The sequence below is a fragment of the Microtus pennsylvanicus genome, chromosome X (assembly GCF_037038515.1).
Source record: "Microtus pennsylvanicus isolate mMicPen1 chromosome X, mMicPen1.hap1, whole genome shotgun sequence".
In the NCBI taxonomy this organism is placed as follows: Eukaryota; Metazoa; Chordata; class Mammalia; order Rodentia; family Cricetidae; genus Microtus; species Microtus pennsylvanicus.
Window position 1 is genome coordinate 66,943,493 of NC_134601.1, and position 144,179 is coordinate 67,087,671.

At 43.0% G+C, this 144,179-nt stretch overlaps 1 pseudogene; it reads left to right on the forward strand.

Moving 5' to 3' along the window:
- Positions 1 to 106,732: 106,732 nt before the first annotated feature.
- On the forward strand, positions 106,733 to 108,397 carry LOC142841229 (alpha-enolase pseudogene; annotated as a pseudogene).
- The last annotated feature ends 35,782 nt before the right edge of the window (positions 108,398 to 144,179 follow it).

Consider the following 144,179-nt stretch of genomic DNA (forward strand, 5'->3'; position numbering starts at 1 on the left):
CCCAAAGGTTGGCAAAGCAGCCAACCCCTAGAGAGACCTTTTACCTCCACCAAGTGTTCATACTCAAAGGGCAAGGTCCTGTCACTATGAATCCTCAGACTCCACACTCCAGTGAGTGCCTGTCTCTTCTCATTTATATTCCGCACTCTGCTCAGAATATTACTCCTGTCTCCAACTCAAAGTGATGGGATTAAAAGTGTGTGATCCCAAACACTGAGATTAAAGGTGTAAACCACCACCAGGATCTGTTTCTGGATCAATCTTGCATAGCCCAGGATAGCCTGGAACTCACAGAGATTTGCCTGGCTCTGTCTTCCGAGTCCTAGGATTAAAGGGGTGTGCTACCACCACCCCTTTGTCCTGTATAGCCGACGAGTGTGGCTGCTATGCCCGCTGATTTCAGGCAAGCTTTATTCATTTAAACACAAATATACCAGTATACAGAGGCCATGGCGGGAATGCTGCTTACTGCCTTGCTTTCCATGACTTACTCAGCTTCCCTGTTATACACCCACCACCACCTGCCTGCTGAAGTTTCTTTATACAAGACTTGGGGCCGGTGTCATTAGACTCTCACCTGAGATTCCCGCCTCTCCTTGAAAAATCTCCTTTTTAGCTGTGTGAGATTTTGTCCCAGTTACATGTGGTTCTGTAGCCTCTGGAAACTCCAGAGTACCAGGAGTGTGGAAGGTCGATTGACAGGGCAGGCACTTCCATTTATCCAGCTACAGAGGACTCCTTCTTCCACGCCACAGTCAGTCGCTGCTCTGCACCTCTAAGTAATCCCTCATCTGATAGCTGTAAGTTTTAAACTCTTTGGCTCACCAAGTTCTGTTTTGGTGGAATAATACCTTGGTCTGTTGGAGGCCTAGCTGATTTGGGAAACACATAACTCTCAGGGTCTAAGTCAATGTTTTCAGACTATAACCACCGTCTTTTTTAGTACATCCACTTTTTAAAAAAAACTACATTTCTGATTATCTTGTATCCCAGCTACACACTTCATCGTAGATCTGAGGGGATAGCTCAGTTAGCAAGGTGCTTGCTTTGCTAGCACGAGGACACAGATTCAACCTCCAGAATCTAAATACTCTAGTTCTGGTAGCCTGTACTTGAAATCCCAGCACAAAACTGTGCAGATGTAATGTTCCTGGGGTTTACTGGTGAGAAGGCTTACCCTATTTTGTGAGCTTCAGGCCAATGAAAGACTCTGTCTCAAAAAAAAAAAAAAGAGGACCACACTTGAGAAAACACACCCAAAGCTGTCCTTAGGCATCTTCCACAAGTGTGCACAGATACCCAGACCCACACCAACCCACCGACCCCCCCACCCACACACACAATCAAACACACACCTACATTTGATCACCTTGTGTGGATATTCTCATCCCTGGATACCCTGTGAAATCATACTAGGAGCTTACATACCAGACACACCACTACAACCTGACAACACGCTCTGCCGCCACACACAGAGGGATGGAGAGAGAGAGAGTGAATTATGGACCTTATGTCTAAGGTCTAATTTGATTAGCCTGAAAGGAGGTCCAGGTATCAGTACTAAGAAATCAGGTGATACTAACCAACCTAATTCCGGCCTTCTGAATCCTACTTCTAATTACCTCACTGGTTTTCTTACTAAGTGCAGAGGATCTCTATTTTTCTTTGGTCTTGACCATAACAGCAGTTTCCCTCCTTTCTTCATTCCTTTCATCTTTCTGTCTGTCTTTGTTTCATTCATTTGTTCATTTGATCTTTTTTGTTCTCAAAAGGGAATAATTCTGATGGGATGCAGTAGCTGGTCAAGTACTCAAGAGTGTAAGTAGAACAATCGAGGAGGCAAAGCAAACTGGCCGAGTCGAGATGCAACAAACTAGATCCTGTTAGGCACAGGGCCTAAATTGCTCCTCTAACTGTCCATCTCTCCTTTGTCCTCCCCCTAGAATGGATACTTCTGGGAAAAGGCTGTGCTTTTCTCACAAGCCCAGCTTATCTAGAATTCAATCTGTTATAAGTAAGTAGGTGTATAAGATGCAAGAATATGTAAAGAAGTTTAAGAAATAGCTGAAGTTCACCGGGCATGGTGGTGCACGTCTTTAATCCCACTACTCTGCAGGCAGAGGTAGATAAATCTCTGAGTTCTTGGACAGTCTGGTTTATAGAGAAAGTTCCAGAACAGCCAGGGCTACACAGAGATACTCAGATACACAAGAAGTAAGGAGGAAGGAAAGAAGGAAGGAAGGAAGGAAGGAGAATGAAAGAAAGAAAGAAAGAAAGAAAGAAGGAAAGAAAGAAAGAGTAAGTAAGAAAGAAAGGACAAGAAGAGACAAAGGAATGTTTTAGGGAAAGGGTTAGAGCACTCTGCATACTACCCTACAGAGGAAGTATTGAGGCTTCTGCCTCAGAGAGGAGAGCTATGGCGTGTGTCTGAGGTGTCTTACCGTACTGCCTCTTCCTCCCAGCATTCTGTTCTATTTACACCACCCATCTATGTTCTGACCTATCGGACCAAGCAGTTTCTTTATTAATTAACCAATGACTTTCCGATATGATTAGTGTGTTGCATCCTTCCATCCTGTCTTTATCTCAATGGAGTCAACTTTGGGAAGTCATGTGCACACTAGACCATAATGAGGCTTCCATAAGATGTTCTTTTCTGAAGTAGATCACCTCCATCAAGGTTGCAGAAAACATCAAGTTCTTCATGTTGTATATTGTTTGTTTTATAAAAGCTCCCTCCAGAAATGGAAGCCTCACAGACATGGTGGCTGTCCTAGTTTTATTGTCTACCTAACACAGTGTCAGCTGAGAGGGAAGCGTCTACTGAGAAACTGAGGAGGTTGGTCTTTGGACACCTCTGTGTGTGGTTTCCTTGATTATTAACTCACATAAGAAGTCCCAGTCCACTGTAGGCAATATCATTCCTAGGGAGGAGGCTCTGGGGTAGATAAGAGTACCAGGGAAGCATGAGACTATGAGGAAGCCAGAGAATGGACTAGCAAACAGCACTCTTCCTTCCAGGCTTTCTTCTTCCAGGTTCCTCCCTTGAGTTCCTGCCCACATTTCCCCAGGGATGAACTGTGAATTTTAAGCCTGTGCCAAATAATCCCTCTCATCTCTAAGAGGCTTTGTGTTGGAGTGTTTTAGAACAGCAGCAGAAAATGCTACTGTAACAGACTCTGTTGTCAGGCACGGGCAAGGGAAGGCACATCCCAGACTAGTCCGGGCTACATAACAAAATACTGAATCAAAAAGTAAAACCAAAACCATAGTAATAACCCCAAAATAAAAGTGTAAACCCACTTTTAGGAATACTGGTCGCTGACCAACATTATTAGCTGTGTCATGGAATTCCAATGCCTGACTCTGATGAATCAGAAATTCTTCATGTTGAAGAAAAAGAATACTAGAAATATAAACATCCTTTGCTGCAAAGAAAGACCATCAGGAGGCTTGAATGTCATCTTAATGCCAAGTCTCCTATTTCCACTTTTTTTCCTTTAAAATATGTACAGCGGGGGGAGGGGGAGGGAAATGGGAGGCGGTGGCGGGTAGGAGGCAGAAGTCCTTAATAAATAAATAAATAAATTTAAAAAAAATAAAATATATACAGTGCCTGGCAAGATGGCTCAGTGCGTACAGATGCTTGCACCGAGCATGGTGGCCTGAGTTTGCCTCCCTGGATACAGCAAAAAGAAAGAACTGACTCCTAAAATAGCCTGCAACATCCATGTGTATATTGTGACACACATGTATCAACACATAAACACAGATAAAACATAAAATATATGTGAATGCTTGAAAGCAAATAATGATATTTTATGTGTGTTTAACACATATGCACGTGGATTAGCTATAGTGTATTGTAGAATATGGAACACTAAAAAATCGCAAGGGGTGTCTATTGTTAAAAAGTTTTACTTTTGAGATGTGATGTCACTCTGTAACCCATATTGGACTTAACCTTACCATGTGTCCCCCATTGGCCTCAAATTCATGTCAAACCCTTTGCGTCCACTTCTTGAGTCCTGGGATTACAGGAATGAGGCATCACACCTAACATCAGGATTTACTTTCTGGAGAAAGTGGTCAAAAAGCAATACTGTGTAGACTATAAAATAGTAAGGACATGTAATTTATAATCACTAAAACATATCAGAAACACTGATGAGAAATGAGAATGTTCTAAAGCTAAAACATTAAAAATAAGAATTAGAGAAACAAAATATGAGGGGGATAAGAGTGCAAATGACACAGAGTAGAACGTCACAACAGATACATTAGATATTAATGGACCAAACACTGCAAATAGAGGAGGAATATTTTCTGAACAGATACAAAAGCAAGAACAGTAATACCTTGTCCGTAATCTAGCAATTTTAATAAGTGTGTTTGAGGGCTGGGAGGATGGCACAGCATTTAGAATCACTGTCTGCTCTTCCAGAGGACCCGGATTCAACTCCCAGAACCAACATGGCAGCTCACAGCTGGCTGTCAGTACAATTCCAGGGGACCTGGCAACCTTGCACAGGCCTGTATCATGGAGGCCAAACACTTACACACGTAAAATAAAAATAAGTAATTCTCTTTAAAGTAGAAGAAAAAGATGCTGGCGACAGTGGTGATGCTGTCACTGCCTTTAGAATTATTTACTGCTCATTTACTCAGGGCTGGTTGCTGGGAATAGCTGCTTCCCTCAGTTCAGTTTAGTCTACTTAGACTGTTGGTGGGGTTTGCAAGTCTCCTGTTTGAGCCCTTAGCCCCCAGCAGGTGGCACTGTAGGAGAAGTGTGTGGAACATCCCAGGCCTGTAGCATGAGGGCAGGGCCTTTGAAGGCTGTTACACTTAGCACTCACTGAATCTGATCTGTAAGATTTGTATCCTGGCCATTGCCACATGAGGAGTCTCCACCATGTGCTGCGGTCCCCATTAACAGCACCGTGATGGCATTGTGTGACACTTTTCCTGGGTAGGGAACCCATGTAAGACCAAATTGTGGGTGAGGACTTTACACAACAGGGGTGATTCTGAAGCACTTGCATCACTAAAAGCCCACTCTCTCACGGGTGAGGACTCACATAGTCTGCATCTATCTGAATGTCCGGAGGTGGTGGATGACTCCAAAGTAACATCGATCTCCAGACCCAACAGAGCTGATGCACATAGGACCTCACAGAGACTGTGACATCACTCACGGGATGTGCAGGAGCTCAAGCCAGAAAAAATCCCTGCATGGAGGATGGGAAGTGGCCACAAAGCCTTACACCTAGCCAATAGCTTTTGTGATTGATAGCTGCTTTCTCAATGGAGTGACACTGGGTATGGCAAACACACCCCAGAACAGGCCCCATGTGCAGTTGTTTCCAGTATAAATAGAACTCCATTGTTTTGTTTTTGACTTACATACAGACTGTTTTGTTTAAGCAAGAGAAAGAGCATGATGTTTAGTTGAAAGGAGTTGGGGAAGGGGAAAATATAAAAATAAACAAAAATTTTAAAAAGAAAGAAAACTTTAAAGTAAAATAAATATGTTGAGGCAAGGCTGAGGGAATGGCTCTTCCAAAAGACCTAACTTCAGTCCCCAGACCACAAATGGTGGTTCATGACTGCCTGTTATTCCAATTACAAGGGATCTGACACCATCTTTTGACCTCTGAGGGAAAATCCACAGACTCACAGGCAGGTAAAATACCCATTCACATAAAATTAAACTAAACAAACCTAAAATAATATGATATACCTGTTGGCCTGGATAGTGCTCTTATCCAGAGGACCTGAGTTCAGTTTCAGTACCTATAACAGCCATCTGTAACTGTGAGGCCACCCTGGGCTATTTAGCCCATGTTTATCTAGTCCTTGTTACATAGCAAGACATACACACATATACCGACACACAAACACATGTTCTCCACATAATCTGTACATTTATATATTTACTTCACTATTATCGTGATTCTATATGATAAGTATTGTTGACGTCTACATTTATCATGAAAATGGTAAGGCACAGAGAGGCTTAATAAGTAGCTCCCAAGTCACAGAGCAACTAAGATGTTACCCATGATTAAGTCATGCCTCCTAGTCATCCTGATCATTGTGAGGTCAGGAGGCAACCTGGGCCCTCACCATGTAACCATACGAAGGAGGCAATAGATACAGGAAACTAAGAAACACCAAAATGGCACATTCCCGGCTCATTTCCAAGACTCTGACAACTGGTCACTCTTGCTCTATGATTTGGAAACAGATCAGAAAGTAAAGGCTGGGGATCTGAGATCGGTCAGATACTGGTTCTAGGCTTTCTTCACAGGAAGGGGTATATGAAAGAGAGAGATAAAAATGTGTGATGGGAAAGAGTGAGAAGGCTAGTTTGTCTGCTTCCCTGATTTCCTGCTGTGGACCAGTACAAAATCTACCTGTAATTGGAAATTTTGGCCCAGCATGAAAAGAACAGAAAAGTTTCACACCGGAATCTCTGTCAACATCTAGTGGTCGGTAATGTGAATGACACGTGTCATGGAATGTGCATGTGGGGCCCAGCAGTAAGGACAGTAAGGACCGGGAGCAAAGAGGAGAAGAGCCAGGGCTGTGAGAACAAGAGACCCAGTCACTGTGAGGAGCTGCTCTGATGCGTTTCCTAGCAATTGTTGTCACGTTATCCACAGTGGGCACTATGATGCATAAAAGTGATGTCACAAAGCTCCTGAAACCAGAGCTGGAGCCATGAATTCATGTGTTTTGTGTGGAGACCAATTCTCCACACATCTACCAGTGGTCTTGTGGAGATAGGAACCAAAGGCAGGGCCTTTGCCTTGTGCTTCTTGCTTTCTATTCTGGAGAATTTACTGGCACAGGATGGGCACCCCTGGGAGTCAGAAAACCTGACAGGACCTGCTCTGTAGGGACCACCTAATTCCTTGGCCAGAAGGGACTGGAAATACACCCTGCTGCTCTCCCCTCTGTTCAGCATCCCTGGAGTCTATGTCAGGCCTGACAAACCCCTCATTCTTACCTTCCAGGTTTAATATCTGAAATTCTGCCTCCTCCCCAGACTGAAGCCATCCATCTACTACTGCAGGCAGCTTCAATGCCCTTCCCGGCCAAAGTCAGAACAACTCGTTCTCTTTCCGTGGTCCCAGGTAGGCTGAGTTGCCAATTCTTGCTTAAAAGACTTTATTGTTGCTCAGGCCTGAAACATGAGCAAGAAAGAAACTTCCAGATGGCTAGTCTAACCCTGACTGGTGCAGAGATTCATCATCTTCTCTTTCCACTCAGCATGATTTTGGGAAGCCTGTGCTGGCTGTCGCTGGCTGCTTTCTTCTCTGAGAGCTGGTGCACTGCCCCAAATGAGCTGAGGTATAACCAAGATCTGAGCCAGATGTCCGGACACCAGCCTGTTTCCATTGTTCTGAAGGAAAAAGACTAAAAAGACCAAGGATTTGGAGTATGATGGTAGTTGACATTGAAGCTATTAGGCATAAGGTGAGCTCTGGGAGGGACCAACAGACCAAAAAGACATGCCATAGAACAATGGGTAGGAAGTCTAAGGTCCTGAGATGCTATAAAGATAATGGGGGTGGCCTACCTGGGGTCCAGAGAGAAGGAGAATGGAAGTGGGAGACTTGGGATGGAGCCAGTTTATGTCTTTCCAAACAGGATGTGACCGACAAAGGGGATGGTGGTCCATATTACCTGGATCAGATTAAAACAGTCTCAAGACGTCCTCTACATTGTGGCTTCCAGAGTGCGCTGACTCTTTCCCCTAGTATAATTTCAACTTAGGTCTGTTCTTTTTTTCTCTTTCTTTCTTTCTTTCTTTCTTTCTTTCTTTCTTTCTTTCTTTCTTTCTTTCTTTCTTTTCTTCCTTCCTTTCCTTCCTTCCTTCCTTCTTTCCTTCCTTCCTTCCTCTTTCCTTCCTTCCTTTGTTCCTACCTTCCTTCTTTCCTTCCTTCCTTCTTGTTTATCTGAGTTTCTCTGTATAACCATGGCTGTCCTGGAACTTTGTCTATAAACCAGACTGGCCAAAAACTCAGAGATTCATCTGCCTCTGCCTCCAGAGTACTGGGATTAAAGGCATGCACCAACATGCCCGCCAAACTTCAGCTGTTTCTTAAACTTCTTTATATATTCTTGCATCTTATACACATACTTACTTATAACAGATTGAATTCTAGGTAAGCTGTGCTTCTGGGTAAAGCACAGTCTTTTCCTAGAAGTATCCATTCTAGGGAGAGCACAAAGGAGACATGGACAGTGAGAAGAGAAATTTAAGCCCTGTGCCTACCATGATCTAGGTTGCTGCATCTCAACTTGGCCAGTCTGCTTTGCCTCCTTGATTGCTCTGCTTCCATTCTTGAGTACTTGACCAACTCCTGAATCCTATAAGAATTCTTCCCTTTGGAGAAGAAGGATCAAATAAACAAATGAATGAAAAATGGACAAAAAGTAGAAAGGAAGGAAGGAAGGAAGGAAGGAAGGAAGGAAGGAAGGAAGAAAGGGAGGAAGGGAGGAAGGAAGGATGAGACTGCTGGTAAGGTCAAGACCAGAGAAAAACAGAGATCCTCTCCACTTAATAAGAAAAACCAGTGAGGTAAACGCGAGTAGGAGTCAGGAGGCCGGAATTAGATAGGGTAATATCACCTGATTTTTTAGCACTGATACCTGGACCTCCATTCAGGCAAATCAAATTATCCGTTGGGCATAAGGTCCAAAATTCACTCACTCTCTCTCCCACCCTCTGTGTGTGTGTGTGTGTGTGTGTGTGTGTGTGTGTGTCTGTGTGAGTGGGATGGTATATTTTGAGGTTGTAGTGGTGTGTGTGGTATGTAAGCTCCTAGTATGATTTCGTGAGGTATCCAGGGAGGAGAACCTCCACACCAGATGATCTAATGTAGGGATGTGTGTGTGTGTGTGTGTGTGTGTGTGCACGCGCGCGCTCCCAAGCAATGGTGTCTTTGCACACTTGTAGTGGATGCCAAGGACAGCTTTGGGTGTGTTTCCTCAGGTGCTGTCCACTTTTTTCTCAGACAGAGACTTTCATTGGCCTGAAGCTCACAAAATAGGTAAGCTGTCTGACCAGTAAACCCCAGGAACATTATGTCTCCACAGTTTTTTGCGGGGATTCCACAACTGGAGTTTGATGTAGATTCTGGGGATTGCAAAGAAAGTATCTTGTTAACTGAGATATCCTTTCAGATCAGATAATGAAGTTTTGTTTTTTTCTCTTTTTTTTATATTTTATTTATTATGTATACAATATTCTGTCTGTGTGTATTCTGCAGGCCAGAAGAGGGCAACAGACCCCATTACAGATGGCTGTAAACCACCACGTGGTTGCCGGAAATTGAACTCAGGACCTTTGGAAGAGCAGGCAATGCTCTTAACCAATGAGCCATCTCTCCAGCCCCCTGACAATGAAGTTTTGAATTGGGATAGAAGATAATCAGAAATATAGTTTTTAAAAAAGTAAATGTATTTTAAAAAAAGTGTGGGTATATTCTGAATACATTGACTAAGACCCTGAGAGATAAGTGTTTCCCAAATCAGCTAGGACTCCAACAGACCAAGGTATTATTCCTCCAAAACCCAACTTGGTGAGCCAAAGAGTTTAAAACTTACAGCTAACAGATGAGGGATTACTTAAAGGAACAAAACAGCAACTGACTGCTGCGTGGAAGAAGGATTCCTTCTCTGTAGCTGGATAGATGGAAGTGCCTGCCCCATCAGTCGACCTTCTACACTCTCGGTACTCTAGCGTCTCCAGAGGCTACGGAACCACATGTAACTGGGACAGAATCACACACGGGTGAAAAGGACATGCCTCACAGAGAGACTGGAATCTCAGGTGAGAGTCTAATGACACCTGCCCAATGCCCAACACCCTTGCTTAAAGAGACTTCAGCAGGCAGATGGAGATAGGGTGTATAACAAGAAATGTGAGAGAGCCATGGAAAGCAAGCCAGTAAGCAGCATTCCCGCCATGACCTCTGTTTGCTGGTATATCTGTGTTTAAATGAATAAAGCTTGCCTGAAGATCAGCAGGCAAAGCAGCCACACTCGTCAGCTACACAGGAATGGGGGGGGGGTGGCAGACACCTCTAATTCCAGGACTCTGGAGACACAGGCAGGCAAATCTCGGTGATTTCAAGGCTGTCCTGGGCTATACAAGATTGATCCAGAAACAGATCCAGATGGTGATGGTTTATACATTTCATCTCAGTTTTTGGGTGTCACACACTTTAAATCCCAGCACTAGGGAGTTGGTGACAGGAGCAATATGCTGGGAAGAGAGAGGAATATAAAGGGGAAGAGACAGGAACTCACTGGAGTTTGGAGACTGAGGGATCGTGGAGACAGGATCTCACCCTTTGAGTCTGAACACTTGGCAGAGGTAAAAGGTCTCTCTAGTGTTTGCTGCTTTGCATTTCTGACCTTAAGCTTGGACCCCAATAACTGTATCTGGGTTTGCATTATTCTGCTACAACTCTGCTTTGATTCCTGCTTCAAGATTCCTTCCTTTATTTCCTTACACAAGGGACTACATCTATAAAATTAAATGAACCCTTTCATCTTGACTTTTACCACAGTGATTACAATTTAAACTAAGACAGCATATTCCCTAGTGGGGGATAAACCAGAAAACCTTAAACATGACATTTGAGCCATCCATAATCTTCAGCGTGACACATAGCCTCCATTCAGATCTCCTAAAAACCATAAGATTACTTGTTTTTAAGAATTTTTTTTTTTAAATTTAGAAATTTGTATTTAACGGAGAAGTTGCAAAAATAGGACAGAATATTTCCAAATGCCTTGCTCCTACTTGATTCTTTTGGTACTACTTTGAGTGGATGTGTCACAATTGTTGAGCCAATCAAGACATTTCTAATTACTAAAACCATGGTTTATTGAGATTTCTTTACCTTTTACCATTACTCTTTACTATTGTCCATTACAAAATCCTGCGAGGAGCCTAATTCATACAACAGTGGTTTTCAGTCCTTTCCTGTAAGACAATGTCGTGTGTGTGTGTGTGTGTGTGTGTGTGTGTGTGTGTGTGTGTGTGTAGTTTGGGCTGAGGAATCATTTCTTAGACTTCTAGGGTAAAATGAAACGTTAGTGTGTTGCATCCTTCCCTCCTGTGTTTATCTCAATGGAGTCACCTTTGGGAAGAACATGCGCACACTACACCTTGATGAGGCTTCCATAAGAAGTTCTTCTCTGAAGTAGATCACCTCCGTCAAGGTTGCAGAAAACATCAATTTCTTCATGTTGTATATTGTTCATTTTATAAAAGCTCCCTCCAGAAATGGAAGCCTCACAGACATGGTTGCTGTCCTAGTTATTTGTCGACCTACCACAGTGTCTACTGAGAGGGAATCCTCTAATGAGAAACTGCCTACATCAGATTAGGAGGTTGGTCTTTGGGCACATCTGTGTGGTTTCCTTGATTATTAACTCACATGAGGTCCTAGTCTGCTGTAGGCAATACCATTCCTAGGGAGGAGGTTCTGGTTTATATAAAAGTACTAGGGAATCATGAGCCTATGACCAAGCTAGAGAAGGGACAAGCAAACAGTGCTCTTTCTTCCAGGCTTCCTTCTTCTAGGTTCCTACCTTGAGATCCTGCCTCGGTTTACCCAGGGACGAAGTGTGACTTGGAAGCCTGTGCCAAATAAACCCTTTCATCTCTAAGCTGATTTTGTGTTGGAGTGTTTTAGAACAGCACCAGAAACTACTACTGTGGACCACCCTATTGGCAGGCACGTGCAATGAAAGGCACATTCCAGACTAGTATGGGCTACATAATGAAACACTGAATTAAAAAGTAAAACCCAAACCACAGGGATAAGGACAAAATGAAAGTGTAAATCCACTCTTAGGAATACAGGTCGCTGAACAACAGTATTCTTCTCTGTCATGGTATGCCAATGCCTGTTTCTAATGTTCATTCTCTCCTCTCAGAACCATTGAAGTCCTCCTGTCTCTTTGGCTTTCTCTAATACTACTACCTGTATGAGATGGATTGATCTACCATGCCTTCTTTTAAAGGGACAATGGAATGATTTTTCTTGTGTGTGGAAAGTGTGAGATAGGACGAAACCTCATTTGTATACATGGATAGCTGGAAATCACAAGACCACGTATTGAAAACATGGCCATTCCTCTCCACACACTTGAGATTCTAGCATATTACGCATGACATGTTTTATTCAAAAAGTTTTGACTTTCTCATCAGTGACCTTGGACCCTAGAAGTGAGTGGTGGCGTTTTCGATTGATATGATAGAATTAACCAGACCAGCTCAAAACAACAAATATAACTTAATAATTGAAAACAGGGAAACTCACAGGACTTGGGTAAATGTTCAGATGTCCAAAATGGGATTGGTGAACACATTTCGAAGAGAGCAAGGGCACCTAGATTCCCAGATTTTCTTTCCTACCCCCGGATGCCACACTCTAGCCAAATGTGATTGGCTGAGCTTCCCCATCATCTCCCCCTTTTGTCTAAACAAGATCAAATCATACCCACTACAACTATATACAATAGGAACAGATATCAAATATGAAATTACAAGCGACAAACAATATTAAGAAACACATAACTAAAGTTTTACTAAGCATTTTATTTCAAGGAGTCTAAATAACTTATTGAAATTAAGTTTAGCTAAATCATGAGGAGGGTAACTACAATTCTCTATTCTTAAACTCCATCAAAATTCTGAAAGGGGAAGTAATATTATATGAGCAACCAGGAAGTACAAACGAGAAACTTCCAAAATGTGCCAAATGATAGAGACAACTGACTCCTGAGCAATCACCCAAAGTCTCCTTTGCAATGTTGAGTCAACCAACTTTGGCTAAGGCCTAACGTAACTGACATACCATTTTGAAAGGCAAGAAACTTTTCAGAACTATCTTACCCTGTCTTGGCAGGATATGACAATCCTGTTTTTATTCATTTATGGATACTCTGTAGCTCTGTCAGTGGTCAAGGTATGGGCTTTTCTTTGCCCAAAAGCCAGTTCTGCCAAGAAGTAGACAAGCTCCAAGTGGAGTGTCTTTGGTGCTCAACATTCTCTAGGGAGTAGAACGGTGTTGCCAGGAGTGATTGTGTCTCACTACCACAGAACTGTAGGTTAGATTAAAGGCCATTTTCTACAGCTTTTGAAGAGGTTGAAGATTCTACTATCTATACTAAATATAATCTCTATGTATCTAAAGAACCTGATTAGCCTAAATATAAATAGGATAAACTTAGATGACTATTGATCTATAATTCTCGATGCCTATCTAACTTAAAGACTAAGAAAATTAACAACTGTCTAATAAATGAGGACAATGACCTCGAAATGTAAACAATGTATATCATTACATAAACACTATGTAAGTAACTTAATCAGAGGTAGAAATGTATATATATATATATATATATATATATATATCTACCATGTTGCAATGTACATCAATACTATATATATATATATATATATATATATATATATACATAAAAATGATTTAAACAGAGTTAGCAGACTCACATACAATATTCAATATAATTTAACTTTGTATCAATATATAAGAATCATTACCAATATAACTTTCTAAAAACAATAACTCACAAATACCAATCTATTATCCCATCACCAATTTACCCTCTCTTTTTTCAAGAATACCCATGAGCCTATGAAATACTTCCCCCATCCCTCAACCATATACCAATTATAACCAACCCCCAAAGGATGTTTCTAAACCTGAAGGCAAACTCTGCTAGGAGAGGGGACGTTATCCTCTAAAATTGCTGTCATGGGGGTGACGTTCTTCTTAGGGGGTTCTGTGGTAAAATTCCAAGATTAATATTTGATCTGGGAAAATTGCAAATAGTGAGTGTTTTGAGGAGGTCTGGCCAGGGTGTTATAAAAGATGCGCACCATTAGGAACCGTCTTGTGCGGTTCGTACCAAAAATCATGTCTTGTAGTAGCACTATCAACATGATGAAGTCAAATTAGCCAAGTGGAGTCAATATGTGGAGCCCCATCTTCTTGGAAACTTCAAAGATCACTGCAGGAAAATACATTATTTCTTCTGGGAAACTAAGCATTATATATAAAGACATATACAGACATATATATTCAATGAAAGGTATGATAAAGACAGAAACAGATATGAGGAAAGGCAAACAAAGTTTATAAATTATTATTATTATTATTATGTCCAATATCATAGCTCTTGACATGAGAAAGAAGCTCTGGGATATCTCTTATGAACAGGCTTGGAATTGGAGAGGGACTGAGCCAGAGGTCAACTCCAAAACCAGCTCTCTATATTTATAAATAAATGCACATTAACACATATTTAAAAATATGTTTATTATAATTTATGTACTGAACCTATTCAGTTTTCTTGCTGATCCTTATTGGGTTGTAAATAGTTTCCATCTGTCAGTATTCAAATATCCAGGGTCCCTTGAATTCTTTGAAGATGAGTGTTTTCCTGGGGAGATAAGCAGAGAACCCTGGCCCCATCCTATGTGTTGTTCTTACCATCGGTATGATTATCATCATTGTGGATGAGCTGTCATTTCTTCTTTCTAAGAGATTCCTCCTCTTCAAACTGAACCTTTATTAATTTTGATGGTATCCACAATTTTTCTTCTCCAGTGGAAACAAGAGCAAAACCACTTCCCCAACGCAGCACATATCCTGGCATCCATTGCAAGGTCAACACATTTTTTAAATAAGCTGGTTGATTTAATTCAGCAGACTTTTCCATTATCCAATGACTTTCTGCAGACATTGTCCCCTTTTCATGAGCGTTGAGAAAACTCAAGGTTAATAAAGCATTATGAGTGAGCAGAGCTGGGAGCTGGGAGAAAATGGCTGGGTGCTCAGAACAAGTGAGGTCCAGACCTGGGGCACTAGCCCAGGACATAGCACCAAGTGCGGCCGCTGGTGCAGGCACAAGCTCCTTGCTCTCAGGTCCCCTCGCTCTGGGCAGGGATAGGGGAGAAAGCTGCCTGCAGCAAGGGCATGAGACTGTGTGGATATCAATGAACAAATCCTTGTGGTGTGGCCTCAACTGGCCAGAGCCTTAAAGGGCTCTAAAAAGCCCCAAGGAAGGGAACCAAGTGATGGTGCATTCGATCAGCACGCTAGAATTAACCACACCACCTTAAAACAACAGATAATTTAATAATTGAAAACGGGTAAACTCACACGACCTGGGTAAAGATTCCCATGTCCTAAACAGGGAGGGAGACATGCAAAGAGAGACAAAAAGAGCTAATTCACCTGCATTCCCAGGTTTACTTCCCTGGCCCTAGGCAGCCACACCCTAGTCAAATGTGATTGACTGAGCTTCCCCATCCAGAGAGCAACTTCCTCTAAAGGGTGGTGACAGAAAAAGTTAACTCAGACTCTTAAGCATTGAAAACATTCTTCATGCCTGAAGGTGACATAGATGTTTTCAGAAAGAAAGAAAACTAAGAGTCCTGAGAACAAGCAGAAAAACACAAATATAAACAATCAGAAATTCTTCAGGCTGAAGAAAAGAATACCAGAAACAACAACATCCTTTGTTGCAAATAAAGACCATCAGAAGGCTTAAATGTCTTCTTAATGCCAAGTTCCCTATTTCCACTTTTATCCTTTAAAATACACACAGGGCCTGGCAAGAGGGCCAGTTCCAACAGATGCTTGTGCAGAAAAGGATGTCCTGATTTTGCTTCCCTGGGTACAGTAAAAAGAAAGAAGTGACTCCTAAAAGTCGCCTGCTACCTCCACGTGTATATTGTGACACACATGCATAAATACATGTGGACAAAATGTAAAATATATGTGAATGCTTAAAAAAGCATGACAATATTTTATGTGTGTTTAACACATATTCACGTGGATTATCTATAGGGTTTTGTAGAATAAAGAGCACTAGAAAATGGCAAATGTATTTCTATTTTAAATATTTTACTTTTAAAATATGATATCACCCCGCAACCCATACTGTACTGAACCTCACCATGTGTCCCCGGATGGTCCTCAAACTCATGTCAAACCCTTTGCTTCCACTTCCTGAGCCCTGGGATTACAGTATGAAGCACCACACTAAACATCAGGATTTACTTTCTGGGGAAAGGGGCCAAAAAGCAATACTGTGTAGACTATAAAATTGTAAGAACATATAATTTATAATCACTAAAACTTATCAGAAAGGCAGAAGAGAAATTAGAGAGCTCTAAAGCTAAAACATTAAAAATAAGAATTAGAGAAACAAAATATGAGGGGGATAAGAGTGCAAATGACACAGAGTAGAACGTCACAACAGATACATTAGCTATTAATGCATCAAACACTGCAAATAAAGGATGAATATTTTCTGAACAGATACAGGAGCAAGAAGAGTAATACCTTATCTGTAAGCTAGAGAGTTTAAGAAGTGTGTGAGGGCTGGGAGGATGGCACAGCAGTTAGCATCACTGTCTGCTCTTCCATAGGACCAGGGTTCAATTACAGCACCCACATGGCAGCGCACAGCTGTCTGTCACTAAAATTCCAGGGGACCTGGTACCCTCACACAGGCCTATATCATGCAGTTCAAACACAAACACACATAAAATAAAAACAAGTAATTCTCTTTAAAGTAGAAGAAAAAGATGCTGGCGACAGTGGTGAATCTATCACTGCCTTTAGAATCATTTACTGCTAGTTGCTGGGAACAGCTTCTGTTCTCAGTTCAGTTTAGTCTAATTAGATTGTTGGTGGGGTTTGCAAGTCTAATGTTTGAGCACTTACCCCCAGCAGGTGGCACTGTTGGAGGACTGTGGGGAGCATCCCAGGCCTGTAGCATGAGGGCAGGGCCTTTAAGGGTGTTACACTCACCACTCACTGAATCTGATCTGTAAGCTTTGCAACCTGTCCATTGCCACTTGAGGAGTCTCCACCATGTGCCCCAGTCCCCATTAAAAGCACCGTGATGGCATTGTATGACACTTTTCCTGAGTTGGGAACCCATGTCAGACCAAATTGTGGGTGAGGAGTTTACAGAAACAGGGGTGATTCTAAAGCACTTGCATCACTAAAAGCCCACTCTCTCAAGGGTGAGGACTCACATAGTCTGCATCTATCTGAATGTCCGGAGGTGGTGGATGACTCCAAAGTAACATCGTTCTCCAGACCCAACAGAGCTGACGCACATAGGACCTCACAGAGACTGTGAGATCACTCACGAGATCTGCAGGAGCTCAAGCCAGATAAAATCCCAACATGGAAGCGTGGAAGTGGCCACAAAGTCCTAGACCTAGCCAAGTGGCTATTTGTGATTGATAGCTGCTTGGAGAGGGAAAATAATTTTCTCAATGAAGTGATACTGAGTATAGCAAACACAGCCCAGAACAGGCCCCATGCCCAGTTGTTTCCAGTATAACTAGGACTCCATGGTTTTGTTTTTGACTTATAAAAGGACTGTTTTGTTTGTTTTATGCAAGAGAAAGAGCATAATGTTAAGTTGGGAAAAGTTAGGGAAGGGAGAAAATATGATAAAAATGAATGAAAAATTTAAAAATAAAGAAAAATGAAAAGTAAAATATATATGTTGAGGTGGGGCTTAGGGGATGGCTCTTGCAAAAGACCTGACTTCAGTTCCCAGAAGCCAAATGGTGACTCACAATTGCCTGTTATCTAGTTCCAAGCAATCTGACACCATCTTATGACCTATGTGGGCAAATCCACAAAGACACATGGAGATAAATTGTTCCTACACATAAAATTAAAATAAACAAAACCTGAAATAATAAGATACAACTATTGGTTTCGATACTGCTCTTAGTCATAGGACCTGAGTTCAGTTTGCAGAACCTACTAACAGCCATCTGTAATGTGAGGCCACCCTGGGCTATTAAGCACATGTAAAATAGCTAGACATACACATACACACACACACACACACTCACACACATAAACACACAAACACACACACATTCTGCACATATCTGTACATTTATATATTTACTTCACTATTAGTGTGATTCCATATCACAAGTGTTGTTGACATCCACATTGTACACAATAAAGGAAAGGCCCAGAGAGGCTGAATAAGTAGCCCCCAAGTCACAGAGCAACTAAGATGTTACCCATGATTAAGTCATGCCTCCTAGTCATCCTGATCATTGTGAGGTCAGGAGGCAACCTGTTCACTCAGTGTGTAACCATATGAAGGAGGCAGCAGATACAGGAAAGTGAGAAACACCCAAGATGGAACATTCACGGCTCATGTCCTAGGGTCTGGCAACTACTCAGTCTCAGCTCTATGATTTGGAAAAGGATCAGAAAATAAAGGCAGGAGATCCCAGGTGGGCCAGACACTGGTTCTCAGACTTTATTCACTGGAAGGGGTATATGAAAGAGAGATATGTGTGTGTGAGGAGAAAGTATGCGGACATTGTTTGTCTGCCTCCCTAATTTACTACAGTGTACCAGAACAAAATCGACCTTTGATTGGAAATGTTGGCCCATCCTGAAAAGAACAGAAAAGCTTCTCGCCAGTATCTCTGTTGATAAGCAAAAAATGAAAGTGTAAATCCACTCTTAGGAATACAGGTCACTGACCAACAGTATTCTGCTGTTTCATGTTATGCCAATGCCTGTTTCTGATGTTCATTCTCTACTCTCAGAGCCATCGAAGTCCTCCCATCTCTTGGGCTTTCTCTAATACTATTGCAGTATGAGATGAGTTGATCTACCAAGACTTCATTTAAAGGGATCACGGAATTGATTTTTCATGTGTGTGGAAAGAGTGAGAGAGGAGGAAAGCCTCATTTGTATACAGGGATAGCCGGAAATCCCAAGGCCACATATTGAACAGATGGCCAATCCCCTCCATGCACTTGAGGTGCTAGTATATCACAACAGACACGTTTTATTTAAAAATCTGTGACTTTCTCTTCAGTGACCTTGGAGGCTATTAGAGACTGGTGGTGTATTCGACTGGTATGCTAGGATTAATTAGAGCAGCTCAAAACAGCAGATATAATTTAATAATTGAAAACAGAGAAACTCAACACTACAGGGATAAAGGTTCCCATGTCCAAAACCAGTCTGTGAACACTGCACTAACAGAGCCAAAGAGAGCAAGGGCAGCTGGATTCCCAGGTTTTCTTCCCTGCCCCTAGGCAGCCACACCCTAGTCAAATGTGATTGACTGAGCTTCCCCATCAAGAGACCAACTTCCTCTAAAGGGTGGTGACAGAAAAAGTTTACTCAGTCTCTTATTCATTGAAAACATTCTTCATGCCTGAAGGTGACAGAGATGTTTTCAGAAAGAAAGAAAAGTAAGAGTCCTGGGAACAAGCATAAATACACAAATATAAACAATCAGAAATTCTTCAACTTGAAGAAAAACTATACCAGAAACAAGAAAATCCTTTGGTGGAAATAAAGAACATCAGAAGGCTTAATGTCATCTTAATACCAAGTTCCCTATTTCCAATTTTTTCCTTTAAAATACACAAGGGCCTCGAAGATGGCCAAGTGCCTACAGATGCTTGAGTCCACCATGATGGCCTGAGTTTGCCTCAGTGGGTACACTGAAAAGGGAGAACTGACTCCTAAAATTTGCCTGCTACCACCACGTGTATATTGTGACACACATGCATAAATACATGTGCACAAGATGTAAAATATATGTGAATGTTTAAAAGCAAGTTTTGATATTTTAGGTAAGTATGACACATATGCACATGAATTAACTATAGTGTATTGTTGAATAGAGAGCACTAGAAAATGGCAAATATAATTTCTATTGTTAAAAAGTTTTACTTTTTTTTTTCGAGGCAGGGTTTCTCTGTGGTTTTGGAGCCTGTCCTGGAACTAGTTCTTGTAGACCAGGCTGGTCTCGAACTCACAGAGATCCACCTGCCTCTGTCTCCCAAGTGCTGGGATTAAAGGCGTGCGCCACCACCGCCCGGCAAAAAGTTTTACTTTTGAAATATGATCTCACCCTGTATCCCATACTGGACTGAACCTCACTATGTGGCCCTGGCTCACCTCAAATTTATATGAAACCCTCTTGAGTCCTGGGATTACAGGGGTGAGGCACCAAACCTACCAACTGGATTTACTTTCTGGATAAAGGGATCAAAAAGCAACACTGTGTACACTATAAAATAGTAAGGACATATAATTTATAATCTCTAAATCATATCAGAAAGGCTGATGAGAAATGAGAGTGTTCTAAAGCTAATACATTAAAAATAAGAATTAGAGAAACAATATATCAGTGACATAAGAATGCAAATGATAAACAGTAGAAAGTGTCATCAGATAAATTAGCTATTAATGGAACAAACACTACCAATAAAGACTAAATATTTTGTGCACAGCTATAAAAGCAAGAACAACAATACCTTATCTGTAAGATAGAGAGTTTAATAATTGTGTTTGAGGACTGGGAGGATGGCTCAGCAGTTAGCATCACTGTCTACTCTTCCAGGGGACCAGGTTCTATTCCCAGCACCCATATGGCAGCTCGCAACTGGCAGTCACATGAGGAGTCTCCACCATGTACCGTGGTCACCATTAACAGCACTGTCGTGGCATTGTGTGACATTATTACTGGGTAGGGAACCCATGCCAAACCAAACTGTGAATGAAGAGTTTACACAAACAGGGGTGACTCTAAAGCACTTACATCACTAAAAGCCCACTCCGTCATGGGTGATGACTCACGAAGTCTGCATCTATCTGAATCTCCGGAGGTGGTGGATGACTACAAAGGAGCATCGTTGTCCAGACCCAACAGATCTGATGCACATAGGACCTCACAGAGACTGTGAGATCACTCACGAGATCTGCAGGAGCTCAAGCCAGATAAAATTCCAGCATGGAGGAGGGGAAGTGGCCACAAAGCCCTACACCTAGCAAGAAGCTGTTTGTGATGGACAGCTGCTTTCTCAATGGAGTGATACTGGGTAAGCCAAAGAAACCCGAGAACAGGCCACATGCACAGTAGTTTCCAGTATAAATAGGACTCCATGGTTTTGTTGTTGACTTATAAAAGGACTGTTTGTTTGTTTTAAGCAAGAGAAAAAGCATAATGTTAAGTTGGGAGGAGTTGGGGAAGGGGGAAAATATGGTAAAAATAAATGTAAAATTTAAAATAAAGAAAATTAAAAGTAAAATATTTATGATGATGAGGCGCTGAGGAGATGGCTTTTGAAGAGGACCTGACTTCAGTCCCAAGACCCCAAATAGTGGCTCACAACTGCATGTTATTCCAGTTCCATGGGATATGACAGCGTCTTATGACCTCAGTGGGCAAATCCACAGACATCCATGCATGGAAAATATCCATACACACAAAATTAAAATAAACAAAAGCTGAAATAATAATAAGATATATCTTTTGATCTGGATAGTGCTCTTAGCCAGAGGACCTGAGTTCAGTTTGCAGAAACTACTAACAGCCATCTGTGACTGTGAGGCCACCCTGGGCTATTCAACCCATGTTACATAGCAAGACATACATACACACAAACACACACACACACACACGTTCTCCACATAGTCTGTACATTTATATATTTACTTCACCATTAGAGTGACTCCATATCATAAGTATTGTTGCCATCCACGTTGTACACAAAAAGCAAACAGCCCAGAGAGGCTAAATAAGTAGCTCCCAAATCACAGAGCAACTAAGATGTTACCCATGATTAAGTCATGCCTCCTACTCATCCTGATCATGGTGAGGTCAGGAAGCAACATGGGCCTTCACTATGTAACCATATGAAGGAGGCAGTTGATACAGGAAACTGAGAAACACCCAAAATGGCACATTTAGTGCTCATATCCTAGACTCTGGAAACTACAAACTCTCAGCTCTATGATTTGGAAAAGGATCAGAAAATAAAGGCAGGGTATCCCAGGTGGACCAGATACTGGTTCTCAGACTTTATTCACTGGAAGGGGTATATGAAAGAGAGAGATGAGTGTGTGAGGGGAAAGTACAAGGACACTTGTTTGTCTGCCTTCCTAATTTCCTGTGGTGGACCAGAACAAAATCTACCTGTGATTGGAAATGTTGGCCCAGCCTGAAAAGAACAGAAAAGCTTCTCACCAGTATCTCTGTGGACATCTAGTGGTTGTAGATGTGAATGACACCTCATACAAAATGGTCCTGTGGGGCCCAGCAGTGAGGACAGGAAGGACCATGAGCAGAAGGGGAGAAGAGCCAGGGCTGTGAGAACAAGACACAGCCAGTCACTGGGAGGAGCTGCTCTGATGCGTTTCCTGGCAACTGTTGTCACGTTATCCACAGTGGGCGCTATGATGCATAAAACTGATGTCACAAAGCTCCTGAAACTAGAGCTGGATTCATGAATTCATGTGTTCCAGGTAGAGACCAAGTCTCCACCCATCTAGCCTTGGTCTTGCAGAGATAGGAACCACAGAAAGGGCCTTAGCCCTGTTGTTCCTGCTTTCTATCCTGGAGGGCTTCCGGGCTCGAGATGGGCACTCCTGGGAGTCAGAGAATCTTACAGGACCAGTAGAGACAATCTCCTTTCTTTGGCCAACATGGACAGGTAGTGCATCCTTCTGCTCTCCCCTCTGTTCGGCATCCCTGGTCCCTTTCTCAAGCCAGACTAACCCCTCATTTTACCTTCCAGGTTGAAGGTCTGAGGATTCTGCCTCCTCCCCAGGCTGAAGCCGTCCATCTACTATTGGAGTCTGCTTCACTGCCCTTCCCGACCACGGCCAGACCAACATGTTCTGTCCAAATGGTCCTAGGTAGGCTGTGTTGCCCACTCTTGCTTAAAATGCTTTTGTTGGTCAGGCCTGAAACATGAGCAAGAAAGTAACTTCCAGATGGCTAGACTCACCCTGACTGGTGTACAGTTTCATCATCTTCTCTTTCCACTCAGCATGATTCTGGGAAGCCTGTGCTGGCTGTTGCTGGCTGCTTTCTTCTCTGAGAGCTGGTGCACTGCCCCAAATGAGCTGAGGAATAACCAAGATCTGAGCCAGATGTCCGGACACCAGCCTGTCTCCATTGTGCTGAAGGAAAGAGACTAAAAAGACCTAGGATTTGAGTATGATGGCAGTTGCCACTGAAGCTATTAGGCATAATGTGAGCTCTGGGAGGACCAACAGACCACAAAAGACATGCCATAGAAAAATGGGTAGGCAGCTTAGGGTCCTAAGTGACATAAAGTTAATGTGGAAGCCTACCTGGGGTCAAGAGAGTAGAAGAATGGCAGTGGGAGACTAGGGATGGCCCAGTTCAGGTCCTTCCAAACAGGATGTGACCAACAATGGGTGTGGTGGTCCATAATAGCTGGATCAGATTAAAACACCCCCAAGACTTCCTCTGCAGGGTTGCATGCAGAGTGTTCTAACCCTAATAAACTTTCAACTTAGCTTTGTTCTCTCTCTCTCTCTCTCTCTCTCTCTCTCTCTCTCTCCCTCTCTCTCTGTCTCTCTCTCCCTTACTTCCTTTCTTCATTTTTTTGATTTCCACCTGCCTTCTTTTTTTCTGAGTTTCCCTGTGTAGCCCTGAATATCCTGAACCATTCTCTATAAACCAGACTGGACAAGAACTCAGAGATTCATGTGTCTCTGCCTTCAGAGTGCTAGGATTAATGGCATGCACCACCATAACTGACAAATTTCAGCTGTTTCTTAAACTTCTTTACATATTCTTGCATCTTATACACCTACTTACTTATAACAGATTGAATTTTAAATAAGCTGGACTTCACAGAAAAGCAAAACGTTTTTCTAGAAGTATCCATCCTAGGGGGAGCACAACGGAGAGAAGGACAGTAAGAAGAGTAATTTAGGCCATGTGCACACTAGAATCTAGGATGCTGCATCTCAACTTGGCCAGTTTGCTTTGCCTCCTTCATTGCTGTGCTTACACTCTTGAGTACTTGACCAACTACTGCATCCTATAGGAATTCTTCTCTTTTGAGAACAAGAAGGATCAAATGAACAAATGAATGAAAGAGAGACACAGAAAGATGAAAGGAAGAAAGAGAGAAAGGAAGGAAGAGACTGCTGGTAAGGTCAAGACCAGAGAAAAAGAGAGATCCTCTCTACTTAGTAAGAAAACCGGCAAGGAACCTGGAAGTAGGAGTCAGGAGGCCGCAATTAGTTTGAGCAGTGTCACCTGATTTCTTAGCACTGATACCTAAACCTCCTTTCAGGCTAATCAAATTAGACCTTGGGCATAAGGTACATAATTCATTCTCTCTCTCTCTCTCTCTCTCTCTCTCTCTCTCTCTCTCTCTCTCTCTCTCTCCATCCTCTGCATGTTGGGGGGAGGTTATTGTGTCGTTGTAGTGATGTGTGTGATATGTAAGCTCCTAGTATGATTTCACAGCGTATCCAGGTAAGAGAATAACCACACCGGGTGATCAAATATAGGTGTGTGTGTGGCAGTGGTGTGCGTGGGTGGGTGTGGGTTTCTGTGCACACTTCTGGTAGATGCATAACAACAGCTATGGGTGTGTTTTCACAGGTGCTGTCTATTTTTTTCTGAGACAGGGTCTTTATTGGCCTGAAGCTGACAAAATGGGGTAAGTGGTCTGACTCGTAAACCCAAGGAACATTATGACTTCAGTTTTGTGCTGGATTTTAAGTACAGACTACCAGAACTGGAGATTTTACTTAGATTCTGGGGGTGGAATTTGTGTCCTCGTGCTTGCAAAGAGAGCACCTTGCTAAATGAGCTATCCTTCTAATGCTAGGATGAAGTTTTATTTGGGATACAAGATAATCAGACATGTAGTTTTTAAAAAAGTGGATGTACTAAAAAAAAGTGGCTATATTCTGAAAACTTTAACTTAGAATCTGAGAGTTAAGTGTTTCCCAAATCAGCTAGGCCTCCAGCAGACCAAGGTATTATTCCACCAAAACCCAACTTGTTGAGCCAGAGTTTATAACTTACAGCTAATGGATGAGGGATTACTTATAGGTGCAGAGCAGCGACTGACTGTAGAATGGAAGGATTCCTTCTCCATAGCAGGATAGATGGAAGTGCCACACTGTCAGTGGACCTCCCACACTCTCGGTATTCTAGTGTCTCCAGAGGCTACGGAACCACATGTAACTGGGACAGAATCTCACACAGCTGAAAAGGAAAAGCCTCAAGAGAGACTGGAATCTCAGGTGATAGTCTAATAACACCTGCCCAAGCCTTGTATAAAGAAACTTCAGCAGGAAGGTGGTCGTCGCATGTATAACAGGGAAGCTGAGTAAGCCATGGAAAGCAAGGCAGTAAGCAGCATTCCCACCATGGCCTCTGTATACTGGTATATTTGTGTTTAAATGAATAAAGCTTGCCTGAAGATCAGCGGGCAAAGCAGCCACACTCCTCAGCTATACCGGACAGAGCAGGGGGGTGGGGTGGCACACACCTATAATCCTAGAACTGGGAAGACAGAGGCAGGCCAATTTCTGTGAGTTCCAGGCTATCCTGAAATATACAAGATTAATACAGAAACAGATACAGGTGGTGTTGGTTTACACCTTTAATGTCAGTGTTTGGGAATCACACACTTTTAATCCCAGCACTAGGGAGTTGGAGACAGGAGCAATATGCTGAGCAGAGGGATGAATATAAAGGAGAAGAGACGGGAACTCACTGGAGTATGGAGTGTAAGGATTCGTGGTGACAAGACCTTGCCCTTTGATTCTGAACACAAGGTAGAGTAAAAGGTCTCTCTAGTGTTTGCTGCTTTGCTCTTCTGGTCTATGCTTGGAACCCAATACTTAACTCTGGGTTTGTATAATTCTGCTACACCTCTGCTTTGATTCCTGCTTTGAGATTCCTTTCTTCAGTTCCTTTCACAAAGGACTACAACTGTAAACTTTAATAAATCTTTTCAACTTGACTTTGAACACAGTGATTACAATTTAAAACTAAGACAGCATATTCCCAAGTGGGGGATGAACCAGACACCATAAACCTCACATTTGAGCCATCCATAATCTTCAGTGTGTCACATACCCTGCATTCACAGCCTCTAACCACCATAAGGCCACTTCCTTTTAAGAAATTTTTTTTTTAATTTTAGAGATTTATATTTTATGGAAAAGTTGAAAAAAAAGACAGAATATTCACAAATGCCATGCAGCTGGTTGATTCTTTTGTTACTACTTTGAGTAGATGCGTCAAAACTGAGCCAATCAGGGCATTCCTAATTACTGAATCCATGGTTTATTGAGATTTCCTTAACTTTTACCATTACTCTTTACCATTGTCCATTACAAAATCCCGCGAGGAGCCTAATTCATACAACAGTGGTTCACATGGCTTTCCTGTAAGACCATGTCGTGTGTGTGTGTGTGTGTGTGTGTGTGTAGTTTGTGCTGAGGTATCATTTCTTAGATTTCTAGGGTAAAATGAAACGGTAGTGTGTTGCATCCTTCCCTCCTGTCTTTACCTCAGTGGAGTCACATTTGGGAAGAGCATGTGTACAATAAACCTTGATGAGCCTTCCATAAGAAGTTCTTCTGTGAAGTAGATCACCTCCATCAAGGTTGCAGAGAACATCAACTTCTTCATGTTGTATATTGTTCATTTTATAAAAGCTCCCTCCAGAAATGGAAGCCTCACAGACATGGTGGCTGTCCTAGTTTTATTGTCAACCTAACACAGTGTCAGCTGAGAGGAAAGCATCTACTGAGAAACTGCCTACATCAGATTAGGAGGTTGGTCTTTAAGCACATCTGTGTGTGGTTTCCTTGATTATTAACTCACCTAAGAGTTCCCGATATGCTGTAGTCAATACCATTCTTAGGCAGGAGGCTCTGGGTTAGATAAAAGTACCAGGGAAGCATGAGCCTATGACCAAGCTAGAGAAAAGACTAGCAAACAGCGCTCTTCCTTCTAGGCTTCCCTCCTCCAGGTTCCTGCCTTGAGTTCCTGCCCCCATTTCCACAGTGATGAACTGTGACTTGGAAGCCTGTGCCAAATAAACCCTTTCTTTTCTAAGCTGATTTTGTTTTGGAGTTTTTTATAACAGCACCAGAAACTGCTTCTGTGGCCCACCCTGTTGGCAGGCACGGGCAAGGGAAGGCACATTCCGGACTAGTCTGGGCTACATAATGAAACACGGAATCAAAAACTAAAACAAAATCATATTGATAAACACAAAATGAAAGTGTAAATCCACTCTTAGGAATACAGGTCGCTGAACAACAGTATTCTGCTGTGTCATGGTATGACAACGCCTGTTTCTAATGTTCATTCTCTCCTCTCAGAGCCACCAAAGTCCTCCCGTCTCTTGGGCTTTCTAATACTACTGCAGGTATGAGTTGGACACCAGCCTGTCTATATTGTACTGAAGGAAAAACACAAAAAGACCTAGGATTTGGAGTATGATGGCAGTGTCCTCTGAACCTATTAGGCATATGGTGAGCTCTTGGAGGGACCAACAGACCACAAAGACAGGACATAAAACAATGGGTAGGTAGCCTAAGGTCCGGAACTGGTATAAATATAATTTGGTGGCCTACCTGAGATCAAGAGAGAAGAAGAGTGGCAGTGGGAGAATCTGGAAGGGCCAGCTCAGGAATTGGAAACAGGATGTGAACAAACATGGGCATGGTGGTCCATAATGGCTGAATCAGATTAAAACCGCCTCAAAACTGCCTCCGCAGGGTGGCATGCAGAGTGCTCAAACCCTTTCCCCAGTAAACTTCCAACTTAACTTTGCCCTTTTCTTTCTTTCTTTCTTTCTTTCTGTCTTTCTTTCTTCCTTCCTTTCTTTCTTTCTTTCTTTGTTTCTTTCTTTCTTTCTTTCTTTCATCTATCTCTTTCTTTCTTTTTTGCTTCCTTCCATCCTTCCTTCCTTCTGTCTGTTTATCTGAGTTTCTCTGTGTAGCCCTGGCTGTCTTGAACCATTCTCTATAAACCAGACTGGCCAAGAACTCAGAGATTCATGTGCCTCTGCCTTCAGAGTGCTAGGATTATTGGCGTGCACCACCATAACTGACAAATTTCAGCTGTTTCTTCAACTTCTTTACATATTCTTGCATCTTATACACCTACTTACCTATAACAGATTGAATTCTAAGTAAGCTGGGCTTCTGAGAAAAGCACACACTTTTTCTAGAAGTATCCATTCTAGGGCGAGCACAAAGGAGATATGGACAGTGAGAAGAGAAATTTAGGCCCTGTGCCCACTAGAATCTAGGTTGCTGCATCTTGACTCGGCCAGTCTGCTTTGCCTCTTTGACTGCTCCGTTAGACTCTTGAGTACTTGACCAACTACTGCATCCTATTGGAAGTCTTCTCTTTTGAAAAAAGAAGGATTAAATGAACAAATGAATGAAAGTAAGACAGACAGACAGAATGAAGGACAGAAGAGAAAAAGGAAGGGGGAGACTGCTGCTAAGATCAAGGCCAGAGAAAAAGAGAGATCCTCTCCACTAAATAAGAAAAACCAGTGAGCTAACTGGAAGTAGGAGTCAGGAGGCCTGAATTAGATAGGGTAACATCACCTGATTTCTTAGCACTGATACCCGGACCTCCTTTCAGACGAATCAAATTAGCCTTTGGGCATAAGGTCCAAAATTCACTCACTCTCTCTCCGACTCTTTGTGTGTGTGGGGGGGGGGGTAATGTTGTGAGGTTGTAGTGGTGTGTGGTATGTAAGCTCCTAGTATGATTTCTTTATGTATCCAGGGAGGAGAACCTCCACACCAGATGATCAAATGTAGGGGTGTGTGAGTGTGTGTGTGTGTGTGTGTGTGTGTGTGTGTGTGTGTACACACAGGTGAAAGTGTCTGTGCATACTTGTGGTGGATGCCAAAGGACAAGTTTTGGTGTGTTTTCTCGGGTGCTGTCCACTTTTTTCTCAGACAGATTCTTTCATTGGCCTGAAACTCACAAAATAGGATAAGTTGTCTGACCGGTAAACCCCAGGAACATTAGGTCTCCACAGTTTTGGGATGGGATTCCTCAACTGGAGTTTTATGTAGATTCTGGGGATTGCAAAGCAAGCTCCTTGCTAACTGAGCCATCCCCTCAAATATTAGGGTAACATTTTAATTGGGATACAAGATAATCAGTTAGAAATGTGGTTTTTAAAACGTGGGTGTACTTTTAAAAAAAGGAGAGGGTATATTCTGAAACCATGGATTTAGATCCTGAATGCTAAATGATTCACGAATCAGCTAGGACTCCAAAAGACCAAGGTATTATTCCACCAAAACCCAACTTAGTGAGTCAAAGAGTTTAAAACTTAAAACTAACAGATGAGGGATTACTTACAGGAGCAAAGCAATAATTGACCGCTGCATGGAAGAAGGATTCCTTCTCTGTAACTGGATAGATAGAAGTGCCTGCCCGGTCAGTTGACCGTCCACACTCTTGGTACTCTAGTGTCTCCAGAGGCGAGGAAACCACATGTAACTGGGACAGAATCACACAGCTGTAAAGGTGATGCCTCAAAGAGAGGCTGGAATCACAGGTGAAAGTTCTATAACACCCGCCCCAATCCCAACACCCTTGTTATAAGAAACTTCAGCAGGCAGGTGGTGGTAGGGTGTGTAACAAGGATGGTGAGTGAGCCATGGACAGCAAGCCAGTAAGCAACATTCCCGCCATGGCCAATGTATACTAGTATATTTGTGTTTAAATGAATAAAGTTTGATGAGTGGGCAAAACAGCCACACTCGTCAGCTATACAGGACAGCATGGTGGTAGTACATGACTTTAATCCCATGACTCAGGAGACAGAGGCAGGCAAAACTCTGTAAGTTCAAGGCTACCCTGGGCTGTACAAGATGGATCCAGAAAAAAGTCCAGGTGGTGGTGGTTCACACCTTTAATCTCAGTGTTTGGGAGTCACACTCTTTAAATCCCAGCACTAGGGAGGTGCAGAGGGGAGCAATATTCTGAATAGAAGGAGGAATATAAAGGGGAAGAGACAGGAACTCAGGAGTGTAGAGTTGAAGGATTTGTGGAGCTAGGATCTTGCCTTTTTGGTCTGAAGGCTTTGTGTAGGTAAAATGTCTCTGTAATGGTTGGCAGCTTTGCTTTTCCGATCTTCAGATTCGACCCCAAAACCTGTCTCTGGGTTTGAATTATTCTGCTACACCTCTGCTTTAATTTCTCTTTCAAGATTCCTTCCTTGAGTTCCTTACACAATGTACTACAACTGTAAATATAATTTACCCATTAAACCTGCTTTTGACCACAGTGATTACAATTTAAAACTAAGACAGCATATTCCAAGTGGGGGATAAACAGACACCTTATACCTCACATTTGAGCCATCCATAATCTTCAGCGAGATACATACACTGCATTCAGATTCCCTAACCATCATAAAACCACTTACTTTAAAGAAATTTTTTTTAATTTTAGAGATTTATATTTTACGGAAAACTTGCAAAAATAAAACAGAATATTAACAAATGCCGTGCAGATTCTTTTGTAACTACTTTCAGTAGCTGTCTCAAAATTGAGCTAATCAAGGCATTCCTAATTACTGAATCCATGGTTTATTCAGATTTCTTTAAATTTTACCATTATTCTTTACCAGTGCCCATTACAAAATCCCAAGAGGAGCCTACTTCATACAGCTGTGGTACACATGGCTTTCCTGTAAGACCATGTGGGGTGTGTGTGTGTGTGTGTGTGTGTGTGTGTGTGTGTATAGTTCGTGCTGAGGAATCATTTCTTAGACTTCTAGGGTAAAATGAAACGTTAGTGTGTTGCATCCTTCCATCCTGACAGATTCTTTCATTGGCCTGAAGCTCACAAAATAGGGTAAGCTGTCTGACCAGTAAACCCCAGGAACATTACATCTCCACAGTTTTTTGCGGGGATTCCACAACAGCAGTTTAATGTAGATTCTGGGGATTGCAAAGAAAGCACCTTGTTAACTGAGATATCCTTTCAGATCTGACAATCACGTTTTTAATTGGGATTCAAGATAATCAGAAATATAGTTTTTAAAACAGTATATGTATTTTTTAAAAAAGTGGGTATATTCTGAATACTAAGACCCTGAGAGATAAGTCTTTCCCAAATCAGCTAAGACTCCAACAGACCAAGATATTATTCCTCCAAAAACCAACTTGGTGAGCCAAAGAGTTTAAAACTTACAGTTAACAGATGAGGGATTACTTACAGGAACAAAACAGCAACTGACTGCTACGTGGAAGAAGGATTGCTTCTCTGTAGCTGGATAGATGGAAGTGCCTGCCCCATCAGTCGACCTTCTACACTCTCGGTACTCTAGCGTCTCCAGAGCCTACGGAACCACATGTAACTGGGACAGAATCACACACGGCTGAAAAGGACATGCCACAAAGAGAGGCTGGAATCACAGGTGAGAGTCCAATGACACCTGCCTAATGCCCAACACCCTTTCATAAAGAGACTTCAGCAGGCAGATGGAGGTAGGGTGTATAACAAGGAAGGTGAGAGAGCCATGGAAAGCAAGCCAGTAATCAGCATTCCCGCCATGACCTCTGTATGCTGGTATATCTGTGTTTAAATGAATAAAGCTTGCCTGAAGATCAGCGGGCAAAGCAGCCACACTCGTCAGCTACCCAGGAATGGGGGGGTGGCAGACACCTTTAATCCCAGGACTAGGGAGACATAGGCAGGCAAATCTCGGTGATTTCAAGGCTGTCCTGGGCTATACAAGATTGATCCAGAAACAGATCCAGATGGTGGTGGATTATACCTTTCATCTCAGTGTTTGGGTGTCACACACTTTAAATCCCAGCACTAGGGAGTTGGTGACAGGAGCAATATGCTGGGAAGAGAGAGGAATATAAAGGAGAAGAGACAGGAACTCACTGGAGTTTGGAGACTGAGGGATCGTGTAGACAGGATCTTGCCCTTTGAGTCTGAACATTTGGCAGAGGTAAAAGGTCTCTCTAGTGTTTGCTGATTTGCCTTTCTGACCTTCAGCTTGGACCCCAATAACTGTATCTGGGTTTGCATTATTCTGCTACACCTCTGCTTTGATTCCTGCTTCAAGATTCCTTCCTTTATTTCCTTACACAATGGACTACATCTGTAAACTTAAATGAACTCTTTCATCTTGACTTTGACCACAGTGATTACAATTTAAACTAAGACAGCATATTCCCTAGTGGGGGATAAACCAGAAAACTTTAAACATCACATATGAGCCATCCATAATCTTCAGTGTGACACATACCCTGCATTCAGATCCCCTAACCACCATAAGATCACTTGTTTTAAAGAAAATTTCTTTAAATTTAGAAATTTGTATTTTACGGAGAAGTTGCAAATATAGGACAGAATATTCCCAAATGCCCTGCTCCTAGTTGATTCTTTTGGTACTACTTTGAGTGGATGTGTCACAATTGTTGAGCCAATCAAGACATTTCTAATTACTGAATCCATGGTTTATTGAGATTTCCTTACCTTTTACCATTACTCTTTACCATTGTCCATTACAAAATCCTGCGAGGAGACTAATTCATACAACAGTGGTTCACATGGCTTTCCTGTGAGACCATGTCTTGTGTGTGTGTGTAGTTTGTGCTGAGGAATCATTTCTTAGATTTCTAGGGTAAAATGAAACGTTAGTGTGTTGCATCCTTCTCTCCTGTCTTTATCTCAATGGAGTCACCTTTGGGAAGAGCATGCGCACATTACACCTTGATGAGGATTCCATAAGAAGTTCTTCTCTGAAGTAGATCACCTCCATCAAGGTTGCAGAGAACATCAAGTTCTTCATGTTGTATATTGTTCATTTTATAAAAGCTCCCTCTAGAAATGGAAGCCTCACAGACATGGTGGCAGTCCTAGTTATTTGTCGACCTACCACAGTGTCTGCTGAGAGGGAATCCTCTAATGAGAAACTGCCTACATCAGATTAGGAGGTTGGTCTTTAAGCACATCTGTGTGTGGTTTCCTTGATTATTAACTCACATAAGAGGTCCCTGTCTGCTGTAGGCAATACCATTCTTAGGCAGGAGGCTCTGGGTTAGATAAAAGTACCAGGGAAGCATGAGCCTATGACCAAGCTAGAGAAAAGACTAGCAAACAGCGCTCTTCCTTTCAGGCTTCCCTCCTCCAGGTTACTGCCTTGAGTTCCTACCCCCATTTCCCCAGGGATGAACTGTGACTTGGAAGCCTGTGCCAAATAAACCCTTTCTTCTCTAAGCTGATTTTGTTTTGGAGTTTTTTATAACAGCACCAGAAACTGCTACTGTGGCCCACCCTGTTGGCAGGCACGGACAAGCAAAGGCACATTCTGGACTAGTTTGGGCTACATAATGAAACACTGAATCAAAAACTGAAACCAAAACTATGGTGACAACCACAAAATGAAAGTGTAAATCCACTCAGGAATACAGGTTGCTGAACAACAGTATTCTGCTGTGTCATGGTATGCCAATGCCTGTCTCTAATGTTCATTCTCTCCTCTCAGAGCCACCAAAGTCCTCCCGTCTCTTGGGCTTTCTAATACTACTGCAGGTATGAGTTGAATTGATCTACCATGACTTCCTTTAAAGGTACCATGGAATTGATTTTTCGTGTGAGTGGAAAGAGTGAGTGAAAAAAGCCTCATTTGTATACATGGATAGCCAGAAATCCCAAGACTACATATTGAAAAGATGGCCACTCACCTCCATACACTTGAGGTGCTAGCACATCTAGTATGATGTGTTTTATTCAAAACGCTGTGACTTTCTCATCAGTGACCTTGGACCCTAGAAGAGAGGGAGGGCATATTTTACCAATAAGCTAGAATTAAGCAGACCAGCTGAAAAAAAAAACTGATATAATTTAAAAATTGAAAAGAAGAAACTCACACGACTGGATAAAGTTTCCCACGTCCAAAACTGGTCTGGCTGCACCAAGAAGAGTGCAAAAGAGAGCAAGGGCAGCTGGATTCCCAGGTTTTCTTCCTTGGCCACAGGCAGCCACAACCTAGCCAAGAGTGATTGGCCGAGCTTCCCTATCAAGAGAGCAACTTCCTCTAAAAGGTGGTGACAGAAAAAGTTAACTCAGTCTCTTATCCATTGACAACATTCTTCATGTCTGAAGGTGACAGAGATGTTTTCAGAAAGAAAGAAAAGTAAGAGTCCTGGGAACAAGAGGAATACACCAATATAAACAATCAGAAATTCTTCTGGTTGAAGAAAAATACCAGAAACAACAATATCCTTTGGTGCAAATAAAGACCATCAGAAGGCTTGAATGTCATCTTAATACCAAGTTCCCGATTTCCACATTTTTCTTTATAATACACACAGTGCCTGACAAGATGGCCCAGTGCCGACACATGCTTGCATCAAGCAAAATGGCCTGAGTTTGACTCCATGGGTACAGTGAATAGAAAGAATTGACCCTTAAAAGTAGCCTGCTACTTCCACGTGTATATTGTGACACACATGCATAAATACATGTGCACAAAATGTAAAATATATGTGAATGCTAAAAAGCAAATAATGATATTTTAGGTATGTTTAACATATATGCACATGAACTAACCACAGTGTATTGTAGAATAAAGAGCACTAGAAAATGGCAAATGAATTTCTATTGTTAAAAAGTTTTACTTTTGAAATATGGCCTCACCCTGTAAACTATAATAAACTGAACCTCACCATGTGACCCCTCCTGGCATCAAAATCATGTCAAACCCTTTGCTTCCACTTCTTGAGCCCTGGGATTACAGGTATGGGGCACCACACTAATATCAGGATTTACTTTCTGAATAAAGGGGGCAAAAAGCAATACTGTGTAGACTATAAAATAGTAAGGACATGTAATTTATAATCACTAAGGCATATCAGAAAGGCTGATGAGAAATTAGAGAGCTCTAAAGCTAAAATATTAAAAATAAAAATTAGAGAAACAAAATATGAGGGGGATAAGAGTGTAAATGATAAAGAGTAGAACGTCACAACAGATACGTTAGCTATTAATGCATAAAACACTGCAAATATAGGAGAAATATTTTCTGAACAGTTACAAAAGCAAGAACAGTAATACCTTATCAGTAAGCTAGGTAATTAAAGAAGTGTGTTTGAGGGCTGGGAGGATGGCTCATCAGTCAGCATCACTGGCTGCTGTTCCAGAGGACCAGGGTTCAATTCCCAGCACCCACATGGCAGCTCACAGCTGGCAGTCACTACAATTCCAGGGGACCTGGCACCCTCACATACACCTATATCATGCAGATCAAACATTCACGCACATAAGTTAAAAATAAGTAATTCTCTTTAAAATAGATGAAAAAGATGCTGGCGACAGTGGTGAAGCTGTCGCTGCCTTTAGAATCATTTACTGCTCATTTAGTAAGGGCTGGTTGCTGGGAATAGCTGCTAACTTCAGTTCAGTTTAGTCTACTTACATTGTAGGTGGGGTTTGCATGTTTGCTGTTTGAGCACTTAGCCCTCATCAGGTGGCACTGTTGGAGGACTGTGGGGAGCATCCCAGGCCTGTAGCATGAGGGCAGGGCCTGTGAAGGCTGTTACACTTAGCACTCACTGAATCTGATCTGTAAGCTTTGCATCCTGTTCATTGCCACATGAGGAGTCTCCACCATGTGCCGTGGTCCCCATTAACAGCACCGTGATGGCATTGGTGACACGTTTCCTGGGTAGGGAACCCATGTCACACCAAATTGTGGGTAAGGAGTTTACAGAAACAGGGTGATTCTAAAGCACTTGCATCACTAAAAGCCCATTCTGTCATGGCTGAGGACTCACTGAGTCTGCATCTATCTGAATCTCCAGAGGTGGTAGATGACTCCAAACAACAACATTCTCCAGACCCAACAGAACTGATGCACATAGGACCTCACAGAGACTGTGAGATTACTCACAAGATTGGCAGGAGCTCAAGCCAGATAAAATCCCAGCCTGGAGGAGGGGAAGTGGCCACAAAGCCCTACACCTAACAAGTAGCTGTTTGTGATTGATAGCTGCTTTCTTAATGAAGTGACACTGCATACAGCAAACACACCCCAGAAAAGGCCCCATGCCCAGTAGTTTCCAGTATAAATAGGACTCCATGGTTTTGTTTTTGACTTATAAAAAGACTGTTTGTTTTTTTTGTTTGTTTGTTTTAAGCAAGAGAAAGAGCATGATGTTGAGTTGGGAGGAGTTGGGGAAGGGAGAAAGTATGATAAAAATAAATTAAAAATTTAAAAACAAAGAAACTTAAAAGTAAAATATATATGTTGAGGCAAGGCTGAGGGGATGGCTCTTTCAGAGGACCTGACTTCAGTCCTGAGACCCCAAAAGGTAGCTCACAACTGCCTGTTATTCCAGTTCAAGGGATCTGACACCATCTTATGACCTCTGTGGGCAAATACACAGACACACACGCAGGTTAAATAACCATACAAATAAAATTAAAATAAACAAAACCTGAAATAATAATAACATACATACTTTGATCTGGATAGTGCTCTTAACCAGTGGACCTGAGTTCAGGTTGCAGTACTTACTAAAAGCAATCTAGAACTGTGCGGCCTCCCAGATTATTTCACCCATGTTTATGTAGCCCATGTTACATAGCAATACATACATACATACATACACACACACACACACACACACACACACACACACACACACACACACCACACGTTCTCCACATAGTCTGTACATTTATATATTTACTTCACCATTAGAGTGACTCCATATCATATGTATTGTTGCCATCCATATAGTACACAAGAAACAAAATGCCCAGAGAGGATGAATAAGTAGCTCCCAAGTCACAGAGCAACTAAGATGTTACCCATGATTAAGTCATGCCTCCTAGTCATCCTGATCATTGTGAGGTCAGGAGGCAACATGGACCCTCAGTATGTAACCATATGAAGGAGGCAGTAGATACAGGAAACTGAGAAACACCCAAGATGGCAAGTTCATGCCTCATTTCCTAGACTCTGGCAATTACTCGCTCTCAGCTCTATGATTTGGAAAAGCATCAGAAAGTAAAGCCGAGTACCCTGGTGGGCCAGATACTGGTTCTCAGACTTTATTCACTGGAAGACTTATATGAAAGAGAGATATGAGTGTGTGAGGAGAAAGTACGCAGACACTTGTTTGTCTGCCTCCCTAATTTCCTGTAGTGGACCAGAACAAAGTCTACCTGTGATTGGAAATGTTGGCCCAGCCTGAAAAGAACAGAAAAGCTTCTCGCCAGTATCTCTGTCAATGTCTAGTGGTCGAAGATGTGAATGACACCTCACTTGGAATGTGCCTGTGAGGTCCAGCGGTGAGGACAGTAAGGACCATGACTAGTAGGGGAGAAGATTCAGGGCTGTGAGAACGAGACACCCAGTCACTGTGAGGAGCTGCTCTGATGCGTTTCCTGGCAATTGTTGTCACGTTGTCCATAGTGGGCACTATGATGCATAAAACTGATGTCACAAAGCTTCTGAAACCAGAGCTGGAGCCATGAATTCATGTGTTCCCGGGAGAGACCAAGTCTCCACCCTTCTAGCCATGGTTTTGTAAAGATAGGAACCACAGGAAGAGCCTTAGCCCTGTAGTTCCTGCTTCCTATTCTGGAGGGCTTCTGGGTGCTAGATGACTTTATTGTTGCTAAGGCCTGAAACATGAGCAATAAAGAAACTCCAGATGGCTAGTCTCACCCTGACTGGTGTACAGTTTCATCATCTTCTCTTTCCACTCAGCATGATTCTGGGAAGCCTGTGCTGGCTGTCGCTGGCTGCTTTCTTCTCTGAGAGCTGCTGCACTGCCCCAAATGATCTGAGGAATAACCAAGATCTGAGCCAGATGTCCGGACACCAGACTGTCTCCATTGTGCTGAAGGAAAAACACTAGAAAGACCTTGGATTTGGAGTATGATGGCAGTTGACAGTGAAGCTATTAGGATAATGTGAGCTCTGGAAGGGACCAACAGACCACATACAATGCGTAGGCAGCCTAAGATCCTGAGATGGCATGAAGATAATGGTGGTGGCCTACCTGGGGTCAAGAGAGAAGGAGAATGGCAGTGGGAGACTCTGGAAGAGTCAGCTCAGGTTCTTCCAAATAGGATGTGACCAACAATGGGGGCGGTGGTCCATACTAGCTGAATCAGATTAAAACAGCCTCAAGACTTACTCTGCAGGGTGGCATCTAGAGTACTCTAACCCTTTCCCCTAGTAAACTTTCAATTTAGATATAATCTTTCTTTCTTTCTTCCTTCCTTCCTTCCTTTCTTCCTTCTTTCTTCCTTTCTTTTTTTCTTTCTTTCTTCATTTCATTCTTTCTTTTTTCTTTATTTCTTTTTTCCTTCCTTCTCTTTCTTCCTTGTTTCCATCCTTCCTTCTTTCTTGTTTATCTGAGTTTCTCTGTGTAGCCCTGGCTGTCCTGAAACATTATCTCCAAACCAGACTGGCCAACAACTCAGAGATTCATCTGCCTCTGCCTACAGAGTTCTGAGGTTAAAGGTGTGCACCACCATGCCTGGAAAACATCAGCTGATTCTTAAACTTCTATACATATTCTTGCATCTTATACATGTACTTACATATAACAGATTGAATTCTAGGTAAGCTGGGCTTCTGAGAAAAGCACAGCCTTTTCCAAGGAGTATCTATTCTAGGGAGAGCGAAAAGGAGACATGGACAGTGAGGCCCTGTGCCCATGAGAATTGGGGTTTCTGTATCTCAACTTGGCCAGTTTGCTTTGCCTCCTTGATTGCTCTGCTGACACTCTTTAGTACTTGTCCAACCACTGCATTCTATCTTAATTCTTCTCTTTTGAGAACAAAAAGGATCAAATGAAAAAATGAATGAAAGAAAGGCAGACAGAAAGAAGAAAGGAAGGAAGGAAGGAAGGAAGGAAGGAAGGAAGGAAAGAAGGAAGGAAGGAAGGAAGAGACTGCTCCTAAAGTCAAGACCAGAGGAAAACAGAGATCCTCTCCACTTAAAAAGAAAAACCAGTGAAGTAACTGGAAGTAGGATTCAGGAGGCCGGAATTAGGTTGGGTAGTATCACCCAAAGTTTGGCAAAGCAGCCAACCCCTAGAGAGAACTTTTACCTCTACCAAGTGTTCATACTCAAAGGGCAAGGTCCTGTCACTAGGAATGCTCACACTCCACACTCCAGTGAGTGCCTGTCTCTTCTCATTTATATTCCTCACTCTGTGCAGAATGTTGCTCCTGTCTCCAACTCAAAGTGATGGGATTAAAAGTGTGTGATCCCAAACACTGAGATTAAAGGTGTAAAGCACCACCACCTGGATCTGTTTCTGGATCAATCTTGTATAGCCAAGCATAGCCAGGAACTCACAGAGATTTGCCTGCCTCTGTCTTCCAAGTCCTGGGATTAAAGGGGTGTGCTACCACCACCCCCTTGTCCTGTATAGCTGAGGAGTGTGGCTGCTTTGCCTGCTGATCTTCAAGCAAGATTTATTCATTTAAACACAAATATACCAGTATACAGAGGCCATGGCTGGAATGCTGCTTACTGCCTTGCTTTCCATGGCTTACTCAGCTTCCCTGTTATACACACTACCACCACCTGCCTCCTGAAGTTTCTTTATACAAGACTTGGGGCCGGTGTCATTAGACTCTCACCGGAGATTCCAGCTTCTCCTTGAGGCTTTTCCTTTTCGGCTGTGTGTGATTCTATCCCAGTTACATGTGGTTCTGTAGCCTCGGGAGACACTAGAGTACCGAGAGTGTAGAAGGTCGATTGACAGGCACGCACTTCCATCTGTTCGACTTCAGAGAAAGCCTCCATCTTCCATGCTGCAATCAGACTTTTCTGTGGTGTCGCTGCTCTGCACCTGTAAGTAATCCCTCATCCGTTAGCTGTAAGTTTTAAACTCTGGCTCACCAAGTTGGGTTTTGGTGGAATAATACCTTGGTCTGTTGGAGGCCTAGCTGATTTGGGAAACACTTAACTCTCAGGGTTTAAGTCAATGATTTCAGAATATACCCATTTTTTTAATACATGCACATTTTTTAGTACATCCACTTTAAAAAAAAAAAAAAACTACATTTCTGATTATCTTGTATCCCAACTAAACACTTCATCCTAGATGTGAGGAAATAGCTCAGTTAGCAAGGGGCTCTCTTTGCAAGTACGAGGACACAAATTCAACTGCCAGAATCTAAATAAAAACTCTAGTTCTGGTAGCCTGTACTTGAAATGCCAGCACAAAACTATGCAGATGTAATGATCCTGGGGTTTACTGGTGAGAAGGTTAACCCTATTTTGTGAGCTTCAGGCCAATGAAAGACTCTGTCTCAGGAAAAAAAAAAGTGGATAGCACCTGAGAATACACACCCAAAGCTGTCCTTAGGCTTCTACCAAAAGTGTGCACAGATACCCACACCCACATCAACCCACCAACCCCCCACACACACACACACGCATACATACACACACACCTACATTTGATCACCTGGTGTGGAGATTCTCTTCCCTGGATACCCTGTAAAATCATACTAGGAGCTTACATACCCCACACACCAATACAACCTGACAACACCCTCCGCAACCACACACAGAGGGATGGAGAGAGAGAGAGTGACTTATGGACCTTATGTCCAAAGGCTAATTTGATTAGCCTGATAGGAGGTCCAGGTACTAAGAAATCAGGTGATACTAACCAACCTAATTCCGGCTTTTGAATCTTACTTTTAGTTCCCTCACTGATTTTCTTACTAAGTGCATAGGATCTCTATTTCTCTCTGGTCTTGACCTTAACAGCAGTTTCCTTCCTTTCATCTTTCTGACTGTCCTTCTTTCATTCATTTGTTCATTTGATCCACTTGTTCTCAAAAGAGAAGAATTCTGATAGGATGCAGTAGTTGGTCAAGTACTCAAGAGTGTAAGCAGAGCAATCATGGAGGCAAAGCAAACTGGCCAAGTCGAGATGCAGCAACCTAGATTCTAGTGGGCCCAGGGCCTAAATTTCTCTTCTCAGTGTCCATCTCTCTTATGTGCTCCCCCTAGAATGGATACTTCTAGGAAAAGTGTGTGCTTTTCTCAGAATCCCAGCTTATCTAGAATTCAATCTGTTATAAGTAAGTAGGTGTATAAGATGAAAGAATATGTAAAGAAGTTTAAGAAACAGCAGAAGTTCACCGGGCATGGTGGTGCACGCCTTTAATCCCAGTACTTTGGAGGCAGAGGTAGATGAATCTCTGTGTTCGTGGACAGTCTGCTTTATAGAGAATGTTTTAGGACAGCCAGGGCTACACAGAGAAACTCATATACACAAGAAGGAAAGAAGGAAGGAAGGAAGGAAGGAAAGAAGGAAGGAAGGAAAGAAAGAAAGAAAAGACAAGAAAAGACCTAGGAAAGTTTACTAAGGGGAAAGGGTTAGAGCATTCAGCATGACACCCTGCAGAGGAAGTACTGAGGCTGTTGTAATCTGATCCAGCTAATATGAAGCACCATCCCCCATTTTTGATCATGTCCCATTTGGCCCTTCCTGACTCTCCCACTGCCATGCTTCTACTTGACCCAAGGTAGGCCACCACCATTATCTGATATATATAGTTTGGGCTGAGGAATCATTTTTAAACTTTTAGAGAAAAAGAAACGTTAGTGTGTTGCATCCTTCCCTCCTGTCTTTACCTCAGTGGAGTCACATTTGGGAAGTCATGTGCACACTAGGCCATGATGAGGCTTCCATAAGAAGTTATTTTCTGAAGTAGATCACCTCTGTCAAGGTTGCAGAGAACATCAAGTTCTTCATGTTGTATATTGTTCATTTTATAAAAGCTCCCTCCAGAAATGGAAGCCTCACAGACATGGTGGCTGTCCTAGTTTTATTGTCTATCTAACACAGTGTCAACTGAGAGGGAAGCGTCTACTGAGAAACTGCCTACATCAGATGAGGAGGTTGGTCTTTGGACACATCTGTGTGTTGTTTCCTTGATTATTAACTCACATAAGAAGTCCCAGTCCGCTGTAGGCAATATCATTCCTAGGGAGGAGGCTCTGGGTTAGAAAAATGTAGCACCAAAACATGAGACTATGACCAAGCTAGAGAAGGGTCAAGCTAACAGCACTCTTCCTTCCAGGTTCCTCCCTTGATTTCCTGCCCCGATTTCCCCAGGGATGAACTGTGACTTGGAAGCCTGTGCCAAATGAACCCTTTCTTCTCTAAGCTGATTTTGAGTTGGAGCATTTTAGAACAGTGCCAGAAACTGCTACTGTGACAGACCCTGTTGGCAGGCACAGGCAAGGGAAGGCACATTCCAGACTAGTCTGGGCTACATAATGAAACACTGAATCAAAAAGTAAAAACAAAACCATACTGATAACCACAAAATGAAAGTGTAAATCCACTCTTAGGAATACAGGTCGGTGAGCAAAAGTATTCTGCTGTGTCATGTTAGGCCAATGCCTGTTTCTAATGTTCATTCTCTCATCTCAGAGCCATCGAAGTCCTCCCGCCTCTTGGGCTTTCTCTAACACTACTGCAGGGGTGAGATGAATTGATCTACCATGCCTTCCTTTAGAGGGACCATGAAATTGATTTTTCCTGTGTGTGGAAAGAGTGAGAGAGGAGGAAACCTCATTTGTATTCATGGATAGCTGGAAATCCCAAGACCACGTATTAAAAAGATGGCCACTCCCCTCCATACACTTGAGGTGCTAGCATATCAAGCATGAAGGGTTTTATTCAAAAAGCTGTGACTTTCTCATCAGTGACCTTGGACCCTAGAAGAGAGTGGTGGCGTTTTCGATTGGTATGATAGAGTTAACCAGACGAGCTCAAAACAACAAATATAACTTAATAATTGAAAACAAGGAAACTCACAGGACCTGGGTAAATGTTCAGATGTCCAAAATGGGTTTGGCGAGCACAGTGCAAAGAGAGCAAGTGCACCTGGATTCCCAGATTTTCTTTCCTGGCCCCAGGATGCCACACTCTAGCCAAATGTGATTGGCTGAGCTTCCCCATCATCTCCCCCTTTTGTCTAAACAAGATCAAATCATACCCAATACAACTATATACAATAGGAACAGATACCAAATATGAAATTACAAGCAACAAACAATATTAAGGAACACATAACAAAGGTTTTACTAAGCATTTTATTTCAAGGAGTCTAAATAACTTATTGAAATTAAGTTTAGCTAAATCATGTGTAGGGTAACTACAATTCTATAATCTTCAACTCCATCAAAATTCTGAGAAGGGAAGTAATATTATTTGAGCAACCAGGAAGTACAAACGAGAAACTTCCAAAATGTGCCAAATGATAGAGACAACTGACTCCTGGGCAATCACCCAAAGTCTCCTTTGCAATGTTGAGTCAACCAACTTTGGCTAAGGCCTAACGTAACTGACATACCATTTTGAAAGGCAAGAAACTTTTCAGAACTATCTTACCCTGTCTTGGCAGGATATGACAATCCTGTTTTTATCCATTTATGGATACTCTGTAGATCTGTCAGTGGTCAAAGAAAGGCTTTTCTTTGCCCAAAGGCCAGTTCTGCCAAGAAGTAGACAAGCTCCAAGTGGCATGTCTTTGGTGCTCAACATTCTCTCGCAAGTAGAACGGTGTTGCCAGGAGTGATTGTGTCTCACTACCACGGAACTCTAGGTTATATTAAAGGCCATTTTCTACAGCTTTTTGAAGAGGTTGAAGATTCTACTATCTATACTAAATATAATCTCTGTGTATATAAAGAACCTGATTAGCCTAAACATAAATAGGATAAACATAGATGAATATTGATCTATAATTCTCAATGCCTATCTAACTTAAAGACTAAGAGAATTAACAACTGTGTAATGAATGAGGACAATGACCTCAAAATGTAAACAATATATATCATTACATAAACGCTATCTAAGTACCTTAATCAGAGGTAGAAATGTACATTGCAACATGGTATATATATATATCAATACAATATATATATCAATACATAAAAATGACTTAAACAGAGGTAGCAGACTCACATACAATATTCAATATAATTTAACTTTGTATCTATATACAAGAATCTCTATCCTAGAGCAATACTGACAAATATATTGCATATCATCCTAGAACTCGCATCTGGCAATGGATGGAGATAGAGACAGAGACCCACACTGGAGCACTGGACTGAGCTCCCAAGGTCCCAATGAGGAGCAGAAAGAGTGAGAACATGAGCAAAGATGTCGGGACCACGAGGAGTGCACCCACCCACTGAGACAGTGGAGATGATCTACGGGGAGTTCACCAAGGCCAGCTGGACTGTTACCAGAAAAAGCATGGGATAAAACTGGACTCTCGGAACATGGCGAACAATGAGGGCTGATGAGACACCAAGGACAATGGCACGCGGTTTTGATCCTATGCAATGTGCTGGCTTGGTGGGAGCCTAGCCAGTTTGGATGTTCACCTTCCTAGATATGGACGGAGGGGGGAGGACCTAGGACTTAACACAGGGCGGGGAACCCTGACTGCTCTTTGGACTGGAGAGGGAGGGGGAGAGGAGTGGGGGGAAGGGGAGGGAAATGGGAGGCTGGGAGGAGGTGGAAATTTGTTTTTTTTCTTTTCTTTATTCTCCTTTATCAATAAAAAAAGAATGATTAAATATGTTGACCTATATTGAAAAAAAAAGATAGAAAGATTAAGAAGTATGTTTAAGGGCTGGGAGGATAGCTCGGCAGTTAGCATCACTGACTGCTGTTCCAAGGACCTGGGTTCAATTCCCAGTACCTACATGGCAGCTGGCAGCTGGCTGTCACTACAATTCCAGAGGAAGCGGCACCCTTACACAGGCCAATATCATGCAGGTCAAACACTAACCCACGTAAAATAAAAATAAGTAATTCTCTTTAATGTAGATGAAAAAGATGCTGGCAACAGTGGTGAAGCTGTCACTGCCTTTAAAATCATTTTCTGCTCATTTCCTAAGGGCTGGTTGCTGGGAATAGCTTCTGCCCTCAGTTCAGTTTAGTCTATTTAGATTGTTGGTGGGATTTGCAAGTCTCCTGTTTGAGCACTTAGCCCCCAGCAGTTGGCACTGTTGGAGGAGTGTGTGGAGCATCCCAGGCCTTTAGCATGAGGGCAGGGCCTTTGAAGGCTTTTACACTTAGCACTCATTGAATCTGATCTGTAAGCTTTGCATCCTGTCCATTGCCACATGAGGAGTCTCCACCATTTGCCGGGGTCCCCATTAACAGCACCGTGATGGCATTGGTGAGACTTTTTCTGGGTAGGGAGCCAATGTCAGACCAAATTGTGGGTAAGGAGTTTACAAAAACAGGGGTGATTCTAAAGCACTTGCGTCACTAAAAGCCCACTCTATCACGTGTGAGGACTCACATAGTCTGCATCTATCTGAATCTCCGGAGGTGGTGCATGACTCCTCTTATAAAGACATATACAGACATATATATTCAATGAAATGTATGATAAAGACAGAAACAGATATGAGGAAAGGCAAACAAAGTTTATAAATTTTTATTATTCTCATTATTATTATTATTCTGTCCCATATCATAGCTCTTGACATGATATAGAAGCTCTGGGATATGTTTTATGAACAGGCTTGGAATTGGAGAGGGACTGAGTCCAACTCCAAAACCAGCTCTCTATATTTATAAAAAATTGCACATTAACACATATTTAAAAATATGTTTATTATAATTTATTTACTGAACCTATTCAGTTTTCTTGCTGATCCTTATTGGTTTGTAAATAGTTTCCATCTGTCAGTATTCAAATATCCAGGGTCCCTTGAATACTTTGAAGATGAGTGTTTTCCTGGGGAGATAAGCAGAGAACCCTGGCCCCATCCTATGTGTTGTTCTTACCATCAGTATGATTATCATCATTGTGGATGAGCTGTCATTTCTTCTTTCTAAGAGATTCCTCCTCTTCAAACTGAACCTTTATTAATTTTGATGGTATCCACAATTTTTCTTCTCCAGTGAAACCAAGAGCAAAACCACTTCCCCAACGCAGCACATATCCTGGCATCCATTGCGAGGTCAACACATCTTTTAAATAAGCTGGTTGATTTAATTCAGCAGACTTTTCCGTTATCCAATGACTTTCTGCAGCCATTGTCCCCTTTTCATGAGCGATGAGAAAACTCAAGGTTAATAAAGCATTATGAGTGAGCAGAGCTGGGAGCTGGGAGCCAATGGCTGGGTGCTCAGAACAGTTGAGGTCCAGACCTGGGGCACTATCCCAGGACATAGCACCAAATGCGGCCGCTGGTGTAGGCACAAGCTCCTTGCTCTCAGGTCCCCTCGCTCTGGGCTGGGATGTGGGAGAAAGCTGCCTGCAGTGAGGGCATGAGATGGTGCGGATATCAATGAAAAAATGGATGTGGTGTGGCCTCAACTGGCCAGAGCCTTAAAGAGCTCCAAAAAGCCCCAAGGACGGGAACCAAGGGATGGTGCATTCGATCGGCATGCTAGAATTAACCAGAACAGCTGAAAACAACAGATATAATTTAATAATTGAAAACAGGGAAACGCACACGACCTGGGTAAAGGTTCCCATGTCCAAAACAGGTCTGAAGAACACCATGCAAAGAGAGACAAAGAGAGCTAATTCACCTGGATTCCCAGGTTTTCTTGCCTGGCCCCAGGGAGCTGCACCCTAGCCAAATGTGATTGGCTGAGCTTCCCCATCCAGAGACCAACTTCCTCTAAAGGGTGGTGACAGAAAAAGTTAACTCAGTCTCTTAGCCATTGAAAATATTCTTCATGCCTGAAGGTGACGTAGATGTTTTCAGAAAGAAAGAAAAGTAAGAGTCCTGAGAACAAGCAGAAATACACAAATATAAACAATCAGAAATTCTTCAGGCTGAAGAAAAAATACCAGAAACAACAACATCCTTTGTTGCAAATGAAGACCATCAGAAGGCTTGAATGTCTTCTTAATGCCAAGTTCCCTATTTCCACATTTTTCCTTTAAAATACACACAGGGCCTGGAAAGATGGCCCAGTTCCAACAGATGCTTATGTGGAGCAGGATGCCCTGAGTTTGCCTCCCTGGGTACAGTAAAAAGAAAGAAGTGACTCCTAAAAGTCGCCTGCTACCTCCACGTGTATATTGTGACACACATGCATAAATACATGCAGACAGATGAAATATAAAATATTTGTGAATGCTTAAAAGCACGATAATATTTTATATGTGTTTAACACATCTGCACATGGATTATCTATAGGGTATTGTAGAATAAAAGCACTAGAAAACAGCAAATGTATTTCTATTGTTAAATGTTTTACTTTTGAAATATGATTTCACCCTAAACCCATACTAAACTTAACTTCACGATGTGTCCCTGGCTGGCCTCAAACTCATGTCAAATCCTTTGCTTCCACTTCTTGAGCCCTGGGATTACAGGTGTGAGGTACCACACCTAACATCATGATTTACACTCTGGAGAAAGTGGTGAAAAAGCAATACTGTGTAGACTATAAAATAGTAAGGACATATAATTTATAATCACTAAAACATATCAGAAACGCTGATGAGAAATGAGAATGCTCTAAAGCTAAAACAATAAAAAAAAGAATTAGAAAAACAAAATATGAGCAGATAGGAGTGCAAATGATAAGGAGTAGAACGTCACAACAGATACATTAGCTATTAATGCATCAAACACTGCAAATAAAGGATAAATATTTTCTGAACAGTTACATAAGCAAGAACAGTAATACCTTATCAGTAAGATGGAGAGATTAATAAGTGTGTTTTAGGGCTGGAGAGATGGCTTAGCGGTTAAGAGCATTGCTTGTTCTTCCAATAGTCCTGAGTTCAAATCCTAGCAACCACATGGTGGCTCACAAGCATCTGTAATGAGGTCTGGTGCCCTCGTCTGGCCTGCAGACAGAACATTGTATACATAATAAATAAATAAATATTTTTTAAAAAAGTGTGTTTGAGGGCTGGGTAAATGGCACAGCAGTTAGCATCACTGACTGTTCTTCCAGATGACCCGGGTTCAATTCCCAGCACCCACATGGCAGCTCACAGCTGTCTGTCACTACAATTCCAGGGGACCGGGCACCCATACACCGGCCAATATCATGCAGGTCAAACACAAAAACACATGAAATGAAAATAAGTAATTTTCGTTAAATTGAAGAAAAAGATGCTGTCGACAGTTGTGAACCTGTCACTGCCTTTAGAATCATTTACTGCTAGTTGCTGGGAACAGCTTCTGTTCTCAGTTCAGTTTAGTCTACTTAGATTGTTGGTGGGGTTTGCAAGTTTGCCTTTTGAGCTCTTAGCCCCCAGCAGGTGGCACTGTTGGAGGAGTGTGGGGAGCATCCCAGGCCTGTCCCATGAGGGCAGGGCCTTTGAAGGCTGTTATACTTAGCACTCACTGAATCTGATCTGTAAGCTTTGCATCCTGTCCATTGCCACATGAGGAGTCTCCACCATGTGCCGCGGTCCCCATTAACAGCACCTTGATGGCATTGGTGAGACTTTTCCTGGGTAGGGAACCCATGTCAGACCAAATTGTGGGTGAGGAGTTTATAGAAACAGGGGTGATTCTAAAGCACTTGCATCACTCAAAGCCCACTCTCTCACGGTTGAGGACCCACGGAGTCTGCATCTATCTGAATCTCCAGAGGTGGTGGATGACTCCAAAGTAACATCGTTCTCCAGATCCAACAGAGCTGATACACATAGGACCTCACAGAGACTGTGAGATCACTCACAAGATCGGCAGGAGCTCAAGCTAGATAAAATCCCACCATGGAAGGGTGGAAGTGGCCACAAAGCCCTAGACCTAGCCAAGTGGCTATTTGTGATTGATAGCTGCTTGGAGAGGGAAAACAATTTTCTCAATGAAAAGACACTGCGTATATCAAACACAGCCCCCACGCCCAGTTGCTTCCAGTATAACTAGGACTCCATGGTTTTGTTTTTGACTTATAAAAGGACTGTTTTGTTTGTTTTAAGCAAGAGAAAGAACATTATGTTAAGTTGGGAAAAGTTAGGGAAGGGAGAATATGTGATAAAAATGAATGAAATATTTAAAAATCAGGAAAAATGAAAAGTAAAATATATATGTTGACTTGGGGCTAAGGGGATGGCTCTTGCAAAAGACCTGACTTCAGTTCCCGGAGGCCAAATGGTGACTCACAATTGCCTGTTATCTAGTTCCAAGCAATCTGACACCATCTTATGACCTATGTGGGCAAATCCACAAAGACACACAGAGATAAAATATCCCTACACATAAAATCAAATTGAACAAACCTGAAATAATAAGATTACAACTATTGGTTTCGATACTGCTCTTAGTCATAGGACCTGAGTTCAGTTTGCAGAACCTACTAACAGCCATCTGTAATGTGAGGCCACCCTGGGCTATTAAGCCCATTTAAAATAGCAAGACATACAAATGCACACGCACACTCACACACATAAACACACACACACAAACACATTCTCCACATATCTGTACATTTATATATTTACTTCACTATTAGTGTGATTCCATATCATAAGTATTGTTGCCATCCACATTGTACACAAAAAACGAAAAGCCCAGAGAGGCTGAATAAGTAGCTCCCAAGTCACAGAGCAACTAAGATGTTACCCATGATTAAGTCATGCCTCCTAGTCATCCTGATCATTGTGAGGTCAGGAGGCAACCTGTTCACTCAGTGTGTAACCATATGAAGGACGCAATAGATACAGGAATCTAAGAAACACCCAAGATGGCACATTCACGGCTCGTGTCCTAGGATCTGGCAACTACTCAGTCTCAGCTCTATGATTTGGAAAAGAACCAGAAAGTCAAGGCAGGAGATCCCAGGTGGGCCAGACACTGGTTCTCAGACTTTATTCACTGGAAGGGGTATATGAAAGAGAAATATGAGTGTATGAGGGGAAAGTGTGCGGACACTTGTTTGTCTGCCTCCTAAATTTCCTGTGGTGGACCAGAACAAAATCTACCTGTGATTGGAAATGTTGGCCCAGCCTGAAAAGAACAGAAAAGCTTCTCACCAGTATCTCTGTGGACATCTAGTGGTTGTAGATGTGAATGACACCTCATACAAAATGGTCCTGTGGGTCCCAACAGTGAGGACAGGAAGGACCATGAGCAGAAGGGGAGAAGAGCCAGGGCTGTGAGAACAAGACACAGCCAGTCACTGGGAGGAGCTGCTCTGATGCGTTTCCTGGCAACTGTTGTCACGTCATCCACAGTGGGCGCTATGTTGCAGAAAACTGATGTCACAAAGCTCCTGAAACTAGAGCTGGATTCATGAATTCATGTGTTCCAGGTAGAGACCAAGTCTCCACCCATCTAGCCTTGGTCTTGCGGAGATAGGAACCACAGAAAGGGCCTTAGCCCTGTTCTTCCTGCTTTCTATTCTGGAGGGCTTCCGGGCTCGAGGTGGACACCCCTGGGCCTCAGAGAATCTTACAGGACCTGCTCTGTAGGGACCATCTCCTTTCCTTGGGAAACAGGGACAGGTAGTACAACCTGCTGCTCTCCCCTCTGTTCAGCATCCCAGGAGCCTTTCTCAGGCCTGACTAACCCCTCATTCTTACCTTCCAGGATTAAGGTCTGAGGATTCTGCCTTGTTGATTGCCTTGGTGGGTTACTTAGTCTAGGGTTAGTAGCCCGCCTGGCAGTTCAGTTATTCCAGGGTCACGGAGAGGCACTACCTGGAAGATAAATGGGCTAAGAAAGAGGAAGAAGGCTATGCAAGGTTTGTCAGAGCCTCCGTTTATTACAGATGGGGTACAGCTTTATATATGGTAAAGAGTTGGAGGATGGGCACAGGGGTCTGGTCTCTTGCCGCGTGGTTCACGTTGGTCACATGGTCCGAGTTGGTCCTGTAGGCAGGAGGTTATCTTCGGCCAAGTCACTGTAGGCCAAGAAGTCATGAGTCGACACACCTAGATCTTTAGATAGTTTGGAATGCGGGGTGGGTTCCACTAACAGATAGCTCTCATTAACAGCCAATTTGTGTGTGGGGTAGGCTTTGATTCCTAACACAATTAGGGGTGTGGGGTTCTCTGCAGACTCCCCAGGGTGATGGTTCCTGTAATGATTTTAGGAGGAAATTGGCTCCTGACACTGCCTCCTCCCCAGGCTGAAGCCTTCCATCTACTACTGCAGTCGGCTTCAGTGCCCTTCCCGACCAAGGCCAGACCAACCCATTCTGTCCCAATGGTCCCAGGTAGGGTGTGTTGCCCACTCTTGCTTAAAATGCTTTTGTTGGTCAGGCCTGAAACATGAGCAAGAAAGAAACTTCCAGATGGCTAGATTCACCCTGACTGGTGTACAGTTTCATCATCTTCTCTTTCCACTCAGCATGATTCTGGGAAGCCTGGGCTGGCTGTTGCTGGCTGCTTTCTTCTCTCAGAGCTGGTGCACTGCCCCAAATGAGCTGAGGATAACCAAGATATGAGCCAGATGTCCGGAAACCAGACTGTCCCCATTGTGCTGAAGGAAAAACACAAAAACACCTAGGATTTGAGTATGATGGCAGTTGCCACTGAAGCTATTAGGCATAACGTGAGCTCTGGGAGGACAAACAGACCACAAAAGACATGCCATAGAACAATGGGTAGGCAGCCTAGGGTCCTAAGTGACATAAAGTTAATGTGGTGGCCTACCTGGGGTCAGGAGAGTAGGAGAATGGCAGTGGGAGACTAGGGATGGCCCAGCTCAGGTCCTTCTATACAGGATGTGACCAACAATGGGTGCGGTGGTCCATAATAGCTGGATCAGATTAAAATAGTCTCAAGACTTCCTCTGCAGGGTGGCATGCAGGGTGTTCTAACCACATCCCCTAGTAAACTTTCAACTTAGCTTCTCTCTCTCTCTCTCTCTCTCTCTCTCTCTCTCTCTCTCTCTCTCTCTCTCCTTTCCTTCCTTTCTTCATTTTTTTGATTTCTACCTGGCTTCTTTTTTTTCTGAGTTTCTCTGTGTAGCCCTGAATATCCTGGAACATTCTCTATAAACCAGACTGGCCAAGAACTCAGAGATTCATGTGTCTCTGCCTTCAGCGTGCTAGGATTAATGACGTGCACCACCATAACTGACAAACTTCAGCTGTTTCTTAAACTTCTTTACATATTCTTGCATCTTATACACCTACTTACTTATAACAGATTGAATTTTAAGTAAGCTGGACTTCTCAGAAAAGCACAACGTTTTTCTAGAAGTAGCCATCCTAGGGGGAGCACAACGGAGAGAAGGACATTAAGAAGAGAATTTTAGGTCATGTGCACAATAGAATCTAGGATGCTGCATTTCAACTTGGCCAGTTTGCTTTGCCTCCTTCATTGCTGTGCTTACACTCTGGAGTACTTGACAAACTACTGCATCCTATCAGAATTCTTCTCTTTTGAGAACAAGAAGGATCAAATGAACAAATGTATGAAAGAAAGACACAGAAAGATGAAAGGAAGAAAGAGAGAAAGGAGGGAAGAGACTGCTGGTAAGGTCAAGAGGAGAGAAAAACCGAGATCCTCTCGACTTAGTAAGAAAACCAGTGAGGTAACTGGAAGTAGGAGTCAGGAGGGCGGAATTAGGTTGAGCAGTGTCACCTGATTTCTTAGCACTGATACCTGGACCTCCTTTCAGGCTAATCAAATTTGACCTTGGGCATAAGGTACATAATTCATTCTCATTCTCTCTCTCTCTCTCTCTCTCTCTCTCTCTCTCTCTCTCTCTCTCTCTTCATCCATCCTCTGCGTGTTGGGCGGAGGTTGTTGTGAGGTTGTAGTGATGTGTGGGATATGTAAGCTCCTAGTTTGATCTCACAGCGTATCCAGGGAAGAGAATAACCACACCGGGTGATCAAATATAGGTGTGTGGGTGACAGTGGTGTGCGTGGGTGGGTGTGGGTTTCTGTGCACACTTCTGGTAGATGCCTAAGGAAAGGTATGGGTGTGTTTTCGCAGGTGCTGTCTCTTTTTTTCTGAGACAGGGTCTTTATTGGCCTGAAGCTGACAAAATGGGGTAAGTGGTCTGACTGGTAAACCCAAGGAACATTACGACTGTACAGTTTTGTGCTGGATTTTAAGTACAGACTACCAGAACTGGAGATTTTAATTAGATTCTGGGGGTGGAATTTGTGTCCTCGTGCTTGCAAAGAGAGCACCTTGCTAACTGAGCTATCCTTCAGATGCTAGGATGAAGTTTAATTTGGGATACAAGATAATCAGACATGTAGTTTTTTTTTTTTTTAAAAAGTGGATGTACTAAAAAAAAAAGTGGCTATATTCTGAAAACATTAACATAGACCCTGACAGTTAAATGTTTCCCGAATCAGCTAGGCCTCCAACAGACCAAAATATTATTCCACCAAAACCCAACTTGTTGAGCCAAATAGTTTATAACTTACAGCTAATGGATGAGGGATTACTTATAGGTGCAGAGCAGTGACTGACTGTGGCGTGGAAGAAGGATTCCTTCTCTGTAGCTGGATAGATGGAAGTGCCACCCTGTCAGGGGACCTCCCACACTCTCGGTACCCTAGAGTCTCCAGAGGCTACAGAACCACATTTAACTGGGACAGAATCTCACACAGCTGAAAAGGAGAAGCTTCAAGGAGAGGCGGGAATCTCAGGTGAGAGTCTAATGACACTGGCCCCAAGTCTTGTATAAAGAAACTTCAGGAGGCAGTTCGTGGTAGGGTGTATAATAGGGAAGCTGAGTAAGCCATGGAAAGCAGGCCAGTAAGCAGCATTCCCACCATGGCCTCTGTATACTGGTATATTTGTGTTTAAATGAATAAAGCTTGCCTGAAGATCAGCGGGCAAAGCAGCCACACTCCTCAGCTATACCGGACAGGGTGGGGGTGGGGTGGCACACACCTATAATCCTAGAACTGGGAACACAGAGGCAGGCAAATTTCTGTGAGTTCCAGGCTATCCTGGAATATACAAGATTAGTACAGAAACAGATACAAGTGGTGTTGGTTTACACCTTTAATCTCAGTGTTTGGGAGTCAAACACTTTTAATCCCAGCACTAGGGAGTTGGAGACAGGAGCAATGTGCTGAGCAGAGGGATGAATATAAAGGGAAAGAGACAGGAACTCACTAGAGTGTGGAGTCTGAGGATTCGTGGAGAGAAGACCTCGCCCTTTGAATCTGAACACAAGGTAGAGTTAAAAGGTCTCTCTAGTGTTTGCTGCTTTGCTTTTCTGACCTTCAGCTTGGACCTGTCTCTGGGTTTGTATTATTCTGCTACACCTCTGCTTTGATTCCTGCTTTGAGATTCCTTCCTTGAGTTCCTTTCACAAAGGACTACAACTGTAATCTTAAATAAATCTTTTCAACTTGACTTTGAACACAGTGAATACAATTTAAAACTAAGACAGCATATTCCCACGTGGGGGATGAACCAGACACCTTAAACCTCACATTTGAACCATGCATAATCTTCAGTGTGTCACATACCCTGCATTCAGAGCCTCTAACCACCATAAGGCCAATTCCTTTTAAGAAAATTTTTTTAATTTTAGAGACTTTAACGGAAAAGTTGAAAAAAAAAAAGGCAGAATATTCACAAATGCCATGCAGCTGTTTGATTCTTTTGTTACTACTTTGAGTAGACGTGTCAAAACTGAGCCAATCAATGCATTCCTAATTACTGAATCCATGGTTTATTGAGATTTCCTTACCTTTTACCAATACTCTTTACCATTGTCCATTACAAAATTCTGCGAGGAGCCTAATTCATACAACAGTGGTTCACATGGCTTTCCTGTAAGAACATGTCTTTTGTGTATGTGTGTGTGTGTGTGTGTGTGTATGCGTGTGTGTGTATAGTTTGTGCTGAGGAATCATTTCTTAAGATTTCTATGGTAAAATGAAACATTAGTTTGTTGCATCCTTCCCTCCTGCCTTTATCTGTAGTAATAGGAGCAGTGGGGTTTCGTGCCCAGCACCCCGGCAGCCTGGCTTGCTTATGCCCTGAAATAACAATACACAAACTGTATTCATTTAAACACTGCTTGGCCCTTTAGCTCTAGCCCTTACTGGCTAATTCTGATGTCCCGATCAACCCGTCTCTAATAATCTGTGAGCACCGGTCTTACCGGGAAGATTCTAGCCTATGTTCATCCTGGGTCGGAGCTTCATCGCATGTGTCTGCCCGGGAGCGGGGCATGGCCTCTCTCTGAGGCGTCTGCCACTGAGAGGAGAGGTGTGGAGTCTGAGCTGACTTCCTCTTCCTCCCAGCATTCTGTTCTGTTTACTCCACCCACCTATGTTTTAACCTATGAGGGCCAGCCAAGCAGTTTCTTTATTTTTTTAAACAATGACCTTCCTCCATCATTTATTTCAATGGAGTCACCTTTGGGAAGAGCATGTGCACACTACACCATGATGAGGCTTCCATAAGAAGTTCTTCTCTGAAGTACATCACCTCCGACATGCTTACAGAGAACATCAAGTTCTTCATGTTGTATATTGTTCATTTTATAAAAGCTCCCTCCAGAAATGGAAGTCTCACAGACATGGTGGCTGTCCGAAACTATTGTCTACCTAACACAGTGTCTACTGAGAGGGAATCATCTACTGAGACACTGCCTACATCAGATTAGGAGGTTGGTCTTTGGACACATCTGTGTGTGGTTTCCTTGATTATTAACTCACATAAGAGGTCCTGGTCTGCTGTAGGCAATACCATTCCTAGGGAGGAGGCTCTCGGTAAGAAAAATGTACCGGCAAATCATAAGACTATGAGCAAGCTAGAGAAGGGACAAACAAACAGCACTCTTCCTTCCAGGCTTCCTTCCTCCAGGTTCCTGCCTTGAGTTCCTGGCCTGATTTCCCCAGGGATGAACTATGACGTGGAAGCCTGTACCAAATAAACCCTTTCTTCTCTAAGCTGATTTTGTGTTGGAGTGTTTTACAACAGCACCAGAAACTGCTACTGTAGCCTACCCTGTTGGCAGGCACGGACAAGGGAAGGCACATTCCAGACTAGTCTGGGCTACATAACCAAACAATGAATCAAAAACTAAAATCAAAACCATAGTGATAACCACAAAATGAAAGTGTAAATCCACTCTTAGGAATACAGGTCGCTGAACAACAGTATTCTGCTGTGTCATGGTATGCCAATGCCTGTCTCTAATGTTCATTCTCTCCTCTCAGAGCCAACAATGTCCTCCTGTTTCTTGGGCTTTCACTAATACTACTGCAAGTATGAGGTGAATTGATATACCATGACTTCCTTTAAAGGGACAATGAAATTGGTTTTTCGTGTGAGTGGAAAGAGTGAGAGAGGAAAGCGTCTTTTGTATACATGGATAGCCGGAAAACCCAAGACCACGTATTAAAAAGATGGCCACTCCCCTCCATACACTTGAGGTGCTAGCATATCAAGCATGAAGGGTTTTATTCAAAAAGCTGGGACTTTCACATCAGTGACCTTGGACCCTAGAAGAAAGTGAGTGCGTACTTTACCAATAAGCTAGAATTAAGCAGACCAGCTGAAAACAACAGATATAATTTAATAATTGAAAAGGGGAAACTCAAACTACCAGGGTAAAGTTTCCCATGTCCAAAACGTTTCTGGAGAACATCCCACAAGGAGTGCAAAAGAGAGCAAGGGCAGCTGGATTCCCAGGATTTCTTCCCTGGCTCCAGGCAGCCACACCCTAGCCAAACGTGTTTCGCTGAGGTTTCCTATCGAGAGAGCAACTTCCTCTAAAAGGTAGCAGAGGAAAAAGTTAAATCAGTCTCTTATCCATTGAAAACATTCTTCATGCCTGAAGGTGACATAGAAAGAAAGAAAGAAAAGTAAGAGTCCTGGGAACAAGAGGAATACAGAAATATAAACAATCAGAAATTCTTCAGGTTGAAGGAAAAGACCAGAAACAACAACATCCTTTAGTGCAAATAAAGACCATCAGAAGTCTTGAATGTCATCTTAATACCAATTTCCCTATTTCCACTTTTTTCTTTTATAATACACAAGGGCCTCCCAAGATGGCCCAGTGCCTACAGATGCTTGTGCCGAGATGATGGCCTGAGTTTGCCTCCCTGGGTACAGTAAAAAGAAACAATTGAATCCTAAACGTAGCCTGCTACCTCCACGTGTATATTGGGACACACATGCAAAATACATGTGCACAAAAAGTAAAATATATGAGAATGCTAAAAAGCAAATCATGATATTTTAGGTATGTTTAACACATATGCAAACGAATTAACTATAGTGTATTGTAGAATAAAGAACACTAGAAAATGGCAAATGAATTTCTATTCATAAAAAGTTTTACTTTTGAAATATGATCTCAACCTATAAACCATAATGGACCAAACCTCACTATGTGACCCGGGCTGGCATCAAATTCTTGTCAAACCCTTTGCTTCCACTTCTTGAGTCCTGATATTATGGGTTTGAGGCACCACACCTAACATCAGGATTTACTTTCTGGAGAAAGGGGTCAAAAAGAAATACTGTGTAGACAACAAAATAATAAGGGCATATAACTGATGATCACTAAAACATATCAGAATGGCTGATGAGAAATGAGTGTGTTCTAAAGCTAAAACATTAAAAATAAGAACTAGAGAAACAAAATATGAGGGGGTAAGAGTGCAAATGATAAAGAATAGAACATAATAACAGATACATTAGCTATTAATGGATCAAACACTGCAAATAAAGGATAAATATTTTCTGAACAGATAAAGAAGCAAGAACAATAATACATTATAAGTAAGATAGAGAGATTAAGAAGTTTATGTGAGGGCTGGGAGGATGGCACAGCAGTTAGCATCACCGTCTGCTATTCCAGAGGACCAGGGTTCAATTCCCAGCACCAAAATGGCATCTGGCAGCTGTCTGTCACTACAATTCCAGGGGACCTGGCACCCTCACACAGGCCAATATCATGCAGGCCAAACACTAACACACGTAAAATAAAAATAAGTAATTCTCTTTAAAGTAGAAGAAAAAGATGCTGGCAACAGTTGTGAACCTGTCACTGCCTTTAGAATCATTTACTGCTAGTTGCTGGGAACAGTTTCAGTTCTCAGTTTAGGTTAGTCTACTTAGATTGTTGGTTTGCAAGTCTGCTGTTTGAGCACTTAGGCCCCAATAGGCGGCACTGTTGGAGGAGTGTGTGGAGCATCCCATGCCTGTACCATGAGGCAGGGCCTTTGAAGGCTGTTACACTTACCACTCACTGAATCTGATCTATAAGCTTTGCATCCTGTCCTTTGCCACATGAGGAGTCTCCACCATGTGCCGCGGTCCCCATTAACAGCACCGTGATGGCATTGGTGAGACTTTTCCTGGGTAGGGAACCCATGTCAGACCAAATTGTGGGTAACGAGTTTATAGAAACAAGGTGATTCTAAAGCACTTGCATCACTAAAAGCCCACTCTCTCATGGTTGAGGAGTCACGGATTCTGCATCTATCTGAATCTCTGGAGGTGGTGGATGACTACAAAGTAACATCGTTCTCCAGACCCAACAGAGCTGATGCACATAGGACCTCACAGAGACTGTGAGATCACTAATGAGATCTGCAGGAGCTCAAGCCAGATAAAATCCCAGCATGGAGGAGGGGAAGTGGTCACAAAGCCCTACATCTAGGCAAGTGGCTATTTGTGATTGATAGCTGCTTGGAGAATTAAAACACTTTTCTCAATGGAGTGATACTAAGTATAGCAAACACACCCTAGAACAGGCCCCATGCCCAGGAGTTTCCAGTATAAACAGGACTCCATGGTTTTGTTTTTGACTTATTAACAGACTGTTTTGTTTGTATTACGCAAGAGCAAGATCATAATGTGAAGTTGGAATAGTTAGGGAAGGGAGAAAATATGATGAAAATGAATGAAAAATTTATATATAAGGAAAAATGAAAAGTAAAATATATATGTTGAGGTGGGGCTGAGGGGATGGCTCTCGCAAAAGACCTGACTTCAGCTCCCAGATTCCAAATGGTGACTCACAATGGCCTGTTATCTAGTTCCAATCAAACTGACACCATCTTATGACCTATGTGGGGAAATCCACAAAAACACACGGAGATAAAATACCCATACACATAAAATTAAAATAAACAAAACCTGAAATAATATGATACAACTATTGATTTCGATAGTGTGCTTAGTCATAGGACCTGAATTCAGTTTGCAGTAACTACTAACAGCCATCTGTATTGTGAGGCCACCCTGGGCTATTTAGTTCATGTTTATTAGCCCATGTTACATAGCAAGACATACATACACACTCACACGCGCGCACACACACACACGTTCTCCACATATCTGTACATTTTTATATTTACTTCACTATTAATGGGACTCCATATCATAAGCATTGTTGTCATCCACATTGTACAAGAAACGAAAGGCCCAGAGAGACTGAATAAGTAGCTCCCAAGTCACAGAGCAACAAAGATGTTACCCATGATTTATTCATGCCTCCTAATCTTCCTGATCATTGTGGAGTCAGGAGGCAACATGGGCCGTCACTATGTAACCATATGAAGGAGGCAGTAGATACAGGAAACTGAGAAACACCCAAGAAGGCAGATTCATGGCTCATGTTCTAGGGTCTGGCAAGTACTCGCTGTCCTCTCTATGATTTGGAAAAGGATCAGAAAGTCAAGGCAGGGGATCCCAGGTGGGCCAGATACTGGTTGTCAGACTTTATTCACTGGAAGGGGTATATGAAAGAGAGATATGAGTGTGTGAGGAGAAAGTATGTGGACACTTGTTTGTCTGTCTCCCTAATTTCCTGCGGTGGACCAGAACAAAATCTACCTGTGATTGGAAATGTTGCCCCAGCCTGAAAAGAACAGAATATCTTCTCGCCAGTATCTCTCAACATCTAGTAGTCGAAGAGGTGAATGACGCTTCACACAAAAAGTTTCTGTGGGGCCCAGCAGTGAGGACAGGAAGGACCATGAGCAGAAGGGGAGAAGAGCCAGGGCTGTGAGAACAAGATACCCAGTCACTGTGAGGAGCTGCTCTGATACGTTTCTTGGCAAATGTTGTCACGTTATCCACATTAGGAACATGATGCATGAAACTGATGTCACGAAGCTCCTGAAACCACAGCTGGAGTCAAGAATTCATACGTTCTGGGTAGAGACTAAGTCTTCACCCATCTAGACTTGTTTTTGTGGAGATAGGAACCACAGGCATGCCATAAGCCTTGTGCTCCTTGCTTTCTATTCTGGAGGGCTTCCTAAAGCTAGATGGACACCCTGGGAGTCAGAGAATATTAGAGGACCTACTCTGTTGGGATCATCTCCTTTGCTTGGCCAGAATGGCCTGGCGGTACACCATGCCGCTCTCCCCTCTGTTCCTTGTCCCTGTGTTCTTTCTCAGGCCTGACAAACCCCTCATTTTTACCTTCCAGGATTAAGATCTGAGATTCTACCTCCTCCCTAGGCTGAAGCTGTCCATCTCCTACTGCAGTTGGCTTCAGTGCCCTTCCCAACACCGACAAGAACAACCCGTTTCTCCCGATCATCCCAAGTAGGCTGAGTTGCCCATTCTTACTTAAAAGGCTTCATTGTTGATCAGGCCTGAAACATGAGCAAGAAAGAAACTTCCAGATGGCTAGACACACCATGACTGGTGTACAGTTTTATCATCTTCTCTTTCCATTCAGCGTAATTCTGGGAAGCCTCTCCTGGCTGTGGCTCCTTGCTTTCTTCGCTGACAGCTGGTGCACTGCCCCATATGAGCTGAGGATAACCAAGATCTGAGCCAGATGTCCGGACACCAGCCTGTCTCCATTGTGCTGAAGGAAAAACACTAAAAAGACCTAGGATTTGAGTATGATGGCAGTTGACAGTGAAGCTATTAGGGATAAGGTGATCTCTTGGCAGGACAAACAGACCACAAAAGAAAGGCCATAAAACAATGGGTAGGCAGTTAAGGTCCTGATGTGCCATTAAGATAATGATGGTGGCCTAACTGGGGTCAAGAGAGAAGGAAAATGGCAGTGGGAGACTCTGGAAGGGCCAGCTCAGGACCTTCCAAACAGGATGTGACCAACAATGGGGGATGGTGGTTCATATTATCTGGATCAGATTAAAACAACCTCAAGACTTCCTCTGCAGGGTTGAATGCAGAGTGCTCGAACCCTCCCCCAGTAAACTTTCAACTTAGGTTTGTCTTTTCTTTCTCTCTCTCTCTCTCTCTCTCTCTCTCTCTCTCTCTCTCTCTTTCTCTCTCATTCTTCCTTTCTTTCTCTCTTTCTTTTTTCCTTCCTTTCTTTCTTTCCTTCCTTCCTGCTACACCAATTGCAGTGTTGTCTGTGTGACATGACATCTGTCATTATCCCAGACGAGAGCTACATGTCCTATGGGACTAGGCTTCTTGGAGGACAATGGCAAATGGCCCTGTATTAGCCACAACTGAGGCATAGATGGTTTTCTCGATTAGCTGGCTATGTGAGATATGGACTTTGCACAATCTCTTTTATAATAATGATATTCTATATATTTACAAGACAAGCATTATCTCTTCAGTAACAACTCTGGGATAGGGACACACAATATGGGGATGTACAATACTACAGCAGAACCTTTGTCATACACAGGGTGTATGATAACCTAGGGAATAGATGGGTTAATGTTGATAGACAAAGACTGTTATGTTATATTTTGAAGTTTATGGATAGGCTTGCTAGATCCCAACCCCCATTTCTCTGCTGCATAACGAGGTACAAAAATGTGTATTTCAACAGGTGCAGAGAACTGATTAGGTATATTTGGTCACTAGATGAAAGAAAGGTTTAGGAAGAGGAAGGGCCATGATAGCGATAATGAGACAGAAACTTTCTATTCATAAGATGACACCACTTGCCTGAGGTTTACATTCCCAAGAAAAAGATTTACTCTTCTAAGGATGCTTTATGTCTAACACCTGTTCCGGGTAATATACTTAAATATCGATGATGTGACTAAAAGAAGCTTTCATAATGTGCCAACCAATGATACATGACCTTCTGATTTGTTCTTTGTCTGAATACTATATAATAAAAACATGAAATCAGTAAAATTGCAGCAGATTCCAAGCACTCTCTTGTGTGTTGTGTCTGTCTGTCTGTCATTCACCGAACTTGTGCCTTTCTGTTACCAAGACACTGTTTCTCCCACGGTCTGAGTGGTTCCCCTGGGCCGATCCGTGGCACCTTCCTTCCTTCCTTCCTTCCTTCCTTCCTTCCTTCCTTCCTTCCTTTTTGTTTTTCTGAGTTTCTCTGTGTAGCCATGGCTGTCCAGGACCTTTCTCTATAAACAAGACTGACCAAGAACTCAGAGATTCATTTGCCTCTGCCTCCAGAGTACTGGGATTAAAGGCATGCAGCCCCATACCTGAAAAACTTCAGCTGTTTCTTAAACTGCTTTACATATTCTTGCATCTTATACACCTACTTATAACAGATTGAATTCTAGGTAAGCTAAACTTCTTAGAAAAGCACACACTTTTCCTAGAAGTATCCATTTTAGGGAGAGGACAAAGGAAAGATGGACAGTGAGAAGAGAAATTTAGGCCCTCTGCCCACTAGAATCTGGGTTGCCACATCGCAACTTGGCCAGGTGGCTTTGCCTCCTTAATTGCTCTGCTTACACTTTGAGTACTTGACCAACTGCTGCATCCTTTCTGAATTTTTCTCTTTTGAAAACAAGAAGGATCATATGAACAAATGAATGAAAGAGAGACAGAAAGAAGAAAGGAAAGAAGAGAGAAAGCAAGAGATTCCTGCTAAGATCAAGACCAGAGAAAAAGAGAGATCCTCTCCACTTAATAAGCAAAACCAGTGAGGTAACTGGAAGTAGGATTCAGGAGGCCGGAATTAGGTTGGGTAGTATCACCCAAAGGTTGGCAAAGCAGCCAACCCCTAGAGTGACCTTTTACCTCTACCAAGTGTTCATATTCAAAGTGCGAGGTCCTGTCACTAGGAATGCTCACACTCCACACTCCAGTGAGTGCCTGTCTCTTCTCATTTATATTCCTCACTCTGCTCAGAATATTACTCCTGTCTCCAACTCAAAGTGATGGGATTAAAAGTGTGTGATCCCAAACACTGAGTTTAAAAGTGTAAAAAACCATCACCTGGATCTGTTTCTGGATCAATTTTGTATAGCCCAGGATAGCCTGGAACACACAGAGATTTGCCTGCCTCTGTCTTCCAAGTCCTGGGATTAAAGGGGTGTGCTACCATCCCCTTGTCCTGTATAGCCGACGAGTGTGGCTGCTTTGCCCGCTGATCTTCAGGCAAGCTTTATTCATTTAAACACAAATATACCAGTATACAGAGGCCATGGCGGGAATGCTGCTTACTGCCTTGCTTTCCATGACTTACTCAGTTTCCCTGTTATACACCCTACCACCACCTGCATGCTGAAGTTTCTTTATACAAGACTTGGGGCCGGTGTCATTAGACTCTCATCTGAGATTCCAGCCTCTCCTTGAAAAATCGCCTTTTCAGCTGTGTGAGACTCTGTCCCAGTTACATGTGGTTCTGTAGCCACTGGAGACTCTAGAGTACCGAGAGTGTAGAAGGTCCCCTGATGGGGCAGGCACTTCCATCTATCCAGCTACAGAGAAGGAATCCTTCTTCCATGCCACAGTCAGTCGCTGCTCTGCACCTGTAAGTAATCCCTCATCCATTAGCTGTAAGTTTTAAACTCTTTGGCTCACCAAGTTGGGTTTTGGTGGAATAATACCTTGGTCTGTTGGAGGCCTAGCTGATTTGGGAAACACTTAACTCTCAGGGTCTAAGTCAATGTTTTCAGACTATACCCACCGTCTTTTTTAGTACATCCACTTTTTTTTAAAAAACTACATTTCTGATTATCTTGTATCCCAGCTACACACTTCATCCTAGATCTGAGGGGATAGCTCAGTTAGCAAGGTGCTTGCTTTGCTAGCACGAGGACACATATTCAACCGCCAGAATCTAAATAAAAACTCTAGTTCTGTTAGCCTGTACTTGAAATCCCAGCACAAAACTGTGCAGATGTAATGTTCCTGGGGTTTACTGGTGAGAAGGCTTACCCTATTTTGTGAGCTTCAGGCCAATGAAAGACTCTGTCTCCAAAAAAAAAAAAAGAGGACCGCACCTGAGAAAACACACCCAAAGCTGTCCTTAGGCATCTACCAGAAGTGTGCACAGATAACCAGACCCACACCAACCCACCGAACCCCCCACACACACACAATCAAACACACACCTACATTTGATCACCTGGTGTGGAGATTCCCTTCCCTGGATACCCTGTGAAATCATACTAGGAGCTTACATACCACAAACACCACTACAACCTGACAATACCCTCTGCCCCCACACACAGAGGGATGGAGAGAGAGAGAGTGAATTATGTACCTTATGCCCAAAGGCTAATTTGATTAGCCTGAAAGGAGGTCCTGGTATCAGAGCTAAGCAATCAGGTGACACTACCCAACCTAATTCCGGCCTTCTGGATCCTACTTTAAGTTACCTCACTGGTTTTCTTACTAAGTGGAGAGGATCTCTATTTTTCTCTGGTCTTGACGTTAACAGCAGTTTCCCTCCTTTCTTCATTCCTTTCGTCTTTCTGTCTGTCTTTCTTTCATTCATTTGTTCATTTGATCCTTCTTGTTATCAAAAGGGAATAATTCTGATGGGATGCAGTAGCTGGTCAAGTACTCAAAAGTGTAAGTAGAACAATCGAGGAGGCAAAGCAAACTGGCCCAGTCGAGATGCAGCAACCTATATCCTGATAGGAACAGGGCCTAAATTGCTCTTCTAACTGTCCATCTCTCCTTTGTCCTCCCGCCAGAATTTTCTGGGAAAAGTGTGTGCTTTTCTCACAAGCCCAGCTTACCTGGAATTCAATCTGTGATGAGTAAGTAGGTGTATAAGATGCAAGAATATGTAAAGAAGATTAAGAAACAGGTTAAGTTCACTGGGCATGATGGTGCATGCCTTTAATCCCAGTACTCTAGAGGCAGAGGTAGATAAATCTCTGAGTTCTTGGTTAATCTGGTTTATAGAAAAAGTTCCCGGACAGCCATGGCTACACTGAGATACTCAGATACACAAGAAGGAAGGAAGGAAGGAAGGAAGGAAGGAAGGAAGGAAGGAAGGAAGGAAGGAAGGGAGGGAGGAAACGAAGGAAAGAAAGAAAAAAGAGTAAGAAAGATTGCACAAGAAAAGACAGCAATCTTTAATAAATAAATAAATAAATAAATAAATAATAATAAAAAACAAAAAAAAGGTAATACCCAAACCATAGTGATAAACACAAAATGAAAGTGTAAATCCACTCTTAGGAATACATGTCGCTGAACAATAGTATTCTGCTGTGTCATGGTATGTCAATGCCTGTCTCTGATGTTCATTCTCTCCTCTCAGAGTCACCGAAGTCCTCCTGTTTCTTGGGCTTTCTCTAATACTATTGCAGTATGAGATGAATTGATCTACCATGATTTCCTTTAAAGGGACCATGGAATTATTTTTCATGTGTGTCAAGTGAGAGAGGAGGAAAGCCTCACTTGTATACAGGGATAGCCGGAAATCCCAAGACCACGTATTGTAAAGATGTCCAATCCCCTCCATACACTTGAGGTGCTAGCATATCACACAAGACACGTTTTATTGAAAAAGCTGTGACTTTCTCATCAGTGACCTGGAGGCTAGTAGTGACTGGTGGTGTATTCGACTGGTATGCTAGGATTAATCAGACCAGCTCAAAACAGCAGATATAATTTAATAATTGAAAACGGAGAAACTCAACACTACTGGGGTAAAGGTTCCCATGTCCAAAACCAGTCTGTGAAACTGCACTAAGAGAGCCAAAGAGAGCAAGGGCACCTGGATTCCCAGGTTTTCTTCCCTGCCCCCAGACAGCCACACCTTAGACAAATGTGATTGGCTGAGCTTCCCCATCAAGAGAGAAACTTCCTCTAAAAGGTAGTGACAAAAAACTTAACTCAGTCTCTTATCCATTGATAACATTCTTCCTGCCTGAAGGTGACAGAGATGTTTTCAAAAAGAATGAAAAGTAAGAGTCCTGGGAACAAGGAGAAGTATACAAATATAAACAATCATTAATTATTCAGGTTGCAGAAAAAGAATACCACAGATAACAACATCTTTTTGTGCAAATTAAGCCCATCAGAAGGCTTGAATGTAAACTTAATACCAAGTTCCCTATCTCCACTTTTTCCATTAAAATACACACAGGGCCTGGAAAGATGGCCCAGTGCCTACAGATGCTTGTGACCACGATGATGGCCTCAATTTGCCTCCCTGTGTACACTGAAGAAAGAAGTGACTCCTAAAAGTTGTCTGCTACCTACACGTGCATATTGTGACACACATGCATAAACACATGTGCACAAAATGTAAAATATATTGAATGCTTAAAAGCAAATACTGATATTTTAGGTATGTTTAACACATATTCATATGGATTGTCTATAGTGTATTGTAGAATAAAGAGCACTAGAAAATGGCAAATGTATTTCTATTGTTAAATATTTTACTTTTAAAATATGATTTAACCCTGAAACCGATACTATACTGAACGTCACATGTGTCCCCGGCCGGCCTCAAACTCATGTCAAACCCTTGGCTTCCACTTCCTGAGCCCTGGGATTACAGGTATGAGGCACCACACTTAACATCAGGATTTACACTCTGGAGAAAGTGGTCAAAAAGCAATACTGTTGTAGAGTATAAAATAGTAAGGACATGTAATTTATAATCACTAAAACATATCAGAAAGGCTGATGAGAAATGAGAGAGTTTTAAAGCTAAAACAATAACAATAAGAATTAGAGAAACAAAATATGAGGGGGATAAGAGTGCAAATGATAAAGAATAGAACGTCACAACAGATACATTAGATATTAATGGATCAAACACTGCAAATAAAGGATGAATATTATCTGAACAGATACAAAAGCAAGAACAGTAATACCTTATCAGTAAAATAGAGAGATTAAGAAGTGTGTTTGAGGGTTAGGAGGATTGCTCAGAAGTTAGCATCACTGACTGCTGTTCCAGAGGACCCGGGTTCAATACCCAGCACCCACATGGCAGCTGACTGTCACTACAATTCCAGGGAAACTGGCACCCTTAAACAGGCCTGTATCATGCAGGCCAAACACTAACACACATAAAATAAAAATAAGTAATTCTCTTTAATGTAGATGAAAAAGATTCTGGCAACAGTGGTGAACCTGTCACTGCCTTTAGAAACATTTACTGCTCATTTAGTAAGGGGTTTGCAAGTCTGCTGTTTGAGCACTTAGCCCCCATCAGGTGGCACTGTTGGAGGACTGTGGGGAGCATCCCAGACCTGCAGCATGATGGCAGGGCCTGTGAAGGCTGTTCCACTTAGCACTCACTGAATCTGATCTATAAGCTTTGCATCCTGTCAATTGCCACATGAGGAGTCTCCAGCATGTGTCATGGTCACCATTAAGAGCACCGTCGTGGCATTGTGTGACATTATTACTGGGTAGGGAACCCATGCCAGATCAAATTGTGAATTAAGACTTTACACAACAAGGGTGAATCTAAAGCACTTGCATCACTAAAAAGCCCACTCAGTCATGGGTGATGACTCACGAAGTCTGCATCTATCTGAATCTTTGGAGGTGGTGGATGACTCCAAAGGAACATCGTTCTCCAGACCCAACAGAGCTGATGCACATAGGACCTCACAGAGACTGTGAGATCACTCACGAGATCTGCAAGAGCTCAAGCCAGGTAAAATCCCAGCATGGAGGAGCAGAAGTGGCCACAAAGCCCTACACCTAGCAAGTAGCTGTTTGTGATGGATAGCTGCTTTCTCAATTTAGTAACACTGGGTATGGCAAAGAAACACGAGAACAGGCCCCATGCACAGTAGTTTCCAGTATAAATAGGACTCCACAGTTTTGTTGTTGACTTATAAAAGGACTGTTTTGTTTGTTTTAAGCAAGAGAAACAGCATAATGTTAAGTTGGGAGGAGTTGGGGAAGGGGGAAATATGATAAAAATGTAAAATTTAAAAATAAGGAAAAACTAAAAGAAAAATATTTATGATGAGGAGGCACTGAGGAGATGGCTCTTGCAGAGGACCTGACTTCAGTCCCAAGACCCCAAATGGTGGCTCACAACTGCATGCTATTCCAATTCCATGGGATATGACAGCATCTTATGAACTCAGTGGGCAAATCCACAGACATCCAGGCAGGGAAAATATCCATATGCATAAAATTAAAATAAACAAAACCTGAAATAATAATAAGATATATCTTTTGATCTGGATAGTGCTCTTAGCCAGAGGACCTGAGATCAGTTTGCAGAAACTACTAACAGCCATCTGTGACTGTGAGGCCACCCTGGGCTATTCAACCCATGTTACATAGTAAGACACACACACACACACACACACACACACACACACGTGATCCACATAGTCTGTTCATTTATATATTTACTTCACCATTAGAGTGACTCCATGTCATAAATATTGTTGCCATTTACATTGTACATAAGAAGCAAAATGCTCAAAGAGGCTAAATGAGTAGCTCCCAAGTCACAGAGCAACTAAGATGTTACCCATGGTTTGGTCATGCCTCCTAGTCATCCTGATCATTGTAGGGTCAGGAGGCAACATGGGCCATCACTATGTAACCAAATGAAGGAGGCAATAGATATAGGAGACTGAGAAACACCCAAAATGGCACATTCACGGCTCATTTCCTAGACTCTGACAACTACTCACTCTCAGCTCTATGATTTGGAAAAAGATCAGAAAGTCAAGCCAGGGGATCCAAGGTCGGCCAGATACTAGTTCTCAGACTTTATTCACTGAAGGGGTATATGAAAGAGAGATATGAGTGTGTGAGGAGAAAGTACAAGGACACTTGTTTGTCTGTCTCCCTAATTTCCTGCGGTGGACCAGAACAAAATCTACCTGTGATTGGATATGTTGGCCCAGCCTGAAAAGAACAGAAAAGCTTCTCACCAGTATCTCTGTGGACATCTAGTGGTTGTAGATGTGAACGGCACCTCACACAATATGTTCCTGTGGGTCCCAACATTGAGGACAGGAAGGACCATGAGCAGAAGGGGAGAAGAGTCAGGGCTGTGAGAAGAAGACACAGCCAGTCACTGGGAGGAGCTGCTCTGATGTGTTTCCTAGCAACTGTTGTCACATTATCCACAGTGGGCACTATGTTACAGAAAACTGATGTCACAAAGCTCCTGAAACTAGAGCTGGATTCATGAATTCATGTGTTCCAGGTAGAGAACAAGTCTCCACCCATCTAGCCTTGGTCTTGTGGAGATAGGAACCACAGAAAGGGCCTTAGCCCTGTTCTTCCTGCTTTCTATTCTGGGGGGCTTTCGGGCTTGAGATGGGCACCCCAGGGAGTAAGAGAATCTTACAGGACCTGCTCTGTAGGGACCATCTCCTTTCTTTGGCCAGCAGGGACTGGTAGTACAACCTGCTGCTCTCCCCTCTGTTCAGCATCCCTGGGGCCTTTCTCAGGCCTGACTAACCCCTCATTCTTACTTTCCAGGTTTAAGGTCTGAGGATTCTGCCTCCTTCCCAGGCTGAAGCTGTCCATCAACTACTGCAGTCGACTTCAGTGCCCTTCGCGACCACGGCCAGACCAACTCATTTGGTCCCAATGGTCCTAGGTATGCTGAGTTGCCCATTCTTGCTTAAAATGCTTTTGTTGGTCAGGCATGAAACATGAGCAAGAAAGTAACTTCCAGATGGCTAGACTCACCCTGACTGGTGTACAGTTTCATCGTCTTCTCTTTCCAATCAGCATGATTTGGGGAAGCCTGTGCTGGCTGTGGCTGGCTGTTTTCTTTTCTGAGAGCTGGTGCACTGCCCTAAATGAGCTAAGGAATATCAAGGTTTGAGCCAGATGTCCGGACACCAGACTGTCTCCATTGTGCTGAAGGAAAAACACAAAAAGACCCAGGATTTGGAGTATGGTGGCAGTTGCCAGTGAAGCTATTAGGCAAAATGTGAGCTCTGGGAGGACCAACAGACCACAAAAGACATGCCATAGAACAATGAGTAGGCAGCCTAGGGTCCTAAGTGATATAAAGTTAATGGGGTGGCCTACCTGGGGTCAAGAGAGTAGCAGAATGGCAGTGGGAGACTAGGGATGGCCCAGCTCAGGACCTTCTAAACAGGATTTGACAAACAATGGGTGTGGTGATCCATAATAGCTGGATCAGATTAAAATAGTCTCAAGACTTCCTCTGCAGGGTGGCATGCAGAATTTTCTAACCCTTTCCCCCAATAAATTTTAAACTTAGCTTTGTTCTCTCTCTCTATCTCTCTCTCTCTCTGTCTCTCTATGCCTCTCTCTCCCTTCCTTCCTTTCTTCAAGTTTTTGATTTCTACCTTCCTTCTTTGTTTCTGAGTTTCTCTTTGTAGCCCTAAATATCGTGGAACATTCTCTATAAACCCGACTGGCCAAGAACTCAGAGATTCATGTGTCTCTGCCTTCAGAGTGCTAGGATTAATGACGTGCACCACCATAACTGACAAACTTCAGCTGTTTCTTAAACTTCTTTACATATTCTTGCATCTTATACACCTACTTACTTATAACAGATTGAATTTTAAGTAAGCTGGACTTCTCAGAAAAGCACAATGCTTTTCTAGAAGTAGCCATCCTAGGGGGAGCACAACGGAGAGAAGGACAGTAAGAAGAGACTTTTAGGTCATGTGCACACTAGAATCCAGGATGCTGCATCTCAACTTGGCCAGTTTGCTTTGCCTCCTTCATTGCTGTGCTTACACTCTTGAGTACTTGACCAACTACTGCATCCTATTGGAATTATTCCCTTTTGAGAACAAGAAGGATCAAATGAACAAATGAATGAAAGAAAGACACAGAAAGGTGAAAGGAAGAAAGAGAGAAAGGAAGGGAGAGACTGCTGGTAAGGTCAAGAGCAGAGAAAAAGAGAGATCCTCTCCACTTAGTAAGAATACCCACAAGGAAACTGGAAGTAGGAGTCAGGAGGGCAGAATTAGGTTGAACAGTGTCACCTGATTTCTTAGCACTGATACCTGGACCTCCTTTCAGGATAATCAAATTAAACCTTGGGCATAAGGTACATAATTCATTCTCATTCTCTCTCTCTCTCTCTCTCTCTCTCTCTCTCTCTCTCTCTCTCTCTCTCTCCCTGTCTCTTCATCCTCTGCGCGTTAGGGAGAGGTGGTTGTGAGGTTGTCGTGATGGGTGGGATATGTAAGCTCCTAGTATGATGTCACAGCGTATCCAAGGAAGAGAATAACCACACCGGTGATCATATATAGGTGTGTGTGTGGCAGTGGTGTGCGTGGGTGGGTGTGGGTTTCAGTGCACACTTCTAGTAGATGCCTAAGGAAAGGTATGGGTGTGTTTTCGCAGGAGTTGTCTCTTTTTTTCTGAGACAGGGTCTTTATTGGCCTGAAGCTGACAAAATGGGGTAAGTGGTCTGACTGGTAAACCCAAGGAACATTACGACTGCACAGTTTTGTGCTGGATTTTATGTACACACTATCAGAACTGGAATTTTTACTTAGATTCTGGGGGTGGAATTTGTGTCCTCGTGCTTGCAAAGAGAGCACCTTGCTAATTGAGCTATGCTTCTAATGCTAGGATGAAGTTTAATTTGGGATACAAGATAATCAGACATGTAGTTTTTTTTTTAAAAAGTGGATGTACTAAAAAAAAGTGGCTATATTCTGAAAACATTAACATAGACACTGAGAATTAAGTGTTTCCCGAATCAGCTAGGCCTCCAACAGACCAAAATATTATTCCACCAAAACCCAACTTGTTGAGCCAAATAGTTTATAACTTACAGCTAATGGATGAGGGATTACTTATAGGTGCAGAGCAGTGACTGACTGTGGCGTGGAAGAAGGATTCCTTCTCTGTAGCTGGATAGATGGAAGTGCCACCCTGTCAGGGGACCTCCCACACTCTCAGTACTCTAGAGTCTCCAGAGGCTACAGAACCACATGTAACTGGGACTGAATCTCACACAGCTGAAAAGGAGAAGCTTTAAGGAGAGGCGGGAATCTCAGGTGAGAGTCTAATGACACTGGCCCCAAGTCTTGTATAAAGAAACTTCAGGAGGCAGTTGGTGGTAGGGTGTATAATAAGGAAGCTGAGTAAGCCATGGAAAGCAAGGCAGTAAGCAGCATTCCCACCATGGCCTCTGTATACTGGTATATTTGTGTTTAAATGAATAAAGCTTGCCTGAAGATCAGCGGGCAAAGCAGCCACACTCCTCAGCTATACGGGACAGGGCTGGGGGTGGGGTGGCATACACCTATAATCCTAGAACTGGGAAGACAGAGGCAGGCAAATTTCTGTGAGTTCCAGGCTATACTGAAATATCCAAGATTAATACAGAAACAGATACAAGTGGTGTTGGTTTACACCTTTAATCTCAGTGTTTGGGAGTCACACACTTTTAATTCCAGCGCTAGGGAGTTGGAGACAGGAGCAATATGCTGAGCAGAGGGATGAATATAAAGGAGAAGAGACGGGAACTCACTGGAGTATGGAGTGTGAGGATTCGTGGTGACAAGACCTTGCCCTTTGAATCTGAACACAAGGTAGAGTAAAAGGTCTCTCTAGTGGTTTGCTGCTTTGCTTTTCTGATCTTCAGCTTGGACCCCAATACCTGTCTCTGGGTTTGTATTATTCTGATACACCTCTGCTTTGATTCCTGCTTTGAGATTCCTTCCTTCAGTTCCTTTCACAAAGGACTACAACTGTAAACTTAAATAAATCTTTTCTACTTGACTTTGAACACAGTGATTACAATTTAAAACTAAGACAGCATATTCCCAAGTGGGGGATGGACCAGACACCTTAAACCTCACATTTGAGCAATCCATAATGTTCAGTGTGTCACATACCCTGCATTCAGAGCCTCTAACCACCATAAGGCCAATTCCTTTTAAGAAAATTTTTTTAATTTTAGAGATTTATATTTTACGGAAAAGTTGCAAAAAAAAGACAGAATATTCACAAATGACATGGAGCTGGTTGATTCTTTTGTTACTACTTTGAGTAGATGTGTCAAAACTGAGCCAATCAAGGCATTCCTAATTACTGAATCCATGGTTTATTGAGATTTCCTTACCTTTTACCATTACTCTTTACCATTGTCCATTACAAAATCCCGCGAGGAGCCTAATTCATACAACAGTGGTTCACATGGCTTTCCTGTAAGACCATGTCTCGCGCGCGTGCGTGTGTGTGTGTGTGTGTGTGTGTGTGTGTGTGTGTGTATGTGTTTGTAGTTTGTGCTGAGGAATCATTTCTTAGATTTCCAGGGTAAAATGAAACGTTAGTGTGTTGCATTTTTCCCTCCTGTCTTTACCTCAGTGGAGTTACCTTTGGGAAGAGCATGCGCACACTACACCTTGATGAGGCTTCCATAAGAAGTTCTTTTCTGAAGTAGATCACCTCCGTCAAGGTTGCAGAGAACATCAAGTTCTTCATGTTGTATATTGTTCATTTTATAAAAGCTCCCTCAAGAAATGGAAGCCTCACAAACATGGTGGCTGTCCTAGTTTTAATATCTATCTAACACAGTGTCAGCTGAGAGGGAAGCGTCTACTGAGACACTGCCTACATCAGATGAGGAGGTTGGTCTTGGGACACACCTGTATGTGGTTTCCTTGATTATTAACTCACATAAGAAGTCCCAGTCCCCTGTAGGCAATATCATTCCTAGGGAGGAGGCTCTGGGTTAGATAAATGTACGAGCAAAACATGAGACTATGAACAAGCTAGAGAAGGGACAAGCAAACAGCACTCTTCCTTCCAGGTTCCTCCCTTGAGTTCCTGCCCCGATTTCCCCAGGGATGAACTGTGACTTGGAAGCCTGTGCAAATAAACCCTTTCTTCTCTAAGCTGATTTTGTGTTGGAGTGTTTTATAACAGCACCAGAAACTCCTACTGTGGCCCACCCTGTTGGCAGGCACGGGCAAGGGAAGGCACATTCCGAACTAGTCTGGGCTACATAATGAAACAATGAATCAAAAACTAAAACCAAAACCATAGTGATAAACACAAAATGAAAGTGTAAATCCACTCTTAGGAATACAGGTCGCTGAACAACAGTATTCTGCTGTGTCATGTTATGCCAATGCCTGTCGCTAATGTTCATTCTCTCCTCTCAGAGCCACCAAAGTCCTCCCGTCACTTGGGCTTTCTAATACTACTGCAGGTATGAGATGAATTGATCTACCATGACTTCCTTTAAACGTACAATGGAATTGATTTTTCGTGTGAGTGGAAAGAGTGAGTGAACAAACCCTCATTTGTATACATGGATAGCCGGAAATCCCAAGACCACGTATTGAAAAGAAGGCCACTCCCCTCCATCCACTTGAGGTGCTAGCACATCTAGTATGATGTGTTTTATTCAATACGCTGTGACTTTCTCATCAGTGACCTACCACCCAAGAAGAGAGGGAGGGTATATTTTACCAATAGGCTAGAATTAAGCAGACCAGCTGAAAAAAACTGATATAATTTAATAATTGAAAAGGAGAAACTCACATGACCGGATAAAGTTTCCTACGTCCAAAACCAGTGTAGATAATGCAGCAAGAAGAGTGCAAAAGAGAGCAAGGGCAGCTGGATTCCCAGGTTTTCTTCCCTCGCCCCAGGAAGCCACAACCTAGCCAAAAGAGATTGGCCAAGCTTCCCTATCAAGAGAGCAACTTCCTCTAAAAGGTGGTGACAGAAAAAGTTAACTCAGTCTCTTACCCATCGATAACATTCTTCATGCCTGAAGGTGACATAGATGTTTTCAGAAAGAAAGAAAAGTAAGAGTCATGGGAACAAGCACAAATACACAAATATAAACAATCAGAAATGCTTCTGGTTGAAAAAAAAGACCAGAAACAAGAATATCCTTTGGTGCAAATAAAGACCATCAGAACGCATGAATGTCATCTTAATACCAAGTTCCCGATTTCCACGTTTTTCTTTATAATACAAGCAGTGCCTGGCAAATGGCCCTGTGCCTCCAGATGCTTGTGCCAAGCACAATGGCCTGAGTTTGCCTTCCTGGGTACAGTGAAAAGAAAGAAGTGACTCCTAAAAGTAGCCTGCTAACTCCACGTGTATATTGTGACACACATGCATAAATACATGTGGACAAAATGTAAAATATATGTGAATGCTGAAAAGCAAATGATGATAATTTTATGTGTGTTTAACACATATGCACGTGGATTACCTACAGGGTTTTGTAGAATAAAGAGCTCTAAAAAATGGCAAATGTATTTCTATTGTTAAATATTTTACTTTTAAAATATGATTTCACCCTGAAACCCATACTTTGCTGAACCTCACCATGTGTCCCCGGCTGGCCTCAAACTCATGTCAAACCCTTTGCTTCCACTTCCTGTGCCCTGGGAATATAGGTGTGAGGTACCACACCTAACATCAGGATTTACTTTCTGGAGAAAGGGGGCAAAAAGCAATACTGTGTAGACTATAAAATAGAAAGGACATATAAGTTATAATCTCTAAAACATATCAGAAAGGCTGATGAGAAATGAGAATGCTCTAAAGCTAAAATATTAAAAATAAGAATTACATAAAAAATATGAGGTGGATAAGAGTGCAAATGATAAAGAATAGAACATAACAACAGATACATTAGCTGTTAATGCATCAAACACTACAAATAAAGGATGAATATTTTCTGAACAGTTACAAAAGCAAGAACAGTAATACCTTATCAGTAAGATAGAGAGATGAAGAAGTGTGTTTGAGGGCTGGAATTATGGCTCAGCAGTCAGCATCACTGTCTGCTCTTCCAGAAGACCCGGGTTCAATTCCCAGCACCCACATGGCAGCTCACAGCTGGCTGTCACTACAATTCCATGGGACCTGACACCAGTACACAGGCCTATATCATGCACGTCAAACACTAACACACAAAAAATAAAAATAAGTAATTCTCGTTAAATTGAAGCAAAAGATGCTGTCGACAGTTGTGAACCAGTCACTGCCTTTAGAATCATATACTCGTAGTTGCTGGGAACAGCTTCTGTTCTCAGTTTAGGTTAGTCTACTTAGACTGGTGGTGGGGTTTGCAAGTTTGCTGTTTGAGCACTTAGCCCCCAGCAGGTGGCACTGTTGGAGGACTGTGGGGAGCATCCCAGGCCTGTAGCATGAGGGCAGGGCCTTTGAAGGCTGTTACACTTAGCACTCACGGAATCTGATCTGTAAGCTTTGCATCCTGTCCATTGCCACATGAGGAGTCTCCACCACGTGCCGCGGTCCCCATTAACAGCACCATGATGGCATTGATGACACTTTTACTGGGTAGGGAGCCCATGTCAGATCAAATTGTGGATAAGGAGTTTATAGAAACAGGGGTGATTCTAAAGCACTTGCATCACTCAAAGCCCACTCTCTCACGGTTGAGGACCCACGGAGTCTGCATCTAACTGAATCTCCAGAGGTGGTGGATGACTACAAAGCAGCATCAATCTCCAGACCAAACAGAGCTGATGCACATAGAATGGGAAGTGGCCACAAAGCCTTACACCTAGCCAATAGCTTTTGTGATTGATAGCTGCTTTCTCAATGGAGTGACACTGGGTATGGCAAACACACCCCAGATCAGGCCCCATATGCAGTAGTTTCCAGTATAAATAGAACTCCATGGTTTTGTTTTTGACTTACAAACAGACTGTTTTGTTTAAGCAAGAGAGAGAGCATGATGTTTAGTTGAAAGGAGTTATGGAAGGGGAAAATAAAAATATAAACAAAAATTTTAAAAAGAAAGAAAACTTTAAAGTAAAATAAATATGCTGAGGCAAGGCTGAGGGAATGGTTCGTTCAGAAGACCTAACTTCAGTCCCCAGACCACAAATGGTGGTTCATAACTGCCTCTTATTCCAATTCCAAGTGATCTGACACCATCTTTTGAACTCTGAGGGAAAATCCACAGGCTCACAGGCAGGTAAAATACCCATACACATAAAATTAAAATAAAAAAAAAAAACCTGAAATAATATGATATACCTGTTGGCCTTGATAGTGCTCTTATCCAGAGGACCTGAGTTCAGTTTCAGTACCTATAACAGACATCTGTAACTGTGAGGCCACCCTGGGCTATTTTAGCCCATGTTTCCTTAGTCCTTGTTACATAGCAAGACATACACACATATACCGACACACAAACACACGTTCTGCACATAGTCTGTACATTTATATAGTTATTTAACTATTATCCTGATTCTATATGATAAGTATTGTTGACATCCACGTTGTACACATAAAGCAAAAGGACCAGAGAGCCTAAATAAGTAGCGCCCAAGTCACAGAGCAACTAAGATGTTATCCATGATTAAGTCATGCCTCCTAGTCATCCTGATCATTGTGAGGTCAGGAGGCAACCTGGGCCCTCACCTTGTAACCATACGAAGGAGGCAGTAGATACAGGAAACTGAGAAACACCAAAATAGCACATTCCCGGCTCATTTCCAAGACTCTGACAACTGGTCACTCTTGCTCTATGATTTGGAAATGGATCGGAGAGTAAAGGCTGGGGATCCGAGATGGGCCAGATACTGGTTCTAGGCTTTCTTCACAGGAAGGGGTATATGAAAGAGAGAGATATAAATGTGTGATGGGAAAGAGTGAGAAGGCTAGTTTGTCTGCTTCCCTGATTTCCTGCTGTGGACCAGTACAAAGTCTACCTGTAATTGGAAATTTTGGCCCAGCATGAAAAGAACAGAAACGATGCTCGCCAGAATCTCTGTCAACATCTAGTGGTCGTTAATGTGAATGACACGTGACATGGAATGTGCATGTGGGGCCCAGCAGTAAGGACACTAAGGACCAAGAGCAAAGAGGAGAAGAGCCAGAGCTGTGAGAACAAGAGACCCAGTCACCGTGAGGAGCTGCTCTGATGCGTTTCTTGGCAATTGTTGTCACATTAACCACAGTGGGCGCTATGATGCATAAAACTGATGTCACAAAGCTCCTGAAAACCAGAGCTGGAGCCATGAATTCATGTGTTTTGGGTGGAGACCAAGACTCCACACATCTACCAGTGGTCTTGTGGAGATAGGAACCAAAGGCAGGGCCTTTGCCTTGTGCTTCTTGCTTTCTATTTTGGAGAACTTACTGGCACAAGATGGGCACCCCTGGGAGTCAGAAAATCTGACAGGACCTGCTCTGTAGGGACCTTCTCATTCCTTGGTCAGAAGGGACTGGCAATGAACCCTGCCGCTCTCCCCTCTGTTCAGGATCCCTCGGGTCTTTCTCAGGCCTGACAAACCCCTCATTCTTACATTCCAGGTTTAAGATCTAAGATTCTGCCTCCTCCCCAGACTGAAGCCGCCCATCTACTACTGCAGTTGGCTTCAGTGCCCTTCCTGGCCAAAATCAGAACAACTCGTTCTCTTTCCATGGTCTCAAGTAGGCTGAGTTGCCCATTCTTGCTTAAAAGTCTTTATTGTTGCTCAGGCCTGAAACATGAGCAAGAAAGAAACTTCCAGATGGCTAGACTCACCCTGACTGGTGTAGAGATTCATAATCTTCTCTTTCCACTCAGCATGATTCTGGGAAGCCTGGGCTGGCTGTTTCTGGCTGTTTTCTTCTCTGAGAGCTGGTGCACTGCCCCAAATGAGCTGAGGAATAACCAAGATCTGAGCCAGATGTCCGGACACCAGACTGTCTCCATTGTGCTGAAGAAAAAAGACTAAAAAGACCTAGGATTTGGAGTATGATAGCAGTTGACAGTGAAGCTATTAGGCATAAGGTGAGCTCTGGGAAGGACCAACAGACCACAAACACATGCCATAGAACAATGGGTAGGCAGCATAAGGTCCTGAGATGCTATAAAGATAATGGGGGTGGCCTACCTGGGGTCCAGAGAGAAGGAGAATGGCAGTGGGAGACTTGGGATGGAGCCAATTTATATCTTTCCAAACAGGATGTGACTGACAAAGGGGATGGTGGTCCATATTACCTGGATCAGATTAAAACAGTCTCAAGACGTCCTCTACATTGTGGCTTCCAGAGTGCGCTGACTCTTTCCCCTAGTATAATTTCAACTTAGGTCTGTTCTTTTTTTTTTTCTTTCTTTCTTTCTTTCTTTCTTTCTTTCTTTCTTTCTTTCTTTCTTTCTTTTTTCCTTCCTTTGCTTCCTTCATTCTTTCCTTCCTCTTTCCTTCCTTCCTTTCTTCCTACCTTCCTTCCTTCTTGTTTATCTGAGTTTCTCTGTGTAGCCATGGCTGTCCTGGAATATTCCCTATAAACCAGACTGGCCAAAAACTCAGAGATTCATCTGCCTCTGCCTCCAGAGTACTAGGATTAAAGGTATGCAACACCATGCCCGCCAAACTTCAGCTGTTTCTTAAACTTCATTATATATTCTTGCATCTTATACACGTACTTACTTATAACAGATTGAATTCTAGGTAAGCCGTGCTTCTGGGTAAAGCACAGTCTTTTCCTAGAAGTATCCATTCTAGGGAGAGCACAAAGGAGACATGGACAGTGAGAAGAGAAATTTAAGCCTTGTGCCTACCAGGATCTAGGTTGCTGCATCTCGACTTGGCCAGTTTGCTTTGCCTCCTGATTGCTCTGCTAACACTCTTGAGTACTTGACCAATTACTGCATCCTATCAGAATTCTTCCCTTTCGAGAAGAAGGATCAAATGAACAAATGAATGAAAAATGGACAAAAAGTAGGAAAGAAGGAAGGAAGAGAGGAAGGGAGGAAGGGAGGAAGGAAGGATGAGACTGCTGGTAAGGTCAGGACCAGAGAAAAACAGAGATCCTCTCCACTTAATAAGAAAAACCAGTGAGGTACCTGGAAGTAGGAGTCAGGAGGCCGGAGTTAGATAGGGTAACATCACCTGATTTTTTAGCACTGATACCTAGACCTCCATTCAGGCAAATCAAATTATCCTTTGGGCATAAGGTCCAAAATTCAATCAGTCTCTCGCACACCCTTTGTGTGTGTGTGTGTGTGTGTGTGTGTGTGTGTGTGTGTGTGTGTGTGTGTGTCTGTGTCTGTGTCTGTGTGAGTGGGATAGTATGTTTTGAGGTTGTTATGGTGTGTGTGATATGTAAGCTCTTAGTATGATTTCGTGAGGTATCCGGGGAGGAGAACTTCCACACCAGATGATCTAATGTAGGGATGTGTGTGTGTGTGTGTGTGTGCTCCCGAGCAAAGGTGTCTTTGCACACTTGTGGTGGATGCCAAAGGACAGCTTTGGGTGTGTTTCCTCAGGTGCTGTCCACTTTTTTTCTCAGACAGAGTCTTTCATTGGCCTGAAGCTCACAAAATAAGGTAAGCTGTCCGATCAGTAAACCCCAGGAATATTATGCCTCCACAGATTTTGCGGGGATTCCACAACTGGAGTTTTATATAGATTCTGGGTATTGCAAATAAAGCATCTTCTTAACTGAGATATCCTTTCAGATCTGACAATGAAGTTTTTAATTGGGATACACGATAATCAGAATTATAGTTTTTAAAAAAGTAGATGTATTTTTAAAAAAAATGTGGGTATATTTTGAATACATTGACTAAGACCCTGAGAGATAAGTGTTTCCCAAATCAGCTAGGACTCCAACAGACCAAGGTATTATTCCTCCAAAACCCAACTTGGTGAGCCAAAGAGTTTAAAACTTACAGCAAACAGAGGAGGGATTACTTACAGGAGCAAAGCAACGACTGACTGCTGCGTGGAAGAAGGATTCCTTCTCTGTAGCTGGATAGATGGAAGTGCCTGCCCCATCAGTCGACCTTCCACACTCTCGGTACTCTAGTGTCTCCAGAGGCTACGGAACCACATGTAACTGGGACACAATCACACACAGCTGAAAAGGACATGCCTCACAGAGAGGCTATAACCACAGGTGAGAGTCTAATGACACCTGCCCAAAGCCCAACACCCTTGCATAAAGAGACTTCAGTAGGCAGATGGAGGTAGGGTGTATAACAAGGAAGGTGAGAGAGCCATGGAAAGCAAGCCAGTAAGCAGCATTCCCGCCATGACCTCTGTATGCTGGTATATCTGTGTTTAAATGTATAAAGCTTGCCTGAAGATCAGCGGGCAAAGCAGCCACACTCGTCAGCTACACAAGAATGGGGGGGGGTGGCAGACACCTTTAATCCCAGGACTCGGGAGACACAGGCAGGCAAATCTCGGTGATTTCAAGGCTGTCCTGGGCTATACAAGATTGATCCAGAAACAGATCCAGATGGTGATGGTTTACACCTTTAATCTCTGTTTGGGAGTCACACACTAATCCCAGCACTAGGGAGTTGGAGACAGGAGCAATATGCTGGCAAGAGAGAGGAATATAAAGGGGAAGAGACAGGAACTCACTGGAGTTTGGAGACTGAGGGATCGTGGAGACAGGATCTTGCCCTTTGAGTCTGAACACTTGGTAGAGGTAAAAGGTCTCTCTAGTGTTTGCTGCTTTGCCTTTCTGACCTTCAGCTTGGACCCCAATAACTGTATCTGGGTTTGCATTATTCTGCTACACCTCTGCTTTGATTCCTGCTTCAAGATTGCTTCCTTTATTTCCTTACACAATGGACTACATCTGTAAAGTTAAATGAACTCTTTCATCTTGACTTTTACGACAGTGATTACAATTTAAACTAAGACAGCATATTCCCTAGTGGGGGATAAACCAGAAAACCTTAAACATGACATTTGAACCATCCATAATCTTCAGCGTGACACATACCCTCCATTCAGAGCCCCTAACAACCATAAGATCACTTGTTTTTAAGAATTTTTTTTTAATTTAGAAATTTGTATTTCACGAAGAAGTTGCAAAAATAGGACAGAATATTTCCAAATGCCCTGCTCCTAGTTGATTCTTTTGGTACTACTTTGAGTGGATGTATCACAATTGTTGAGCCAATCAAGACATTTCTAATTACTAAAACCATGGTTTATTGAGATTTCCTTACCTTTTACCATTACTCCTTACCATTGTCCATTACAAAATCCTGTGAAAAGCCTAATTGAAACAACAGTGGTTTTCATTCCTTTCCTGTAAGACCATGTCATGTGTGTGTGTGTGTGTGTGTGTGCGTGTGTGTGTGTGTAGTTTGTGCTGAGGAATCATTTCTTAGATTTCTAGGGTAAAATGAAACATTAGTGTGTTGCATCCTTCCCTCCTGTCTTTATCTCAATGGAGTCACCTTTGGGAAGAGCATGTGCACATTACACCATGATGAGGCTTCCATGAGAAGTTCTTTTCTGAAGTAGATCACCTCAGTCAAGGTTGCAGAGAACATCAAGTTCTTCATGGTGTATATTGTTCATTTTATAAAAGCTCCCTCCAGAAATGGAAGCCTCACAGACATGGTGGCTGTCCCAGTTTTATTGTCTACCTAACACAGTGTCAGCTGAGAGGGAAGCGTCTACTGAGAAACTGCCTACATCAGATTAGGAGGTTGTTCTTTGGACACATGTATGTGTGGTTTCCTTGATTATTAACTCACATAAGAGGTCCCGACCGCTGTAGGCAATGCCATTCCTAGGGAGGAGGCTCTGGTTTATATAAAAGTACTATGGAAGCATGAGCCTATGACCAAGCTAGAGAAGGGACAAGCAAACAGTACTCTTTCTTCTAGGCTTCCTTCTTATAGGTTCCTACCTTGAGATCCTGCCCCAATTTCCCCAGGGATGAACTGTGACTTGAAAGCCTGTACCAATTAAATCCTTTCATCTCTAAGCTGATTTTCTGTTGGAGTGTTTTATAACAGCACCAGAAACTCCTACTGTGGACCACCCTGTTGGCAGGCACAGGCAAGGAAAGGCACATTCCAGACTAGTATGGGCTACATAATGAAACACCGAATCAAAAAGTAAAACCCAAACCATAGGGATAATGACAAAGTGAAAGGGAAAATCCACTCTTAGGAATACAGGTCGCTGAACAACAGTATTCTGCTGTGTCATGTTATGCCAATGCCTGTCTCTAATGTTCATTCTCTCCTCTCAGAGCCACGAAAGTCCTCCTGTCTCTTTGGCTTTCTCTAATACTACTGCATGTATGAGATGGATTGATATACCATGTCTTTTTTTAAAGGGACAATGGAATGATTTTTCTTTTTTTATATATTTATTTATTTATTTATTTATTATGTATACAATATTCTGTCTGTGAGTATACCTGCAGGCCAGAAGAGGGCACCAGACCCCATTACAGATGGTTGTGAGCCACCATGTGGTTTTCGGGAATTGAACTCAGGACCTTTGGAAGAGCAGACAATGCTCTTAACCTCTGAGCCATCTCTCCAGCCCCCTGGAATGATTTCTCATGTGTGTGGAAAGAGTGAGAGAGGAGGAAACCTCATTTGTATACATGGATAGCTGGAAATCCCAAGACCACGTATTGAAAACATGGCCAATAGGGAGACACACAAATTCTACTTCCAAAAACAATAAGAATATCCAGCATAAACAACCACTGGTCATTAATATCACTTAATATTAATGGTCTCAATTCACCTATAAAACGGCACAGGCTAAGAGATTGGATACGAAACAGGATCCAACATTCTGCTGTTTGCAAGAAACTCATCTCAACCACAAAGACAGGCATCTACTCAGAGTAAAGGGTTGAGAAAAGGTCTTTCAAGCAAATGGTTCTAAGAAAAAAGCAGGTGTGGCCATATTAATTTCTAACAAAACTGACTTCAAACTAAAATCAATCAGAAGAGATCGAGAGGGACACTTCATACTCATAAAAGGAACAATTTGTCAGGATGACGTCTCAATCTTGAATATTTACGCCCCTAATATAAAAGCACCCACGTATGTAAAAGAAATATTACTAAAACTCAAGGCAGATATCAAACCACACACACTAGTAGTAGGAGACTTCAATATACCTCTCTCAGCAATGGACAGGTCAATCAGACAGAAACCTAATAGAGAAGTAAGAGAACTACTGGAGGTAATGAAGCAAATGGACTTAACAGACATCTATAGAACATTCCACCCAAATAGGAAAGAATATACCTTCTTCTCTGCAGCCCATGGAACCTTCTCGAAAATTGGAAACAAAGGAAACCTCCACAGATACAAAAAAATATCAGTGTCCACCTGTGTCCTATCAGATCACCATGGATTAAAGTTAGAATTCAACAACAATCCTACCTCCAGAAAGCCGACAAACTCATGGAAACTGAACAGTCAACTACTGAACCACACCTAGGTCAAGGAAGAAATCAAGAAAGAAATTAAAGTCTTCCTTGAATTTAATGAAAATAAAGGGACAACATACTCAAACCTATGGGACACTATGAAATCAGTGCTAAGAGGAAAGTTCATAGCACTAAGTGCCCACTTAAAGAAAACAGAGAAAGCATACATCGGAGACTTAACAGCACACCTGAAAGCTTTAGAAAAAAAAGAAGCAGACACGCCCAGGAGGAGTAGAAGACTGGAAATAATCAAACTGAGGGCAGAAATCAACAAAATAGAAACGCAGAAAACAGTCCAAAGAATCATTGAAACAAAAAGTTGGTTCTTGGAGAAAATCAACAAGATCGACAAACCCCTATCCAAACTAATTAAACGAAAGTGAGAGAACACGCAAATAAATAAGATCAGAAATGAAAATGGGGACATAACCACAGACACAGAGGAAATTCAGAGACTCATTAGATCTTACTACAAAAGCCTGTATGCCACAAAACTAGAAAATGCAAAAGAAATGGACATTTTTATAGATAAGTGCCAAATACCAAAGCTAAACCAAAACCAGGTGAACGATCTAAATAGACCTGTTAGTCGCGAAGAACTAGAAACCGCTATCAAAAATCTACCTTCCAAAAAAAGCCCAGGACCAGATGGTTTCAATGCAGAATTCTACCAGAACTTCCAAGAAGAGCTAATACCTATACTCCTTAATGTATTTCACAATATAGAAACAGAAGAGTCATTGCCAAATTCCTTTTATGAAGCTACAGTTACCCTGATACCAAAACCACACAAAGACCCAACCAAGAAAGAGAATTACAGGCCTATCTCACTCATGAATATCGACGCAAAAATTCTCAATAAAATACTGGCAAACCGAATCCAAGAACACATTAGAAAAATTATCCATTATGATCAAGTAGGCTTCATCCCAGAGATGCAGGGCTGGTTCAACATACGCAAATCTATCAATGTAATCCAGCATATAAATAAACTAAAAGAAAAAAAACCATATGATCATTTCATTAGATGCTGAAAAAGCATTTGACATAATTCAACACCCCTTTATGATAAAAGTCTTGGAGAGATTAGGGATACAAGGGTCATACCTAAATATAATAAAAGCTATTTACAGCAAGCCGTCGGCTAATATTAAATTAAATGGAGAAAAACTCAAAGCCATCCCACTAAAATCAGGAACACGACAAGGCTGTCCACTCTCTCCATACCTCTTCAATATAGAGCTTGAAGTTCTAGCAATAGCAATAAGACAACATAAAGGGATCAAGGGGATTCGTATCAGAAAAGAAGAAGTTAAGCTCTCGTTATTTGCAGATGATATGATAGTATACATAAGCGACCCCAAAAACTCTACCAAAGAACTCCTACAACTGATAAACACCTTTAATAATGTGGCGGGATACAAGATCAACTCCAAAATCAGTGGCCTTCCTATACACTAAGGATAAGAAAACAGAGAGGGAAATTAGAGAAGCATCAACTTTCACGATAGCCACAAATAGCATAAAATATCTTGGGGTAACTCTGACCAAGGATGTGAAAGATCTATTTGACAAGAACTTTAAGGCATTGAAGAAAGAAATTGAAGAGGACACCAGAAAATGGAAAGATCTTCCTTGCTCCTGGATTGGGAGGATCAACATAGTAAAAATGGCAATTCTACCAAAAGCAATCTATAGATTCAATGCAATCTCCATCAAAATCCCATCAAAATTCTTCGAAGATCTGTAGAAGACAATAATCAACTTTATTTGGAAGAACAAAAAACCCAGGATAGCCAAAACAATCTTATACAACAAAGGATTGTCTGGAGGCATTACCATCCCTGACTTCAAACTCTACTACAGAGCTACAGTATTGAAAACAGCTTGGTATTGGCATAAAAACAGAGAAGTCGACCAATGGAATCACATAGAAGACCCTGACATTAACCCTCAAACCTATGAACACCTGATTTTCGATAATGGGGCTAAAAGTATACAATGGAAAAAAGAGAGCATCTTCAACAAATGGTGCTGGCACAACTGGATGTCAACCTGTAGAAGAATGAAAATAGACCCATATCTATCACCATGCACAAAACTCAAGTCCAAATGGATTAAAGACCTCAATATCAGCCCGAACACACTGAACCTGATAGAAGAGAAAGTGGGAAATACCCTACAACAGATGGGCACAGGTGATCGCTTCTTAGGTATAACCCCAGAAGCACAGACATTAAGGGCAACATTGAATAAATGGGACCTACTAAAACTGAGAAGCTTCTGTAAAGCAAAGGACACTGTCACTAAGACACAAAGGCAACCTACTGACTGGGAGAAGATCTTCACCAACCCCACAACAGACAAAGGTCTGATCTCCAAAATATATAGAGAACTCAAAAAACTAGACTTTAAAAGGCTAATTAACCCAATTAAAAAATGGGGCACTGAACTGAACAGAGAATTCTCAACAGAAGAAGTTCAAATGGCCAAAAGACACTTAAGGTCGTGCTCAATCTCCTTAGCAATCAGGGAAATGCAAATCAAAACAACTTTGAGATACCATCTTACACCTGTCAGAATGGCTAAAGTCAAAAACACCAAGGATAGCCTGTGCTGGAGAGGCTGTGGAGGAAGGGGTACCCTCATCCATTGCTGGTGGGAATGCAATCTTGTGCAACCACTGTGGAAGTCAGTGTTTCGGTTTCTCAGGAAATTCGGGATCAACCTACCCCTCGACCCAGCAATACCACTCTTGGGAATTTACCCAAGAGATGCTCTAACATATGTCAAAAGCATTTGTTCAACTATGTTCATAGCAGTATTATTTGTAATAGCCAGAACCTGGAAACAACCTAGATGCCCTTCAATGGAAGAATGGATCAAGAAAGTATGGAATATATACACATTAGAGTACTACGCTGCGGTAAAAAACAATGACTTCTCGAATTTTGCATGCAAATGGACGGAAATAGAAAACACTATCCTGAGTGAGGTATCCCAGACCCAAAAAGATGAACATGGGATGTACTCACTCATAATTGGTATCTAGCCATAAATAGGGGTCACGGAGTCTACAATAGGTGAATCTAAAGAAGCTAAGTAAGAAGGGGAACCCAAGGAAAAACATATAGTTATCCTCTTGGATAAGGGAAGTAGACAAAATTGCCGGGGAGAAAAGTGGGATGTTGGGGGTGGGGTGGGATGGGGGTAAGCGGAGATGGGGAGAGAAAAGGTAGAAAGAAAGGAGGGGGGACTTGGGGAAACAGGAGGATCGGGATAAAGGAAGGTTGGATAGGGGAGCACGGAACCCCATTTCTTAGTTAAAGGACCCACTTTAGGATGGGCAGGAGACTTGACCCTAGAGGGGCTCACAGGTGCCCAAGCTGAGGCCCCCAGTTAGTTCCTTGGGCAGCTGAGGATAGGGAACCTGAAATGACCCTATCCTAGAGCAATACTGACAAATATCATGCATATCATCCTAGAACTTTCATCTGGCGATGGATGGAGATAGAGACAGAGACCCACACTGGAACACTGGATAGAGCTCCCAAGGTCCCAAGGAGGAGCAGAAGGAGGGAGAACATGAGCAAAGAAGTCGGGACCACGAGGGGTGCACCCACCCACTGAGACAGTGGAGCTGATCTACTGGGAGCTCACCAAGGCCAGCTGGACTGTTACCAAAAAAAAGAATGGGATAAAACTGGACTCTCTGAACATGACGAACAATGAGGGCTGATGAGACGCCAAGGACAATGGCACATGGTTTTGATCCAACGCAATGTACTGGCTTGGTGGGAGCCTAGCCAGTTTGGATGTTCACCTTCCTAGATATGGACGGAGGGGGGAGGACCTAGGACTTACCACAGGGCAGGGAACCCTGACTGCTCTTTGGACTGGAGAGGGTGGGGGAGAAAAGTGGGGGGAAAGGGAGAGGGGTGGGAGGAGGGGGAGAAGAATGGGAGGAGGGGGAGGGAAATGGGAGGCTGGGAGGAGGTGGAAATTTGTTTTTTTTCTTTCTTTTCTTTATTCTCCTTATATCAATAAAAAAAAGAACATAGATGAATAAATTATAAATATAAACAAACTTAAAAAAAAAGATAATGATGGTGGCCTACCTGGGGTCAAGAGAAAAGGATAATGGCAGTGAGAGACTCTGGAAGAGCCAGCTCAGGACATTCCAAACAAGATGTGACCAACAATGGGGGGGGGGTGGTCCATATTAGCTGGATCAGATAAAAACAGCCTCAAGACTTCCTCTGCAGGGTGGCATGCAGAGTGCTCTAACCCTTTCCCCAGTAAACTTTAAACTTAGGTTTGTCCTTTCTTTCTATCTATCTATCTATCTATCTATCTATCTATCTATCTATCTATTTATCTTTCTTTCTTTTTTTATCTCTCTCTCTCATACTTTCTTTCTCAGGTTCTAAGTCAATGTTTTCAGACTATACCCACCTTCTTTTTTGGTACAGCTACTTTAAAAAAAAAAAAAAACTACGTTTCTGATTATCTTGAATCCCAGCTACACACTTCATCCTAGATCTGAGGGGATAGCTCAATTAGCAAGGTGCTTGCTTTTCTAGCACGAGGACACAAATTCAACTGCCAGAATCTAAATTAAAACTCTAGTTCTGGTAGCCTGTACTTGAAATCCCAGCAAAAATCTGTGCAGATGTAATGTTCCTGGGGTTTACTGGTGAGAAGGCTTACCTTATTTTGTCAGCTTCAGGCCAATGAAAGACTGTCTCAGAAAAAAAAAGAGGACCGCAGCTGAGAAAACACACTCAAAGCTGTCCTTAGGCATCTACCACAAGTGTGCACAGATACCCAGACCCACACAAACCCACCGACCCCCCCCACACACACACACAATCAAACACACACCTACATTTAATCACCTGGTATGGATATTCTCATCCCTGGATACCCGATGAAATCATATTAGGAGCTTACAACCACACACACCACTACAACCTGAGAACACCCTCTGCCACCACACACAGTGGGATGGAGAGAGAGAGAGTGAATTATGTACCTTAAGCCCAAGGTCTAATTTGATTAGCCTGAAAGGAGGTCCAGGTATCAGTGCTAAGAAATCAGGTGACAGGCGGATCTCTGTGAGTTCGAGACCAGCCTGGTCTACAGAGCTAGTTCCAGGACAGGCTTCAAAACCACAGAGAAACCCTGTCTCGAAAAATCAAAAAAAAAAAAAAAAACAAAGAAAACAAGAAATCATGTGACACTACCCAACCTAATTCCGGCCTTCTGAATCCTACTTTTAGTTACCTCACTGGTTTTCTTACCAAGTGCAGAGGATCTCTATTTTTCTCTGGTCTTGACCTTAACAGCAGTTTCCCTCCTTTCTTCATTCCTTTCATCTTTCTGTCTGTCTTTGTTTCATTCATTTGTTCATTTGATCTTTTTTGTTCTCAAAAGGGAATAATTCTGATAGGATGCAGTAGCTGGTCAAGTACTTAAGAGTGTAAGTAGAACAATCAAGGAGTCAAAGCATACTGGCCGAGTCGAGATGCAACAAACTAGATCCTGGTAGGCACAGGGCCTAAATTGCTCCTCTAACTGTCCATCTCTCCTTTGTCCTCCCCCTAGAATGGATACTTCTGGGAAAAGGCTGTGCTTTTCTCACAAGCCCAGCTTACCTAGAATTCAATCTGTTATAAGTAAGTAGGTGTATAAGATGCAAGAATATGTAAAGAAGTTTAAGAAACAGCTGAAGTTCACCAGGCATGGTGGTGCATGTCTTTAATCCCACTACTCTGGAGGCAGAGGTAGATAAATCTCTGAGTTCTTGGACAGTCTGGTTTATAGAGAAAGTTCCAGAACAGCCAGGGCTACACAGAGATACTCAGATACACAAGAAGGAAGAAGGAAGGAAGGAAGGAAGGAAGGAAGGAAGGAAAGAGAAAGAAAGAAAGAAAGAAAGAAAGAAAGAAAGAAAGAAAGAAAGAATAAGTAAGAAAGAAAGGACAAGAAGAGACAAAGGAACGTTTTAGGGAAAGGGTTAGAGCACTCTGCATACTACCCTACAGAGGAAGTATTGAGGATGTTTTAATCTGATCCAACTAATATGAACCACCGTCCCCCATTGTTGATCACATCTTGTTTGGAATGTCCTGAGCTGGCCCTTCCTGAATCTCCCACTGCCATTCCCCTTCTCTCTTGAACCCAGGTAGGCTACCACCATTATCTAATATAGGTAGTTTGTGCTGAGGAATCATTTATTATACTTCTATGGTAAAATGAAATGTTAGTGTATAGAAGGGGCAGCGGGCTGCATTCCTGCCACCCAGCTCCTGACTGCCTGGCTAGCTTATACCCCGAAATAACAACAGACAAACTGTATTCATTTAAATACTGCCTGGCCTATTTCTATTAATGTGTGTAGCACCACGAGGTGTGCTTACTGGGAAGATTCTAGCCTACGGCCATCTTGGGTCAAAGCTTCATTGCTTCTCCCTCAGAGAGGAGAGCTATGGCATGTGTCTGTGATGTCTTACCTTACTGCCTCTTCCTCCCAGCATTCTGTTCTATTTACACCACCCACCTATGTTCTGACCTATCGGACCAAGCAGTTTATTAATTAACCAATGATCTTCTGACATGATTAGTGTGTTGCATCCTTCCCTCCTGTCTTTACCTCAGTGGAGTCAACTTTGGGAAGTCATGTGCACACTAGACCATGATGAGACTTCCATAAGAAGTTCTTTTCTGAAGTAGATCACCTCCGTCAAGGTTGCAGAAAACATCAAGTTCTTCATGGTGTATATTGTTCATTTTATAAAAGCTCCATCCACAAATGCAAGCCTCACAGACATGCTGGCAGTCCTAGTTTTATTGTCTACCTAACACAGAGTCAACTGAGAGGAAAGCATCTAATGAGAAACTGCCTACATCAGATGAGGAGGTTGGTCTTTGGGCACATCTGTGTGTGGTTTCCTTGATTATTAAGTCACATAAGAGGTCCCGGTCTGCTGTAGGCAATACCATTCTTAGGCAGGAAGCTCTGAATTACATAAAAGTACCAGGGAAGCATGAGCCTATGACCAAGCTAGAGAAGGGACAAAGAAACAGCGCTCTTCCTTCCAGGCTTCCCTCCTCCAGGTTCCTGCCTTGAGTTCCTGCCCTCATTTCCCCAGTGATGAACTGTGACTTGGAAGCCTGTGCAAATAAACCCTTTCTTCTCTAAGCTGACTTTGTGTTGGAGTGTTTTATAACAGCCCCAGAAACTGCTACTGTGACTGACTCTGTTGTCAGGCACGGGCAAGGGAAGGCACATCCCAGACTAGTCTGGGATACATAACGAAACACTGAATCAAAAACCAAAACCATAGTAATAACCCCAAAATAAAAGTGTAAATCCACTCTTAGGAATACTGGTCGCTGACCAACATTATTAGCTATGTCATGAAATTCCAATGCCTGACTCTGATGAATCAGAAATTCTTCAGGTTGAAGAAAAAGAATACTGAAATAAAAACATCCTTTGCTGCAAATAAAGACCATCAGGAGGCTTGAATGTCATCTTAATGCCAAGTTTCCTATTTCCACTTTTTTCCTTTAAAATATGTACAGTGGGGGGAGGGGGAGGGAAATGGGAGGCGGTGGCGGCAAGGAGGCAGAAATCCTTAATAAATAAAGAAATTTTAAAAAATAAAATATGTACAGTGACTTGCAAGATGGATCAGTGCATACAGATGCTTGCACAGAGCATGATGGCCTGAGTTTGCCACCCTGGATACAGTAAAGAGAAAGAAGTGACTCCTAAAAGTAGCCCGCTACATCCATGTGTATATTGTGACACACATGCATCAACACATAAACACAGATAAAACATAAAATATATGTGAATGCTTAAAAGCAAGTAATGATATTTTATATGTTTTTAACACATATGCACGTGTATTGTAGAATATGGAACACTAAAAAATCACAAGGGGTTTCTATTGTTAAAAAGTTTTACTTTTGAAATGCGATCTCACTCTGTAACCCATATTGGCCTTAACCTCACCATGTGTCCCCCACTGGCCTCAAACTCATGTCAAACCCTTTGCTTCCACTTCTTGAGTCCTGGGATTACAGGAATGAGGCACCACACCTAACATCAGGATTTACTTTCTGGAGAAAGTGGTCAAAAAGCAATACTGTGTAGACTATAAAATTGTAAGGACATATAATTTCTAATCACTAAAACATATCAGAAAGGCTGATGAGAAATGAATGTGTTCTAAAGTTAAACATTAAAAATAAGAATTAGAAAAACAAAATATGAGGGGGTAAGAGTGCAAATGACACAGAGTAGAACGTCACAACAGATACATTACCTATTAATGCATCAAACACTGCAAATAGAGGACGAATATTTTCTGAACAGATACAAAAGCAAGAACAGTAATACCTTGTCCGTAAGCTAGAGAGTTTAATAAGTGTGTTTGAGGGCTGGGAGGATGGCTCAGCAGTTAGCATCACTGACTGCTCTTCCAGAGGACCCGGGTTCAATTCCCAGAACCCAAATGGCAGCTCACACCTGGCTGTCACTACAATTCCAGGGGACCTGGCAACCTTACACAGGCCTGTATCATGCAGGCCAAACACTCACACATCTAAAATAAAAATAAGTAATTCTCTTTAAAGTTGAAGAAAAAGATGCTGGCGACAGTGGTGATGCTGTCACTGCCCTTAGAATCATTTACTGCTCATTTAGTCAGCGCTGGTTGCTGGGAATAGCTGCTGCCCTCTGTTCAGTTTAGTCTACTTAGATTGTTGGTGGGGTTTGCAAGTCTGCTGTTTGAGCACTTAGCCCCCAGCAGGTGGCACTGTTGGAGGACTGTGTGGAGCATCCCAGGCCTGCAGAATGAGGGCAGGGCCTTTGAAGGCTGTTACACTTAGCACTCATTGAATCTGATATGTAAGCTTTGCATTCTGTCCATTGCCACATAAGGAGTCTCCACCATGTCCCGCAGTCCCCATTAACAGCACCGTGATGGCATTGTTGACACTTTTCTTGGGCAGAGAACCCATGCCAGACCAAATTGTGGGTGTGGACTTTACACAACAGGGGTGATTCTAAAGAACTTGCATCACTAAAAGCCCACTAGGTCACTGGTGATGACTCATGGAGTCTGCATCTATCTGAATCTCGGGAGGTGGTGGATGACTCCAAAGTAACATCGTTCTCCAGACCCAACAGAGCTGATGCACATAGGACCTCACAGAGACTGTGAGATCACTCACAAGATCGGCAGGAGCTCAAGCCAGATAAAAGCCCTGCATGGAGGAGGGGAAGTGGCTACAAAGCCCTACACCTAGCCAAGTAGTTATATGTGATGGATAGCTGCTTTCTCAATGGAGTGACACTCGAATAGCAAACATACCCCAGAACAGGCACCATGCCAAGTAGTTTCCAGTATAAATAGGACTCCATGGTTTTGTTATTGACTTATAAACAGGCTGTTTTGTTTGTTTTAAGCAAGATAAAGAGCATGACGTTGAGTTAGGGGTAGTTTGGGAAAAGTGAAATATGATAAAAAATAAATGAAAAATTTAAAAATACAGAAAAAATTAAAATAAAATATATATGTTGCGGGGAGGCTGAGGGGATGGCTCTTCCAGAGTCTTATTTTTAAAAAATATCCCTGGGGTCAGTCCGCCCCATAGCAAACTCGGCGGGTCCCAGCAGTGCAGGGTGCCAGTGCACCTGAGCAAGCAGCTACAGTCGGCGGCAGTGGCGGCGGGTCAGACATATAAACACAGGAAATAGTTATAAATGTTTATTAATAAAGGGGGGGAGAGAAGAAGGGAGAGAGAGAAGAAGAAAGAGAGGGAAAGAAGGAGAGAGAGAGGAGGAGGAGGAGAGAAGAAGGGAGAGAGGGGAGGAGAGAGGCAGAGCCCCGTGTGTACACCGGGGGAGAACACAGGGAGAGAGCAATGGCCAGCGGAGGGCAGAGGCTAAAAAGGAGTGGGCTGCCACATGGCCCGCCATCACTGCTCTGAGACCAGCAGCTGTCTCTGCCTGGGACTGGCTGCTCCAGGGCCCACTGTCTGAGGCTACATGGCCCGCCACCACCAATGCCCGGCCGCTGCTCTGGACTGGGAACCAACCACTGCTCCAAGACCAGCAGCTGTCTCTGCCTGGGATTGGCTGCTCCCAGGGCCCTCTGTCTGCAGCCACATGGCCCGCCACCACCACCACCACCGCTCGGGCCATCACTCTGGGACCAGCAGGCATTTCTGCCTGGGACTGGCTGCTCCCAGGGCCCGCTGCTTGCCACCACATGGCCCGCCGCCACCATTTGGGACCTACAGCATTTCTGCTGCCTACTGCTGCAGGGATCTTGGAGCATTTTTAAAAAAGAACAACACAGAGGACCTGACTTCAGTCCCCAGACCCCAAATGGTGGCTCACAACTGCCTGTTATTCTGGTTCCAAGGGATATGACACCATCTTATGAGCTCCGTGGGAGAATCCAAAGACACAAACGCAAGTAAAATACCCATATACATGAAATTAAAATAAACAAAACCTGAAATAATAATAAGATACATACTTTGGTCTGGATGGTGCTCTTAACCAGCAGACCTGAGTTCAGGTTGCAGTACTTACTAACAGCAATCTATAACTGTGAGGCCTCCCTGGGTTATTTTGCCCATGTTTATGTAGCCCATGTTACATAGCAATACATACATACATACATACACACACACACAGGCACACACACTCACACTTTCTCCACATAGTCTGTACATTTATATATTTATTTCACCATTACAGTGATTCCACATCACAAGTCTTGTTGCCAACCACATTGTACACAAGAAGTGAAACGCCCAGAGAGGCTGAATAAGTAGCTCCCAAGTCACAGAGCAACTAAGATGTTACCCATGATTAAGTCATGCCACCTAGTCATACTGATCACTGTAAGGTCAGGATGCAACCCGGGCACTCAGTGTATAACCATATGAAGGAGGCAGTACATACAGGAAACTGAGAAACTCCCAAGATGGCACATTCATGCCTCATGTCCTAGACTCTGGCAACTGCTTGCTCTCAGCTCTATGATTTGGCAAAGGATCAGAAAGTCAAGGCTGGTTAACCCAGGTGGGCAAGACACTGGTTCTCAGACTTTATTCACTGGAAGGGGTATATGAAAGAGAGATATGATTGTGTGAGGAAAAATATGAGGACACAATTTTGTGTGCCTCCCTAATTTCCTGCAGTGGACCAGGACAAACTCTACCTGTGCTTAGAAATGATGGCCCAGCCTGGACAGAACAGAAAAGCTTCTCACCAGGATCTCTGTTGACATCCAATGGTCAAGATGTGGGGGCCAGCAGTGAAGAGAGTAAGGACCATGAGCAGAAGAGGAGAAGAGCCAGGGCTGTGAGAACAAGACACCCAGTCACTGGGAGGAGCTGCTCTGATGCATTTCCCAGCAATTTATGTCACGTTATCCACAGTGGGCAATATGATGCCTAAAACTGATGTCACAAAGCTCCTGAAACCAGAGCTGGAGCCATGAATTCATGTGTTCCCAGGAGAGAACAAGTCTCGACCTTCCTAGCCTAGGGAATCATGAGGCTATTTCCAAGCTAGAGAAGGGACAAGCTAACAGTGCTCTTCCTTCCAGGCTTTCTTCCGGCAGGTGCCTGCCTTGAGTTCCTGCCCTGATTTCCCCAGGGATGAACTGTGACTTGGAAGCTTGTGCCAAAAAAACCCTTTCTTCTCAAAGCTGATTTTGTGTTGGAGTGTTCTAGAACAGTCCCAGAAACTGCTACTGTGGCCCACCCTGTTGGCAGGCACAGGCAAGGGAAGGCACATTCCAGACTAGTGTGGGCTACATAATGAAACATTGAATCAAAAACTAAAACCCAAACCGTAGTGATAACCACAAAATGAAAGTGTAAATCCACTCTTAGGAATACAGGTCGCTGAACAACAGTATTCTGCTGTGTCATGGTATGCCAATGCCTGTTTCTGATGTTCATTCTCTCCTCTCAGAGTCATCGAAGTCCTCCCGTTGCTTGGGCTTTCTCTAATATTAGTGCAATATGAGATGAATTGATCTACCATGATTTCCTTTAAAGGGACCAAGGAATTGATTTTTCATGTGTGTGGAAAAGTGAGAGCGGAGGAAAGCCTAATTTGTATACATGGATAGCCGGAAATACTAAGCCCACGTATTGAAAAGGTGGACAATCCCCTTCATACACTTGAGGTGCTAGCATATCAAGCATGACGGGTTTTATTCAAAAAGCTGTGACTTTCGCATCAGTGACCTTGGACCCTAGAAGAGAGTGGTGGCATATTCAACCGGTATGCTAGAATTAAACAGACCAGCTTAAAACAACAGATATAATTTAATAATTGAAAACGGGGAAACTCACACGACCGGCTAAAGGTTCCTATGTCCAAAACAGGTCTGGAACACAGCAAGAAGAGTTCTGGATTCCCAGGTTTTCTTCCCTGGCCCTAGGCAGCCACACCCTAGTCAAATGTGATTGGCTGAGTTTCCCCATCAAAAGACCAACTTCCTGTAAAAGATGGTGACAGAAAAAGTTTACTCAGTCTTTTATTCATTGAAAATGTTCTTCATGCCTGAAGGTGACAGAGATGTTTTCAGAAAGAAAGAAAAGTAAGAGTCCTGGGAACAAGCACAAATACACAAATGTAAACAATCAGAAATTCTTCAACTTGAAGAAAAAGTATACCAGAAACAAGAAAATCCTTTGGTGCAAATAAAGACCATCAGAAGGCTTAATGTCATCTTAATACCAAGTTCCCTATTTCCACTTTTTCCTTTAAAATACACAAGGGCTTGAACATGGCCAAGTGACTACAGATGCTTGAGTCCACCATGATGGCCTGAGTTTGCCTCCGTGGGTACACTGAAAAGGGAGAACTGACTCCTAAAATTTGCCTGCTACCACCATGTGTATATTGTGACACACATGCATAGATACATGTGCACAAGATGTAAAATATATTTGAATGAGCCGGGCGGTGGTGGCTCATGCCTTTAATCCCAGCACTGGGGAGGCAGAGGCAGGCGGATCTCTGTGAGTTCGAGGCCAGCCTGGTCTACAGAGCTAGTTCTAGGACAGGCTCCGAAACCACAGAGAAACCCTGTCTCGAAAAAAAAAAAAACCAAAAAAATATATGTGAATGTTTAAAAGCAAGTTTTGATATTTTAGGTATGTTTAACACATATGCACATGAATTAACTATAGTGTATTGTTGAATAAAGGACACTAGAAAATGGCAAACGAATTTCTATTGTTAAAAAGTTTTACTTTTGAAATATGATCTCACCCTGTCTCCCATACTGGACTGAACATCACTATGTGGCCCCGGCTGGCCTCAAATTTATATGAAACCCTCTTGAGTCCTGGGATTACAGGGTTGAGGCACCAAACCTACAAACAGGATTTACTTTGTGGATAAAGGGATCAAAAAGCAATACTGTGTACACTATAAAATAGTAAGGACATATAATTTATAATCTCTAAAACATATCAGAAAGGCTGATGAGAAATGAGATTGTTTTAAAGCTAAAACATTAAAAATAAGAATAAGAGAAACAATATATCAGTGACATAAGAATGCAAATGATAAACAGTAGAAAGTGTCATCAGCTAAATTAGCTATTAATGGACCCTGATTTCCTGCTGTGGACCAGTACAAAGTCTACCTGTAATTGGAAATTTTGGCCCAGCATGAAAAGAACAGAAAGGCTGCTCGCCAGAATCTCTGTTGACAATTAGTGATCGTTAATGTGAATGACACATGACACAGAATGTGCATGTGGGATCCAGCAGTGAGGACAGTAAGAACCAGGAGCAAAGGGGAAAAGAGCCAGGGCTTTGAGAATGAAACACCAAGTCACTGTGAGGAGCTGCTCTGATGCGTTTCTTGGCAATTGTTGTCATGTTATCCACAGTGGGCGCATGATGCATAAAACTAATGTCACAAAGTTCCTGAAAACCAGAGCTGGAGCCATGAATTCATGTGTTCTGGGTAGAGACCAAGACTCCACACATCTACCAGTGGTCTTGTGGAGATAGGAACCAAAGGCAGGGCCTTAGCCTTGTGTTACTTGCTTTCTATTCTGGAGAATTTACTGGCACAAGATGGGCACCCCTGGGAGTCAGAAAATCTGACAGGAATTGCTCTGTAGGGACCATCTAGTTCCTTGGCCAGAAGGGACTGGCAATACACCCTGCCGCTCTCCCCTCTGTTCAGCATCCCTGGAGTCTATGTCAGGCCTGACTAACCCCTCATTCTTACCTTCCAGGTTTAAGGTCTGAGGATTCTGTCTCCTCCCCAGGCTGAAGCTGTACATCTACTACTGCAGTCGGCTTCAGTGCCCTTCCCGACCACAGCCAGAACAACTCGTTCTCTCCCCATGGTCCCTTTAGGCTGTGTTGCCCATTCTTGCTTAAAAGGCTTTATTGTTGTTCAGGCCTGAAACATGAGCAAGAAAAAAACTTCCAGATGGCTAGACTCACCCTGACTGGTGTACAGTTTCATCATCTTCTCTTTCCACTCAGCATGATTCGGGGAAGCCTCTCCTGGCTGATGCTGGCTGCTTTCTTCTCTGAGAGCTGGTGCACTGCCCCAAATGAGCTGAGGATAACCAAGATCTGAGCCAGATGTCCGGACACCAGACTGTCTCCATTGTGCTGAAGGAAAGAGACTGAAAAGACCTAGGATTTGGAGTATGATGGCAGTTGACAGTCAAGCTATTAGGCATAAGGTGATGTCTGGGATGGACCAACAGACCACAAAGACAGGCCATAGAACAATGGGTAGGCAGCCTAAGGACCTGAGATGCTATAAAGATAATGGGGGTGGCCTACCTGGCGTCAAGAGAGAAGTAAAATGGCAGTGGGAGACTTGGGACAGAGCCAGTTTATGTCTTTCCAAACAGGATGTGACCGACAATGGGGATGGTGTTCCATATTACCTGGATCAGATTAAAACAGTCTCAAGAGGTCCTCTACACTGTGGCTTGCAGAGTGCGCTAACACCTTCCCCTAGTATAATTTCAACTTAGGTCTGTTCTTTCTTTCTGCCTCTGCCTCTAGAGTACTGGGATTAAAGGCATGCACCACCATGCCCGCAAACTTCAGCTGTTTCTTAAACTTCTTTATATATTCTTGCATCTTATACACGTACTTACTTATAACAGATTGAATTCTAGTTAAGCTGTGCTTCTGGGTTAAGCACAGTCTTTTCCTAGAAGTATCCATTCTAGGGAGAGCACAAAGGAGACATGGACAGTGAGAAGAGAAATTTAAGCCCTGTGCCTACCATGATCTAAGTTGCTGAATCTCAACTTGGCCAGTCTGCTTTGCCTCCTTGATTGCTCTGCTTACATTCTTGAGTACTTTACCAACTACTGCATCCTATCAGAATTCTTCCCTTTTGAGAAGAAGGATCAAAAAAACAAATGAATGAAAAATGGACAGAAAGTAGAAAGGAAGGAAGGATGGATGAGACTGCTGGTAAGGTCAAGAACAGAGAAAAACAGAGATCCTCTCCACTTAATAAGAAAAACCAGTGAGGTAACCCGAAGTAGGAGTCAGGAGGCCGGAATTAGATAGGGTAATATCACCTGATTTTTTAGCACTGATACCTGAACCTCCTTTCAGGGAAATCAAATTATCCTTTGTGCATAAGGTCCAAAATTCACTCACACTCTCTCCTAACCTCTGTGTGTGTGTGTGTGTGTGTGTGTGTGAGTGAAATAGTATGATGTGAGGTTGTAATGGTGTGTGTGGTATGTAAGTTCCTAGTATGATTTCGTGAGGTATCCAGGGATGAGAACCTCCACACCAGATGATCCAATGTAAGGATGTGTGTGTGTGTGTGTGAGCTCCCGCGCGAAGGTGTCTTTGCACACTTGTGGTGGATTCCAAAGGACAGCTTTGGGTGTGTTTCCTCAGGTGCTGTCCACTTTTTTTATCAGACAGAGTCTTTCATTGGCCTGAAGCTCACAAAATAGGGTAAGCTGTCTGACCGGTAAACCCAAGGAACATTACGTCTCCACAGTTTTGTGCTGGGATTCCACAACTGGAGTTTTATGTAGATTGTGGGGATTGCAAAGAAAGCACCTTGTAAACTGAGATATCCCTTCAGATCTGACAATGAAGTTTTTAATTGGGATACAAGATAATCAAAAATATAGTTTTTAAAAAAGTAGATATATTTTTAAAAAAATGGGTATATTCTGAATACATTGACTAAGACCCTGAGAGATAAGTGTTTCCCAAATCAGCTAGGACTCCAACAGACCAAGTTATTATTCCTCCAAAACCCAACTTGGTGAGCCAAAGAGTTTAAAACTTACAGCTAACAGAGGAGGGATAACTTACAGGAACAAAACAACGACTGACTGCTGCATGGAAGAAGTCATGTGTACAATACACCATGATGAGACTTCCATAAGACGTTCTTTTCTGAAGTAGATCACCTCCGTCAAGGTTGCAGAAAACATCAAGTTCTTTATGGTGTATATTGTTCATTTTATAAAAGCTCCCTCCAGAAATGGAAGCCTCACAGACATGGTGGCTGTACTAGTTTTATTGTCTACCTAACACAGTGCCAGCTGAGAGGGAATCCTCTAATGAGAAACTGCCTACATCAGATTAGGAGGTTGGTCTTTGGATACGTGTGTGTGGTTTCCTTGATTATTAACACACTTAAGAGGTCCCGACCGCTGTAGGCAATACCATTCCTAGGTCGGAGGCTCTGGGTCAGCTAAAAGTACCAGGGAAGCATGAGCCTATCAGCAAGCCAGAGAAGGGACAATGAAACAGCGCTCTTCCTTCCAGGTTCCTGCCTTGATATCCTGCCCCGATTTCCCCAGGGATGAGCTGTGACTTGGAAGCCTGTGCAAATAAACCCTTTCTTCTCTAAGCTGACTTTGTGTTGGAGTGTTTTATAACAGCCCCAGAAACTGCTACTGTGACAGACTCTGTTGTCAGGCACGGGCAAGGGAAGGCACATTCCAGACTAGTCTGTGCTACATAACGAAACACTGAATCAAAAAGTAAAACCAAAACCATAGTGATAACCCCAAAATAAAAGTGTAAATCCAATTTTAGGAATACTGGTTGCTGACCAACATTATTAGCTGTGTCATGGAATTCCAATGCCTGTCTCTGATGTATCAGAAATTCATCAGGTTGAAGAAAAAGAATACTAGAAATAAAAACATCCTTTGCTGCAAAGAAAAAACATCACGAGGCTTGAATATCATCTTAATACCAAGTTTCCTAGTTCCACTTTTTTTCCTTTAAAATATGTACAGTGGTGGGGAGGGGGAGGGAAATGGGAGGCGGTGGCAGGGATGAGGCAGAAATCCTTAAAAAATAAATAAATTTTAAAAAATAAAAAATGGACAGTGCCTGGCAAGATGACCCAGTGCCTACAGATGCTTGCACCGAGCATGGTGGCCTGAGTGTGCCTCCCTGGATACAGTAAAAAGAAAGAAGTGACTCCTAAAAGTAGCCTGCTACATTCATGTGTATATTGTGACACACATGCATCAACACAAAAACACAGATAAAACATAAAATATATGTGAATGCTTAAAAGCAAATAATGATATTTTATATGTTTTAAACATATGCACGTGTATTGTAGAATATGGAACACTGAAAAATAGCAAGGGGTTTCTATTGTTAAAAAGTTACTTTTGAAGTGCGATCTCACTCTGTAACTCATATTGGCCTTAACCTCACCATGTTTTCCCCACTGGCCTCAAACTCATGTCAAACCCTTTGCTTCCACTTCCTGAGCCCTAGGATTACAGGAATGAGGCACCACACCTAACAGCAGGATTTACTTTCTGGAGAAAGTGGTCAAAAAGCAATACTGTGTAGACTATAAAATAGTAAGGACATATAATTTATAATCACTAAAACATACCAGAAATGCTGATGAGAAATGAGAATGTTCTAAAGCTAAAACATTAAAAATAAGAATTAGAGAAACAAAATATGAGGGGGATAAGAGTGCAAATGATAAAGAGTAGAACGTCACAACAGATACATTAGCTATTAATGGATCAAACACTGCAAATAAAGGATAAATATTTTCTGAACAGATACAAAAGCAAGAACAGTAATACCTTGTCCGTAAGCTAGAGAGTTTAATAAGTGTGTTTGAGGGCTGGGAGGATGGCTCAGCAGTTAGCATCACTGACTGCTCTTCCAGAGAACCCAGGTTCAATTCCCAACACCCACATGGCAGCTCACAGCTGGCTGTCACTACAATTCCAGGGGACCCGGCACCCTCACACATGCAGGCCAAACACTCATGCACGTAAAATAAGAAAAAGTAATTCTCTTTAAAGTAGAAGAAAAAGATGCTGGCGACAGTGGTGATGCTGTCACTGCCTTTAGAATCATTTACTGCTCATTTAGTCAGGGCTGATTGCTGAGAATAGCTGCTGCCCTCAGTTCAGTTTAGTCTACTTAGATTGTTGGTGGGGTTTGCAAGTTTGCTGTTTGAGCACTTAGCTCGCAGCAGGTGGCACTGTTGAAGGACTGTGGGGAGCATCCCAGGCCTGTAGCATGAGGGCAGGGCCTTTGAAGGCTGTTCCACTTCCCACTCACTGAATCTGATCTGTAAGCTTCGCATCCTGGCCATTGCCACATGAGGAGTCTCCACCATGTGCCATGGTCCCCATTAACAGCACCGTGATGGCATTGTTACTTGACACTTTTCCTGGGTAGGGAATCCATGTCAGACCAAATTGTGGGTGAGGACTTTACACAACAGGGGCGATTCTAAAGCACTTGCATCACTAAAAGCCCACTCTCTCACGGGTGAGGACTCACATACTCTGCATCTATCTGAATGTCCAGAGGTTGTGGATGATGCCAAATTAACATCGTTCTCCAGACCCAACAGGGCTGACGCACATAGGACCTCACAGAGACTGTGACATCACTGACGAGATCTGCAGGAGCTCAAGCCAGATAAAATCCCAGCATGGAGGATGGGAAGTGGCCACAAATCCCTACACCTAGCCAATAGCTTTTGTGATTGATGGCTGCTTTCTCAATGGAGTGACACTGGGTATGGCAAACACACCCCAGAACAGGCCCCATGTGCAGTAGTTTCCAGTATAAATAGAACTCCGTGGATTTGTTTTTGACTTACATACAGACTGTTTTGTTTAAGCAAGAGAAAGAGCATGATGTTTAGTTGAAAGGAGTTGGAGAAGGGGAAAATATAAAAATAAACAAAAATTTTAAAAAGAAAGAAAACTTTAAAGTAAAATAAATACGTTGAGGCAAGGCTGAGGGATTGGCTCGTCCAGAAGACCTAACTTCAGTTCCCAGACCACAAATGGTGTTTCATTACTGCCTGTTATTCCAATTCCAAGGGATCTGACACCATCTTTTGACCTCCGAGGGAAAATCCTCAGACTCACAGGCAGGTAAAATACCCATACATATAAAATTAAACAAAACCTGAAATAATATGATACACCTGTTGGCCTTGAGAGTGCTCTTATCCAGAGGACCTGAGTTCAGTTTCAGTACCTATAACAGACATCTGTAACTGTGAGGCCACCCTGGGCTATTTAGCCCATGTTTATTTAGTCCTTGTTACATAGCAAGACATACACACATATACCAACACACAAACACACGTTCTCCACATAGTCTGTACATTTATATATCTATTTCACTATTATCGTGATTCTATATGATAAGTATTGTTGACGTCTACACTTCTCATGAAAACGGTAAGGCACAGAGAGGCCGAGTAAGTAGCTCCCAAGTCACAGAGCAACTAAGATGTTACCCATAATTAAGTCATGCCTCCTAGTCATCCTGATCATTGTGAGGTCAGGAGGCAACCTGGGCCCTCACCATGTAACCATACAAAGCAGGCAGTAGATACAGGAAACTGAGAAACACCAAAATGTCACATTCCCGGCTCATTTCCAAGACTCTGACAACTGGTCACTCTTGCTCTATGATTTGGAAACGGATTGGAAAGTAAAGGCTGGGGATCCGAGATGGGCCAGATACTGGTTCTAGGCTTTCTTCACAGGAAGGGGTATATGAAAGAGAGAGATATAAATGTGTGATGGGAAAGAGTGAGAAGGCTAGTTTGTCTGCTTCCCTGATTTCCTGCTGTGGACTAGTACAAAGTCTACCTTTGTACTGGTCCACAGCAGTAACTTAATCAGACGTAGAAATGTACATTGCAACATGGTAGATATATATATATATATATATATATATATATATATATATATATATATATATCAATACATAAAAATGATTTAAACAGAGGTAGCAGACTCACATACAGTATTCAATAAAATTTAACTCTGTATCAATATACAAGAATCAATACCAATATAATTTCTAAAAACAATAACTCACAAACACCAATCTATTATCCTATCACCAATTTTCCCTCTTTTTTTTCAAGAATACCCATGAGCCTATGAAATACTTCCCCCATCCCTCAACCATATACCAATTATAAACAACCCCAAAAGGATGTCCCTAAACCTGAAGGCAAACTCTGCTGGGAGAGGGGACGTTATGCCCTAAAATTGCTTCCAGCTGTCATGGGGTGACGTTCTTCTTAGGGGTTCCTGTGAAAGTAAATATGGTAAAATTCCAAGATTAATATTTGGTCTGGGAAAATTGCAAATAGTGTCTGAGAGTTTTGAGGAGGTCTGGCCAGGGTGTTGTAAAAGATGTGCACCATTAGGAACTGTCTTGTGCGGTTGGTAGCAAAAATCAGGTCTTGTAATAGCACTATCAACATGATGATGTCTTATTAGCCAGGTGGAGTCGATATTGTGTGTGCCCATCTTCTTCTTGGAAACTTAAAAGTTCACGGCAGGAAAATTTATTATTTCTTCTGGGAAACTAAGCATTATATATAAAGACATATACAGACATATATATTCAGTGAAAGGTATAATAAAGACAGAAACAGATATGAGGAAAGGCAAAGAAAGTTTATAAATTATTATTATTATTATATTATTATTATTATTATTATTATTATTATTATTATTATTATTATTCTGTCCCATATCATGGCTCTTGACATGAGACAGAAACTCTGGGATATCGCTTATGAACAGGCTTGGAATTGGAGAGGGACTGAGCCTGAGTCCAACTCCAAAACCAGCTCTCTATATTTATAAATAAATGCACATTAACACATATTTAAAATATGTTTATTATAATTTATTTACTGAACCTATTCAGTTTTCTTGCTGATCCTTATTGGGTTGGAAATAGATTCCATCTGTCAGTATTCAAACATCCAAGGTCCCTTGAATTCTTTGAAGATGATTGTTTTCCTGCGGCTATAAGCAGAGATCCCTGCCCCCATCCTATATGTTGTTCTTACCATCGGTATGATTGTCATCATTGTGGATGAGCTGTCATTTCTTTTTTCCAAGAGATTCCTCCTCTTCAAACTGAACCTTCATTTATTTTGATGGTACCCAAAATTCTTCTTCTCTTGTAAAAACATGAGCTAAACCACTTGCCCAATGCAGAACATATCCTGGCTTCCATTGCAAGGTCAGCATAACCTTGAAATAAACTGGTTGATTTAATTCTGCAGACTTTTCCGTTATTCAATGTCTTTTTGCGGATATTGTCCCCTTCTCAGTAGCGTTGAAAAAATCAAGGTTAATAAAGCATTATGAGTGAGCAGTGCTGGCGTGCAGGCCAGATGGAGGGGAGCCGACGGCAGTTTGCTCTGAACAGGTGAGGTCCAGACCTGAGGAAAAAACCTAGGACATAGCATCAAATGCGGCCTGCAGGCACAAGCTCATGGCTCTTAGGTCCCCTCACTCTCGGCTGGGATGTGGGAGAAAGCTGACTGCAGGAAGGGCATGAGATGGTGCGGATATCAATGAACGAATGGATGTGGTGTGGCCTCATCTGGCCAGAGCGTTATAGGGCTCTAAAAAGCTCCAAGGACGGGCACCAAGTGATGGTGCATTCGATCGGCATGCTAGAATTAACCAGAACAGCTGAAAACAGCAGATACAATTTAATAATTTGAAAATGGCGAAACTCACACAACCTGGGTAAAGGTTCCCATGTCCAAAACAGGTCTGAAGAACACCATGCAAAGAGAGACAAAGAGAGCTAATTCACCTGGATTCCCAGGTTTTCTTCCCTGGCCCCAGGCAGCTGCACCCTAGGCAAATGTGATTGGCTGAGCTACCCCATTCAGAGAGTAACTTCCTCTAAAGGGTGGTGACAGAAAAAGTTAAATCAGTCTCTTATCCACTGAAAACATTCTTCATGCCTGAAGGTGACATAGATGTTTTCAGAAAGAAAGAAAAGTAAGAGTCCTGAGAACAAGCAGAAATACACAAATATAAACAATCAGAAATTCTTCAGGCTTAAGAAAAAGAATACCAGAAACAACAACATCCTTTGCTGCAAATAAAGACCATCAGAAAACTTGAATGTCTTCTTAAAGCCAAGTTCCCTATTTCCACTTTTTTTCCTTTAAAATACACACAGGGAGCTCAGCTCCCGGGTCGCAAGCCCGACTCTCCTGAAAGTTCTCCAGGGTGTGTGCAGGAACCTCTGCGCTCTTCCTCTATGGCAAGCCGACTGCCAGAAACAAGCCATGTCTATTCTTAAGGTCCACGCCCGAGAGATCTTTGACTCCCGTGGGAATCCCACTGTTGAGGTTGATCTCTACACCTCAAAAGGTCTCTTCCGGGCTGCCGTGCCCAGCGGTGATTCCACTGGCATCTATGAGGCCCTGGAACTCCGTGACAATGATAAGACCCGCTACTTGGGGAAGGGTGTCTCAAAGGCTGTTGAGCACATCAATAAAACTATTGCACCTGCTCTGGTTAGCAAGAAACTGAATGTGGTGGAGCAGGAGAAGATCGACAAGCTAATTATCGAGATGAACGGCACCGAGAATAAATCCAAATTCGGTGCCAATGCCATCCTGGGAGTGTCCCTTGCTGTCTGCAAAGCTGGTGCTGCAGAAAAGGGGGTGCCCCTCTACCGCCACATCGCTGACTTGGCTGGCAACGCTGAAGTCATCCTGCCAGTCCCAGCTTTCAATGTCATCAACGGCGGGTCTCACGCTGGCAACAAGCTCGCCATGCAGGAGTTTATGATCCTCCCTGTGGGGGCGTCCAGTTTCCGTGAAGCCATGCGCATTGGGGCAGAGGTTTATCACAACCTGAAGAATGTCATCAAGGAGAAATATGGGAAGGATGCCACCAATGTGGGTGACGAGGGCGGGTTTGCGCCTAACATCCTGGAGAACAAAGAAGCTCTGGAGCTGCTGAAGAACCCAATTGGAAAGGCTGGCTACACTGAACAGGTTGTCATCGGCATGGACGTGGCCGCCTCTGAGTTCTTCAGGTCCGGGAAGTACGACCTGGACTTCAAGTCTCCTGATGACGCCAGCAGGTACATCACCCCTGACCAGCTAGCTGACCTGTACAAGTTCTTCATCAGGGAGTATCCAGTGGTGTCCATTGAGGACCCCTTTGACCAGGATGACTGGGAAGCCTGGAAGAAGTTCACAGCCAGCTCAGGCATCCAGGTGGTTGGGGACGATCTCACAGTGACCAACCCTAAGAGGATTGCCAAGGCTGTCAGTGAGAAGTCCTGCAACTGCCTCCTGCTCAAAGTGAACCAGATTGGCTCCGTGACCGAGTCTCTGCAGGCGTGTAAGCTGGCCCAGTCCAATGGTTGGGGCGTCATGGTGTCCCATCGCTCTGGGGAGACCGAGGATACTTTCATCGCTGACCTGGTAGTGGGGCTCTGCACTGGGCAGATCAAGACTGGTGCCCCTTGCCGATCTGAGCGCCTGGCCAAGTACAACCAGATTCTTAGAATCGAGGAAGAGCTGGGCAGCAAGGCCAAGTTTGCCGGCAGGTGCTTCAGGAACCCCCTGGCCAAGTAAAGTGGATGCAGATCCCTGGAGCCACCAGCTGCTTAGACCCCGTCCCTGATGTCATCAAGGCTGCTCAAGGCCGGCCCAGTGCTTGCCCCTCCCATGCCACTGTTTCCTTAGACGTCCTCAGTCCGCCCGACCCGACCGCCTGGAGCCCTGCTGGAAACCCCAGCTTTGTAATCATGTGACTGGTCCGAATCATTGTCACCTCACTTCCAAGCTAGTGTTTGGAGCCCAGTGTAATCTCTAGGGTGGCCACAGGAAAGACCCCTGCCCCAGCGGTTCTACATGCAGAATAAAAGCCTCAGTGACCCATAAAAAAAATAAAAATAAGAGTCCTCGGGGCGCCCGGGCGGGCTGCAGTTCCTTTGTTTCTGTGGCTTGCCTGCACCAAGGAGGGTAGGCGCTTTGTTTGCGAGCTGCCCAACCAGCATGGAGGCCTGATCTCTCGGCCCCAGGAGAACCAGCGTTGGGGTGAGTTTCTGGCCCGCAGCGCCAGCCAGGGACGGGGATCTCGGGGGTCTCTTGGCCTCCTGTCTTTCTTGGGCTCTCTGCATGACCCCTATTCCCTGGTTACTGCCTCTTTCTTCCTGGCCCAACCAGCTTCCGTCCAGAGCCCTCCCCACTTGCCCCCCCCGCCCTCTTTTGGCGCGTGGCATTGGGAGCTGGGTCCCAGTCCTCGGGGCGCCCGGCCGGGCTGCAGTTCCTTTGTTTCTGTGGCCTGCCTGCACCAAGGTGGGTAGGCGCTTTGTTTGCGAGCTGCCCAACCAGCACGGAGGCCTGATCTCTCGGCCCCAGGAGAACCAGCGTTGGGGTGAGTTTCTGGCCCGTGGCGCCAGCCAGGGACGGGGATCTCGGGGGTCCCTTGGCCTCCTGTCTTTCTTGGGCTCTCTGCAGGACCTCTATTCCCTGGGTAATGCCTCTTTCTTCCTGGCACACCCAGCTTCCGTCCAGAGCCCCCCCCCCACTTCGCCCCCCCCCGCCCTCTTTTGCGTCCAGGAGAACCAGCATTGGGGAGAACCAGCGTTGGGACGAGCCAGAGTTGGGCACGGAGACCTGATCCCTTGGTGCCAGGAGAGACAACATTGGGGAGGCCGCGTTGGGTAGGCAAGGAGACCTGATATGGTAAAAGAAGATCCATAAGGGAGTATTTGGAAGAAGAGATGGGCAGACGCCAAGGCAAGAATTCGCCCAACAAACTGAAAAGCAACATGAAGCCACCAGAAACCAGCGACCTCACAACGGAAGGACATGAACACCTTAATCAAGAAGGAGAAAAGATTGACTTCATGAAAGTGATTGATGCCCTTAAACAGCATGTAAAAAACGCCCTTATATAAATGGATGAGAAATATAACAGAAAGTTTGAAGAATTGAATAAACCAGTGAATGATACCCTAAAAAACTAAGGAAAAACAATCAAACAGATAATGGAAACAGTTCAAGACTTGAAAACTGAAATCGAGGCAAAGAAGAAAACACAAACAGAGGGCCGGCTGGACATGGAAAATCTAGGTAAACGAATAGAGACTACAGAAACAAGCATAACCAGCAGAATACAAGAGATAGAAGAAAGACTCTCAGATTCTGAAGATACCATAGAGAAAATAAACACTATGATCAAAGAAAACAGAAAGTCCAACAAACTCTCATCACAAAACATTCAGGAAATATGGGACACAATAAAAAGACCAAACCTAAGAATAATAGGAGTAGAAGAAGGAGAAGAAGTGCAGCTCAATGGTCCAGAAAATATATTTAATAAAATTATAGAAGAAAACTTTCCCAACCTAAAGAAAGATATACCTATGAAGATGCAAGAAGCATACAGAACACCGAATAGGCTGGATCAAAAAAAAAAAAAAAAACATCCCCTCGCCATATAATTATCAAAACACAAAGCATTCAGAATAAGGAAAAAATATTGAGAGCGGCAAAGGAAAAAGGCCAAATTACTTACAAAGGTAAACCTATCAGACTTACACCTGACTTTTCCATGGAAACCATGAAAGCCAGAAGGTCCTGGATAGATGTACTGCAGAAACTGAGAGACCATGGATGCAAGCCCAGATTACTATACCCAGCCAAGCTTTCGTTCACTATAAATGGAGAAAATAAAATTTTCCAGGATAAAAACAAATTCAAACAATATGCAGCCACAAATCCAGCCTTACAGAAAGTAATAGAAGGAAAATCACTAACCAAGGAGTCCAATAATGACCACAATAACTCAGGCATCTAGAGACCCTTCATCAACACAAACCAAAGAAGGGATACACACAAACTCTACGACTAAAAAAAAATGACCGGAGTTAACAACCACTGGTCATTAATAACAAGGCAGGGAATCCCAGGTGGGCCAGATACTGGTTCTCAGACTTTATTCACTGGAAGGGGTATATGAAAGAGAGAGATGTGTGTGAGGGGAAAGTACGCGGACACTTGTTTGTCAGTCTTCCTAATTTCCTGCGGTGGACCAGAACAAAATCTACCTGTGATTGGATATGATGGCCCAGCCTGAAAAGAACAGAAAAACTCACCAGTATCTCTGTGGACATCTAGTGGTTGTAGATGTGAATGACACCTCATACAAAATGTTCCTCTGGGCCCCAACAGTGAGGACAGGAAGGACCATGAGCAGAAGGGGAGAAGAGCCAGGGCTGTGAGAATAAGACACAGCCAGTCACTGGGAGGCCTGCTCTGATGCGTTTCCTGGCAACTGTTGTCACGTTATCCACAGTGGGCACTATGTTACAGAAAACTGATGTCACAAAGCTCCTGAAACTAGAGCTGGATTCACGAATTCATGTGTTCCAGGTAGAGACCAAGTCTCCACCCATCTAGCCTTGGTCTTGTGAAGATAGGAACCACAGAAAGGGCCTTAGCCCTGTGCTTCCTGCTTTCTATTCTGGAGGGCGTCCGGGCTCGAGATGGGCACCCCTGGGAGTCAGAGAATCTTAGAGGAAATGCTCTGTAGGGACTATCTCCTTTCCTTGGCCAGCAGGAACTGGTAGTACAACCTGCTGCTCTCCCCTCTGTTCAGCATCCCTGGGGCCTTTCTCAGGCCTGACTAACCCCTCATTCTTACCTTCCAGGTTTAAGGTCTGAGGATTCTGTCTCCTCCCCAGGCTGAAGCCGTCCATCTACTACTGCAGTCAGCTTCAGTGCCCTTCCTGACCACGGCCAGACCAACTCGTTCTGTCCCAATGGTCCTAGGTAGGCTGTGTTGCCCACTCTTGCTTAAGATGCTTTTGTTGGTCAGGCCTGAAACATGAGCCAGAAAGTAACTTCCAGATGGCTAGACTCACCCTGACTGGTGTACAGTTTCATCATCTTCTCTTTCGACTCAGCATGATTCTGGAAAGCCTGTGCTGGCTGTCGCTGGCTGCTTTCTTCTCTGAGAGCTGCTGCACTACCCCAAATGAGCTGAGGAATAACCAAGATCTAAGCCAGAATCCGGACACCAGCCTGTCTCCATTGTGCTGAAAGAAAAACACTTAAAAGACCTAGGATTTGAGTATGATGGCAGTTGCCACTGAAGCTATCAGGCAAACGTGAGTTCTGGGAGGACCAAGAGACCACAAAAGACATGCCATAGAACAATGGGTAGGCAGCCTAGGGTCCTAAGTGACATAAAGTTAATGTGGTGGCCTATCTGGGGTCAGGAGAGTGGGAGAGTGGCAGTGGGAGACTAGGGATGGCCCAGCTCAGGTCCTTCCAAACAGGATGTGACCAACAATGGGTGCGGTGGTCCATAATAGCTGGATCAGATTAAAGTAGTCTCAAGACTTCCTCTGCAGGGTGGCATGCAGAGTGTTCTAACCACATCCCCTAGTAAACTTTCAACTTAGCTTTTTTCTCTCTGTCTCTCTGTCTCTCTCTCTCTCTCTCTCTGTGTGTGTTTGTGTGTGTGTCTCTCTCTCTCTTTGTCTCTCTCTCCCTTCCTTCCTTTCTTCATTTTTTTTGATTTCTACCTTCCTTCTTTTTTTTCTGAGTTCTCTATGTAGCCATGTCTGTCCTGGAACTTTCTCTATGAACCAGACTGGCCAAGAACTCAGAGATTCATGTGTCTCTGCCTTCAGCGTGCTAGGATTAATGACGTGCACCACCATAACTGACAAACTTCAGCTGTTTCTTAAACTTCTGTACATATTCTTGCATCTTATACACCTACTTACTTATAACAGATTGAATTTTAAGTAAGCTGGACTTCTCAGAAAAGCACAGAGTTTTTCTAGAAGTATCCATCCTAGGGGGAGCACAACGGAGAGATGGACAGTGAGAAGATACATTTAGGCTATGTGCCCACTAGAATCCAGGTTGCTGCATCTCAACTTGGCCAGTTTGCTTTGCCTCCTTCATTGCTGTGCTTACACCCTTGAGTACTTGACCAACTACTGCATCCTATCATAATTCTTCACTTTTGAGAACAAGAAGGATCGAATGAACAAATTAATGAAAGGGAGACAGAAAGAAGAATAGAAAGAAGAGAGAAACGAAGAGGCTGCTGCTAAGATCAAGACCAGAGAAAAAGAGAGATCCTCTCCACTTAATAAGAAAACCCGCAAGGCAACTGGTAGTAGGATGCAGAGACAGGAATTAGGTTGAGTAGTGTCACCTGATTTCTTAGCACTGATACCTGGACCTCCTTTCAGGCTAATCAAATTAGACCTTGGGCATAAGGTACATAATTCATTCTCTCTCTCTCTCTCTCTCTCTCTCTCTCTCTCTCTCTCTCTCCCTCTCCCTCCCTCCCTCCCTCCCTCCATCCCTCTCCCTCTCCATCCTCTGCGTGTTGGGGGAAGGTTGTTGTGAGGTTGTAGTGATGTGTGGGATATGTAAGCTCCTAGTATGATGTCACAGCGTATCCAGGGAAGAGAATAACCACACCGGGTGATCAAATATAGGTGTGTGTGTGGCAGTGGTGTGCGTGGGTGGGTGTGGGTTTCTGAGCACACTTCTGGTAGATGCCTAAGGAAAGGTATGTGTGTGTTTTCGCGGGTACTGTCTCTTTTTTTCTGAGACAGGGTCTTTATTGGCCTGAAGCTGACAAAATGGGGTAAGTGGTCTGACTGGTAAACCCAAGGAACATTACGACTGCACAGTTTTGTGCTGGATTTTAAGTGCAGACTACCAGAACTGGAGTTATTACTTAGATTCTGGGAGTGGAATTTGTGTCCTCATGCTAGCAAAGAGAGCACCTTGCTAACTGAGCTATCCTTCAGATGGTAAGATGAAGTTTTATTTGGGATACAAGATAATCAGACATGTAGTTTTTTAAAAAGTGGATGTACTAAAAAAAAGTGGCTATATTCTGAAAATTTTAACTTAGACCCTGAGAGTTAAGTGTTTCCCAAATCAGCTAGGCCTCCAACAGACCAAGGTATTATTCCACCAAAACCCAACTTGGTGAGCCAAAGAGTTTAAAACTAAGAGCTAAAGGATGAGGGATTACTTACAGGTGCAGAGCAGCGACTGACTGTGGCATGGAAGAAGGAGTCCTCTGTAGCTGGATAGATGGAAGTGCCTGCCCTGTCAATCGACCTCCCTCACTCTCGGTACTCTAGAGTCTCCAGAGGCTACAGAAACACATGTAACTGGGACAGAATCTCACACAGCTGAAAAGGAGGTGCTTCAAGGAGAGGGGGGAATCTCAGGTGAGAGTCTAATGACACCTGCCCCAAGTCTTGTATAAAGAAACTTCAGCAGGCAGGTGGTGGTAAGGTGTATAACAGGGAAGCTGAGTAAGCCATGGAAATCAGACCAGTATGCAGCATTCCTGCCATGGCCTCTGTATACTGGTATATTTGTGTTTAAATGAATAAAGCTTGCCTGAAGATCAGCGGGCAAAGCAGCCACAATCCTCAGCTATACGGGACAGGGTGGGGGGTGGGGTGGCACACACCTATCATCCTAGAACTGGAAGACAGAGGCAAGCAAATTTCTGTGATTTCCAGGCTATCCTGGAATATACAAGATTAGTACAGAAACAGATACAAGTGGTGTTGGTTTACACCTTTAATCTCAGTGTTTGGGAGTCACACACTTTTAATCCCAGCACCAGAGAGTTCGAGACAGGAGCAATATGCTGAGCAGAGGGATGAATATAAAGGGGAAGAGACAGGAACTCACTGGAGTGTGGAGTCTGAGGATTCGTGGAGTCAGGACCTTGCCCTTTGAGTCTGAACACTTGATAGGGTAAGAGGTCTCTCTAGTGGTTTGCTGCTTTGCTTTTCTGGTCTTCAGCTTGGACCCCAATACTTGTCTCTGGGTTTGTATTATTCTGCTACACCTCTGCTTTGATTCCTGCTTCGAGATTCCTTTCTTGAGTTCCTTTCACAAAAGACTACAACTGTAAACTTAAATAAATCTTTTCAACTTGACTTTGAACACAGTGATTACAATTTAAAACTAAGACAGCATATTCCCAAGTGGGGGATAAACCAGACACCTTAAAACTCACATTTGAGGCATGCATAATCTTCAGTGCGTCACATACCCTGCATTCAGAGTCTCTAACCACCATAAGGCCACATCCTTTTAAGAATTTTTTTTTAATTTTAGAGATTTATCTTTAACAGAAAAGTTGCAAAAAAAGGCAGAATATTCACAAATGCCATGCAGCTGGTTGATTCTTTTGTTACTACTTTGAGTAGATGCGTCAAAACTGAGCCAATCAAGGCATTCCTAATTACTGAATCCATGGTTTATTGAGATTTCCTTACCTTGTACCATTACTCTTTACCATTGTCCATTACAAAATCCCACGAGGAGCCTAATTCATACAACAGTGGTTCACATGGCTTTCCTGTAAGACCATGTCGTGTGTGTGTGTATGTGTAGTTTGTGCTGAGGAATCATTTCTTAGACTTCTAGGGTAAAATGAAACCTTAGTGTGTTGCATCCTTCCCTCCTCTCTTTATCTCAATGGAGTCACCTTTGGGAAGAGCATGCGCACACTACACCTTGGTGAGGCTTCCATAAGAAGTTCTTCTCTGAAGTAGATCACCTCCGTCAAGGTTGCAGAGAACATCAAGTTCTTCATGTTGTATATTGTTCATTTTATAAAAGCTCCCTCCTGAAATGAAAGCCTCACAGACATGTTGGCAGTCCTAGTTATTTGTTGACCTACCACAGTGTCTACTGAGAGGGAATCCTCTAATGAGAGACTGCCTACATCAGATTAGGAGGTTGGTCTTTAAGCACATCTGTGTGTGGTTTCCTTGATTATTAACTCACATAAGAGGTCCTGACCACTGTAGGCAATACCATTCCTAGGGAGTAGGCTCTGGGTTAGATAAAAGTCCCAGGGAAGCATGAGCCTATGAGCAAGCCAGAGAAGGGACAAAGAAACAGTGCTCTTCCTTCCAGGCTTCCCTCCATGAGGTTCCTGCCTTGAGTTCCTGCCCGCATTTCCCCAGTGATGAACTGTGACTTGGAAGCCTGTGCCAAATAAACCCTTTCTTTTCTAAGCTGATTTTGTGTTGGAGTGTTTTATAACAGCACCAGAAACTGCTACTGTGGCCCACCCTGTTGCCAGGCACGGACAAGGGAAGGCACATTCCGGACTAGTCTAGGCTACATAATGAAACACGGAATCAAAAACTAAAACCAAAACCATAGTGATAAACACAAAATGAAAGTGTAAATCCACTCTTATGAATACAGGTCGCTGAACAACAGTATTCTGCTGTGTCATGGTATGCCAATGGCTGTCTCTAATGTTCATTCTCTCCTCTCAGAGCCATCGAAGTCCTCCCGTCTCTTGGGCTTTCTCTAATACTACTGCAGGTATGAGATGAATTGATCTACCATGACTTCATTTAAAGGTACCATGGAATTGATTTTTCGTGTGAGTGGAAAGAGTGAGTGAAAAAAGCCTCATTTGTATACATGGATAGCCGGAAATCCCAAGACCACGTATTGAAAAGATGGCCACTCACCTCCATCCTCTTGAGGTGCTAGCACATCTAGTATGATGTGTTTTATTCAAAACGCTGTGACTTTCTCATCAGTGACCTAGGACCCTAGAAGAGAGGGAGGGCGTATTTTACCAATAAGCCAGAATTAAGCAGACCAGCTGAAAAAAACTGATATAATTTAATAATTGAAAAGGAGAAACTCACACGACCGGATAAAGATTCCCTTGTCCAAAACCAGGCTGGCTAATGCATCAAGAAGAGTGCAAAAGAGAGCAAGGGCAGCTGGATTCCCAGGTTTTCTTCCTTCTCCCCAGGAAGCCACAACCTAGCCAAAAGAGATTGGCCGAACTTCCCTATCAAGAGAGCAACTTCCTCTGAATGGTGGTGACAGAAAAAGTTAACTCAGTCTCTTATCCATTGATAACATTCTCCATGCCTGAAGGTGACAGAGATGTTTTCAGAAAGAAAGAAAAGTAAGAGTCCTGGGAACTAGAGGAATACACAAATATAAACAATCAGAAATTCTTCTGGTTGAAGAAAAAGACCAGAAACAAAAATATCCTTTGGTGCAAATAAAGACCATCAGAAGGCTTGAATGTCATCTTAATACCAAGTTCCCTATTTCCACGTTTTTCTTTATAATACACACAGTGCCTGACAAGATGGCCCAGTGCCTACACATGCTTGTGTCAAGCACATTGGCCTGAGTTTGACTCCATGGGTACAGTTAATAGAAAGAAGTGACTCTTAAAAGTAGCCTGCTATCTCCAGGTGTATATTGTGACAGGCATAAATGCATGTGCACAAAATGTAAAATATATGTGAATGCTAAAAAGCAAATAATGATATTTTAGTTATGTTTAACATATATGCACATGAATTAACCACAGTGTATTGTAGAATAAAGAACACTGGAAAATGGCAAATGAATTTCTATTGTTAAAAAGTTTTACTTTTGAAACATGGTATCACACTGTAAACAATAATAAACTGAACCTCACCATGTGACCCCTCCTGGCATCAAAATCATGTCAAACCCTTTGCTTCCACTTCTTGAGTCCTGGGATTACAGGTATAGGGCACCACACTAATATCAGGATTTACTTTCTGAATAAAGGGGGCAAAAAGCAATACTGTGAAGACTATAAAATAGTAAGGACATATAATTTATAATCACTAAAACATATCAGAAAGGCTGATGAGAAATTAGAGAGCTCTAAAGGTAAAACATTAACAATAAGAATTAGAGAAACAAAATATGAGGGGGATAAGAGTGCAAATGACACAGAGTAGAACGTCACAACAGATACATTAGCTATTAATGTATCAGACACTGCAAATAGAGGATAAATATTTTCTGAACAGTTACAAAAGTAAGAACAGTAATACCTTCTCAGTAAGCTAGGTAATTAAAGCAGTGTGTTTGAGGGCTGGGAAGATGGCTCAGCAGTCAGCATCACTGACTGCTGTTCCAGAGGACCAGGGTTCAATTCCCAGCACCCACATGGCAGCTCACAGCTGGCAGTCACTAAAATTCCAGGGGACCTGGCACCCGCACATACAGCTATATCATGCAGATCAAACATTCACACACGTAAATTAAAAATAAGTAGTTCTCTTTAAAATAGATGAAAAAGATGTTAGCGACAGTGGTGAAGCTGTCACTGCCTTTAGAATCAATTATTGCTCATTTAGTAAGGGCTAGTTGCTGGGAATAGCTGCTAACTTCAGTTCAGTTTAGTCTACTTAGATTGTAGGTGGGCTTTGCATGTTTGCTGTTTGAGCACTTAGCCCCCATCAGGTGGCACTGTTGGAGGACTGTGGGGAGCATCCCAGGCCTGTAGCATGAGGGCAGGGCCTTTGAAGGCTCTTACACTTACCACTCACTGAATCTGATCTGTAAAGCTTTGCATCCTGTCCATTGCCACATGAGGAATCTCCACCATCTGACACAGTCACCATTAACAGCACCGTGATGGCATTGCTGACACTTTTCCTGGGTAGGGAGCCCATGTCAGACCAAATTGTGGGTAAGGAGTTTACAGAAACAGGGTGATTCTAAAGCACTTGCATCACTAAAAGCCCACTCTGTCACGAGTGATAACTCACGGAGTCTGCATCTATCTGAATCTCCAGAGGAGGTGGATGACTCCAAACAACAACATTCTCCAGACCCAACAGAACTGATGCACATAGGACCTCACAGAGACTGTGAGATCACTCACAAGATTGGCAGGAGCTCAAGCCAGATAAAATCCCAGCATGGAGGAGGGGAAGTGGCCACAAAGCCCTACACCTAGCAAGTAGCTGTTTGTGATTGATAGCTGCTTTCTCAATGGAGTGACACTGCATACAGCAAACAAACCCCAGAAAAGGCCCCATGCCCAGTAATTTCCACTATAAATAGGACTCCATGGTTTTGTTTTTGACTTATAAAAGGACTGTTTTGTTTGTTTTAAGCAAGAGAAAGAGCATGATGTTGAGTTGGGAGGAGTTGGGGAAGGGAGAAAATATGATAAAAATAAATTAAAATTTTAAAAACAAAGAAAACTTAAAAGTAAAATGTATATGTTGTGGCAAGGCTGAGGGGTTGGCTCTTTCAGAGGACCTGACTTCAGTCCCGAGACCCCAAATCGTGGCTCACAACTGCCTGTTATTCCAGTTCAAGGGATCTGACACCATCTTATGACCTCTGTGGGCAAATACTCAGACACACACGCAGGTTAAATAACCATACAAATATAATTAAAATAAACAAAACCTGAAATAATAATAAGATACATACTTTGATCTGGATAGTGCTCTTAACAAGTGGGCCTGAGTTCAGGTTGCAGTACTTACTAACAGCAATCTAGAAATGTGAGGCCTGCCTGGGTTATTTCGCCCATGTTTATGTAGCCCATGTTACATAGCAAGACATACATACATACATACATACACACACGCACACACACCACACACACGTTCTCCACATAGTCTGTACATTTATATATTTACTTCACCATTAGAGTGACTCCATATCATAAGCATTGTTGCCATCCATATTGTACACAAGAAACAAAATGCCTAGAGAGGCTGAATAAGTAGCTCCCAAGTCACAGAGCAACTAAGATGTTACCCATGATTAAGTCATGCCTCCTAGTCATCCTGATCATTGTGAGGTCAGGAGGCAACATGGACCCTCAGTGTAACCATATGAAGGAGGCAGTAGATACAGGAAACTGAGAAACACCCAAGATGGCAAGTTCATGCCTCATTTCCTAGACTCTGGCAATTACTCGCTCTCAGCTCCATGATTTGGAAAAGCATCAGAAAGTAAAGCCGAGGACCCTGGTGGGCCAGATACTGGTTCTCAGACTTTATTCACTGGAAAGGGTATATGAAAGAGAGATATGAGTGTGTGAGGGGAAAGTACGCGGACACTTGTTTGTCTGCCTCCCTAATTCCCTGTAGTGGACGAGAACAAAGTCTACCTGTGATTGGAATTGTTGGCCCAGCCTGAGAAGAACAGAAAAGCTTCTCGCCAGTATCTCTGTCAACGTCTAGTGGTCGAAGATGTGAATGACACTTCACTCGGAATGTGCCTGTGGGGTCCAGCGGTGAGGACAGTAAGGACCATGACTAGAAGGGGAGAAGATTCAGCATTGTGAGAACAAGACACCCAATCACTGTGAGGACCTGCTCTGATGCGTTTCCTGGCATTTGTTGTCACGTTGTCCAAAGTGGGCACTATGATGCATAAAACTGATGTCACAAAGCTTCTGAAAACCAGAGCTGGAGCCATGAATTCATGTGTTCACAGTAGAAATCAAGTGTCAACCCTTCTAGCCATGGTTTTGTAACAATAGGAACCACAGGAAGCGCTTTAGCCCTGTAGTTCCTGCTTCCTATTCTGGAGGGCTTCTGGGTGTTAGATGGACACCCCTGGGATCAGAGAACCTGACAGGACCTGCCCTTTTGGGACCATCTACTTTCCTTGGCCAGAATGGAATGGCGATACACCCTGCCACTCTCCTCTCTGTTCAGCATCCCTGGGGCCCTTCTCAGGCCTGACTAACCCCTCATTCTTATCTTCCTGGTTTAAGGTCTGAGGATTCTGCCTCCTCTCTGGGCTGAAGCCATCCTTCTACTACTGCAGTCGGCTTCAGTGCCCTTCCCGACCACAGCCAGAACAACTCGTTCTCTCCCAATGGTCCCAGATAGGCTGTGTTGCCCACTCTTGCTTAAAATGCTTTTGTTGGTCAGGTCTGAAAGAAGAGCAAGAAAGTAACTTCCAGATGGCTAGACTCACCCTGACTGGTGTACAGTTTCATCATCTTCTCTTTCCACTCAGCATGATTCTGGGAAGCCTGTGCTGGCTGTCGCTGGCTGCTTTCTTCTCTGAGAGCTGCTGCACTGCCCCAAATGAGCTGAGGAATAACCAAGATCTGAGTCAGATGTCCGGACACCAGCCTGTCTCCATTGTGCTGAAGGAAAAATACTAAAAAGACCTTGGATTTGGAGTATAATGGCAGTTGACAGTGAAGCAATTAGGCATAATGTGAGCTCTGGGATGACCAACAGACCACATACAATGGTTAGGCAGCCTAGGATCCTGACATGCCATGAAGATAATGGTGGTGACTACCTGGGGTCAAGAGAGAAGGAGAATGGCAGTGGGAGACTCTGGAAGAGTCAGCTCAGGTCCTTCCAAATAGGATGTGACCAACAATGGGGGCTGTGGTCCATATTAGCTGAATCAGATTAAAACAGCCTCAAGAATTCCTTTGCAGGGTGGCATCTAGAGTACTCTAACCCTTTCCCCTAGTAAACTTTCAATTTAGATATAATCTTTCTTTCTTTCTTTCTTTCTTTCTTTCTTTCTTTCTTTCTTCCTTCCTTCCTTATTTTCTTTCTTCCTTCCTTCCTTTCTTCCTTCCTTCCTTTCATTCTATTTTTTTCTTTCTTTCATGGTTCCTTCCTTCTCTTTCTTCCTTGCTTCCATCCTTCCTTCTTTCTTTCCTTCCTTCTTTCTTGTTTATCTGAGGTTCTCTGTGTAGCCCTGGCTGTTCTGAAGCATTATCTCCAAACCAGACTGGCCAACAACTCAGAGATTCATCTGCCTCTGCCTCCAGAGTTCTGAGGTTAAAGGTGTGCACTACCATGCCTGGCAACCATCAGCTGTTTCTTAAACTTCTATACATATTCTTGCATCTTATACACGTACTTACGTATAACTGATTGAATTCTAGATAAGCTGGGCTTCTGAGAAAAGCACAGCCTTTTCCAAGGAGTATCTATTCTAGGGAGAGCACAAAGGAGACATGGACATGGAGGCCCTGTGCCCATGAGAATTGGGGTTGCTGTATCTCAACTTGGCCAGTTTCCTTTGCCTCCTTGATTGCTCTGCTGACACTCTTTAGTACTTGTCCAACCACTGCATCCTATCTGAATTCTTCTCTTTTGAGAACAAAAAGAATCAAATGAACAAATGAATGAAAGAAAGACAGACAGAAAGAAGAAAGGAAGGAAGGAAGGAAGAGACTGCTCCTAAAGTCAAGACCAGAGAAAAAGAGAGACCCTCTCCACTTAATAAGAAAAACCAGTGAGGTAACTGGAAGTAGGATTCAGGAGACCGGAATTAGGTTGGGTAGTATCACCCAAAGGTTGGCAAAGCAGCCAACCCCTAGAGAGACCTTTTACCTCTACCAAGTGTTCATACTCAAAGGGCGAGGTCCTGTCACCACGAATCCTCAGACTCCACACTCCAGTGAGTGCCTGTCTCTTCTCATTTATATTCCTCACTCTGTGCAGAATGTTGCTCCTGTCTCCAACTCAAAGTGTTGGGATTAAAAGAGTGTGATCCCAAACACTGAGATTAAAGGTGTAAACCACCACCCCCTGGATCTGTTTCTGGATCAATTTTGGATAGCCCAGGATAGCCTGGAACACACAGAGATTTGCCTGCCTCTCTATTCCAAGTGCTGGGATTAAAGGGGTGTGCTGCCACCACCCCCTTGTCCTGTATAGCTGAAGAGTGTGGCTGCTTTGCCCGCTGATCTTCAGGCAAGATTTATTCATTTAAACACAAATATACCGTTATACAGAGGCCATGGCAGGAATGATGCTTACTGCCTTGCTTTCCATGGCTTACTCGGCTTCCCTGTTATACACCCTACCACCACCTGCCTGCTGAAGTTTCTTTATACAAGACTTGGGGCCGGTGTCATTAGACTCTCACCTGAGATTCCAGCCTCTCCTTGAAGCATCTCCTTTTCAGCTGTGTGAGATTCTGTCCCAGTTACATGTGGTTCTGTAGCCTCTGGAGACTCTAGAGTACCGAGAGTGTAGAAGGTCGATTGACAGGGCAGGCACTTCCATCTATCCAGCTACAGAGAAGGACTCCTTCTTCCACGCCACAGTCAGTTGCTGCACCTGTAAGTAATCCCTCATCCGTTAGCTGTAAGTTTTAAACTCTGGCTCACCAAGTTGGGTTTTGGTGGAATAATACCTTGGTCTGTTGGAGGCCTAGATGATTTGGGAAACAGTTAACTCTCAGGGTTTAAGTCAATGATTTTAGAATATACCCATTTTTTTAGTACATGCACTTTTTTTAGTACATCAACTTGTATCCCAACTAAACACTTCATCCTATGTGAGGAAATAGCTCAGTTAGCAAGGGGCTCTCTTTGCAAGCATGAGGACACAAATTCAACTGCCATAATCTAAATAAAAACTCTAGTTCTGGTAGCCTGTACTTGAAATCCCAGCACAAAACTGTGCAGATGCAATGTTCCTGGGGTTTACTGGTGAGAAGGCTTACCCTATTTTGTGAGCTTCAGGCCAATGAAAGACTGTGTCTCAGAAAAAAGAAGTGGATAGCACGTGAGAAAACACACCCAAAGCTGTCCTTAGGCATCTAGCACAAGTGTGCACAGATACCCACACCCACATCAACCCACCGAACTCCCACACACACACACGCATACTTACACACACACACCTACATTTGATCACCTGGTGTGGAGATTCTCTTTTCTGGATAGCCTAGGAGCTTACATACCCCACACACCAATACAACCTGACAACACCCTCTGCCACCACACACAGAGGGATGGAGAGAGAGAGAGTGAATTATGGACCTTATGCCCAAAGGCTAATTTGATTAGCCTGAAAGGAGGTCCAGGTATCAGTACTAAGAAATCAGGTGGTACTAACCAACCTAATCCCAGCTTCCTGAACCTTACTTTTAGTTACCTCACCGGTTTTCTTACTAAGTGCAGAGGATCTCTATTTCTCTGTGGTCTTGACTTTAACAGCAGTTTCCTTCATCTTTCTGACTGTCCTTCTTTCATTCATTTGTTCATTTGATCCACTTGTTCTCAAAAGGGAATGATTCTGATAGGATGCAGTAGTTGGTCAAGTACTCAAGAGTGTAAGCAGAGCAATTATGGAGGCAAAGCAAACTGGCCAAGTTGAGATACAGCAACCTAGATTCTAGTAGGCCCAGGGCCTAAATTTCTCTTCTCACTTTCCATCTCTTTTACGTCCTCCACCTAGAATGGATACTTCTTGGAAAAGTGTGTGCTTTTCTCAGAAGCCCAGCTTATCTAGAATTCAATCTGTTATATGTAAGTTCGTGTATAAGATGCAAGAATATGTATAGAAGTTTAAGAAACAGCTGATGTTTGCCAGGCATGGTGGTGCACGCCTTCAATCCCAGTACTTTGGAGGCAGAGGTAGATGAATCTCTGAGTTTGTGGACAGTCTGGTTTATAGAGAAAGTTCCAGGACAGCCAGGGCTACACAGAGAAACTCATATACACAAGTAGGAAAAAAGGAAGGAAGGAAGGAAGGAAGGAAGGAAGGAAGGAAGGAAGGAAGGAAGGAAAGAAAAGACAAGAAAAGACGAAGGAAAGTTTACTAGTGGAAAGGGTTAGAGCATTATGCATGACACCCTACAGGGGAAGTATTGAGGCTGTTGTAATCTGATGCAGCTAATATGAAGCACCGTTCCCCATTTTTGATCATATCCTGTTTGGCCCTCCCTGACTCTCCCACTGCCATTCTTCTACTTGACCCAAGTTATGCCACCACCATTATCTGATATATATAGTTTGGGCGGAGGAATCATTTCTTAGACTTTATAGAAAACTAAACGTGAGTGTGTTGCATCCTTCCATCCTGTCTTTACCTCAGTGGAGTCACCTTTGGGAAGAGCATGTGCACACTAGACCATGATGAGGCTTCCATAAGAAGTTCTTCTCTGAAGTAGATCAGCTCCGTCATGCTTACAGAGAACATCAAGTTCTTCATGTTGTATATTGTTCATTTTATAAAAGCTCCCTCCAGAAATGGACGCCTCATAGACATGGTGGCTGTCCTAGTTTTATTGTCTATCTAACACAGTGTCAGCTGAGAGGGAAGCGTCTACTGAGACACTGCCTACATCAGATGAGGAGGTTGGTCTTTGGACACATTTGTGTGTGGTTCCCTTGATTATTAACTCACATAAGAAGTCCCAGTCCGCTGTAGGCAATATCATTCCTAGGGAGGAGGCTCTGGGTTAGATAAAAGTACCAGCAAAACACGAGACTATGACCAAGCTAGAGAAGGGACAAGCTAACAGCACTCTTCCTTCCAGGTTCCTGCCTTGAGTTCCTGCCCCGATTTCCCCAGGGATGAACTGTGACTTGGAAGCCTGTGCCAAATAAACCCTTTCTTCTCTAAGCTCATTTTGTGTTGGAGTGTTTTAGAACAGAGCCAGAAACTGCTACTGTGACAGACCCTGTTGGCAGGCACAGGCAAGGGAAGGCACATTCCAGACTAGTCTGGGCTACATAATGAAACACTGAATCAAAAAGTAAAAACAAAACCATACCGATAACCACAAAATGAAAGTGTAAATCCACTCTTAGGAATACAGGTTCTGCTGTGTCATGTTATGCCAATGCCTGTTTCTAATGTTCATTCTCTCATCTCAGAGCCATCGAAGTCCTCCCGTCTCTTGGGCTTTCTCTAATACTACTGCAGGTGTGAGATGAATTGATCTACCATGCCTTCCTTTAGAGGGACCATGAAATTGATTTTTCATGTGTGTGGAAAGAGTGAGAGAGGAGGAAACCTCATTTGTATTCATGGATAGCCGGAAATCCCAAGACCACGTATTAAAAAGATGGCCACTCCCCTCCATACACTTGAGGTGCTAGCATATCAAGCATGACGGGTTTTATTCAAAAAGCTGTGACTTTCTCATCAGTGACCTTGGACCCTCGAAGAGAGTGGTGGCGTTTTCGATTGGTATGATAGAATTAACCAGACCAGCTCAAAACAACAAATATAACTTAATAATTGCAAACGGAGATACTCACAGGGCCTGGGTAAATGTTCAGATGTCCAAAATGGGTTTGGCGAGCACAGTGCAAAGAGAGCAAGTGCACCTGGATTCCCAGATTTTCTTTCCTGGCCCCGGATGCCACACTCTAGCCAAATGTGATTGGCTGAGCTTCCCCATCTTCTCCCCCTTTTGTCTAAACAAGATCAAATCACACCCAATACAACTATATACAATAGGAACAGATACCAAATATGAAATTACAAGCAACAAACAATATTAAGAAACACATAACTAAAGTTTTACTAAGCATTTTATTTCAAGGAGTATAAATAACTTATTGAAATTAAGTTTAGCTAAATCGTGAGGAGGGTAACTACAATTCTCTAATCTTCAACTCCATCAAAATTCTGAGAAGGGAAGTAATATTATATGAGCAACCAGGAAGTACAAACGAGAAAGTTACAAAATGTGCCAAATGATAGAGACAACTGAAGACCTGAGAAATCACCCAAAGTCTTATTTGCAATGTTGAGGCAACCAACTTTGGCTAAGGCCTAACGTAACTGACATACCATTTTGAAAGGCAAGAAACTTTTCAGAACTATCTTACCCTGTCTTGGCAGGATATGACAATCCTGTTTTTATCCATTTATGGATACTCTGTAGATCTGTCAGTGGTCAAGGAAAGGCTTTTCTTTGCCCAAAGGCCAGTTCTGCCAAGAAGTAGACAAGCTCCAAGTGGCATGTCTTTGGTGCTCAACATTCTCTCGGGAGTACAACCGTGTTGCCAGGAGTGATTGTGTATCACTACCACGGAACTCTAGGTTAGATTAAAGGCCATTTTCTACAGCTCTTTGAAGAGGTTGAAGATTCTGCTATCTTTACTAAATATAATCTCTATATATCTAAAGAACCTGATTAGCCTAAACATAAATAGGATAAACATAGATGACTATTGATCTATAATTCTCGATGCCTATCTAACTTAAAGACTAAGAGAATTAACAACTGTGTAATAAAATGAAGACAATGACCTCGAAATGTAAACAATATATATCATTACATAAACACTATGTAAGTAACTTAATCAGAGGTAGAAATGTACATTGCAACATGGTAGATATATATATATCAATACAATATATATATCAATACATAAAAATGAGTTAAACAGAGGTAGCAGACTCACATACAGTATTAAATATAATTTAACTTTATATCAATATACAAGAATCGATACCAATATAATTTTCTAAAAACAATAACTCACAAACACCAATCTATTATCCTATCACCAATTTTCCCTCTTTTTTTTCAAGAATACCCATGAGCCTATGAAATAATTCCCCCATCCCTCAACCATATACCAATTATAACCAACCCCAAAAGGATGTCCCTAAACCTGAAGGCAAACTCTGCTGGGAGATGGGACGTTATCCCCTAAAATTGCTTCCAGCTGTCATGGGGGTGACGTTCTTCTTAGGGGTTCCTGTGAAAGTAAATATGATAAAATTTCAAGATTAGTATTTGGTCTGGGAAAATTGCAAATAGTGTCTGAGAGTTTTGAGGAGGTCTGGCCAGGGTTTTGTTAAAGATGTGTACCATTAGGAACTGTCTTGTGCAGTTGGTACCAAAAATCAGGTCTTGTAGTAGCACTATCAACATGATGATGTCTTATTAGCCAGGTGGAGTCGATATTGTGTGTGCCCATCTTTTTCTTGGAAACTTAAAAGTTCACGGCAGGAAAATTTATTATTTCTTCTGGGAAACTAAGCATTATATATAAAGACATATACAGACATATATATTCAGTGAAAGGTATAATAAAGACAGAAACAGATATGAGGAAAGGCAAAGAAAGTTTATAAATTATTATTATTATTATTATGTCCCATATCATAGCTCTTGACATGAGACAGAAACTCTGGGATATCTCTTATGAACATGCTTGGAATTGAAGAGGGACTGAGCCAGAGTCCAACTACAAAACCAGCTCTATATATTTATAAATAGATGCACATTAACATATAATTTAAAAATATACACATAAACATATAATTTAAAAATATGTTTATTATAATTTATTTACTGAACCTATTCAGTTTTCTTGCTGATCCTTATTGGGTTGTAAATAGTTTCCATTTGTCAGTATTCAAACATCCAAGGTCCCTTGAATTCTTTGAAGATGAGTGTTTTCCTGCGGAGATAAGCAGAGATCCCTGACCCCATCTTATATGTTGTTCTTACCATCAATATGATTATCATCATTGTGGATGAGCTGTCATTTCTTCTTTCCAAGAGATTCCTCCTCTTCAAACTGAACCTTCATTTATTTTGATGGTACCCAAAATTCTTCTTCTCTTGTAAAAACATGAGCTAAACCACTTCCCCAACGCAGAACATATCCTGGCTTCCATTGTGAGGTCAGCATAACCTTGAAATAAACTGGTTGATTTAATTATGCAGACTTTTCCGTTATTCAATGTCTTTTTGCGGACATTGTCCCCTTCTCAGTAGCGTAGAAAAAAATCAAGGTTAATAAGGCATTATGAGTGAGCAGAGCTGGCATGCAGGCCAGATGGAGGGGAGCCAATGGCAGTTTGCTCTGAACAGGTGAGGTCCAGACCTGAGAAAAGAACCTAGCACATAGCACCAAGTGCGGCCTGCAGGCACAAGCTCATGGCTCTTAGGTCCCCTCACTCTCGGCTGGGATGTGGGAGAAAGCTGACTGCAGGAAGGGCATGAGATGGTGCGGATATCAATGAACGAATGGATGTGGTGTGGCCTCATCTGGCCAGAGCCTTAAAGGGCTCTAAAAAGCTCCAAGGACAGGCACCAAGTGATGGTGCATTTGATTGGCATGCTAGAATTATTCAGAACAGCTGAAAACAACAGATACAATTTAATAATTGAAAATGGGGAAACTCACACAACCTGGGTAAAGGTTCCCATGTCCAAAACAGGTCTGAAGAACACCATGCAAAGAGAGACAAAGAGAGCTAATTCACTGGGATTCCCAGGTTTTCTTCCATGGCCCCAGGCAGCTGCACACTAGCCAAATGTGATTGGCTGAGCTTCCCCATTCAGAGAGCAACTTCCTCTAAAGGGTGGTGACAGAAAAAGTTAAATCAGTCTCTTATCCACTGAAAACATTCTTCGTGCCTGAAGGTGACATATATGTTTTCAGAAAGAAAGAAAAGTAAGAGTCCTGAGAACAAGCAGAAATACACAAATATAAACAATCAGAAATTCTTCAGGCTTAAGAAAAAGAATACCAGAAACAACAACATCCTTTGCTGCAAATAAAGACCATTAGAAAACTTGAATGTCTTCTTAAAGCCAAGTTCTCTATTTCCACTTTTTTCCTTTAAAATACACACTGGGCCTGGCAAGATGGCCCAGTTCCAACAGATGCTTTTGCGGAGCAGGATGGCCTGAGTTTGCTTGCCTGGGTACAGTAAAAAGAAAGAAGTGACTCCTATACGTAGCCTGCTACCTCCACGTGTATATTGTGACACACATGCATAAATACATGCACACAGATGAAATATAAAATATATGTGAATGCTTAAAAGCAAATGATGATATTTTATGGGTGTTTAACACATATGCATTTGGATTATCTATAAGGTATTGTAGAATAAAGAGCTCTAAAAAACAGCAAATGTATTTCTATTGCTAAATATTTTACTTTTAAAATATGATTTCACCCTGCAACCCATACTGTACTGAACCTCACCATGTGTCCCCGGCTTGCCTCAAACTCATGTCAAACTCTTTGCTTCCACTTCCTGAGCCCTGGGATTACAGGAATGAGGCAACACACCTACCATCAGAATTTACTTTCTGGAGAAAGGGGTCAAAAAGCAATACTGTGTAGACTATAAAATAGTAAGGACATATAAGTTATAATCACTAAAACATATCAGAAAGGCTGATGAGTAATTTTAGAGTTCTAAAGCTAAAACATTAGAAATAAGAATTAGAGAAACAAAATATGAGGTGGATAAGAGTGCAAATGATAGAATAGAACGTCACAACAGAAACATTAGATATTAATGCATCAAAAACAACAAATAAAGGATAAATATTTTCTCAACAGATACAAAAGCAAGCACATTAATAACTTATCAGTAAGATAGAGAGTTTAAGAAGTGTTTGTGGGCTGGGAGGATGGCACAGCAGTTAGCATCACTGACTGTTCTTCCAGAGGACCAGGGTTCGATTCCCAGCACCCACATGGCAGCTGGCAGCTGGCTGTCACTAAAATACCAGGGGACCTGGCACAGGTACACAGGCCTCTATCATGCAGGCCAAACACTAACACACGTAAAATAAAAATAAGTAATTCTCTTTAAATTGATGAAAAAGATGCTGTCGACAGTTGTGAACCTGTCACTGGCTTTAGAATCATTTACTGCTAGTTGCTGAGAACAGCTTCTGTTCTCAGTTTAGGTTAGTCTACTTAGATTGTTGGTGGGGTTTGCAAATCTGCTGTTTGAGCACTTAGCCCCCATCAGGTGGCACTGTTGGAGGACTGTGGGGAGCATCCCAGGCCTGTACCATGAGGGCATGGCTTTTGAAGGCTTTTACACTTAGCACTCACTGAATCTGATCTGTAAGCTTTGCATCCTGTCCATTGCCACATGAGGAGTCTCCACCTTGTGCTGCGGTCCCCATTAACAGCACCGTGATGACATTGTGTGACACTTTTCCTGGGTAGGGAACCCATGTCAAGCCAAATTCTTGGGTGAGGAGTTTACATAAACAGGGGTGATTCTAAAGCACTTGTATCACTAAAAGCCCACCCTCTCACGGGTTAGGACTCATGGATGCTGCATCTATCTGAATCTCCGGAGGTGGTGGATGACTCCAAAGGAACATCGTTCTCCAGACCCAACAGAGCTGATACACATAGGACCTCACAGAGACTGTGAGATCACTCACGAGATCTGCAGGAGCTCAAGGCCAGATAAAATCCCAGCATGGAGAATGGGAAGTGGCCACAAAGCCCTACACCTAGCCAAGTGGCTATTTGTGATTGAAAGCTGCTTGGAGAGAGAAAAAAGTTTTCTCAATGAAGTGACACTGGGTATAGCAAACACAGCCCAGAACAGGCCTCTTGCCCAGTAGTTTCCAGTATAACTAGGACTCCATGTTTTTGTTTTTGACTTATAAAAGGACTGTTTTGTTTGTTTTAAGCAAGAGAAAGAGCATAATGTTAAGTTGGGAAAAGTTAGGGAAGGGAGAAAATATGATAAAAATGAATGAAAAATTTAAAAATAAGGAAAAATGAAAAGTAAAATATATATGTTGAGGTGGGGCTGAGGGGATGGCTCTTGCAAAAGACCTGACTTCAGTTGCAGACACCAAATGGTGACTCACAATTGCCTGTTATCTAGTTCCAAGCAATCTGACACCATCTTATGACCTATGTGGGCAAATCCACAAAGACACACGGAGATAAAATATCCCTACACATAAAATTAAAATAAACAAATCCTGAAATAATAAGATACAACTATTGGTTTCGATAGTGCTCTTAGTCATAGGACCAGAGTTCAGTTTGCAGAACCTACTAACAGCCATCTGTATTGTGAGGCCATCCTGGGCTATTAAGCCCATGTTAAATAGCAAGACATACACACACACACACACACACACACACACATACACATTCTCCACATATCTGTACATTTATATATTTCTTTCACTATTAGTGTGACTCCATCTCATAAACATTGTTGCCATCCACATTTTATACAAGAAACGAAAGGCCCAGAGAGACTGAATAAGTAGCTCCCAAGTCACAGAGCAACTAAGATGTTACCCATGATTAAGTCATGCCTCCTAGTCATCCTGATCATTGTGAGGTCAGGAGGCAACCTGGGCCCTCAGTGTTTAACCATATGAAGGAGGCAGTAGATACAGAAAACTGAGAAACACCCAAGATGGCACATTCACAGCTCATGTCCTAGGGTCTAGCCACTACTCAGTCTCAGCTCTATGATTTGGAAAAGGATCAGAAAGTCAAGGCAGGGGATCCCAGGTGGGCCAGACACTGGTTGTCAGACTTTATTCACTGGAAGGGGTATATGAAAGAGATATATGAATGTGTGAGGAGAAAGTATGCGGACACTTGTTTGTCTGCCTCCCTAATTTCCTGTAGTGGACCAGAACAAAATCTACCTTTGAGTGGAAATGGTGGCCCAGCCTGAAAAGAACAGAAAAGCTTCTCGCCAGTATCTCTGTCGATAAGCAGAAAATGAAAGTGTAAATCCACTCTGAGGAATACAGGTCGCTGACCAACAGTATTCTGCTGTGTCATGTTATGACAATGCCTGTTTCTGATGTTCATTCTCTACTCTCAGAGCCATCGAAGTCCTCCCGTTTCTTGGACTTTCTCTAATACTACTGCAGTATGAGGTGAATTGATCTACCATGATTTCCTTTAAAGGGACCATGGAATTGATTTTTCATGTGGGTCAAGTGAGAGAGGAGGAAAGCCTCAATTGTGTACAGGGATAGCTGGAAATCCCAAGACCACATATTGAAAAGATGCCCAATCCTCTCCATACACTTGAGGTGCTAGCATATCACACAAGACACATTTTATTCCAAAAGCTCTGACTTTCTCATCAGTGACCTTGTAGGCTATTAGAGTGGTGGTGTATTCGACTGGTATACTAGGATTAATCAGAGCAGCTCAAAACAGCAGATATAATTTAATAATTGAAAACGGAGAAAGTCAACACTACCAGGGTAAAGGTTCCCATGTCCAAAACCAGTCAGTGAACAATGCACTAAGAGAGCCAAAGGGAGCAAGGACACCTGGATTCCCAGGTTTTCTTTCCTGCCCCCAGGCAGCCACACCATAGCCAAATGTGGTTGGCTGTGCTTCCCATCAAGAGGGAAACGTCCTCTAAAGGTGGTGACAGAAAAACTTAACTCAGTCTTTATCCATTGATAACATTCTTCCTGACAGAAAAACTTAATCTCTTATCCATTGATAACATTCTTCCTGCTTGAAGGTGACATAGATGTTTTCAAAAAGAACGAAAAGAGTCCTGGGAACAAGTAGAAATATAAACAATAAGAAATTATTCAGGTTGCAGAAAAAGAATACCACAGATAACAACATCTTTTTGTGCAAATTAAGCCCATCAGAAGGCTTGAATGTCATCTTAATACCAAGTTCCCTATCTCCACCTTTTCCTTTAAAATACACACAGGGCCAGGCGGTGGTGGCACACGCCTTTAATCCCAGCACTCCGGAGGCAGAGGAAGGCAGATCTCTGTAAGTTCGAGACCAGTTTGGTCTACAAGAGCTAGTTCCAGGACAGGCTCCAAAACCACAGAGAAACCCTGCCTTGAAAAACCAAAATACTACTACTAATAATAATAATAATACTAAAATAAAATAAAATACACACAGGGCCTGGCAAGATGGCCCAGTGCCTACAGATGCTTGTGACCACGACGATGGCCTCAACTTGCCTCCCTGTGTACACTGAAGAAAAAAGTGACTCCTAAAAGTTGCCTGATATCTCCATGTGTATATTGTGACACACAAGCATAAACACATGTGCACAAAATGTAAAATATATTGAATGCTTAAAAGCAAATACTGATATTTTAGGTATGTTTAACACATATTCATGTGGATTATCTATAGTGTATTGTAGAATAAAGAGCACTAGAAAAAGGCAAATGTATTTCTATTGTTAAATATTTTACTTTTGAAACATGATTTCACCCTGAAACCCATACTGTACTGAACCTCACCATGTGTCCCCGGCTGGCCTCAATCTCATGTCAAACCCTTTGCTTCCACTTCCTGAGCCCTGGGATTACAGGTGTGAGGCACCACACCTACCATCAGAATTTACTTTCTGGGGAAAGGGGTCAAAAAGAAATACTGTGTAGACTATAAAATAGTAAGGACATGCAATTTATAATCACTAAAACATATCAGAAACGCTGATGAGAAATTATAGAGTTCTAAAGCTAAAACATTAACAATAAGAATTAGAGAAACAAAATATGAGGGGGTAAGAGTGCAAATGACACAGAGTAGAACGTCACAACAGATACATTAGATATTAATGCATCAAACACTGCAAATAGAGGATAAATATTTTCTGAACAGATACAAAAGCAAGAACACTAATACGTTATCAGTAAGATAGAGAGTTTAGAAGTGTGTGAGGGCTGGGAGGATAGCTCAGCAGTTAGCATCACTGACTGCTGTTCCAGAGGACCCGGGTTCAATTCCCAGCACCCACATGGCAGCTGGCAGCTGGCTGTCACCACAATTCAAGGGGAACCGGCACCCTTAAACAGGCCTGTATCATGCAGGCCAAACACTAACACACGTAAAATAAAAATAAGTAATTCTATTTAATATAGATGAAAAAGATGCTGGAGAAAGTGGTGAACCTGTCACTGCCTTTAGAATCATTTACTGCTCATTTAGTCAGAGCTGGTTGCTGGGAATAGCTTCTGCCCTAAGTTCAGTTTAGTCTACTTAGATTGTTGGTGGGGTTTGCAAGTTTGCTGTTTGAGCACTTACCCCCCAGCAGGTGGCACTGTTGGAGTAGTGTGGGGAGCATCCCAGGCCTGTAGCATGAGGGCAGGACCTGTGAAGGCTGTTACACTTAGCACTCACTGAATCTGATCTGTAAACTTTGCATCCTGTTCATTGCCACATGAGGAGTCTCCACCATGTGCCGTGGTGCCCATTAACAGCACCTTGATGGCATTGGTGACACTTTTCCTGGGTAGGGAACCTATGGCAGACCAAATTGTGGGTGAGGACTTTACACAACAAGGGTGATTCTAAAGCACTTGCATCAGTATAGCCCACTCGGTCCAGGATGATGACTCATGGAGTCTGCATCTATCTGAATTTCCAGAGGTGGTGGATGACTGCAAAGTAGCATAGTTCTCCAGATGCAACAGAACTGATGCACATAGGACCTCACAGAGACTCTGAGATCACTCACAAGATCGGCAGGAGCTCAAGCCAGATAAAATGCCTGCATGGAAGAGGGGAAGTGGCCACAAAGCCCTACACCTAGCCAAGTAGATATATGTGATGGATAGCTGCTTTCTTGTTTTTTTTTGTTTTTTTTTAATTTATTTATTTTATTGTGAAAAGGAAGAAAAAAAAAAACCAAGTTTCCACCTCCTCCCAGCCTCCCTTTCCCTCCCCCTCCTCACACCCTTCTCCCCCTTCTCCCCCTCCTCCCACTCTCTCACCCTCCCTCTCCAGTCCAAAGAGGTCCTCCCAAGGTCCCAATGAGGAGCAGAAGGAGGGAGAACATGAGCAAAGAAGTCGGGACCACGAGGGGTGCACCCACCCACTGAGACAGTGGAGCTGATCTACTGGGAGCTCATCAAGGCCAGCTGGACTGTGACTAAAAAAGCATGGGTTTGTAGTAATAGGAGCAGAGGGGCTGCATCCCCAGCACCCCAGCCGCCTGCTCCGCTAGCTTTTGCCTCAAAATAACAACACACAAACTGTATTCATTTAAACACTGCTTGGCCCTTTAACTTTAGCCCTTACTGGCTAATTCTGATATACCGATCAACCAATCTCTAATGATCTGTGAGCACCGGTCTTACCGGGAAGATTCTAGCCTATGTCCATCCTGGGTCGGACCATCATCACGTGTGTCTGCCAGGGAGCGGGGCATGGTGTCTCTCTGAGGCGTCTGCCCCCGAGAGGAGAGCTGTGGAGTCTGACCACACTTCCTCTTCCTCTCAGCTTTTTGTTCTGTTTACTCCTCCCACCTATCTTCTAACCAATGAGGACCAAGCAGTTTCTTTTTATTTAACCAATGACCTTCCTCCATCATGGGTTAAAACTGGACTCTCTGAACATGGCAAACAATGAGGGCTGATGAGAAGCCAAGGACAATGGCAAAGGGTTTTGATCCTACGCAATGTGCTGGCTTTGTGGGAGGCTAGCCAGTTTGGATGTTCACCTTCCTAGATACGGACAGAGGGGGTAGGACCTAGGACTTACCACAGGGCAGGGAACCCTGATAGCTGATTTCTTAATGGAGTGACACTGAGTGCAGCAAACACACCCCAGAACAGGCCCCATGCCCAGTAGTTTCCAGTATATATAGGACTCCATGGTTTTGTTTTTGACATATAAACAGACTGTTTTGTTTGTTTTAAGCAAGAGAAAGAGCATGACATTGTGTTAGGGATAGTTAGGGAAGAGTGAAATATGATAAAAATAAATAAAAAAATTAAAACTACGGAAAAAATTAAAAGTTAAATATATATGTTGCGGCGAAGCTGAGGGGATGGATCTTCCAGAGGCCCTGACTTCAGTCCCCAGACCCCAAATGATGGCTCACAAGGGCCTGTTATTCTGGTTCCATGGGATCTGACACCATCTTATGAGCTCCGTGGGCAAATCAACAGGCACAAACACAAGTAAAATACCCATACACATGAAATTAAAATAAACAAAACCTGAAATAATAATAAGATATACCGGTTGTTCTGGATAGTGCTCTTGCCACAGGACCTGAGTTCAGTTTGCAATACCTACTGACAGCCATCTGTAACCGTGAGAGGCCACTCTGGGCATTTGAGCCCATGTTTATTTAGACCATGATACATAGCAGGGCATACATACATACATACATACTTACATACATACAACACATTGTCTACATAGTCTATACATTTATATATTTACTTCACCTTTATAGTGATTCCATATCACAAGTATTGTTGCAATCCACAACACAATTTTGTGTGCCTCCCTACTTTCCTGTGGTGGACCAGTACAAATTCTACCTGTGCTTAGAAATGTTGACCCAGCCTGAACAGAACAGAGAAGCTTCTCATCAGGATCTCTATTGACATCCGGTGGTCAAGGATATGGGGGCCAGCAATGAAGACAGTAAGGACCATGAACAGAAGAGGAGAAGAGCCAGGACTGTGAGAACAAGACACCCAGTCACTGGGAGGAGCTGCTCTGATGCGTTTCCTGGCAATTGTTGACACGTTATCCACAGTCGGTGCTATGATGCATAAAACTGATGTCACAAAGCTCCTGAAACCAGAGCTGGAGCCATGAATTCATGTGTTCCCGGGAGAGACCAAGTCTCGACCCTTCTAGCCATGGTGTGTAGAGATAGGAGCATCGTTGATTGCTCTGCTTACACTCTTTAGTACTTGACCAACTACTGCATCCTATCTGAATTATTCCCTTTTGAAAACAAGAAGGATCAAATAAACAAATGAATGAAAGAGAGACAGAAAGAAGAACGGAAAGAAGAGAGAAAGGATGAGACTGCTTCTAAGGTCAAGACAAGAGAAAAACAGAGATCCTCTCCACTTAATATGAAAAACGAGTGAGGTACCTGGAAGTAGGAGTCAGGAGGCCGGAATTAGATAGGGTAATATCACCTGATTTCTTAGCACTGATACATGGACCTCCTTTCAGTAAAATCAAATTAGCCTTTGGGCATAAGGTCCAAAATTCACTCACTCTCTATTCCTCCCTTTGTGTGTGTGTGGGGGGGGGTGGTATGTTGTGAGGGAGTATTGGTGTGTGTGGTATGTAAACTCCTAGTATGATTTCGTGAGGTATCCAGGGAGGAGAACCTCCACACCAGATGATCAAATGTAGGTGTGTGTGTGTGTGTGTGTGTGTGTGTGTGTGTGTGTGTGTGCACGTGCGCGCGCACAAAGGCACGCAGGTGTCTGTGCACACTTTTTGTGGATGCCAAAGAACAGCTTTGGGTGTGTTTTCTCAGGTTTTTCCACTTTTTTCTGAGACAGAGTCTTTCATTGGCCTGAAGCTCACAAAATAGGGTAAGCTGTCTGACCGGTAAACCCCAGGAACATTACATCTCCACAGTTTTGTGCTGGGATTCCACAAGTAGAGTTTTATTTAGGTTCTGGGGATTGCAAAGCAAGCACCTTGTTAACTGAGCCATCCCCTCAAATCCTAGGATGAAGTTTTTAATTGGGGAACAAGATAATCTGTTAGAAATGTGGTTTTTAAAACGTGGGTATACTTTTAAAAAGGAGGGGGTGTATTCTAAAAACATTTACTTAGATTCTGAGTGCTAAGTGTTTCGCAAATCAGGTAGGACTCCAACAGACCAAGGTATTATTCCACCAAAACCCAACTTGGTGGGCCAAAGAGTTTAAAACTCACAGCTAATCGATGAGGGATTACTTACAGGAGCAAAGCAGCAACTGACTGCTGTGTGGAAGAAGGATTCCTTGTCTGTAGCTGGATAGATGAAAGTGATTGCCATGTCAGTGGACCGTCCACACTCTTGGTACTCCAGTGTCTCCAGAGGCGAGGAAACCACATGCAACTGGGAGAGAATCACACACAGCTGTAAAGGTGATGCCTCAATGAGAGGCTGGAATCACAGGTGAAAGTTCTATAACACCTGCCCCAAGCCCAACACCCTTGTTATAAGAAACTTCAGCAGGCAGGTGGTGGTAGGGTGTGTAACAAGGATGGTGAGTGAGCCATGGACAGCAAGCCAGTAAGCAGCATTCCCGCCATGGCCAATGTATACTGCATATTTGTGTTTAAATGAATAAAGCTTTCCTGAAGATCAGCGGGCAAAGCAGCCACACTCGTCAGCTATACAGGACAGCATGGTTGTAGTACATGAGTTTAATCCCAGGACTCAGGAGACAGAGGCAGGCAAAACTCTGTGAGTTCAAGGCTACCCTGGGCTATATAAGATTGATCCAGAAACAGGTACAGATGGTGGTGGTTCACACATTTAATCTCAGTGTTTGGGAGTCACACCCTTTTAATCCCAGCACTAGGGAGGTGCATACAGGAGCAATAATCTGAGTAGAAGGAGGAATATAAAGGGGAAGAGACAGGAACTCAGGAGTGTGGAGTCTTAGGATTTGTGGAGATAGGATCTCGCCCTTTTGGTCTGAAGGCTTGGTGTAGGTAAAAGGTCTCTCTAGCAGTTGGCAGCTTTGCTTTTCAGATATTCAGATTCGACCCTAATACCTGTTTCTGGGTTTGTATTATTCTGCTACACCTCTGCTTTGAATCCTGCTTCAGATCCGTTTCTTTAGTTCCTGTCACGATGGACTAAAGCTGTAAACTTAAAAGAACCATTTCAACTTGCTTTTGAACACAGTGATTACAATGTAAAACTTAAACAGCATATTCCCAAGAGTGGGATAAACCAGACACCTTAAACCTCACATTTGAGCCATCCATTAACCAACATAAGGCCACTTGCTTTTAAAATTTTTTAAATTTTAGAAATTTATATCTTACGGAGAAGTTACAAAAATAGGACAGAATATTCCCACACAGGCCTATATCACGCAAGCCAAAAATTCACGCATGTAAAAAAAATAAGTAATTCTCTTTAAAGTAGAAGAAAAAGATGCTGGCGACAGTGGTGATGCTGTCACAGCCTTTAGAATCATTTACTGCTCATTTAGTCAGGGCTGGTTGCTAGGAACAGCTTCTGTCCTCAGTTCAGTTTAGTCTACATAGATTGTTGGTGGGGTTTGCAAGTTTGCTGTTTGAGCTCTTAGCCCACAGCAGGTGGCACTGTTGGAAGACTGTGTGGAGCATCCCAGGCATGTAGCTTTAAGGCTGTTACACTTACCACTCACTGAATCTGATCTGTAAGCTTTGCATCCTGTCTATTGCCACATGAGCAGTCTCTACCATGTGCCACGGTCACCATTAACAGCACTGTCGTGGCATTGTGTGACATTATTACTGGGTAGGAAACTCAGGCCAAATCAAATTGTGAATGAAGAGTTTATAAAAACAGGGGTGACTCTGGATAGTGCTCTTAGCCAGAGTACCTGAGATCAGTTTGCAGAAACTACTAACAGCCATCTGTGACTGTGAGGCCACCCTGGGCTATTCAACCCATGTTACATAGCAAGACACACACACACACACATGCGCGCGCGCGTGCGCGCGCACACATTCTCCACATAGTCTGTACATTTATACAATTACTTCACCATTAGAGTGACTAGATATCATAAGTATTGTTGCCATTTACATTGTACATAAAAGGAAAAGGCCCAGAGAGACTAAATAAGTAGCTCCCAAGTCACAGAGCAACTAAGATGTTACCCTTGATTTAGTCATGCCTCCTAGTCATCCTGATCATTGTGAGGTCAGGAGGCAACATGGGCCGTTACTATGTAACCATATGAAGGAGGCAGTAGATACAGGAGACTAAGAAACACCCAAAATGGCACATTCACGGCTCATTTCCTAGACTCTGGCAACTACTCAGTCTAGGCTCTATGATTTGGAAAAGGATCAGAGAGTCAAGGCAGGGAATCCCAGGTGGGCAAGATACGGGTTCTCAGACTTTATTCACTGGAAGGGGTATATGAAAGAGAGAGATGTGTGTGAGGGGAAAGTACGTGGACACTTGTTTGTCAGTCTTCCTAATTTCCTGCGGTGGACCAGAACAAAATCTACCTGTGATTGGATATGATGGCCCAGCCTGAAAAGAACAGAAAAACTTCTCACCAGTATCTCTGTGGACATCTAGTGGTTGTAGATGTGTTTGACACCTCATACAAAATGTTCCTGTGGGTCCCAACAGTGAGGACAGGAAGGACCATGAGCAGAAGGGGAGAAGAGCCGGGGCTGTGAGAACAAGACACAGCCAGTCACTGGGAGGCCTGCTCTGATGCGTTTCCTGGCAACTGTTGTCACGTTATCCACATTGGGCGCTATGTTACAGAAAACTGATGTCACAAAACTCCTGAAACTAGAGCTGGATTCATGAATTCATGTGTTCCTGGTAGAGACCAAGTCTCCACCCATCTAGCCTTGGTCTTGTGAAGATAGGAACCACAGAAAGGGCCTTAGCCCTGTGCTTCCTGCTTTCTATTCTGGAGGGATTCCGGGCTCGAGATGGGCACCCCTGGGAGTCAGAGAATCTTACAGGACCTGCTCTGTAGGGACCATCTCCTTTCCTTGGCCAGCAGGAACTGGTAGTACAGCCTGCTGCTCTCCCCTCTGTTCAGCATCCCTGGGGCCTTTCTAAGGCCTGTCTAACCCCTCATTCTTACCTTACAGGTTTAAGGTCTGAGGATTCTGCCTCCTCCCCAGGCTGAAGCCGTCCATCTACTACTGCAGTCAGCTTCAGTGCCCTTCCTGACCACGGCCAGACCAACTCGTTCTATCCCAATGGTCCTAGGTAGGCTGTGTTGCCCACTCTTGCTTAAAATGCTTTTGTTGGTCAGGCCTGAAACATGAGCAAGAAAGTAACTTCCAGATGGCTAGACTCACCCTGACTGGTGTACAGTTTCATCATCTTCTCTTTCGACTCAGCATGATTCTGGAAAGCCTGTGCTGGCTGTCGCTGGCTGCTTTCTTCTCTGAGAGCTGCTGCACTACCCCAAATGAGCTGAGGAATAACCAAGATCTGAGCCAGATGTCCGGACACCAGCCTGTCTCCATTGTGCTGAAGGAAAAACACTAAAAAGACCTAGGATTTGAGTATGATGGCAGTTGCCACTGAACCTATCAGGCATAACGTGAGTTCTGGGAGGACCAAGAGACCACCAAAGACAGGCCATAGAACAATGGGTAGGCAGCCTAGGGTCCTAAGTGATATAAAGTTAATGGGGTGGCCTATCTGGGGTCAGGAGAGTGGGAGAGTGGCAGTGGGAGACGAGGGATGGCCCAGCTCAGGTCCTTCCAAACAGGATGTGACCAACAATGGGTGCGGTGGTCCATAATAGCTGGATCAGATTAAAGTAGTCTCAAGACTTCCTCTGCAGGGTGGCATGCAGAGTGTTCTAACCACATCCCCTAGTAAACTTTCAACTTAGCTTTGTTCTCTCTCTCTCTCTCTCTCTCTCTCTCTCTCTCTCTGTGTGTGTGTGTGTGTATGTGTGTGTGTGTCTCTCTTTGTCTCTCTCTCCCTTCCTTCCTTTCTTCATTTTTTTGATTTCTACCTTCCTTCTTTTTTTCTGAGTTTCTCTATGTAGCCATGGCTGTCCTGGAACTTTCTCTATGAACCAGACTGGCCAAGAACTCAGAGATTCATGTGTCTCTGCCTTCAAAGTGCTAGGATTAATGGCGTGTACCACCATAACTGACAAACTTCAGCTGTTTCTTAAACTTCTTTACATATTCTTGCATCTTATACACCTACTTACTTATAACAGATTGAATTTTAAGTAAGCTGGACTTCTCAGAAAAGCACAACCTTTTTCTAGAAGTATCCATCCTAGGGGGAGCACAACGGAGAGATGGAGAGTGAGAAGATAAATTTAGGCTATGTGCCCACTAGAATCCAGGTTGCTGCATCTCAACTTGGATAGTTTGCTTTGCCTCCTTCATTGCTGTGCTTACACTCTTGAGTACTTGACCAACTACTGCATCCTATCATAATTCTTCTCTTTTGAGAACAAGAAGGATCGAATGAACAAATGAATGAAAGGGACACAGAAAGAAGAAAGGAAATAAGAGAGAAAGGAAGAGGCTGCTGCTAAGATCAAGACCAGAGAAAAAGAGAGATCCTCTCCACTTAATAAGAAAACCCGCAAGGCAACTGGTAGTAGGAGTCAGGAGACCGGAATTAGGTTGAGTAGTGTCACCTGATTTCTTAGCACTGATACCTGGACCTCCTTTCAGGCTAATCAAATTAGACCTTGGGCATAAGGTACATAATTCATTCTCTCTCTCTCTCTCTCTCTCTCTCTCTCTCTCTCTCTCTCTCCCCCTCCCTCCCTCCCTCCCTCCCTCCCTCCCTCCCTCCCTCTCTCCCTCTCTCCCTCTCTCCCTCCCTCTCCATCCTCTGCCTGTTGGGGGGAGGTTGTTGTGAGATTGTAGTGATGTGTGGGATATGTAAGCTCCTAGTTTGATCTCACAGCGTATCCAGGGAAGAGAATAACCACACCGGGTGATCAAATATAGGTGTGTGTGTGGCAGTGGTGTGCGTGGGTGGGTGTTGGTTTCTGTGAACACTTCTGGTAGATGCCTAAGGAAAGGTATGCATGTGTTATCGCAGGTACTGTCTCTTTTTTTCTGAGACAGGGTCTTTATTGGCCTGAAGCTGACAAAATGGGGTAAGTGGTCTGACTGGTAAACCCAAGGATCGTTACGACTGCAAAGTTTTGTGCTGGATTTTAAGTACAGACTACCAGAACTGGAGTTTTTACTTAGATTCTGGGGGAGAAATTTGTGTCCTCGTGCTTGCAAAGAGAGCACCTTGCTAACTGAGCTATCCTTCAGATGCTAGGATGAAGTTTTATTTGGGATACAAGATAATCAGACATCTAGTTTTTAAAAAAGTGGATGTACTAAAAAAAAGTGGCTATATTCTGAAAACATTAACTTAGACCCTGAGAGTTAAGTGTTTCCCAAATCAGCTAGGCCTCCAACAGACCAAGGTATTATTCCAACAAAACCCAACTTGTTGAGCCAAAGAGTTTAAAACTTACAGCTAGGATGAGTAACTTATTTTCTTTTTTTTTTTAAATATCTATTTATTTATTATGTATACAATATTCTGTCTGTGCGTATCCCTGCAGGCCAGAAGACGGCACCAGACCCCATTACAGATAGTTGTGAGCCACCATGTGGTTGCTGGGAATTTAACTCAGGACCTTTGGAAGAGCAGGCAATGCTCTTAACCACTGAGCCCACCCACTCTTTTTGTGCGGTCTTGTTTTCGGGACTTCCTCACCTGTAAATGCAGTGGGCTGCAGTCAGCACCCACTGAGCACTGATGAGGGAGCCTCCGCAGACATGCATGTGTCTGACCCGCATGCTCACCTGCCAGGGCCACTTTCCCTCCTTAGCGTCCACGCCTCCCATGATTTTCATCAGGGGTTGGCCACAGCCTGAGTGAGGACAATTTGTTGGACCACGAGGGGTGCACCCACCCACTGAGACAGTGGAGCTGATCTACTGGGAGCTCACCAAGGCCAGCTGGACTATTACCAAAAAAAGCATGGGATAAAACTGAAATCTCTGATCATGACGAACAATGAGGGCTGATGAGACGCAAAGGACAATGGCACGCAGTTTTGTTCTGCTGGCTTGGTGGGAGCCTAGCCAGTTTGGATGTTCACCTTCCTAGATATGGATGGAGGGGGGAGGACCTAGGACTTACCACAGGGCAGGGAACCCTGACTGCTCTTTGGACTGGAGAGGGAGGGGGAGAGGAGAGGGGGGAAGGGGAGGGGGGTGGGAGGAGGGGGAGAAGAGTGGGAGGAGGGGGAGAAGAGTGGGAGGAGGGGGAGGGAAAGGGGAGGCTGGGAGGAGGTTGAAATTTTTTTTTCTTTATTCTTCTTTTATCAATAAAAAAAATAAAAATAAAAAAAAATAAAAAAAAAACTTACAGCTAACGAATGAGGGATTACTTAGAGGTGCAGAGCAGCAACTGACTGTGGTGTGGAAGAAGGATTCCTTCTCTGTAGCTGCATAGATGGAAGTGCCTGCCCCATCAATTGACCTTCCACACTCTCGGTACTCTAGAGTCTCCAGAGGCTACAGAACCACGTGTAACTGGGACAGAATCTCACACAGCTGAAAAGGAGATGCTTCAAGGAGAGGCGGGAATCTCAGGTAACTGTCTAATGACACCGGCCCCAAGTCTTGTATAAAGAAACTTCAGGAGGCAGGTGGTGGTAGGGTGTATAACAAGGAAGGTGAGTAATCCAAGGAAAGCAAGGCAGTAAGCAGCATTCCCCCCATGGCCTCTGTATACTGGTATATTTGTGTTTAAATGAATAAAGCTTGCCTGAAGATCAGCGGGCAATGCAGCCACACTCCTTAGCTATATGGGACAAAGCAGAGGGTGGGGTGGAACACACCTATCATCCTAGAACTGGGAA